Source organism: Physella acuta, unplaced genomic scaffold (assembly GCF_028476545.2).
Source record: "Physella acuta isolate Inbredline_101_S28 unplaced genomic scaffold, ASM2847654v3 ptg002009l, whole genome shotgun sequence".
NCBI lineage: Eukaryota > Metazoa > Mollusca > Gastropoda > Physidae > Physella > Physella acuta.
The window spans coordinates 9,169-134,972 of record NW_026733514.1 but is presented as its reverse complement, the minus strand read 5'-3'; the positions used below and the strand labels follow the sequence as shown (position 1 = coordinate 134,972).

General features: G+C 35.1%; 2 protein-coding genes across 2 annotated transcripts; one reads left to right on the top strand and one right to left on the bottom strand.

The window, feature by feature from the left end:
- Window positions 1-19,316: 19,316 nt before the first annotated feature.
- Window positions 19,317-58,203, bottom strand: LOC131931695 (uncharacterized). Its single transcript, XM_059288514.1, has 17 exons — window positions 58,002-58,203; window positions 42,296-42,430; window positions 41,498-41,632; window positions 40,874-40,888; window positions 39,406-39,555; window positions 37,321-37,397; window positions 37,103-37,171; window positions 34,644-34,757; window positions 33,790-33,935; window positions 32,176-32,311; window positions 26,405-26,548; window positions 25,821-25,911; window positions 23,653-23,726; window positions 23,097-23,228; window positions 22,157-22,227; window positions 19,571-19,706; window positions 19,317-19,412 (listed from the first exon to the last, which is right to left on the bottom strand). Exons 1-17 carry the CDS (start codon window positions 58,201-58,203, stop codon window positions 19,317-19,319), a joined length of 1,923 nt encoding a protein of 640 aa, XP_059144497.1.
- A 19,442-nt stretch (window positions 58,204-77,645) lies between these two features.
- On the top strand, window positions 77,646-116,783 carry LOC131931694 (uncharacterized). The gene is made up of 17 exons (XM_059288513.1): window positions 77,646-77,847; window positions 93,397-93,531; window positions 94,184-94,318; window positions 94,928-94,942; window positions 96,273-96,422; window positions 98,429-98,505; window positions 98,655-98,723; window positions 101,069-101,182; window positions 101,891-102,036; window positions 103,515-103,650; window positions 109,290-109,433; window positions 109,927-110,017; window positions 112,395-112,468; window positions 112,893-113,024; window positions 113,894-113,964; window positions 116,394-116,529; window positions 116,688-116,783. Exons 1-17 carry the CDS (start codon window positions 77,646-77,648, stop codon window positions 116,781-116,783), a joined length of 1,923 nt encoding a protein of 640 aa, XP_059144496.1.
- Window positions 116,784-125,804: the final 9,021 nt, after the last annotated feature.

Below are 125,804 nucleotides of genomic sequence, written 5' to 3'. Positions count from 1 at the left end.
TTGTATTGCATGTTCCTATATGAAGCTGTTCTGGTATCCGCTGTTCTTGTATTGCATTTTCCTGTATGAAGCTGTTCTGGTACCCGCTGTTCTTGTATTGCATGTTCCTGTAAACTAAACTGTGCTGTGCAACAAGCTCCCGTAACAACTGTTCCCGCAAGACGCTATCCGTTTAAGAAGTTGTTCCTGCAACAGACGTCCTTAAACAACGTTCCCATACGAAGTGTTCCTTGGCCAGTCTAGCAAGTCACGAAGTGAGCCGTGTGAAGACTACGCTGATGTCTACCCAACTCATCGTTGATATCCTTTAGTCTACCAACCCAGAAGCCCAGTGTATTTTGTGTGTGAGCGTGTGAAGGTGCAGCAGCCTGCTGATATATTGGACCAGCACTCCTGACCTACAATCACACTCTGGGGTAAGTGCCTTTTGTATCAGCCCTCGTGCGGTGCTCTCGGAAAGCAATGACTCTGGTTTTCTTCTACCATTGGGTTTAGATATACCCGCGTGAAATTCTCTATAGTCGTAGAGGTTAAGTAAACTTCCTGAGTTGCCATTACTGGGGTTTCTTGGTTATTACTTGGCAATGGGCCAGAAGTATAAAATTTGCCAAGAGAGTAAACTACTAGAGTGGGCTGAAAATAAACTAGCAGAAGCAGAAGAAAAACATAGAGAGGAAACAAAACTAAATATAGAGTTAGTCGAACGAGAGGCTAAGAGAGCTTTAGAAAAACTAAGAATAGAATCAGAAGAGATGTTTTAATTAAAAACCCTCGAATTGGAGCAACAAAGTTTGGGTAACCAACGGGTAGTTGAACAAACAAAATCATATGTCCCACGTCTTAAGCTGATTAACTTAAAAAGTAACGGTGGTCCAATGGACATGGAGGTAGTGATAGGTATTTTTGAAAAAGAAGCTAGAGAGGTAGGGTTAGATCAAAGATATTGGTGCCATGAGTTCAGGAAAGTTCTGTTAGACAGAGGCTGTGATGCCTGGTTAACTGAGCTAGGAGCAGAAGACTACACCAAATTAAAACGAGAAGTTCTGAAACATTTTGGGCTGACAGAGTCAGGCTACAGCAATAGGTTTAACTCATCCAAACCCAACTCTGAGGACAAACCAGGAAGCTACATTAGGATAACTAGACATTATTTGAAGAGATGGGTCGAACTAAGCGGGATAGAGAAAACTTATGACGGTCTGTTTGATCTGATTCTTTAAGACAAAATCTTAAGGACAGTAAGTGAAGACATCAGGCAACACATACTAATACATAATCGTAGGACTGTTGACGAGGTGGAGAAACAGTGTGACAACTATTTCGCTATATTCCCGACGAAACAGCTAGGCGACTCTCCAGATGCAACGACAGAACTTATAGCTACAATAGCAGAACCAATGCATCAAAAGATGACCGACGTCTTAGTAGATCAAATTCTCCGCACTCTAGACACAGCTATAGACACAACACACGTAGCTCGAAATCACCGCAACTTTGGACCTCGCCTATCACACTTCACAAGATATAGACAGAATTTTGACTCAGACAGGTATAGTTATGTGCAGTCACCGGGTCCATCTCGACAAACTACACGGACTTATAACAACTCGCCTCGACAACAAACGAAATGTTTTTCATGCGGCCTAAAGGGCCATATAGCAGCTGATTGTAATGTCGATACCGAGCGGACACAACGACAGGGGCGTAATAATTCACCTAATGTGGATAAGAGCAGAAACAAACAGAAGAAGGTCAGTTTTAGAAGCAAAAAAAGATGACTAGTCCCGGAGTTTAGTGGAGAGTGCGAAGATTGCGATCAGTGTATCAACCACATGAAGTTTACCTTGCCAATAGGGAACATAGTTAGCGATCTGTGGGAAAAACATTGTAAGGGAAAACTACCTATCGTCTCAGGGAACCAGACAGTTACTGTTTTGCGCGACACAGGTTCTGTAGTCATAGCGTGTAGGAAACAGTTAGTGGACAGAAGTAGATGGAATCGTGGTAGGATGACGATTAAGACAGCCAACGGTGTCAGCAAGAGAGTGCCTAGAGCGTTGGTGAGCATTGAAACTCTTTATCTTACTGGAGAGTTTCTAGCCGTCCTCAAAAATTGTTGGAAGTCTGCAAAAAAGGGCAATAAGAAGTATACACTTGTAGACGGCTTGTTGTTCAAAGTCGTCGGACACAGTAGAGGGGAAGATCAAATTCGTTTAGTCGTTCCATCAGCACTTAGAGATACTGTGTTAAAACTAGGCCACGACACACCCATGGCCGGCCACATGGGGTTGGCTAGAACCAAAGCCCGGATTTCTCAGAGTTTTGATGGCCAGGCGCAGCTGGAGACAAGTTTGCCAAGTTAGCCTTTGATATTGTTGGACCATTAAGGCTTACACAGAAGAGAAATGGGTTTATCCTAACGGCTATAGATCTATGTACAAGATGGCCTGAAGCGGTACCTCTTAAAAGTATAACTGCATCGGAGGTTCAAGATGCTCTGGTCTCAATTTTTACTAGAATGGGATTCCCTGAAGTTATTTTGTCGGATAATGGGTCCCAATTTACGTCAGAAATTTTAAACAAGGTTTCGAAGCTGCTAGGTATTAAACTGGGCAAGTTGAAAGATAGAATGGTACTTTCAAGGAAATTCTGAGAAAAATCACAGCAGATAGACAGGAAGACTAGGACAAATTTATACCGGCAGCTCTGCTTGCCTACAGGGAAGTCCCAAATGAAATCACTGGCTATTCACCCTTCGAACTCATGTTTGGTAGAAAAGTTAGTGGACCTATGAACATACTCAGGTCCATTTTTACAGGCGAAGGAACTAGCGACTGTAAGACTAAGTTAGCATATGGCTACTTACTTGACTTAAAACAAACATTACAGTCAGCGTGTAGGCACGCTACGAGAAAGACAGAACTGAGTAAAGATAAATACAAAGAGTAATAAGACAAATCAAGTAAAAGACATTAGAATTGGCGACCATGTGCTCGTCCTAAAGCCTCAACTGCTGAACAAGTTAGAGCAGCTTAGATGGGCAGGGCCTTACGAAGTTGTTAACAAAATCTCAGACCTAGACTATGTTGTTAGAGTCGGTGAGAAGACAAAAGTCTTCCATGTAAACCGGATAATACTGTACCACCACAGGAATAATTCAGATACGTCCAAAACACATCCCGTGCTAGCGGCCGTATCAGGTGTTATCGAAGAAGAAGAAGAGGAGCCTGAGTGGGGCAATGATCCGCAACCGGGTGTCCCACCGGTTAGGATTAGAACGCCTGACGTGACAGAACCCACCGAACTAACCACAATTCAAATTAACGGAAAACTCTCCGAGTCGCAACGTACAGACCTTCATCGTCTGATCCATGCGTTCAAAGATGTTATTAGTAATATACCGGGTAGAACAAACTTAGGTGAACACAACATTGAGTTAAGTGACTTTAAACCCATTCGGATGAAACCCTATTCTATTCCCTACGCACGCAGAGAAATAATGAGAGCAGAAATTGAAGAAATTGGAAAGATCAGGGATTATAGAAAAGTCAAACTCAGACTATAGCGCCCCGGTAGTTTTGGTCAAAAAGAAAGATGGGTCTGCCCGATTTTGTGTTGACTACCGCAGGCTGAACGCCGTCACCATATATGACGCTGAGCCTATCCCAGACCAAGAGGAGCTATTTGCCAATTTGAATAGTGCTAAATATTTTACTAAATTAGACCTGACCAAAGGCTACTGGCAAATACCCCTCAACATAAAAGCAAGAAGCTTACAGCGTTCTCTACACCCTGGGGACTTTACAATTTTAATTATCTCCCTTTTGGTCTGTCTACCGCTCCTGCAAGCTTCGCCAGATTAACGCGTTTAGTTCTGAAAGGCTTAGAGAACGTAGTCTCATTCTTTGACGACATATGCATTTATAGTGACAGCTGGGGGGAACACGTTAAAAGCTTAGAGGCAGTATTTAGGAGATTAAGGGAAGCGGGATTAACTGTAAAACCGTCAAAAATAGAACTAGGATTTGAACAGGTAAGTTTCCTCGGTCATATAGTGGGAAGTGGAGTAATGGCACCTCAGAGAGAAGTAAAATAGATAAAATTCTAAACATTGCCATCCCAAGAACTAAGAGACAAGTGAGGCAACTTGTAGGCCTTATTAGCTATTACTCCAAATTTATCCCCAACTTCAGCAATCTTAAGGCGGTGCTGACTGACCTTTTGGCGGGGGATAAACCAGAGAGAGTTGCTTGGACAGAGGAGTGCAACAGGGCTCTTGGGCTGATACAGGAGTACTTAAACTCAGAGCCTGTCCTTGTCCTGCCCGATATTAACCAACCGTTCATACTCAGGACGGACGCCTCAGCACGCGGCATCGGCCCAGTGCTACTGCAGGCTCAAGAGGGGGTGCTGCGGCCCGTCAAATATGTCAGCAGGAACTTGCTACCGCGAGAGACGAGGTACTCAACAATTGAGAGGGAATGTTTGGTCATTATCTGGGCAGTGGGGAAGTTAGCACTGTACTTAAACAACGTACACTTTACACTCCAAACGGACCAACGAGCTTTGAAGTATTTAAACAACGTACACTTTACACTCCAAACGGACCAACGAGCTTTGAAGTATTTAAACAACGTACACTTTACACTCCAAACGGACCAGCGAGCTTTGAAGTATTTAAACAACGTATACTTTATACTCCAAACGGACCAAAGAGCTTTAAAGTATTTAAACAACGTACACTTTACACGCCAAACGGACCAACGAGCTTTGAAGTATTTAAACAACTGTAGTTACATCAACTCTAGATTAACTCGATGGTCTCTATTGTTACAAGAATTTAAGTTTACTATAGAGCATATACCAGGCAAAGAGAATATAGTAGCGGACATGCTATCAAGGGAGTAGAGAGAAAGAGCGGTAGATGGTGGATTTTAAAAGTGTGAGTGCTAGACTCGCTATGTATTGTCACTAATAGCAATATAAACAAAAAGAATGCAAGTACACTTGAAATTTTATAATTGTTCTAATTGGCTCCAAGGAAGTTTAATTTTGCGTGAATAAGTGAGTGCGTGAGCTATTGAACGTGGGTTGCAATATATATATATATATATATATATATATATATATATATATATATATATATATATATATATATATATATATAATTTTTTTTATTTTTACTTGTTTTCATCAAATGAGCTAATTGCTGTTGTAGATTCTGTTTTAAGCTTTGCTTGTTTTGTTTTGTTTTGCTTTTTTGTTTTTAAATTTAAAAAATTTCTATATGCATTATATATTATGTATATTGTAATATAATATATGTATACACAGTTTAATTGTATGTGTATTTCATCTGCTGGGCAAAGGCAAATTTGCTATAGTAGTTTAGTATTTAGTTTTAGGCATTTGCTCTGGGTATGGGGGAGTATGTTAGGTCAGAATTCCACAAACACCTATTCACTAGATAATTACAGGGTACACAGTAGGGATGGACAGTAGGTGACACGTTCAAAGAGACTGACCTCTCTGACAGAAAAATAGTAGTCTTTATACTGACCAGTAGCTAGGGTTGTTAGCGCCAGGGAGGATAATTTGTTAGGTAACAAGTTCTGAGCTCATTGTCCCGTGGGAACAGCTAGGGGGTTAGAACAGGGGTATAAATACAGGCAGGTTAGTTAGTCTCTCTCTCTCGCACAAGCGCTCACGACGTTAGCGGTTTGGGGAAGCCTAGCTCAGAAGAACAAGCATCCAGCGAATTAATAAACAGCATAAACTAAGAAAGTCTCCTGTCCCGTTGATTATTTTACTGTAGCTGACTCGGGTAGAATCATTAAATACCCCTAGACAACGACGGCCTTATTGGCTAGTGCCCGAGCCAGTGTCAGCAACGTATTCGGCCGGCGACTAAGCAACCGGACAGCAACATCGTAGTCCGGTTTGCAACAGCACGTACCCTTTATACCCACATGTGGCATGTACCCTTTATACCCACATGTGGCATGTAGCCTTTATACCCACATGTGGCATGTACCCTTTTAACCCACATGTGGCATGTACCCTTTATACCCACATGTGGCATGTACCCTTTATATCCACATGTGGCGATGCTGGCTTTTCTAGTTTTAAGTACCGTTTGTTTCTACATATCTCGCAAGTGATGTTCTACATTTGATGTCGAGCATGACATGTTCATGGCGTGAACGAAAATTCAACCGCGAATTTTGAGACTAAATAAAAGCAAGCAATTCAACCCATTGCATGATGTTGATTACAATTTTGTTTTTAATACGGCATTAGAAATCTAGTCTCAGTTGTTGTTTTTAAAAACTTACTCAAATTTCCTTTTTTACTTTCTCGTATATACGAAGCATAGAGAGAGTCTGGTAATCGTGCAAAATAATAATCGAGATTATTGCAAATCTCGACGTTCTACAGTCCTTGGGTCGAAAAAACATAGTTTTGCAATCTTGTCCGTATGTCTGTGTGTGTATATGTGTGTGTGTGTAAACACGATAACTTGAGTACCGTTACAGCTAGGTTTATGAAATTTCATATATAAGTATTATATTAAAATTGTAAATCCGTGAAAACTTTTAAGTGATTTCTGAAAACCGGAAGTGGAACTTACTCTACTTGAGTACTATTTCAGATAGATAAATAAAATTTCACACGTAAGTAAAAAATCTAATTCTCTGCCTTCTATCAAATTTTGAGTAATTTCTGTTGACCGGAAGTAGTAATTTTTGCTATTCCGTTTTATTTATAAAGTACTAATAATATTACGCACTATTATGCACATTTTATTTGACGTTCACTTGGTGTGCAATTTTTTTTTCTACGAGATTTTTCTTTTTTTTTAATTTTAAATAATTAAAATGAATTAAAATTCATGTCTATATCCCGATTTGCCATCCCCTGTTGATTCAAATAAGAATATTCGAGAAAGTTTAGGGGAGATCACTCCCGATTTATTTAAATTGTACAAGAATCGAGGGTTACTTAGTTTTTATGAAATGCGGTCCCCACTCAATATCCAATATATTATAGTTTAACAAAACTTAACCGTTATTTAAGCAGTTACTAATAAAAGAAACACACACTTCCCTCTTCTGTTGATTAGGAATATGGATTAAATTGATTAACCTCTAATCAATCACTATTTAAATTGTGAACAAACCACAGGTGACTAACCTCGACTGATTTGAACCAAAAATTGTTTCGCGCTTCCCTCAAAAAACCTGTGATGTAAGTCCATGAATGGTCGGCAAAAGAAATCTAAGCCGTTATTACCAAAGCGGGAGAGATAATAGCTTTCGCATTCCAATGTTTTATACTCATATGTTCGAAAAAGAATTTCCACTTTCCTTGGCAAAATGTTATCTGGTTAGAGAAAAAAAATTATATTTAATTTTTATATTTAAAATTTAAAGTTAATATTTAAAAAAAAAACAACTGGAAAGCGAGACTTTGACAAATCTCTGCGTTTTTCACCTCGGTGATTCAGAAAAAAAAGCCTTAGTCTTACAGTTAGTCTGAATGTCTGTGTGTTTGTGTCTCATGGTATGCCTGTGAACACGATAGCTTGAATGTGTATGTACAGACTCTAAATCTAATCGCGGATCAGTGTTAACAATAATAGTATACATTTTAATGCACCGTAAATGGTTGGAACTTTGTGGAATTTAGACTTTTTTTTGGAAAATAGGGGGTCGGACTGGCTTTCTAACGTATTTTTTTCTGTTTTTTTTTCTTTGCAGAACAAGCAAGCAGCAATTTTTTTAAAAGAATTTTTAACTAAGGGAGGAGAGTTTTAAATCTACTTTGATTACCGTCAAAAATGAATCTAGCCCACGAAAAGTGCGTCAGATACAACATGGGTCCAGATGTATAGCCATCATCCTTTCCGCTAACGTTTATAGTTGGGTCTAAGGACTCAAAGTAATCCACTGTTGAAAAATAGCAATTAATGTATACATGTAATAGTAACATTAGTATTACAAAGAAATGTGATGGGACTTTAAGACCATTGTTTTATATATAAATAATATTCTAGCTATTACGTCTAAGGCAATGTTCTTTACTATCATCATCTTTTCCCTTCTGAATATACACAGATCTATTTCAGTCAACAGATTTATTCTAGGGTAGATGTCAAGATTTTAATGTATTGTAATTCACATTCATCGTTTTTTCCCCTTTCATGTCCAAGACACATCGGGCAAGACACATGGGGCAGATAAAGTAGATTGTACCTGTTTTCAATAACCTCAGCATACTATGGGATGGTGTGTCAGGTACCTATCTAAGCTGGGTGGACTCAGGGACGTCATACAGATTCAAGCCCGGGATCCGAACTCGAGACTATTGAGTTAGCAGTTAAACTGGTGTGTGAGATGCTTTGTTATAATAGAGACACAGTAAATTGTATACAAAAGTAATCGTCTCACTTTTCTCACAGTTCATTAAATATTATTTAATATTGCTGGACATTATGTACATTATCGCAAGAATATTTAAGTATAGGATGTGATTAACGACAAAATACTTTCAATAAATTATTTAATATGATCCATTCTACTTGAATCTACTTTACCATACTGGCACTTGTGACCAAAGTAGCGGTAATCACATCCGTATTTACAGTCCCCCGTAGCGCTGCATGGTGTATTTGGCGTGCAGTGACACATATACTGGCACTTAGAGCCGAACCAGCCGGTCGGACATTCTGCGGAGGGAAACGAAAACCCTGGCTTAAATCCTAATCAGATAATCTATTAAATTAGGAAGTCTTTAATCCTAATTAACTGGGCTGTTGTGTTAAATGTTAAGCATCTTTAGACCTGTCCATCGATCAGTATCGTCAATTCCACACCACTTTAATACTTTCATAATTTTTTCTTTTTAATTTGGAAGCTGAAATGTATTTGTAAACTCTCTGGAAATACTTCCCACATAATACACAGTCAAATAAACCACAGCAGGTCTTGTGTCCTGTATGAACACTCCCTACAATTATATATATATATATATATATATATATATATATATATATATATATATATATATATATATATATATATATATATATATATATATATATATATATATATATATAATATATATATATATATATATATATATATATATATATATATATATATATATATTAAAGTATATGCATGTATAAATCCAATTGTGTCGCATCTAGTATGTATGATTCCTTACAATGTGTATATCAATTCAACTTACTTATAGCCGGTGCGCCTAAAGCGACTCCAACAAAAACTGTAAACTGTACAAAAGCGGATATCATTTGTGAGTGTCGATTTGGAGGCCAAGCTGAAAGTTAAAAAAAATAGTTAAATATAGTAAAAAATATAGCTGTAGGCCTACAACTGTTTTCATATCTTTTTATCTTAGAATAACAGCGCTGTACTAATATTATTATTACCTTTACCTAATTCTCTTTCAAACATAGATGTAAAAACGTGACAGTAATATTTAATTGTAATATAGGAACATTTGAACCTGAAATATTAATATACTGTTGATAAACACAAACTTCTCTTACGTTTAAGAGCGATTATTTTATTTTCACAAAGTAAAACATTCGGCATCGAAATGTTAGAAAACCCTAAACCTAACAATATAACATTAAACAAAATTTAAATCCAAAGAGTTTATGACATGCAAATGGAAAATACTCGAAACGACAAATTTCTACAAATATATTATAGTAAAAGCATACGTGTGTGTTTTAATGATTTTCTAAAGACTGGACACATTTCATGCTTTAAGTATTTCGGTAACGAAACTAAATTTTAAAATCAGTTAAAACGATGAGTTTTTCTTGTTTGTAGGCTTAATTAAAACCAAACTTTAACTAATTAGGGCTGCGTTGAATTTAAAAAGTATCCGTGTATCAAAATAAGCAGTTTCATATTATATTTAAAGGTGGGGGGGGGGCGTAGAAAGCTACCTAACATAACTCACGTTGAATAAAATAGCCAATCAAAGTGGCTTAGCGAAATGAAACAAAAGATTAAAATGTTGAATTCATGTAATTATAAATACAGTTATAAATAAAATGATATGTAGCTTTAAAAGCAAGCATATTATCAAGATCTCTACCTAAGAAATTCTATAACATAATTTCTAACATATACAACTTCTTAATTATACTAAGCATGATTAAAGTTTTTTTTAATTATTATTACTGCTACTCTGAAGACTAAGTTAACAGAAACACGTTTTTTAGTTCATGTCAACAATATGAACGGGTCTTCTTCTTATATAAGACAAATACCAGCTTTACAGATGTAGATATAAATAAACAATCACTCAATTATCTAATTGAGGAAGGGGTTATCAAACTGACCAAGCAAAAGTATAACAACAATGAAGATAATTCGAGACTATGTGGTTGTAAGGTACAGCGCTTGAAAACATGCTCGAATTCGATTCCAAACTTAAGTAAGGACGTCCCAGAGTCCACCCAGCTGTTTAGGGTACCTGGCTTATGTTTAGAAAGTAAAAGCGAATGAGCGTAGTGCTGACCACTGGGCGGTCAAGAAAATACCTGAGCTCTACTTCAACTGACTCGCAGATCGCCAGTTCTGATAATGTAACTTTTGTGTTCTCTAGCTAATTCAAATGTAAGGAGTTTGTTCTTAGGATATCTTCGTCATACAACATGGAGTTTCTAAATAAATAGATCTACTCTAGCAGCTATCCTTAACTTATTATAAAAAAATGCACGCTGCTTTACTTATTCCTTTTATGCATAACAGCGTCCTCAAACAGAAAAAGTATGTACATACTTATGGGTACACGTAGTCTTATGTTTATATTCAGTAACAAGAGAAGCAATCCTCTTCCTTCAAAGGTTTCTAATTGTTTACAATGTGTATTACGGCCATGTTTATGGTGTCTGGAAAAAAATTGTGTTGATTCATGTTACTACGTCATATCTCTTCTTCATTTGTATTAGAGATTTTTTTTGTGCTTAATATTATATTTTTATTTTATTTTATCTTCTATTTTATTCATTTTAAAATAAAGGTTTTGTACACACGAAAATCATATGAAAAGATTCCATTATGTGTTTGCGTTCGAGAAATAATAGAGCTAGATCAAAAAAAGTAAGAACATAATTGCGAATATTTTGTTTAGATAAGGCCCACTCATTTGTAAATATATGTTCCAACAGTGCTTTTTAACTCGGCGAACTGAAAAAGCGAATTTTATGATTACCTAACATTTTACCTATAATTAATTATCATTTACCTAATGATTCTTTCCGGCTACCCTGGCCAAGATATGGGAGGCTCGCCCATTCATCCGAATGATATTAGATCGTGCGTTGCCGTGTATAGAATGATATGATAGCAGCGCTATCTACATCGCGAACTATCGATCGTGTTTAAAGAAAATATTCGAGGGACACAATGTCCAACTGCTTATTGCAAGTATCTTCATGGCATCTTCGAAAAATGTCTACCGTTCACACCATTTCCACACTGACAATTGCGATTATTAATTCGTTATTTCTGGATGGATGGATGGATGTGTGTTTGTCCGCAGCTTTAAGTCGTATCTCCTCCTCAACGAAGCAATATCGAGGACTAGTTCAAAAGCAAATATGTTTAGCAAGTTACGAGGATGATTGTGGGCCAAAAAAATTCCTGGAATTCCTTCCTGGATTTCCCGGAAAAGCCAAAAAAACTCGAAAAAATGCAGTTTTTGGCCCATATGTCGGCAACCAGACCACTTAGCGACTTGAATTTAGAACAATATTGCCGAAGAAAGTTTTCAAAAATATCCTTTCGTTCGGTCACAAAAAATTAATTAAGGAAATCGCGCTTAAATTGTCACTAGACTTTTTATTTTACTTGTTTTTCTTTAGAGTGTATTCTCCCCCCCCCCCCTCCCCATCCCATCCAGAAAGAAGTAGACTGGAAGAAAAACATTGTCGAAGTTTCATTGATTGTTGAGAAAGTGTCTTGTATATTAGGATATTAGGTGATAAAGCAATCACACTTAAATGAATTAATTTAATTAACACTACTAGACAAAAAATAGAAGACAAAATTAGGCTATTAATTGATCAACTGTTTGAAACTTTAGGAATAAAATTGCCAAATTAAAAAAAAATAATGATGGTGAAGGACAAACTAACACCTAAACCGTACGATTAGGAATGAACTCGTTAAAACCGTGAACAGCGATGGACCGATTTTATCCACAAAGGGGGACAAGCGTTGACTATCTGACAGCTGATCAAAGGGAAATAACAAGAAAAATACACATTTCTACAGTAAAACTAGGTAGCATCCCTTGTTTCTGTTGAAGACACACAATATTGTTAGACGCTCAGTACACAAACAATACAATAATTTATTTTCATTTAATCTATAATGTCTAACCACCCGTCACACCTTCTCCATCATGTGTTACACGTTTGATTTATATATAGTAAAAAATTATGTTTAATCATTACATTTTACTCTCTAGTCTTCTTGATTTCATAGTAACAATGAACAATTAGCGCTTAGTAAAGTACATGGACCGTTGTGGAATGGTTTTTTTTTTACCTTTTAGATAGCTCCATTGAATAACTCAATAATGACATTGAATTACCTGGCCTATTGCATTTATGTGGCAACAAAAGACATTGACTTGACGATAACAATAACTTTACAGTAACCTGACAATTATAAAAATGTACTTCTCTTGTACCTGGCTGAGACAGTGTACTTGTCTTGTACCTGGCTGAGACAGAGTACTTGTGTCTTGTACCTGGCTGAGACTCTACTTGTGTCTTGTACCTGACTGAGACTCTACTTGTGTCTTGTACCTGGCTGAGACTCTACATGTGTCTTGTACCTGGCTGAGACAGAGTACTTGTGTCTTGTACCTGGCTGAGACAGAGTACTTGTCTTATACCTCTCTGAGACACTACTTGTGTCTTGTACCTGGCTGAGACAGAGTACTTGTGTCTTGTACCTGGCTGATACTCTACTTGTGTCTTGTACCTGGCTGAGACTCTACTTGTGTCTTGTACCTGGCTGAGACAGAGTACTTGTGTCTTGTACCTGGCTGAGGCTCTACTTGTGTCTTGTACCTGGCTGAGACAGAGTACTTGTGTCTTGTACCTGGCTGAGACAGGGTACTTGTGTCTTGTACCTGGCTGATACTCTACTTGTGTCTTGTACCTGGCTGAGACTCTACTTGTGTCTTGTACCTGGCTGAGACAGAGTACTTGTCTTGTACCTGGCTGAGACAGAGTACTTGTGTCTTGTGCCTGGCTGAGACAGAGTACTTGTGTCTTTTACCTGACTGAGACTCTACTTGTGTCTTTTACCTGACTGAGACTCTACTTGTGTCTTGTACCTGACTGAGACTCTACTTGTGTCTTGTACCTGGCTGAGACAGAGTACTTGTGTCTTGTGCCTGGCTGAGACAGAGTACTTGTGTCTTTTACCTGACTGAGACTCTACTTGTGTCTTGTACCTGACTGAGACTCTACTTGTGTCTTGTACCTGGCTGAGACAGAGTACTTGTGTCTTGTGCCTGGCTGAGACAGAGTACTTGTGTCTTTTACCTGACTGAGACTCTACTTGTGTCTTTTACCTGACTGAGACTCTACTTGTGTCTTGTACCTGACTGAGACTCTACTTGTGTCTTGTACCTGGCTGAGAAAGAGTAATTATGTCTTGTACCAGGCTGAGACAGAGTACTTGTTTTGTACCTGGCTGTGACAGAGTACTTGTGTCTTGTACCTGGCTGAGACAGAGTACGTGTCTTGTACCTTGCTGAGACAGAGTACGTGTCTTGTACCTGGCTGAGACAGAATACTTGTGTCTTGTACCTGGCTGAGACAGAGTACTTGTGTCTTGTACCTGGCTGAGACAGAGTACGTGTCTTGTACCTGGCTAAGACAGCGGATGTCACTGAATGCAGACATTTCCGACGGGTAACTGACTAGAGCTTACCAACAAAAGCGGCTGGTCGTTGTGTTGACAACAAATCCGTGTCTGAGAAAACGATGGACTCGATCAAATGGAGGGTCACAAAATCTTATTCTGTTTTTTTTTGTTTTGTTTTTTACTTTCTCGTATATACGTAGTATAGAGAAAGTCTTGTAATCGTGCAAAAAAAATCGAGATTTTTGCAAATCTCAAAGTTTTACATCTCACAGATACGGAAAAACATAAATTTGCAATCTTGTCCGTATGTCTCTGTGTGTGTGTGTGTGTGTGTGTCTGTGTGTGTGTCCGTGTGTAAACACGATAACTTGAGTACCGTTACAGCTAGGTTGATGAAATTTCATATATAAGTATTTTATCAAAATCGTAGATCCGTATCAACTTTTGAGCGATTTCCGATAACCGGAAGTGGTACTTTTACTACTATGAATTGTTCAAAAGCCTTTAACTTGAGTTCTATTTCAGATAGATAAATGTAATTTGATATGTCAGTAAAAGATCTAATTCTCTACCTTCTGTCAAATTTTGAGTAATTTCCGTTGAGCGGAAGTACTTATTTACGCTATTTCCGATTTCTCAAAAAACGCATGTAAATTTATAAAGTACTAATAATATTGCGCACTATTATGCACATCTTTATTTAGCGTTCACTTGGTGTGCATTTCTTTTTTCTACGAGATTATATTCTATTTTTAAAAATGTGAGTATTTAAAATGGATTAAAAATCATGTCTAGAAGTCTATATCCCGAGTTGCCATCCCCCGTAGTGTTATATTAGAATATTCGAGAAAGTTTAGGGGAGATCACTCCCGGTTTATTTTTTTACGTTTTAATGAGATTGAACATGTCTACATAAAAAATCTGAATGCATTTTCGTTGTAATATTCACTAAATACGTTTATTTATCTTACAACTTACTTTAGTTAATTTAGCGTATTTTATTTATTTTGGTCTGCTCCTTTTCACTACATGAGTAACTAAGGTCAAACTTGGGTGTATTTTAATCACGCCTTTTATTTTGTAGGGTCTACAGTACAAATCATGTTGAACCTTGTATTTTTTGTCTCTGAAATAGTGATTTAGCTGAATCTTCGCATGTCTACTTAATAATTATATTTAATGCGTAACCGTGATAATAGTCTCATATTTTAAACTTTGTTTAGTTTAACAACCATACTTGCTAATACATTTAACAAATAAAATCATTTAAAATATTGAATGTGTACAGAATTTTGTATACTAAAAAGTTTTTAAGTTTTAATTGAAAAATGTTGTGTTATTCCAATTGAAAGTTTAGCGTGTGAGTTGTTTTGCTTTTTTCGCCCACACAGCATCAACGGCGTGGTCTAGCGGTAGATACATAGACTATGTAGAATGTTTGGAGTTCAATTCAATAACACGTTCATGAGTTCACCCAGCTCTGATGGGTTCATAACTCACATTAGGAAAAGGTAGGGCGGCTGAGCATAGTGCTGACCACACTACCCTTTCATATGCCGAGTCACAGAAACAGGTTAACTCTACTTCACCTGCCCCATTGTCTGGAGTTCAAACTGGGTTCAGGTCAGCAAGCTCTGATGAGTATCTCACTCACGTTAGGGAAAGTAAATGCGGCTGACCACACTCATATGCAGAGGTCACAGAAACACGTTAACTCTACTTCACTTTCCCTATGGACCGTCAGGTTCCAAAAGTGAACACAGACATACGCCTTGTCAGACTTTCTTGTAGGTAGTTGGACTGTGGCTTTCTGTTGTTTGCCGTTACTCATCAATGCTTCCATTCTGTTAGTGCATGGCTGTACCGCATGTATCACTTCTAACTTGTGGGTAAAGGGGGTTTTGTTCTCACCGCCTACACAACCTTAAGTTTATCGGGTGGGTTGTCTTGTGAAGGCAAAAGGCGGGAGTTGACAGTCTATTTATCACCACTTTTACAGTTCAACTAAAAGAGTTAGAGTCGATTCCTTTGTATCATTCACCTTTTTCATGTGTTTGGTCAATATAATTTGACACAGGCTTTATGAATCAGTAAAGATCTCCTGTTAGGTTTACTAAATGATCCGTTTTCAAACAATAATATGACATACAAAACTATACAAGATACTTAATAAAAATAATTTAGTTTTATAATAACAAGTTTATTTTAAAAGATAAATAAAACAAAATACAATAACCAGATATTTAACAATCCCCAGCAAACAGGTCAACTCTTCTGCCAAACTCCGCAACCAACTGTCGTACACATACACACGACACAGCACACGTCAACTATCAGTCTCCACGTGAACACCTATCATTCCATAACACAACACAGTCAAGGGCTACAACTATGTACACATTAGCAGTACCGGTCTTTGGATAACACAATCAGGGGAGGCTACAAGTGAGGGACCCAACTTCCCTCCCCTTCACATCACTTCTTGTAAGAAATCCACTGTTTACAATTTAATTTGCCGCAACCAAACGGATGTTCCAACTCTCGACGAGTTCTAGAAATACAATCAGTCGCATTCGGGCAAGTAATATTCGGGCGTATGTCGTATTTGCGCATGCGTCCATTCGAGTGTTCGTCGCATATGGTCAAGTGTCCATTCGGGCGTTTGTCGCGTTCGGGCAAGCGTACATTCGAAAAATTGTTTTTTTGGGCTTTTTTTTTTTAAATGCGTTCATCCATATTTGTGGAAAAGGCGATCTAATGAATTAACAAGTTAAGAAAGTTTAAACTTGGGTCTATTTAATTGATCTGTGTTATATGGGTCTGTAAGTCTTAGTAATATGAGTTTTTTATGCGTATGTGTATTAATTGGATCTTTTTCTGTGTAACATGCTCTGTATATAAGTCCCTGTTACATTTATGTAACAAGATTTTAAATATATGAGTTAATTTAGTTTTGGTCTGTACTATGCCTTTACGATACTGTACTACATTGGAAATTGTTTGTTTTTTCTGTTTCTAAAGTGTTTTTTAATGGACACATTCAATGTTTGATATTAAAATTTACGACGGACTGTAAAGGAATTTAAAGTAACTTTACTAGAGTGTAGGCAAAATATAATTGAATAAATGTGTGTTATTACACACATTTGAAAACTTTTGTAATGGAGATGTATACATAGACAAGGGACGCAATACTGTTCACTCAAGAAAATGATTGGATGTAAAAAAAAATGTAAAAAAAATGTTTAATCATTACAATATATTCTATAGTCTACAGAAAAGATAATTTAATTTCGTTGTAATATTCACTAAACACTTGTATTTAGCTTAAAGCCTATTTTAGGTAATTTAGCGTATTTTATTTATTTTGGTCTGCTCCTTTCCACACTACATGAGTAACTAAGGTCAAACTTGGGTGTATTTTAATCAGGCCTTTTATAATGCATGGTCTACAGTACAAATCACGTTGTACATTGGTTTTTCTTTACCCAAAATATTGATTTAGCTGAATCTTCACATGTCTACTTAATAACTATATTTCATACTAATACATTTTACAAATAAAATAATTTAAAATGTTAACAGAATTGCAATTATGCTCGTTTTGTATACTAAACGGTTTTTTTAAGTTTTAATCGAAAAACTTTGTGTTATGTCATTTGAATGTTTAGCTTGTGAGTTGTTTTTCTTATTTACCCTCACGCTACATCAACAGCGTGGTCTAGCGATAAATACCTAGACTGCTAACTCAACTGTTTGGAGTTCAAGTCGGTAGAACGTTCATGATTTCACCCAGCACTAATGAGTACCTAACTCGAGTTAGGGAAAGTAAAGGCGGCTGACCACACTATCCACTCATATGCCGAGGTGACAGAAACACGTTAACTCTACTTCACTTTCCCTATGGACCGTCAGGTTCCAAAAGTGAACACAGACCTACGCTTTGTCGGACTTACTTGTAGGTAGTTGGACTGTGGTTTTCTGTTGTTTATCGTTACTCATCAATGCTTCCATTCTGTTAGTGAATGACAGTACCGCCTGTATCACTTCTAACTTGTGGGTAAAGGGGGTTTTGTGCTCACCGCCTACACAACTTTTAGTTTATCGGGTGGGTTGTCTTGTGAAGGCAAAATGTGGGAGTTGACAGTCTATTTATCCCCTCTTACAGAATTCAATTGCTTTATTCGATTCCTTTGTACCATTCACCCTTTTATATGTTTGGTCAATATAATATGACACCGGTTTTATTAATCAGTAAAGATTTCCTGTTAGGTTTACCAACTGCCTCCGTTTTTCAAGCAACATTATACTCTTTTTCTCCTGATGACCAGAGGCAGCCATTTTCTAATGCCCTTGTAACCTTTTTTTGTCAGTGTGGACCGTACCAAACTTTATTCCGATTCTCTCATATGGAGATTTTCGTATGTATCTCGAGATCTTATGGTTGCTTTAATTTCACCATAGTAATAGTGACCTTTTATCTACAAAATAGGCACCCCGGCCGTGACAGAGAAGTGTGAAAAAAAACTCTCTTTTATTCACGAAACATGTGATATGAAGCCTACAACTAATTAATGTACAACATGAAGCCGTAAAAAAGTATTACACAATTCATGACACAATTGTTAATAGAGAAATAAAAACATTTTCTCAAGGAAATATAAACTATAAAATAATACAGGATTTTTTGAAAGCAAGAGTTGTTTTTCTGTAATACAGTTTCATTAGATACCGTGTTCTAATTTTGATTTGTGATGTTTATTTGTGTTTCAGCTTATGTTATGTAAGAGTTAAAAAAAAAAAAAAACTTGTACACTATTTGTAGTTGCCTACAACAATAGGTTGTTTATAATGAAATGGGAGACGTCTTATTATTTAAATACATCCTAAAGTTTACCTGGCATGCACATGAAAATAGTGATGGATACGATGATTGTACTGTGGATCTAAGTTGGGCACAATGATTAACATTAACTGCACTTATAACCGTTGTATACGCTACTAAACCATGTCAAACACATTATTCATTACAAATTAAAATTAAGTTGCAATTTTCACATTTCCAGTTTAAACATTTAATTAAATGTTAAAAATAAGATAGTAAAACACTGTGTAAAGAAAAATAAATTCATTTCCAACTTTTAAATGTATGTTTAATAGAATACTTTGAAAACTATAACATATTTTTTTTTAAATATTTAAGTATGAAATTTATAATACGAATAATATTTGTAAAGAAGAGTTCAAATTGAAATTAGTGTTGTAACGCATTTAAAAAAAATTAAAACAAAACTCAATGAAAGCGTATGATAAAAAACATGCGATGCAGAATATGTAACAGTAGAGTCTATGACTTCCAATGTTGATACTCAGGGCATACACACATCAGACAGTTGAGCTGTACTCTGCTCGATGCCTCTCTGTAGAGATCACTGCTTCAGTGTAGAGTTTCATTGTCTCGTACACAAGTATATACTGTTGCTGTAGGTAAACAAAGAACATATATATCATAGGCTTTTTTGTATGTGTTGCATAAATTAGAAAAAAAAATCGAAAACATTTGCAAAGTGTAGATTGGCACACAATGTACTCAAGTACTTGGACAACGTAAGATAAGGAAAATAATTGGTTAGACTTACAAGTGTAGGAATGGCGTGCGGTCTGATGGATTTGACTTTACCAACAACAACAGGAACGGTCAAATAGTTCTCTTGGTCAAGTCTGTCCATCAGAGTTGTCACAACATAGGCCAGTCCACTCAGTTCGGCGCCGTTTCTTGGAAAAAACAATTATAAACACAAACCTGAGGTTAAAGTTCAAAGGTCTGAGTTAAGTTTGTTTACTTCAGATGGTCATCTATAAATAATACTGCAGTTCTCCAGTTATATCTGCAAATATCTAATTATCTACAGTAGTTAAAAATAGTATGGTTAAGTAAGTTTTGCACTTTACTTAATTTCTATTTGACTCGTAGATGAAAACTTTTACTTTGGTGTGGTTGTAAAAAGAATGGGGATGGACGGGGGGGGGGGACTACATCATGTATCACGCATCCTAGCTATAACACTAAGTAGGCATAAGTTCTACGATCCATATGGAAAAGGAAGTATATTTCATAACTTTTTTTACACTGGGATATGAATGTGGGGATAAACTATCCCCGTCCGCCTTTACTTTCCCCAACGCCGATCATGTACCCATCAAGCCTGGATAGAGTCAGGAATGTCCGGAAACACCAGTCATGTACCCATCAAGCCTGGATAGAGTCAGGAATGTCCGGAAACACCAGTCATGTACCCATCAAGCCTGGATAGAGTCAGGAATGTCCGGAAACACCAGTCATGTACCCATCAAGCCTGGATAGAGTCAGGAATGTCCGGAAACACCAGTCATGTACCCATCAAGCCTGGATAGAGTCAGGAATGTCAGGAAACACCAGTCATGTACCCATCAAGCCTGGATAGAGTCAGGAATGTCCGGAAACACCAGGCATGTACCCATCAAGCCTGGATAGAGTCAGGAATGTCTGGAAACACCAGTCATGTACCCATCAAGCCTGGATAGAGTCAGGAATGTCCGGACCGATCGCTCTACCACACCACCACGACGTCTCAGTTAAAGATCTATCGGTCTATATACTGCGTTGGTGACTTTAATGGAACTGTGTATGTCGGGGGGTTAAAGGTGACGATGCTATCTGATGTTATAGATTTAGTCTAGCTAGTGGTGGATGGGCGTAAGTTAAAGCTTATATTCAATACCAAAGACAACACACAATTCAAACATGCATGCATGTACAATTACGCATATGGTTGCTATAAATAAATAAAACGCATAACCAACACACTTGCCTGCACGTGTAAACTACTGACTTATCCTGAGTTCTCAACGTGCGCGCGTATTGAACAAACGGCAGGAGATTTTTGGGTTCGATATGACGCTCTGTAAACGTGAGATGAGTCACTTCTTGCGTTTGTTTCCCCTAAGAGAAAGGAACAGAAATGTTTTTTTTTTTACAAGCTTTTATTTAACTCACTTCCTCGTCAGTCTGTCGTCAGTCGTCAGTCTAGACGGAAACGCAGGAGTGAAAATTCGGACAGTTCTACTTGACCGACACGATTCACAGTTGGCACGTGGGTCAAGACATGAAGACAATGCAATCTGAAACTAAATTTGACTTAATTGGGTGCCTAATTGATTTTTTATGAATTAATTAAAATTTGGACCGAATTAGTAGGCATGTCTAGCCAACCACACCACACGCGTCATCAATAGCTGTGCCATCACGACCTCGTAATGGCTGCGTTCAAAAACCATTGCGCGCCTACTGAACGTGATATTCAGTAGGCGCGCAATGGTTTTTAGTCATGTAACTCTATTGTAGATAAAACATGTAAAGTACTGAAAAAAAATTCATAAAAAACGTTTTAATAACAAGCTTTTATGTTATGATGCACTAAAAAGTAGAAAATAAATTATAGACTACTATTTAAATAACTATAAAGAAAAGCGTGGGTGTCTTCCTTAACATTAGTAAAGGTATCCAATAGATACTAAAGTGACCCACGCTTTTCTTTATAGTTATTTAAATAGTAGTCTATAATTTATTTTCTACTTTTTAGTGCATCATTACATAAAAGCTTGTTATTAAAACGTTTTTTATGAATTTTTTTTTTAAATTAAGTTCGAGCTACAGTGTCCTTTCTTACATTGTAAAAAATATTGGTGAAAAATGAAAAATTCAAAGCAGCATATTAATACTAGTAAACTTAAAAATCCCGAAACACAAACATAAACACTATGTAGACATTTTAATATACACCAACATTTATATTTTATATAAACAAACTTCTATGCATATATATATATCTGTATATGAATATATATGTATATGCATGTTTTAATAGTTACATATATATATATATATATATATATATATATATATATATATATATATATATATATTTATATTTATATTTATATTTATATTTATATTTATATTTATATTTATATATATATATATATATATATATATATATATATATATATATATATATATATATGTATTTTTGTGTAACATCTTAATTGCATATTTCGCGTTTATATGATGAAAAGCGTACGCTATATAGTTCTCAAACAAAGTGTAAGATGTCAGCAGTGTATTGTGCAACATTACCTTAACGGTAAGCTTCGTTTCTGTCCATGTTGGTGCTGTTGTTACTGACTCGACATTGACAGCTATGTTCCCACATTGTAACGGCTGGCCTTGTTCTTCGGGTAAGTAGATAGCTAAGGACTGGAGAAAAAAAAACATGTTTTTTTGTTAACTTTATTTCAACATTTACACGTTGAAGGTTGGGGTGCTTTAGATTTTGGTATAACAAACTGTATATTAGGCCGCCAAGAAACCACTCGCTGCAGAAGTGACAACATCAGATTTTTCCAGTCCACCTCATCAAGTCAACATTCCGTCTCGGCTTCTTCAGTTACTTGTAAGCCTTTCACCATATTTTATGTTTGGTTGGCTTGAGTCGGGTACCTATATACAGCTCGATATATTTTTAAACATCTGAACCAAGCTCTTACCCCTGGTCACAAGCCGAATTCGACACAGAACGCTTCTATTATTATCTTCTATTATTAGCTTCTATTATTAGCTTCTATTTTTAGCTTCTATTAATAGCTTCTATTTTTAGCTTCTATCATTAGCTTCTATTATTAGTTTCTAATATTAGCTTCTATTATTTGCTTCTATTATTAACTTCTATTAATAGCTTCTATTATTAACTTTTATTACTAGCTTCTATTATTGGCTTCTATTATTTGCTTCTATTATTAGCTTCTATTAATAGCTTCTATTATTAATGTTTAACCTGGCATAAAACACTACACTACAGCACTCAATTAGGATAGAGGTTAAATGGTAGAGCTGTTAACTGATAACTCGAGCCTCGAGTTCGGATCCCTGGTTTGAGTCCACTCAGCTTTTAATGGGTACCTGACTCACGTTAAGGAATCTAAAGGCGGTTCGGCATAGTAATAACCACATTATCGCTTTATACTGCAACTGGTCTACTCTAATTCTCTTGTTCCATGGACCGTAGGATTTTAAAAAATTTACGTTTACTGCAACACACACACACATACACACACACATACACCTACCTTGTCCTTTTCATAGGATTTAAAAGCAACAATCAAGGAGACTTTATACTGTGTGACCAGTCTCCAGAAATCATTGACCGTAGTGGGCATGGGCAGCTGGGTCAGAAACTGTTTGGTCTGGGTGTACAGGCTCTGGTTTTAGATGGGATACAAATCAATAATAGCCGAATAATCAAGTATAAATTATTGTTAGCTCAATAATCAAGAACAAATCATTAATAGCCCAATAATCAAGTACAAGTCAATCTTGTCACAACCATAAATACTTTTCCGATTGCATAATTTATAATGTGTTTCTACAATTGTATATTGCTAAATTTTTATTTTCTTTCATTAAATAAAAATTAGTTTGTACATTTATAACATCCACTATATTATTTTCAACAAAAGTCCGTATCGTTAAGTGCTCGATATATCGCTGAACATACTGATTATATAGCCTCAAAAATATTGCGAACAGAGAGAGAGAGAGAGAGAGAAGTGCGCAATGGGCTTTTAGATATAAGGATTGTATAAATTAAAAACAATTAAAAACTAAGCGAAAAAACAGTCTTACAGGTAATGTGACAGCATTGATATAGCCCTCTTCTCCGGGGGAATCCACTTGTAAAAGAGGTTGATACTTTTTGTCTAAACAATACATAGATTAGTTAATTGATCAGAAATAATTTATAGTATAAGCCGCTTGTGTCATTTCGCTACTTCCGTTCGTCAGTCAACAGTATAGCTACTTTTTCTTCGTTTCTCAAGCTTCATTTCAACTCACGACAGTAAGAACATAATTAATGGAATACACGGCCGTTTGTTTGATTAAGCAATTTAATAACGCGTTTGCGGTTATATTTTATTTTGTGTTTGCATTTTTGTTTGCGTTTGCGTTTGCGTGTTGCGTTTGCATTAGCGTTTGTGTTTGCGTTTAAGTGATGCGTTTGCCATAGCGTTTGCGTTTTGTTTTGTGTTTATGCTTGTGTTTATATTTGCGTTTTCGTTTGTGTTTGCGTGTGTGTATGTGTGTGTATGTGTATGTGTATGTGTATGTGTATGTGTATGTGTATGTATATCTGTATGTGTATGTGTATGTGTATGTGTATGTGTATGTGTATGTGTATGTGTATGTGTATGTGTATGTGTATGTGTATGTGTATGTGTATGTGTATGTGTATGTGTATGTGTATGTGTATGTGTTGTTGTATGTGTATGTGTATGTGTATGTGTATGTGTATGTGTATGTGTATGTGTATGTGTATGTGTATGTGTATGTGTATGTGTATGTGTATGTGTATGTGTATGTGTATGTGTATGTGTATGTGTATGTGTATGTGTATGTGTATGTGTATGTGTATGTGTATGTGTATGTGTATGTGTATGTGTATGTGTATGTGTATGTGTATGTGTATGTGTATGTGTATGTGTATGTGTATGTGTATGTGTATGTGTATGTGTATGTGTATGTGTATGTGTATGTGTATGTGTATGTGTATGTGTATGTGTATGTGTATGTGTATGTGTATGTGTATGTGTATGTGTATGTGTATGTGTATGTGTATGTGTACGTGCACGTGTACGTGCACGTGCACGTGTACGTGCACGTGTACGTGTACGTGTACGTGTACGTGTACGTGTACGTGTACGTGTACGTGTACGTGTACGTGTACGTGTACGTGTACGTGTACGTGTACGTGTACGTGTACGTGTACGTGTACGTGTACGTGTACGTGTACGTGCATGTGCATGTGCACGTGCATGTGCATGTGCATGTGCATGTGCTTGTGATTGTGCATTTGCACGCGCGTGTGCGTGTGCTTGTGCTTGTGCATGTGCTTGTGATTGTGCATTTGCACGCGCGTGTGCGTGTGCTTGTGCTTGTGCTTGTGCATTTGCATTTGCATTTGCATTTGCATTTGCATTTGCATTTGCATTTGCATTTGCATTTGCATTTGCATTTACATTTGCATTTGCATTTGAATTTGAATTTGAATTTGAATTTGAATTTGAATTTGAATTTGAATTTGCATTTGCATTTGCATTTGCATTTGCATTTGCATTTGCATTTGCATTTGCATTTGCATTTGCATTTGCATTTGCATTTGCATTTGCATTTGCATTTGCATTTGCATTTGCATTTGCATTTGTCTTTGTTTTTTGTTACGATTGTGTTTGCGTTTTTGCTTGCGTTTGCGCTTGTGTTTGCGATTGCGTTTACGTCGAATCTATACTTACACTGACCAAGTAGAATGTCGATTCTATATTTTTATTTATTAGGTAGAATGTCGATTCTATATTTACACTTACTAGGTAGAATGTCGATTCTTTATTTACATTTACCATGTAGAATATCGATTCTAAAATTTACTCTTACCAAGTAGAATGGTGCTTCTATATTTACACTTACTATGTAGAATGTTTAATCTGTCGTTACGCTGAGTGATAGAATGGTGTGCCTATTTTTACACTTAACTAGTAGAATGTTGAATCTGTCTTTACACTTAGTAGTAAAATATAAAATCTATTTTCACACTTACTATAGTTAATGTCGTTGCACACTTACCTGGTGCAATGTCGAATGTTGTGTTACACCTCTTACATACTTAGATTCTAGATTGGTGAATCCATCTTACTCATGTTCCACACTTACCTGATAGAATTTCTGAATCTATCTTTACTGTTGGTATACACTTACCTGGTATAATGAGGAATCTATTTTTACTATTGGTATTCACTTACCTGGTATAATGAAGAATCTATTTTTACTTTTTGGATCTTGGGTAACGTCCCCTACACCACCAGTAAGTTGTGTCTCAAAACTAAACAGGTTCTGAAATAATGGGTATTGAACACCAATTTAATAGTGATTTACTTGAATAAAAATCATGTTGTAAAAGCACATGTTTAACAGTAGGTAATGTGTAACTAATTCTTATTAAGGTTAGGTTGGCTGACCCAAGCACATTACCCCGAGGCTAATGAGACTGCAACCAATGTAGATGAGGAAATGGAGTCTATTAAGTGATATGACTACAAAATATGCTTTTTTTACTTATGTTTCGGCAACCTAATCTGGTACAAAAGATAATGCATAGTATTCCTTTGAGATATTCCGGCACACTATACTGGTTGTATCTGATAGTCGGAATCATAATTTATTAAACATATTATATAGTTGTAAGGAACCATACCCCCGCATAATAAGAGCTGCCGAGTGTTGGCAATCGAAAAAAATATTATTCATTGAGCATTGATGTTTTCATCAAAATATTTTTATTTACAATCAGAATACGAAGAAACAAAGCCACTGAATACAAACTTACATTGAATTCATTTTCAAAATTATTTTTCCCGTCGACGAGGTTCCTCATGAGATGTAGTTTGAGACAGATGGCGCTGATGTGTGTGTAGCTGCCTGTACAGGCGACGCTAGCCTGCGCGGCGTGGTGCAGGAACATGTACTGCTCCTGGAAAACAAATGCAAGTAGCTAGTCTCTCTCTCTCTCTCTCTCTCTCACTCTTTCTCTCTGAGGCCTGGTCAAGAAGCATGTTCTTCTCCTGGAAGACACATGTTTCGTTAAGTAACAAGTCTCCCTCTCTCCCTCTCTCTGTCCCTCTCTCTCTCATTCTATCTCTCTCTTCCTCCATCTCCATCTCTCTCTCTCTCTCTCCTTCTCTCTCTCTCTCTCTTCCACTCTCTCCTAGTTTGCCCCACTTAGTTTTGGTGTCACATATCTTCTAGTGTGTACTTATATTACCAACACTTCCTCTATGCAGCGAATACAACAGTGATAACACAGTACAAAACGTCTGTTAGAAATTATCCAGTGATCTAAACAATTGTCCTAGTATTATTCTTAATAACAATTCAATTTTTACTGGGTTTTTTTTTTTATTTTACTAAACAGTTGTACACTTCCTCCAAACTAAAAAAGAGTTGTGAAACAATGACAAATTGTTTGGTGATAATTAGAATGCTTGTTTTTTTAACGTTGTATAAATAAACCTAATGCATTTGTAATGTTTGATTCCAATTGAAAAAAAATTAACTGTAGAGCGTTTCAGAAAGGAGTTGTGTTATTAACTAGATCCGTTGTATGTTTTTCTTTTTTATTTAAATCCGTTAATCCGGCTACTCATATCTCACTTTTTCTCGTATATACACATGTTTTTTTTAGCTCACTCGATGACTCTATTCTAAAACATCTCATGTGTGAGTTATTTTGAAACCAAAATATCAATTCCTTTTTTCTTTTTATCAATTACAATATTAGTGTAGTTTAATATTGATTTAGAATTAGTTAGAATCTAATATCAAGTTAAAAATTTGCTATACAATAATCTAAATCTGATGCTTTATTTAGCGAATAAATTTGCTACGTTTTTGTTTTAAACATTTTATGCAAGAAATAATTTTACATCTTTTGATGAAGGAAAAAATCTTGACAATTTGTTAAAATATTTCATTTAATGTTCGTTATTTTATTTTATTTTTTTATACTAAAGAGCTAGTGAGAAAACATTGCAAGTGCAATAAACCGGGAGTGATCTCCCCTAAAATTTCTCGAATATTTTATATAAAATAACAGGGGATGGGAACTCGGGCTATAGACATGATTTTTAATCCATTTTAAATACTTAAAGTTTTAAAAATAGAAAAAAATCTCGTAGACAAAAGAATTGCACGCCAAATAAAAAAGTGCATAATAGTGCGCAATATTATTAGTATTTTAAAAATTTACATTAGTTTTTTTAGAAATCGGAAGTAGCGTAAATTACTACTTCCTGTCAACGGAAATGACTCAAAATTTAACAGAAGGTAGAAAACTAGATTTTTAACTTACATGTGAAATTTCGTTTATCTATCTCAAATAGTACGTAAGTTATAGGCTTTTGAAAATTTCAAAGTAGAAAAAGTACCACTTCCGGTTATCGGAAATCGCTCAAAAGTTGATACGGATCTACGATTTTCATAGAATACTTATATATGAAATTTCATCAACCTAGCTGTTGCGGTACTCAAGTTATCGTGTTTACACATACACACAGACAGACACACAGACACACAGACATACGGACAAGATTGCAAAATTATGTTTTTCCGTATCAGTGAGATGTAAAACGTCAAGATTTGTAAAAATCTCGATTTTTATTTTGCACGATTACAAGACTTTCTCTATAGCATACTTCTAATATACGAGAAAGTAAAAATGTCATTTCTTGTAACATGTTAATAAATAAACCGGGAGTGATCTCCCCTAAACTTTCTCGAATCTAATAAAGAAAGCTGAATCCAGTATATTTGTTTGTAAAAATAAGTTTGTCGTTGACATACTTTTATGGATTTAAGTGTTAGACTATTATCGATTTCATGGTCTAAATTTAACAGTTAAAAAATTACTATTGAAAGTGTTGGGAAATAATTTTAATTTTTCAAACTGATAGTAATAATTGTCGGCATGTTCATTAAACACAATTTAAAAAAAATAACAAAAATTCTAATTATGTCTGAAAATTATTTATATTTAGTCCTTTAGCACTTACTTCCCTTTGATAAATTAGGAAAACACAATTACTTCCCTTTATAAAACATTCCATTAGTGGAAAAGAATTTACTTTTTATTACTTTGTTTTGGTGTTGGGAAAAAAATAATTACATAATTAGCGGGGATAGATCAAGTGCAAATGTTGTAGGTATTTTACGAATAAGCTTGTAGTATTATAATTGTTCATTTGCTTTGGTTTGGCATCTACGTTCGTTTAAGTGAGTGCAAAAGACTATGAATAAGTTGGGGTACTATAGTCGATTATTAAGCTGAAACAGGCGATTCTGCCCCGGCTAGACTGTGAGCACTTTGCGTTTATGTTCGCGTTAGTGTTTTCTTTGTGTTTAGGTTGGTTTTGCGTTAGTGGTTGCGTTTTGATTTGTTTCGTTTTTGTTCTTTCCTTTTTCGTTTTCGTTTGTGTTTTTTTCTTTGGGTTTGTGTTTGTATTTGTGTTTGTGGTTGGTTTTGCGTTTGGATTTGGTTTGTTTTCGTTTGCTTTTTCGTTTGTGTTTTTTTCTTTGTGTTCGTATTGGTGTTTGTGGCTGTGGTTGGGTTTGTTGTTAGGTTTTTGTTTTCGTCTGCTTTTTTGTTTGTTTTTTCTTTGTGTTTGTATTGGTGTTTGTGATTGTGGTTGGGTTTGTTGTTAGGTTTTTGTTTTTGTTTGTATTTGTAATTGTGTTAGCGTTATGTTTGCGTTTTGTTGTTTTGGTTGGTTGTGGTTTGGGTGGGCAATGCCGTGTTTATGATGATAACTAAACACACAGGTAATGGTCTTTAACAGAAAGGTTTTTCACAGAAGCCAGAGCAGGGCCTGGCCGGGACGGCTAGTATTCTTATATAACTTGGAATATAGACATGATTTTTAATTACTTAAACTTTTAAAAATAGAAAATAATCTCATAGAAAAAAAAAATTGCGCACCAAGGGAACGCCAAACGAAATGTGCATAATAGTGCGCAATATTATTAGTACTTTATAAATTTACATGCATTTTTTGAGAAATCGGAAATTGCGTAAATTAGTACTTCCGGTCAACGGAAATTACTCAATATTTGACAGAAGGTAGAGAATTAGATCTTTTACTTACACGTGAAATTTCATTTATCTATCTGAAATAGTACTCAAGTTATAGGCTTTTGAAAAATTCAAAGTAGAAAAAGTACCACTTCAGGTTATCAGAAATCGCTCAAAAGTTGATACGAATCTACGATTTTGATAAAATACTTATATATAAAATTTCATTAACCTAGCAGTAACGGTACTCAAGTTATCGTGTTTACACACAGACAGACAGACAGACAGACAGACAGACAGACAGACAGACACACAGACATACGGACAAGATTGCAAAATTATGTTTTTCCATATCAGTGAGGTGTAAAACGTCGAGATTTGTAAAAATCTCGATTTTTTTTGCACGATTACAAGACTTTCTCTATACTTCGTATTTACGAGAAAGTAAAAAAGAATGGTTTCTTTTAATAATGATTAGAAACATTTCTGGTGTATAATCTATATACTACTAAAAGTCAAGTTTGTTTACATGTTTCAATATTTATTTTTTTGTTTGTTTTTTTGTTTGGCTGATTGACTATTGCACATGGTTGCACTCATCGTGGAGAGCTGTACAATAGTATGTAGGTTGAGAATTTTTTTTGTTTTAAGTCAGACTGTTAATCACACCTTTATTTGAAGACGTTAATTAATTTATTGATTTATTCATAGGTAGAGTAACCCTATTTTTTTAAAAAGATCAGAACGACCACTACACTCGGCGGGACCGTGACGTCACAGTTTTTTGTTTACTCTTTAGTACAATAAAATGGCGGCGTCTATCGAAGAAAATTATGTTCCCATTCAAAAGTTTAACGCTTTCTAAATCTAATTTTCTGTCGGTCATAACTTTAACAATACGTCCGTTTGCTGTATTTATTACGTTCCAACACTTATATCAATTTTCAACTGTCTTTTTCATTTAGTTTTACGATAATTCTCTAGATCTACAATCTGTCCAAGAAAGTTATTTATAGATCTAGATCTAGAATTTAGAATCTAGGTCAAATCAAAGATTTATTAGTTATAAATACAATCCAAAAAAAAACGAGACTTAAGCAAACCAGTCGTAGATCTAGAATATAGATAATTCTATCTAGATTTAGATAATAATGAGTTTCTATATACTAAACTATTTTAGACCTTTATTATTTTGTATAAATCTTTGTTTCGACTATGCAAATTTTGAAATGCTGATTCCAGGGCCTATTTGCGTAGCTTAAGATTCATACGCGGCTTCGATACCGGTAATTTTGCTAAATTATAAACGTAAATTCTAAATATAGCTCAGTCGTAGATCTAAAATATAGATAATTTTCTATCTAGATTTAGAAAATAATGATTTTCTGTATACTAAACTATTTTAGACCTTTATTATTTTATATAAATCTTGGTTTGGAATATGGTAATTTTGAAATGCTCGCTCCGGGCCTATTCGCGTAGCTAATGATTAGATCTAGATCTAGATTCTAGATCTAGCAAGAAAAACTAAACTTAAGACTTAAGCAAACGAGACCTTCTTTATTTTATATAAATCTTTGTTTGGCTAATTTAAGATAAAATTTAATTCGAAAGTTACTACTACTAGACTTAGATCTAGATCTATGAGCGTAAATCAAGTTGCAAAAGGAGACTTAAAATATAGTATAAAAATTCACTTGTGACGGCACGAGTAAATAGCTAAGTTGGTAGTGTAGTCGACACTCATGCGGGTGGCACAGGTTCAAGACCAATTTGTCAATGATATTTTTTTTTTCATTTTTTTTTAATGTGAATGATAAAGTTGCCTATCTGAACTTGGCAGGATACAGGGCAGGTGAAGTGGAGTTCCATCTGTTTCTTTGTCCTAAGCATATGAAAGGATAGTGTGATCAGAGACATGCTCGGCTGGAATCGTTTTTTAAACGATAAAAACATGTTGTCTGAGACTTGGCGGGACACTGGGCAGGTGAAGTAGAGTTGAGTAGGTCACCTGTGACGTCAGTATAGGAAGGGATAGTCCGAAATCGGTGTTTTCGTTGTTTTTAAAAGATAAAAAACATATTTTTGAATGTGGGGTCTGTTTTTTGTGACGATAAGTGACACTGCAGTAGCGTAGCGAGGAGGGGGGGGGGGTGGGGGGGGGGACATATGTCCCCGGGCGCCGACCTTAGGGGGCGCCAAAATGGGCTGGAAAAATAAATTGAAAGGTTGAGGGGGGTGCAAATCGAAAGTTTGGGTGGGGGGGGTTCAAATCAAAATCTTGAGGGGGGGGGGTGCACATCAAAAGTTTGGGGGGGGGGGGTTGCAAATCAAAATCTTGCGGGGTGGGGGGTTCAAATTGAAAAGTTTGTCCCCGGGTGCCGGGAAGGGTCGCCATGCCTCTGAGTGACAGACGTGATGTTTTTTGATGGATTACCCACGAAACCCACAGTTATCCAACGGATGACGGGTAGTCTAGTCTAAAGTTAAAACTAGAATATTTTTAAAACAGAGTTGTAGAGCGTCGAACTTACAAAGGTTTGAACCGTGTTGGGCATGTCGTGTCTGAGTCTGGAGACCGTGTCGACAAAGTCCACGGCTTGGTTCAGCTTGGCTTGACGGATCAAATCGTGTAGTGCTATAAACACGGAGCTTCTCGTTGTATCCGTCCTGTTAGGTACACACGGGAAATAATGTGTCAAATGTGGTGCCTATATACAATGGCAGAAGTAGTTGATAAAGTACAGACTCGCTTCTGTTATCTCTGTATTAAATGCTATATTTGTCTAAAATAGTTTATAGAATGTATGTGTACTATAAATACTAAATCGAGAAAATGTATATCAAATATAACCACCATATTAACTACTTTACTAACAAAATAAATCGGGAGTGATATCCCCTAAACTTTCTGAAATATTCTTATCTATATATATAATTCTCTTCAGGGAGCCGTTAGAAAACAAGCTGCAAGCGCGCCTTACAGTCCCCTCTCTTCCTCTCTATCGCTACCACCCCCACCCCCTCACATGGTCTGGTGAGCTGTGGTTCACGCTGTTTACATTTTACAATCATAGAGACGGGTTTGGTGACGGCTATTAGGGGCAGATAATTTAGGTTGAAACGATTTTAAACTTAGAGGAGGTAACTAAGAGGAGGCTGCTTTCACGTGGGGGGTGGGGAATGGGGGTTTAGTGTTTTTAAGCAAATATTTTCAGTGGCAGCATTGGTACTGTCGAATTCACAAATTATAAATTACTGAAAAGTAGAAAAAAAAACAACTAAATAGCGGCGTATGATACGCAGCGGGTCGGCTCGTACAAAATAACAGGGGACGGGAACTCGGGCTATAGACATGATTTTTAATCCATTTTAAATACTTAACGTTTTAAAAATAGAATAAAATCTCGTAGACAAATTAATTGCACACAAAGTAAACGCCAAATAAAAAAAGCGCATAATAGTGCACAATATTATTAGTACTTTTAAAATTTACATTAGTTTTTTGAGAAATCTGAAGAAGCGTTAATTACTACTTCCTGTCAACGGAAATTACTCAAAATTTTACAGAAGGTAGAGAATTAGATCTTTTACTTACATGTGAAATTTCATTTATCTATCTGAAATAGTACTCAAGTTATAGGGTTTTGAAAAATTCAAAGTAGGAAAAGTACCACTTCCGGTTATCGGAAATCGCTCAAAAGTTGATACGGATCTACGATTTTGATAAAATACTTACATTTGAAATTTCATCAACCTAGCTGTAACGGTACTCAAGTGATCGTGTTTACATACGGACACACAGACAGACAGACACACAGACATACGGACAAGATTGCAAAATTATGTTTTTCCGTATCATTGAGGTGTAAACCGTCGAGATTTGAAAAAATCTCGATTTTTTTTGCACGACTATAAGACTTTCTATATACTTCGTAAATAAGAGAAAGTAAAAATGTATTATTTAAATGATATATATATATATATATATATATATATATATATATATATATATATATATATATATATATATATATATATATATATATATATATATATATTTTTTTTTTTTTTTTATTTATATATATATATAGTCACAGTTAATACATGTTGTAAAATATGTCGTTTTTGTGTCTTTCAAAGCTTACCCAGAATGCACCAGTGTGATAGTTTCTAGTGTGTTTATGAAGACCTTGTGTTCAAAGTCAACCAAACTCCACATACACGGGTCAGACCCGTCTTCCGGCCAAGCCGTGTACTGGAAGTGGGTCACACGACGTGGTGGGTTGTCGTCCTTATCATTGGGGAAGAAAGAAACAAGCATTATATTTATAGATGGCAGAAAATTCGATTAAACCTAACACATCCTATGCTAATGTGAGTTTTTGTAATATCCTTTCCTTAATTTCGATATGGTGTGTAATTATAATTGCTTTGTTTTTGTATGACTTTGTTGTAGTACTTATAATTATGTTGCTGTTATTAGTTTACGTTTATCTCGTGTATGCTTGTTATCACCATGTAAATTTATATGAGACAACGTGGTCGGTCGTCTCAAGTTCGGATCCCGGGTTCGAATCTGTGTCACGCCCCATAGCCCACTAAGCTTTGATAGGTTCGTCACTTACATTAGGGAGAGCAAATTCAGCTGGTCATGTCACTGACCACGCTATCTTCATATACGCCTACCTTGGGTCATGGAAATGGGTAAGCTCTACTTTATCCGAACTAGTGACTGTCAGATACATAACAGCATGCAATTTTACATTTAATACAATTTTAAAGTTTAAACAAAAATAAATATCGTTATTTTTTTCTTCAAAGGCTTAGCAAAATATCTATCTATATCTTACTTTGTCAATGCGCACAGACGTAATATTTGTTATTTCTACTATTTTAGTTCTATTTTAGAGCGGGACTACACTCTCGACCTTTGAAATAATAGTTTAAATTTTATACCGTTTTAAAAAAGAATAAACTTTTGAAATAAAATACAATTTACTTTTGTGATTTCCAAAGTCCGAATAGTATAATCTAGAAAAACTTCTGTTTTCACCGTCTTCACTCTATAGCAATCAATATTTTGATCTTTCATTGACCAATAGCTGTATTCATTCTAAAAAAATGATTTTTTGATAAAGTATTTTCACCTTAGAAATATTCAAGTTATCGAACAAAAAATATAAACAAAACCGCTGTCATTTTCCATACCAATCTTACATGTTTCAAAACACATTTTACATTGGGAAAAATCAGAATTATTATCTATTTAATTGGATAATGGAGCAGTACTCTGATGTTTGTGTGTTTTTGCATCTCTGTGCTAATCATGACGACTTTTACAACTTGTTTGTCCCATAGCAGATTGAGAAAGCCGACCACAGTCGCAGCTACCGGACCTACGAGAAGATGTGAAAAAATGAATGAATGTTATTTACCTAAGCAAATATTCGTAATAACAAATTTTGCTACTGACTATAGTAATATTTAAAGTAATTTTTAACTATGTAATGTCTAATTAGATTGGCAATTAGAAACTGTTACGTTGTTATTGTAATAAATTTTACTTACTCAAGCATAGATTGAAAACAAGTTAAATAGTTTTTATTTCACGAAGACCTTCAAAAGCAAGTTAAATTACTTTCATTGCCTTAGGCTTAGGCTTCTTTCAATGATAAAAATGTGTATACGTATACAAAGTTAGTAATCCAAGCTAGACTCAACATTAACACATTTTACTAGAGAATATATGAAAACGTTAACAAATTACCTTGTGATACTATTATTTCTTCTTTAGCCAACTTAAAGAAATAGAATAATTCAACATGGTTAGTCAAAACAAGAAATATTCATTTTTTTTTTATATTCATGTTTCAACCCAAAATCTAGTTTATTAATATGTGCAAAGTAACAAATTGAGTATTATTGATGTATAAACGTATTATAATATGAATGTGCAAAATATGTATTAGCCGAAGTGAATAAGATAAAAACAGTATTTTTCATGTATAGGAAGAGAGAGTTAAGTTATAGATTTTACATTGTGTTGCCGGTATGAATTAGCGTCTTGTTGTAACAATTATTGAAAACCAAGTTATAAACATCTTGAGATATTTAAAGAACATGCACAATAAAATTTACTTTACAAATTTTAGCTGCGCCATTTTTAAATAAAGAAAAAAAGTCATTACATACAAAAATATGGATAATCGTACTGATTTTAAAATTATATGACAGCAATTAAAAATACTAAAAAAATAAATCACTTTTATTTTGTGTAGTCAAAACATGTTTTGCTGAAAAATTATCTAAACAAGTACATTTTCGATTAATCTCTTTTTAGTACTTTAAAAGCCTTATTTCACAAAAGTATTTACCTCATTTTTTTTTTACTTTTTAACAATTAAAAATTAAATTGCAAAGATAAATGTAACTTGAAACTGTTTAAATGAATACCTTTATTTATTTTTATATATCATGTATTTATTAGAGGTTTTAGTTTAAGATCAGATAATTAGCGAGCGCTCTTAACTCTAGACGACACACCTGTCTCATTAACGTCGGTCACTAAGTCTCAGGTGTGTAAACTCACGATTACAACACACCAGTCTCCCCTCCCCCCCCCCCCCCCTCTCCCAAGTGGTTATAGCTAACTTCGCTACCGACTCTAGAAAAATTTAAAATATATTTAAAATAATTAATGATGTAATATCTAATTAGATTTGAAATTATATACTCTTGCATTGTCATTGGAAATAAAAATTTCTGTAAAGATTGAGTTACTCGATTCAACAAGAACCCCACCAGAGACGGAAGATTTAACTAAAGTAAAAACAAAACAATACATATTAAACATCCGCGCCTCACCGCCAGAAATGAGAGGCTGAGCAAATTGACAGGCTTTTTCTCGGGCCACGGTGTGACGTGGATGCATGCATGGTCATCTGGGGATGTAGCCCAATGGTCATTTATGGTGTAAAAGGTGTTCAAATAGATATGAACAAATGTATGTATAATGGGGATGTTAGTTCTTGATTGTTAATGTTTTAAACGTATTTTAAAATAATAATTTGAAATTAAGAAAAATAAAATAATTAAATTAATAGGACAGTGAACATTGGTCTGATGGCAAACATTCCGTCACGTTATTCTAGAACTATTTGTCACTTTTGTCAAACCCTTCTATACTTATGTTACGCACTATAATACTTATATATTCCCTGATTTACTCGTTACGCGTATACAATATTTTGTTATAATTATCTATTATTTTAAGAAAAAAAATTAATTCAGACACTAATTCAGTAAATCAAGGGTTAATATCTCACTTAGACTTAAGTTACGGCCTCCAACATTCACATGATAACTTCATGCTTTACCCACTAACACACATAAACTTATTTTCTCACACACATTTCATTCATAATACAGTGACGATGTAATAAGAAACCAACGACTTACAGGTACCAGCCGTGTACTTTTTCTCAACTTTTTCTCAACTTTTTCACCATCATACACAGTTGGTATAGACTGTGGAATATAAATACTGTTATAATATAAATCAATACAGAAAAAATAGCTGTCTTTAAGAATTTTAAAAATATACTTGAAGTCAACACACGATAAAATTTCAAAGGAACGAAAAATGAAAAAAATTATTCAAACTTTTTAGTGACTACCTTGAACTGGTTGAGAAAGAATTCCTTGTTGTGTCCCAGTATGTAGACCTTTAGATTCGCGATGGGTACTGACGTATCTGTTTTGGTGGTTTCATTCGGAAATAAACAAAACATACAATACTAATACACGACATTAATGCATATATAGGTGACGGAAGTTTATCCAAAGGTAGTTTTCTAGAAATAAAGACAAAACCCAAATAGAACACATGCACACGCACACATACACACACACATATATATATATATATATATATATATATATATATATATATATATATATATATATATATATATATACTTATGTATATGCCTATATATGTGCTTAAACAAATGCTTATGTATGCTTATAGGTGAGCCGTTGCTCGTGCGTGTGAGTGTATGTGTGTGTGTGTTTGTGTGTGTGTGTGTTTGTGGTTATGTGTGTGTGTTTATGTGTGTGGGGAGGGGATGTATGCTTTAAAACAATAAAAAGCAGCCAGGTATACAATACAATAAGAATGAGATTGGTAGAATCAAGAGACAGAATAAAATGAAACAGAATAGAATTTACCTGGGACAGCCTCAGTTTTAACTGTTTTCATTTTTCTAGACAAATGGAGGAAATGTCTTTAAGAATATATTGATAAGGAAATCTATATATATTTTTTTTCTTCTTTTGCTTCGTTCTTAATTCTATTAAATATTTCGTGTCAACTTGTCCTGCGCTATTTAGGCCGATGACCCTGGATTTTTTTTTTTTTTTGTGGTTTTCTTTTTGGTTGATTCTATAGCTTTTGTCCAACCAAGAACAAACTTTAAGGCAGCAGTTGTTTGATTTTGTAGGTGCCTATCCCAGATGAGTAGCAGTACCCAGGGGTAGTCCATAAATGACGTCACACTCGTATGTGGGAGGGTGGGTCCGTAATTTTGTGACGGCTTGTGATGAGGGGAGGGGGGGGGGGTCAGATGGTGTGACGTCACACTTTTACTTTATAAGAAAAGCAATGTTAGAAAACGAATTTTAGACGTTATTTCGAGTTTTAAAAAACTGTTTTAATTTATTGTAATAGGAATGGATTAAAATACTCTTTTTTGACAGAGTTCAGACAAGATTTTAGAAAAATATCGATGTTTAAAAAAAATGCAACTGCAATTTTGATTGGGGTTGTGTGACGTCATTTTAGGGGGGTCTGGCATTATATGACGACGTGTGACGGAGGGAAGGGGGAGGGAGGTAAAAATCGTCAAAAAAGTCTGACGTCATTTATGTATGACCCCCCCCCCCCCACCAGCTGTTAAGCCTCGTCTGTCCGGGTTTCAAACTCGAGACCTCTCGAATATTTTCTCTTATTTAGTCTGTTCACAATAGCAAATGTATTGAAATAGAACAAGTAATTGACACGTTAAATCAGTACTCTACAGAGCGCTACGAACCTGCGTATGAATATAAAGATGACCAGGATTGCAATAAGTAATGCGGGCAGCACAATCAGTAAATACAGTATATATGTATCATCCTTGTTTTCTGTAAATTATTTACATTGTGTCATGTATTAAACATGGTGTATATACATTCTTGAACCATACAGGAATGTATATACAAATGTATATGGAAACACAATACATGAATAAAAAATTAAGTAACAAATACACGAGTGAACATAACATACTCATATAAAAATACAATCGGGTCCAATATAGTGATGTTAGTTATGTAAGCAGAGTTTCTTTCAGGCATCTATTACTGGGGAGACTGAAGAAAGTCTACTGCCCATCCCCCACCCCACCCCCAAATCGAAATGAAATTGATATAGAAAATGTATGCTTTAACCCCGGAACATTAGTCCGCCCCACCCCCTTCCGAAAATTTCAAGTACGCCGCCCCCGATGAAAAAAGTTCGATTGAAAGAAACACTACGTACACGGTATTGTCTCTACACCTGTAAAATGAAGACCCGTTAAAACTACAACTAATTTCATTTATTGGAATATGTATTAAATTAAGATTTAAATTTTTCAAAAACTATGTTAGAAAACCAATCGATTCCTTGTTCTGAATGTTCAAACTTGCTCTTGGCAAGCGTGTCTCGACCACACACTCACCCTGGGCATTTGGGTCAGCTAGAATCTCGCTTCTTAAAACACTATCTCCGTAGATGGCGTCACACAGGTGTTTGATCTCAGTAGACTCGGGCACACAATTAGGGTCGCATTGTTGTTTGCAGTTGGGCCCAAAAATTGTGTCGATACACTCTGTCGAAGTTTAAGGGTTAACTTGGTTCTAGTTAAAGGGTTAAAGTGGTTCTAAAAGGGTTGTAAACATTTCAGTTACAACGCCTGCTTCCATCCTTTACCATGTTTACACTATACCCATTTAAGGAAGCTACTATTTGTCTGTATCGTCGTCCCTGTATTTGTGTCGCCTGTGTGGTCGAATAATGGTCCTTGTTGTGTGTATGAGGCTAACGGTCAGTCCCATTCGGGGTTCAAAGGTCACGCCAGCCCGCGTCTTCCGTGAAAAAGTTGTTGATAGTGCTCGGCCATGAAAGCTTTATTTTTGTAAAGCTGATTGGCTGAATCGCTTACACGTCTGACTTGATGCATGGAGGGCGAGGCGATTCGGTGCCGCGTGGAATGGTAGGTTTCGGATCCCGTCTGGGTTCTGACTGTTCTGTCTTTACTTGGACTATATTCTGTACCTTTGTCTACCCTTGGCGTTGAAATATCACTTTCTGTTTACATTGCTTTTTCAGTTACAACGCCTGCTTCCACCCTTTACCATGTTTACTTCTAAAAGGGTTAAATTTTCCCTATATAAACATTAATCATTTTTTGAAAAACGATGACTGTTTTTAAAACAATGTTATGGAACTTTGGCTCTCTATATCTGGCTCATTTTTTTCCAAAACTTGGATAAATGAATCGGCTTTATATATATATATATATATATATATATATATATATATATATATATATATATATATATATATATATATATGTATATATATATATATATATATATATATATATATATATGTATATATATATATATATATATATATATATATATATATATATATATATATATATATATATATATATATATATATATATATATATATATATATATATATTTACTACCGCATTGATTATTATAGGTTAAGGTTCATAAATAAAAGAGAAAAATGTTAAGATTATTGGTATTATTTATTATTATTTTCTAATTAGTCTATGATTTCTTAAAATCACTATTTTTTTGCTTTTGTTTTTCGGTGTTATGAAAACAGATGGTGAGATTTCACTTTTGTATACTCTCAAATAAAACTTAAATAGCCAACTTTTATATAAAAACTAGTTTATTTAACCACACTCAAAGTATGAATTCTATTAAAATAGAAACTGTAGCCTATATAGGGCCTACTGTGTAAATGCTTTAGTTGCAATAAATTAATTTAAATACTAAAATCTCTACATATTTTCTTCTGGGGTAAGATCTAAAAAAAATCTTCTTTAGCTCATTCTTTATTTTGCCCTAAATATGTGTCACTGAGATCTCTATAGATAGGCTTACCTGGAGCATGAATAACTAAACAAAGGAAGAATAAAAACTAAAGTTAACAAGTAAATTAAAATTAAACCAAAACCAATAATCTTTTTTTTTTTTAAATTTGAGGGATGGAAAAGAAATTTCCATTTTAAAAATAGTTAACATCTATCACTAGATGAGACACACTTGAAGCACCAGAGACAAAACCTATACATTCAAACAGCTAAATCGGCTAAATGATAGACGCGGGAGTTTGTGATCGATCAAACGACTACATTTTAAAATGAAAAGCTAAAATGAAAAACAAAGACACAAAAAATTGTAATTTAAAAACTCTATAGTAAAATCAGTATAAAGACTCCGAGCATATGTTAAAAGGAAAACAGTTTCTGTGATTCTCTATAGTAATACAGTCTTTGGCTTTTTATCTCGCCTGTAGATATTACATTTTCAGAGATAGTTTACGCCATCGAATCGCTGTAAATGTTTGTCGACTATTCCAATTTCTGTAATTGTTTGTGTCATGTTATTACTTATATACGGATGTAGCTTAAGGCTAGCTATACGCTATGATGTAATTGTATGAAGCTTGAGGGTGCCTACATAACAAATGCATCACTTGTATAAAATACACAAAAAATAATTTACCCTGCTCACAGTAGTCTCCCCGCCATCCAGGGGGACAACTCATACACCGGCCTGTGATCCTGTCACAGGTCTGATTCTCACATTTGACGCTGCAGTAGAAGGCACATTCCTTACCGTAGGTTCCTTTTTCGCAGTCTATAAGTAGATTTCAACAATCTTGAAATTGAGTATGTTTAAACACATTTTGAGAAAGTCAAAAAAATATGTTTATCAAATTTCGAAACAGTTCTTAAGTCTTTTTATACATACTCAAGGCAATTTACATACCAAATGCTTTACTTGTAGAAAATACACACACACATATCTAATATATATATATATATATATATATATATATATATATATATATATATATATATATATATATATATATATATATATATATATATATATATATATATATATAATACATATACATATATATATATATACATATTTATATATATATATATATATATATATATATGTATATATATATATATATATAAATATATATATATATATATATATATATATATATATATATATATATATATATATATATATATTTATTTATTGATATATATATATATATATATATATATATATATATATATATATATATATATATATATATATATATATATATATATATATATATATATATATATATATATATAAATATATATATATATATATATATATATATATATACGCAACGGCTAATATCAGAGCTACATTGTTTTAAAAAATTCTTAACTTGTGTTTCAAATATCCTCAAACTTTAGAAATAGATTCATCAATAAAAAAAAGTTTTACCCTGCTCACAGTAGTCTCCCCGCCATCCAGGGGCACAACTCAAACACCGGCCTGTGGTGCTGTCACAGGTCTGGTTCTCACATTTGAAGCTGCAGTTCAAGTCACATTCCTGGCCGTAGGTTCCATGTTCGCAGTCTATAAATAGGTTGAGACAGTCTAAAAGTATGTCTAAAAGATCAATCAGAAATTGTTACCTCCGCTTCGTTTCAAATCGGTTAATTCCAAATTATCTGCCCCTAACCCGACTATACGATTGTAAACATTCGGGGTGAACCACAGCTCACCTGACAGGTTGGGATGAGGGTGGTGGCTAAGCTGCGTGGTGATTATAGTCTCAGTGAAGAGAATTATATATATAGATATTTTCCATACCAATAGTACTGTCTGTTTTTTATTGTTTACCTTCTATTTAATAGTACTAGCGTGCTCTTCGGGATATAAGAAAATCTGATGATATATGTAAGAAGCGTTCTATCAATGCGTTATCAATCATGTATTATTAGACGTGTGAGCTTTTTGTTTCTAATACTGAGTTTAAATTTAAATGTTAACAGTGCCTGCGCCTATATTATATATATATATATATATATATATATATATATATATATATATATATATATATATATATATATATATATATATAAATATATCGGGGCACTTGTTTACCTACCGCATGAAAGCATAGTGAGGTAGAACACACTTTGGTGATCGCTCAGGTTACACTATCTCAGGGGCGCCGCGTACGGTCACTGGCTGTTTAAATTAACTTAAGCGCCCTAATGCTCACAAGATAACCCAGAGAGCATAATAGCTTATTAAAATATCGCTCACGGGATACCATTGGGCATCAAATTGCGCCCTGCAGGGGCAAGTGCAAACTCGACTGGTTAAATTTATTAAACGACTTTAAAGCCCTAACGTATCCATATCCGATCGTGCTGTTCTGTTGAAAAACAACGTACGCGCCATAGTGCTCACGGGTAATCTTGGGCACCATATCACCCCCCTGCGAGGACGCACCTGATTCGATAAAGTCAACGATTATTGTTATTGATAAAGACACAATGTCCTTTTTTACTTTCTCGTATATACGTAGTATAGAGAAAGTATTGTAATCGTGCAAAAAAAAAAAAATCGAGATTTTTACAAATCTCGACGTTTTACACCTCACTGATACGGAAAAACATAATTTTGCAATCTTGTCCGTATGTCTGTGTGTGTGTGTGTCTGTGTGTCTGTCCGTGTGTAAACACGATAACTTGAGTACCGTTACAGCTAGGTTGATAAAATTTCATATATAAGTATTTTATCAAAATCGTAGATCCGTATCAACTTTTGAGCGATTTCCGATAACCGGAAGTGGTACTTTTCCTACTTTGAATTTTTCAAAAGCCTATAACTTGAGTACTATTTCAGATAGATAAATGAAATTTCACATGTAAGTAAAAGATCTAATTCTCTACCTTCTGTTAAATTTTGAGTAATTTCCGTTGACTGGAAGTAGTAATTTACGCTACTTCCGATTTCTCAAAAAACTAATGTAAATTTTTAAAGTACTAATAATATTGCGCACTATTATACGCGTTTTTATTCGGCGTTTGCTTGGTGCGCAATGTTTTTTTTATGAGATTCTATTCTATTTTTAAAAGTTTAAGTATTTAAAATGGATTAAAAATCATAACTATATCCCCAGTTACCATCCCCTGTTGTTTTATATAAGAATATTCGAGAAAGTTTAGGGGAGATCACTACCGGTTTATTAAACGAACGTAGGTCCTCAGTTCTCACAATAGGGTTGAAGTTTTAACGCTGAATATAGTAGTCTTCCTACCCGCTATGATAACGGACATCAAGTGCTAAGATAGCCGATTAAGAACTCTGGGCGCCAAACCGTGTGGTGACAAAAGACCCTTCCTTTTTCACAGAAAACGTCTCGAGAGTATTCTCATCAAGTATCCAAAGTTTCATGGCATTCGGATGAACGGTGTCAAACCGCATCCTATTTGTATTTTTAATACTGTATATAGAGAAAAATCGCACCCTTGCGAAATTAAAAACGTTTTTTTTAAAGGGATCCTCACCTTTAGTGTTTTCATCTACTCCCCAAAGTTTCAAGGCGGTTGGATGATTGATGTCAAACCGCAAACGACTTTAATTTTATATACCATGTTTATAGAATAATCGAATATCGCACTGCCGGGGTCACCCCTGCGACGTTTTGAATTTTATTCTCACAAACAACTCCCCAGGAATATTATAAACAACTTCCGAAAGTTTCATAAAATAAAAGGTGTAGTAATGTATAAAAGACACACACACACACACACACACACACACACACACACACAGATACACATACATTGCTGTATAGATAGATAAAGAGATTGCTATTTCTGGTTTTACAATTGAACCCACGGATCAAAATGTGTGGACCCTATACGTTACCGTTGTAGCAAAACGCTCGTGATGAGAAGCACTCGACGCATGAGCTCTCGACATTGTTACAGGCCTCGGGTTGGCACTCACGCTGGAACTTAGAGGCACATCCTTGGTCGAAATAGGGATTGATGCATACTAAAAACATGTACAACGTATCATTAGTAATATCAGAGTTATCGAAATTCAGTATATATATATATATATATATATATATATATATATATATATATATATATATATATATATATATATATATATATATATATATATATATATATATATATATATATATATATATATATATATATATATATATGTATATATGTGTGTGTACTTGCGTTCCCGTCCACGCGCGTTGGCGTGGGGATACAAGAAAGTCTGACGAAAAATGTAAGAGGTGTGTGTTTTATCAATGTGTTACCAATCCTAAATTCTTAGAATCGTGACTTTGTTTTCTAAAACTGAATTATTTAAATGTAAACGATGCATGCGTTTGGATCATAAATATTGGGACGCGTGTTTACCCACACCAATGCATGAAAATATAGTATATATATATATATATATATATATATATATATATATATATATATATATATATATATATATATATATATATATATATATATATACATATATATATACATATATATATATATATATATATATATATATATATATATATATATATATATATATATATATATACATATATATATATATGTATATATATATATATATATATATATATATATATATATATATATATATATACTAGGCATACTGCCTAGCATCGCTTAGGTTTTCAAAAAGTTGAGAAATCGAATGATTAATTAATAGGTGATTGGCTGTTATGTTAAAAGCTTAGGGCCTAAATTTATTCAGTGTGGTACTTTTACAGAACAAATAAATTGATGGAATATTCGCAAACATATTACTCGCAAGGTTATTAGAACTGAAAGGGCTTTCATAAAAATTATCAATCAAATATTTTATTAAATTACTTTTGCAATTAATTTTACAATTTCAATCCAATACAAAACTTAATTTATAACAAAATATTCGTTTAAAACAATGCTGCACTTTATGATTTTTGTTTTTTCTTAAAAAGAGTATACAAAATAATACAAATTGTTACATTAAAAAGTTACCTCCCCTGTTCATAAACAAAATGACCAAATCTCGTGTAATGTCGCATTTTTTTTCGTAATAGAGCTCATATAAAGAGAATTTCACTCGCGGTCACTTTTTAGCCCTCGTCGAGGGCTTTGAGTCAAACCGACAGTTTTCTCTAGAGGTCAAGCCATTTACCTAAGAGTATGCAAAAAATTAGCCAGATATACTGAGTTTAAGTACCCTAAAATCCGCGTTGAAATGACCCTCTGTGTTTCCCATAAAATACAAAGATTATATAGGGAAATACAACTGGTCAGTTTTGACCCCTTTACGAAGTTTTCCCAGATATGCCGAGTTTTTTTGTGACACCCCAAGGCGTTCTCCTAGCACCTCACAAAATTTCAAGGGGGGTCGTCGGAGGAAAATGTTTTTCGTAATAGAGCCCATATAAGGCGCCGGTCAGTCGAGGTCAGTTTTGACCCCCTCTCCGTAGTTTTTTCGGCAAACCTTCACCGGCCCTCGTGTTCTATCGCCCTATATATATATATATATATATATATATATATACATTACAGTATCTAAGGTTAGACCACTTAGCCCCTACAAAAACCTCAATAAAATTGCTAATCTACTTCTTAAGTAACAACAACAACCGATGTTCTTAGATCTCAACCCATTTGTGTAGCATGTTATGTAATTTATGTCCATCTCTGTTAAGCAGGGAAGTTATCAGACACATACAATTGCTACCCCCTCAAAAATTTTTACCTACATGATACCAAGCCCTCACCATAAAACTCCAACTCTTTGTAGGTAACATAGATTGCTGCTCTTAGATCTCAGCCGACAAGAGATTGCATCTCTAATGTAATTTATTACCCTAAAGGCGCAGCACGGAAACAAAGGTGAAATCAGTATGACTAATCATCTTCTAAATTTAACTAACCTCAATCCAGTATCAGATACATATTATTAGACACATATTAGGTAGGACTAATTAATTTATTAAATCCTTTTAAAACAAAAATAGTAACAACTTTTAAAATTAAATTCAAGGAGCGGATTCTAGGTTTAAGTCTCGTCGCACAATCTATTTCAATTTCAGATAATTTTGTTTGCTAACTAAAATGATTAGAATCTACAGCTAGATTCTAGATATGTGCGACAATTATATTTTTTTTTATTATTAGATCTATTTGTTTTTATTAATTATTGAATTATTTTGAATCGAATATAGATCTAAATGTTTTCAATTAAATTTAATTTATCTTGTAGTTTAATTTAATTAAATAAGTAGATTTTAGATTCTGTGTCTACCTAGCGTAGCCAGTTTCGTGGACAACATGATTAGATTTTGAGCTAGATTTTATATCTTAATATTAAATAAATATTCCAATTAAATGTTATTATATTTTTTGACGTAGGTGAATGTCAAGCGTATTTGTTTTATTAACAGAAGTCTTGTGTTAATTAAAATGAAGTTTATTGTTTACTGTCCCTAACAAAAGCAAAGTGACGAGAACCTATTCGCATTTGATTTGCCGCTGCTTCACTCACGCCACTTTGATAAATATTGGCTAACAATTGACAGCGTCTACGTTCTGTTAATTGTCGATCTCTATCACCTTAGTTTCATATAACTCTTGGCTGTCGAAGTAAACGAATTCCTTTAGATCTGCAACTTCTTGTATCACAGACTTTTACAGCACAGATTGTCATTTTGAATGTGGATCCGTAACGTCATATCAAGGGCTCTATACCCGGCATGGATGTTTGTCAAATACAGACATAACCCATAAATCCAACTCTAACTTTAACCAAAAACAGTGCGTTTGCTTGTGTGTTTGCATTGTGTTTGTGCTTTTATTTGTGTTTTTATTTACGTTTGTTTTTTCTTTTGTGTTTGTGTGTGTGTGTTGCGTTTGTGTTTTCGTTTGTGTTTGTTTTTGCATTGTATATATGTATATATATATATATATATATATATATATATATATATATATATATATATATATATATATATATATATATATATATATATATATATATATATATATACATATAGCTCAAATGGTTTATGTGGCTCTGTATGTGGCGCAAAGCGGACAGAGCACGGTGCCTAAAGTGTTTATTATCTAAAATAATGATTAGAAAAATTATTATAATATGAGGTTTTGTAAAACAAGTTTCATTTCCTAAACGTACAATTTTAAATAAAGTCATGTGGAAAAAATAAAGTCAAAGAATTTGAATAATCTTTCAAAAAAAAATGTAAGTGTTATTTTTAATTACTTCCCTTCATTGATCACAAAAGTATTCTATTTATCTTTATGAAAAAATATTATTTCGGGGGTGGGGGGTATACTTTTTATTATTTTGTTTTGATGTTAAAACAAATGTAAATAATTTGCGTTGATTGATCAAGTGTAATTTGGTAGGTAAAACACGGATATTGTAAATACTGACTTTAATTTATTTTATACACAGAACGCACTGCACTGTTTACTAATTATTTTTAATCAATAACAGTTAAGAAGCCGCTACTAAATGTCCTCTATGTTTGCGGACAAGCTTGGGGTATTAAAGTTGTTCACTAAATTGAATCAGGCGTGTCCGCCGGCGCCCCGGCTAGGTTCGATTTGCCGCCCTGTGTTATCTTGTAAGCGCTATGGTGCAAACGTTTGTTTTAAAGAGTGCGATAGGCTGTGACAAAAAGTGTTACTATAGTTGCACTATAAATCAAATGCAGAACATCAGTTTGGCGTCCCGACAGGGTGCAATTTAGCGCCCCGGGCATTCTCTTGAGCTCTATGGTGCCTAAGTTTGTTTTAAACTGTGCGATAGACAATGAATAAGAAGGGTTACAATGGCCATTTTTAATTCGAAACTGGTCATCATCTAGCTCTCCGGGAATTCCCGTGATTGCTATGGCACCGACATTCGGTTTGAACTGTTTGATAGCTTACGGATAAGATGGAGTAATTTAGTTGTTTACCAAGTTAAATCAGGTGGATCAGCCGTTGCCCCGGCAGGGTGCTGTTTGGCGCCCTGTGCTATACTGTGAGCACTAAGCTTTTATGTTAACATTTAAGTTTGTCTTATATTCCTGGTTACCGTTTGCGTTTAGGTTTATGTTTGTGTTTGATTTTGTGTTTGTGTTTGTGTTGGCATTTGCGCTTGCGTTTGTGTTGGCGATTGTACTTATGTTTATGTTTATGTTTTCGTTATGTTTGTCTTTATGTTTCCGTTAGTGTTGGTGTTTGTGTTTATTTTCGTATTAGCATTTTTGTTTGGCTTTACGTTTGTGTTTGTGCTTTCGTTTTTTTTTTGTTTAGGTTTGCGTTTATTTTATGTTTGCGTTTGTTTATGTGTTTATGTTTTGTTTTTTGTTGGTTGGGGTTAGGGTTAATTAGAAAAGTAATATATTTCCTAAACCCGGACAAAGCATGGTATATTCTGTTTAACAAACACATAAATCATGGTCTTTTATATGGGAAAAAGGCATAACCCTCTCTACCCCCCACACATACGGACATTGCTTTAAGTTGCAGGTAGGATTAGTGTTATGTTCATGTTCATGTTCATGTTCATGTTCATGTTCATGTTCATGTTCATGTTCATGTTCATGTTCATGTTCATGTTCATGTTCATGTTCATGTTCATGTTCATGTTCATGTTCATGTTCATGTTCATGTTCATGTTCATGTTCATGTTCATGTTCGTGTTCATGTTCGTGTTCGTGTTCGTGTTCGTGTTCGTGTTCGTGTTCGTGTTCGTGTTCGTGTTCGTGTTCGTGTTCGTGTTCGTGTTCGTGTTCGTGTTCGTGTTCGTGGCTGTGGTCGTGGTTATGGTTGTGGTTGTGGTTGTGGTTGTGGCTGTCGATTATACATTAAATCATTATATTTTAATTGAAATGGGATAACTTCGTAATTCTACAATTGGATGCAAATACTACTCACAATAGTTACATTCCCTATGCTTGTCAATAAAGGGCACATAACATTTCTGAAGATCATCGCAATCTTTTTTCTGAAACGGGCAAGAACAGGCGTGCTCACACTCCAGGCCGAAATGAAAGGGGTCACATTGGATGTCTGTTGTGGTAGACAAATAGGCAAGTTTAATGGCAAATATCTGATCATTGTCAGCAACACACACTACTCAAAGATATTGTAATTCTGATTGTAAATTAATGTTCCCCTTCCAAACTTGGCGGTGTATGACATTTCATATATAAGTATTATATAAAACTAGCCAGCGGTACCCGTTTTACGTGAATTATAGGCATATATATTTTAAAAAGGTGTACTTGTTTGAGAAAAATAATTTATGATATAGTTATTGATCAAAACGCAATGTGCTTTACTACACGCTGAACGATATTAGTGACAAAGCAAAGAAATAACTATTTAGTTAAAAATACGACACATTTAACATAACACAGACACACACTGGTTAAGTGACTTAAATGATTCCGTTAAAAATCTGGCTATTTAATGTTCATTATGTTGTTTTTAAGTAATTTGTATTAGTTTGAGCGATTACATTGTATATATTTCATAGCGTACGTCATGATAAGTAGATCTATAGATCTAGATCTAAATCAAATTTGAATGAAGTAGTTCCTTTCTTTATAGTCTAAAATCAGAAGATTTAAAAAAAAAAAAAAAAAAAAAAAATTAAGTTTGCTTTGATGTGTCACGATCCTTCACTACCTGCGTGGTATTACATACACTATCATCTCAGCTATTTAGGCACCTTAGGCATGGAGAATGAAAGACGTATTTAAAAAGCTTAATTTACGCGAATACGCCTATTCTTTCAAATTAATTTTTTTATCCCAAATTAGCCAGTTCCATAGCTAAACAGATTTCTATTAAGGCCTGAAATAGTTTAATATAGAAATATAGTGTATATGGTGTCTAAATCTAGATCTTAGCTACTTAGCGTCTACGTCTAGTTTTTGCGTAGATTTGGATCTAGTCTAGATCTAGAATCTCTAGATCTAGAATCCAAATAGATTAAATACATTTTATAAATTTGGGTCGGAAAAATGTCATATCGTACGTAGATCTAAATCAAATTTGAATGAAATAGTTCATTTCTTTTTATTCTAAACTCGGCAGATGACGTCATTAGTTAATGTATAAGCATTAGTGACGTCATTGTTTCACGGGTTCTTTTTCACAACTATAAAAACTTTTCCTGTTGCATAATTAAAACTGTTTTTCTACATTCGAATATGCCTTTATTTTTTATTTGTCTTCTTTAAATAAAATGTTGGTTATACATTTAAAACATCTACCATATTATTTTCAACCAAAGTCCCTATCAAGTTCTCCATAAATCGCTGAAGATTCTGATGTGATACCCTGCGAAAATACTTTGCGAACTGAGAGAGAGAGAGAGATAGAGAGAGAGAGAGAGAGAGAGAGAAGTGCTCACATGGGATTTTAAATATTAAGATTTGCAGTTCTGTATCAAGCTTTAGCGATTTCTGGTAATCGGGATTGGAAATAATTCTACTTTTGGTTTTTCAAAATCCTATAACTTGAGTATTATTTCAGATAGATATACAAAATTTGAATTGTAAATAAAACATTGAATTATCTGCCATCTTTCCAATTTTGAGTAATTTCCGTTGTCTAGAAGTAGTACTTTACGCCCTTTCCGATTTCTTAAAAAATATTTCGCACTATTTTACAGACATTGTTTGCTGCTCTCTTTGTAGGCATTTTTTTTCTACGTGTTTCTAATCTATTTTAAAAAGTTTAAGTAATTAAAAATCATGTCTATACCCCGAGTTGCCATCCCTCACTATGTTATATATGTACATTCGATAAAGTTAAGTGGAGATAACTCCCGCTTTTTCAGTTATGGAGAGATTTTTCATAACTTTTTGTTATTCCGTGATTTATTATTTCGAATTGTGTATTTACAATCATTTCGTATAAGCCGTTTACTAATACACACATAGCACCGCAATTTTCACACCATATCCCCAATAATAAGCGCAGTAAACATACTCAGCACACAAGAACCACAACTGCTTACTCGCCTCCGATAATCTCCACTTCACAAAATTGAGTATGCTCGTGAGTTAAACGAACACTGATTTCCAGTTCCGACACTGCTTCTGTAATGCGTAGGCTAGGTGCCTGCATCACTCGGCTGTCGCCGTATTGGTAGAAAGGGTTACTAATATACCCACCCCAACTGGAATTCTCTGCAAACTTAAAGCCTATGTCCATAATCGTGGTACCTGCAATGATCGAAATAAACTTACAATTACTAGGTCTTAAACGAGAGGTTTATTTTCCAGATATTTTCCTCCTGGCTAATTGAGTAGGGGGGGGGGGGGCTTAAATTTATTGGGGAAGGTTGAAAGTGATTAAAGTATATATTTTCTTTATATAACTTCTATTTCGTTCACAGGGAGCGAGAGACGGTGAACTTCATTTTGGGTGGGGCATATACCTCCCCCCCCCCCTTCAAAGATGCCTCAGGGGATATAGGTGTGCTTTATATGAAATTGTGTTTTTAAAGAAAGATTATATAACCTAAATGCCGTAGAGGACAAAGTTGTGTATATAGTAGAAAATCTCATCTTTATTGATGCATGTGATGAGATTTGTATAAACAATAGCTAAATATGTTCCCTGTGATGGACCAGATTCTGTTTTAAAAAAAGAGAAATCTAAACTTTTTGGCTGCGAATGAAGTAATGTTTTGAAACATGTTCTATTTTACTGTAACGAACTACTTTTTAGATCGTCGGTGTAGATGATGATGCTATTTATATAAGACGGTCTAGCGAAGGAAACTCTCCAGCTCCTAGATTTCAAACAATTTGAGTTGCTTGTATCCCCATCCACGGTGATAGGGTCTGTTGCCTGCTGTTTTAGAGCCAGGTTTCTTCCTATGGTCAGCACATATGGAATAAATAAGTTCTAAAAGTTAGGTTTGGATTGAAATGAAGATCAAACTTAAGTTTAAGTTTAGTTTTTTAATTTGTTAATTAATATTATAGTGCAAATTCAAAATGTTCTCTGTTTTCATAAGAGGAAAAGGAAGTACAAAAGGAAAATAAAGCACATAAAAAGAAAAATATCAGTAAATGTAATAGTCATATTCAATAACATACGTAAAATAACAATTTAGACATAATTAAAGTAAGATATCGCTTGATCTAATTTTAACCGTCGTCATGGTAATGATGGCCGCGGGGAACGATAACACCGAGGTTCCGTTTTTACAATATTCCATGGCTAATATTAAATGCTCATACTTGTAATCGTTATTTTTGCGTGTTTTGGGCGAGACATCTTGTTTTAACAATAGGCAAATAGTGTTTGATGTGAAGTAGCCTTTTATACAATTTTTGGCCATCGCGCAGAAAATAAGGTAAAAATTACTTTGATTTCCGTATTTAGTACTATTTTGAAAATACACTAACTTATTATAACATATAAAACATTATATATTACGTCTTATTAAACTAATTTCATTAATTTAAAACATTGAAAAAAATGAATGTCAAGAGGACTAGCAGACAACACATTTGGGCAGATCGGTCAATCGCGTCACAACATTTCTTGAAAATTAACCAACCGTATCAGTCATAGCACTGTAGCCATTTATTAACAAACTCTTTTTTTTATCATTTTCTAAATCTCTATAATAAAAATTGGGTAACAGGACAAACGATCCCAGGACAAATTATCTCAGACAAAATATCTCACGGACAAAAGATACCAGGACAAAAAATATCAGGACAAATGATATCATGGACAAATGATCTCAGACAAAATATCTCAGAAGAAATATCTCACAGCAAAATTGTAATAGTGTATTGGATGATTTCAGTTGATCTGCACATTTTTATTGACTGTCATATGGTATTGTTTACTATATTTAATATTGTTTATAGGCCTATATAATAGTTTTTAAGAAATATTTGCAGCATAAATGTGTGATATTGCATTAAACATGTTAAAATTCAGATTACTAATATAGTATGTGAAGATTAAAGAAATTTTCCGATAGCCAGCTTAGGTGGGCTTGCCAAACATGAGACAATCCTACCACGTCAAGTGGACGAAACTAGATCAAAGGGAATTAAATAACAATAAAGACACATCTTTGTAACAAGGTGGCCGCCCGCTTTGATGGCAGAGACATAACTTAAGGCACGGGTTCCCAAAATGGGGCTCGCGAAGGGCGTCCTGTGGGGGTCGCCAACTGGTAGACTAAACCCTAGCATTGAAAAAAAAAACGTAAATATCTAGAAGAGTATCTGACATTTGGCTTTACTAACATCAGTGAAAATAGAATAGAGAAGAAGCAATGCCTAGTGTATGAAGTTGTTCTCAGTCACGAGTTTATGAAATCTTCAAAACTAAAACGTCATTTTAGACGAGTCATTCGGAACACACCAAAAAAGATATGGAGTTTTCTCATCGTCATGAAGCTAGTTGCAATCGTCAGAGACTTAATCGAACAGGAAGTTTTCACCAAAGAAACACAGCAAAAGCAACAAAAAAAAACAAAATAGAAGAAAATCTCATCAAACCCTGCATGTTGAAGATGGTGAAGTTAATTCTTGGGGATTCCAGTGCAGTAAAGATGCAACATACATCTCTGCCTAATAATACTATTCAGTGGCTTATAGCAGATGGGTTAAAACGGATGTGGGCGTTTGTACGGATGGTGCGCCATCTACGTTCAGGTCAAAATCGGGCTTTCAGAAAACAGAAAAGATTTAGCTCCCTAACCACTGTCCTTGCCATCATGACTCCATTGCTAGTAAAAGTCGTAAATTATATTAAATCTGGAGCCTTCAAAGAACTGAGCAAAGACATGAATAAAGATCACGAGGTTCTGCTTTTCTACATTACAGTACGCTGGCTGTCAAACGGAATGTTGTGAATCGTGTTTTTGAATTGAAATCTGAAATCATATTGTTCTTGGAAGTGCAAAGGAAACAAGACCTTTTGGTATGCTTAAAACGACATAGAGTGGTTGGAGAGAGTATGACACCTAGCTGAAAAATCGGCGGTGAAAATAAATCTTAACAATATTGTAAATTTGAGAAACTCTGCACTGTGCTAGATGAATTTGATTGTGAGATAATTTAAATATTGAAAGAAGCGTTTTCTGGGCATCGTAAATCTCTTGAAACCAAAATACAGTGCTATTTCTCTGAGCTGAAAAAAGAAGAATCTGCATTGACGCATTACCCATTCTGTTCTTCCCTTGATGTTGCCAGCATTCTAGATGAATTACAAGATGCATTCTTTGATTTGCAGAATGATTTCGCGTAAGATGAAAAAATGTTCACAGAATTTTGGTGTAGTATTCACCATTCATACCCAAACGTAAAATTGATTGACTTTTCGAGAATAGATTTTCAACACTATTCTCCGATTATAAAAAAAAAATTAAGAAATAAATTGAATGTTGATAATGACATAGGTTGGCGTTAATAAAAACTTAACCTCGAATGTTTGGTAAATAACATGCAGTTTTAATCATGGTATTAATACAGTTATCAAGAGTAGTTCATATTGAAAGTTATAACAGTCAAATGTTTATGAATGAATGTTGGGAGTTTGTGTGTTAAAAAAAGGCGAATTGGATTCAGGGAGACAGTGGGGTGGTACGCATGCGCGGGAGGAAGGAAAGGAGGCAAGAAGATGGCGAGGTCTGAGTGAACACGATGCCTGTATGAAACAAAATAAAATATGAAAACTTGCAAGAAGAAGGCTTGACTTTTGTTTTTTCGTATGTATATTATAAAGGGTAGGGAAAAGGTCTGTGACAAAAGTCTACTAGAAAATCTTATTTTAGTGCTTATTAATTTCCATACTAATTTCGGCTTTTTAATTCTATGGGGGTCGCGGGTCACTTACATTTTATAAAAGTTATTCGCCAGTCGAAAAATTTTGGGAACCACTGCATTAAGGGAACGAAATCCACCCTCCATGAACAACACAACTAACATCTAAAGTCAATAGTTATGCGTCGGTCACACCTTAGTGATTAGGTGACAAATGCTTATTTAAGACGAACAGCGGTCAACTCGGAGCTACGTTTGTCGTAGTGTGCATGCTAACAAAGCAGTATTAGTGGTGATTACTCAGCTATGACCTCTATCGTTACCTCGCAGAAAGGGTATAGGACATTCGCTTCTGGTGATTTATGTTTATAAAAGCCAGAAGTAGAACAGCAGGCAAAGAGATTTGGAAATGTGAAGATAGAATATGTAAAGCAAGAGTTCATACAATACGTGATCACATAGTATTGGAGAGGTGTGATCATAACAATGTACCTGCCGGCATAGAAACGTAAGCGTTTCGTTTCTGTTCATGATGCAATAAAAACAATAATTTAACGTTACAAACCTAAAGACCCATTCACATTTTTGAAAAAATATTTCGCTGTTTTGAACATTAATGTTGTATGTTTGTTTTATACATTATCATTTATTATACATTTCAGGAATAGGTTAGTTTTAATTTTTACTTTTTTAAATCAAATGCTATTAGAAGGATTAAGTTTAATAAATCTTTTGATGCTTTTTTAAGTTTAACAGATTCATTTTACTCACAATTATCACGCGTAAAAAGTAAACAAAACCATATTGACAGTCAATAAAAAAAAAGTTCAAATCAACTAAAATCATCGTACATACTTTTAAAATTTTGCTGTGAGATATTTTGTCTGAGATATTTTGTCTGAGATTATTTGATAATAATATCATTTGTCCTGATATATTTTGTCGTAGTATCTTTCGTCCGTGAGATCATTTGTCCTTGAGATCATTTGTCCTGAGATCATTTGTCCTGAGATCATTTGTCCATGAGATTTTGTCTGAGATATTTTGTCTGAGATATTTTGTCTGAGATATTTTGTCTGAGATCATTTGTCCTGAGATCATTTGTCCGTGAAATATTTTGTCTGAGATATTTTGTCTGAGATCATTTGTCCTGAGATCATTTGTCCGTGAGATATTTTGTCTGAGATCATTTGCCCTGAGATCATTTGTCCGTGAGATATTTTGTCTGAGATTATTTGTCCTGAGATCATTTGTCCGTGAGATATTTTGTCTGAGATATTTTGTCTGAGATATTTTGTCTGAGATCATTTGTCCTGAAATCATTTGTCCGTGAGATATTATGTCTGAGATCATTTGTCCTGAGATCATTTGTCCTGAGATCATTTGTCCGTGAGATATTTTGTCTGAGATATTTTGTCTGAGATATTTTGTCTGAGATCATTTGTCCTGAGATCATTTGTCCGTGAGATATTATGTCTGAGATCATTTGTCCTGAGATCATTTGTCCTGAGATCATTTGTCCGTGAGATATTTTGTCTGAGATATTTTGTCTGAGATATTTTGTCTGAGATCATTTGTCCTGAGATCATTTGTCCGTGAGATATTATGTCTGAGATCATTTGTCCTGAGATCATTTGTCCTGAGATCATTTGTCCGTGAGATATTTTGTCTGAGATATTTTGTCTGAGATCATTTGTCCTGAGATTATTTGTCATGGAACCGGTCGAATTCGTGCTTTCAGAATAAAAAGTAAAAGATCTAGCTCCGAAATTAACGGGAATCGACACAGTTCACTATTAGGCCCCAGTCAGGAAGTTTCTTCCTCCTCTCTTACAAAAACTACGATAATAAACATCGCTAATTACATTCAATCTGGAGCCTTTGAAAGCCATCTGTTTAACCCATTAACGCCGACTGAGTACCAACATCAATGACACTGTACACCCACAGATTCTCCACAAAGTAGGCTACCCACAGCAGTGATACTGAGTACCCACTGCTAAGGCTAAGTACCCACAGCAATGTAATCGATTGCCAAAGGCGCCAGCACTGAGTACCTATAGCAGTGTCAGCAAGAACCGACTGCAGTAACACTGAGTACCCACAGCTTCAACACTCAGTAAACTTCTTAAATACCATTCAATCTGGAGCCTTTGAAAGACGTCTGTTTAAAAAGTAGTACAAAAAATGGATTCTGTATTTTGTTTAATAAATACATGCTCATCCAATTGTGATGTGGCATGTACCCTTTATACTCTCATGTGGCATGTGTTAGGTCAGAATTCCACAAACATCCATTCACTAGATATTTACAGGGTACACTGTTTGCATGTTCCTGTATGAAGCTGTTCTGGTACCCGCTGTTCCTGTATTGCATGTTCCTGTATGAAGCTGTTCTGGTACCCGCTGTTACTGTATTGCATGTTCCTGTATGAAGCTGTTCTGGTACCAGCTGTTCCTGTATTGCATGATCCTGTATGAAGCTGTTCTGGTACCCGCTGTTCTTGTATTGCATGTTCCTGTAAACTAAACTGTGCTGTGCAACGACCTCCCGTAACAACTGTTCCCGCAAGACGCTATCCGTTTAAGAAGCTGTTCCTGCAACAGACGTCCTTAAACAACGTTCCAATACGAAGTGTTCCTTGGCCAGTCTAGCAAGTCACGAAGTGAGCCGTGTCAAGACTACGTTGATGTCCACCGAACTCATCGTTGATGTCCTTTAGTCTACCAACCCAGAAGCCCAGTGTATTTTGTGTGTGAGCGTGTGAAGGTGCAGCAGCCTGCTGATATATTGGACCAGCACTCCTGACCTACAATCACACTCTGGGGTAAGTGCCTTTTGTATCAGCCCTCGTACGGTGCTCTCGGCAAGCAAAAAACTCTGGTTTTCTTTACCCATTGGGTTTAGATATACCCGCGTGAAATTCTCTAGAGTCGTAGAGGTTAAGTAAACTTCCTGAGTTGCCATTACTGGGGTTTCTTGGTTATTACTTGGCAATGGGCCAGAAGTATAAAATTTGCCAAGAGAGAAAACTACTAGAGTAGGCTGAAAATAAAGTAGCAGAAGCAGAAGAAAAACAGAGAGGAAACAAAACTAAAGATAGAGTTAGTCGAACGAGAAGCTAAGAGAGCTTTAGAAAAACTAAGAATAGAATCAGAAGAAATGTTTAAATTAAAAACCCTCGAATTGGAGCAACAAAGTTTGGGTAACCAACGGGTAGTTGAACAAACAAAATCATATGTCCCACGTCTTAAGCTGATTAACTTAAAAAGTAACGGTGGTCCAATGGACATGGAAGTAGTGATAGATATTTTTGAAAGAGAAGCTAGAGAGGTAGGGTTAGATCATAGATATTGGTGCCATGAGTTCAGGAAAGTTCTGTTAGACAGTGGCTGTGATGCCTGGTTAACTGAGCTAGGAGCAGAAGAAGACTACACCAAATTAAAACGAGAAGTTCTGAAACATTTTGGGCTAACAGAGTCAGGCTACAGCAATAGGTTTAACTCATCCAAACCCAACTCTGAGGACAAACCAGGAAGCTCCATTAGGAGAACTAGACATTATTTGATCTGATTCTTAAAGACAAAATCTTAAGGACAGTAAGTTAAGACATCAGACAACACATACTAATACATAATCCTAGGACTGTTGACGAGGTGGAGAAACAGTGTGACAACTATTTCGCTATATTCCTGATGAAACAGCTAGGCGACTCTCCAGATGCACCGACAGAACTTATAGTTACAATAGCAGAACCAATGCATCAAAAGATGACCGACGTCTTCGTAGATCAAATTCTCCGCACTCTAGACACAGCTATAGACACAACACACGTAGCTCGAAATCACCGCAACTCTGGACCTCGCCTATCACACTTCACAAGATATAGACAAAATTCTGACTCAGACAGTGATAGTTATGTGCAGTCACCGGTCCATCTCGACAAACTACACGGACTTATAACAATTCGCCTCGACCACAAACTAAATGTTTTTCATGCGGCCTAAAGGGCCATATAGCAGCTGATTGTAATGTCGATACCGAGCGGACACAACGACAGGGGCGTAATAATTCACCTAATGTGGATAAGAGCAGAAACAAACAGAAGAAGGTCAGTTTTAGAAGCAAAAAAAGATGACTAGTCCCGGAGTTTAGTGGAGAGTTCGAAGATTGCGATCAGTGTATCAACCACATGAAGTTTACCTTGCCAATAGGGAACATAGTTAGCGATCTGTGGGAAAAACATTGTAAGGGAAAGCTACCTATCGTCTCAGGGAACCAGACAGTTACTGTTTTGCGCGATACAGGTTCTGTAGTCATAGCGTGTAGGAAACAGTGGACAGAAGTAGATGTAATCGTGGTAGGATGAAGATTAAGACAGCCAACGATGACAGCAAGAGAGTGCCTAGAGCGTTAGTGAGCATTGAAACTCCTTATCTTAATGGAGAGTTTCTAGCCGTCCTCAAAAATTGTTGGAAGTCTGCAAAAAAAGGCAATAAGAAGTATACAATTGTAGACGGCTTGTTGTTCAAAGTCGTCGGACACAGTAGAGTGGAAGATCAAATTCGTTTAGTCGTACCATCAGCACTTAGAGATACTGTGTTAAAACTATGCCACTACAAACCCATGGCCCGCCACATGGGGTTGGCTAGAACCAGAGCCCGGATCTTCTCAGCGTTTAGATGGCCAGGCGCAGCTGGTGACATAAGAAAGTACTGCTACATTTGTGACACATGCCAGAAAGGCAAGAAGAACATCGGCAATAAAGCGCCGCTAGGTAGACCACAAGTGGTTGGACAACCATTTGCCAAGTTAGCCATTGATATTGTAGGACGATTAAGGCTTACACAGAAGAGAAATGGGTTTATCCTAACGGCTATAGATCTACGTACATGATGGCCTAAAGCGGTACCTCTTATAAGTATAACTGCATCGGAGGTTCAAGATGCTCTGGTCTCAATTTTTACTACAATGGGATTCCCTGAAGTTATTTTGTCGGATAATGGGTCCCAATTTACGTCAGAAATTTTCAACAAGGCTTCGAAGCTGCTAGGTATTAAACTGGGGAAGTTGAAAGATAGAATGGTACTTTCAAGGAAATGCTGAGAAAAATCACAGCAGATAGACAGGAAGACTGGGACGAATTTATACCGGCAGCTCTGCTTGCCTTCAGGGAAGTCCCAAATGAAATCACTGGCTATTCACCCTTCGAATTCATGTTCAGTAGAAAAGTCGGTAGAAAAGTTAGTGGACCTATGAACATACTCAGGTCCATTTTTACAGGCGAAGGAACTAGTGACTGTAAGACTAGGTTAGCATATGGCTACTTACTTGACTTAAAACAAACATTACAGTCAGCGTGTAGGCACGCTACGAGAAAGACAGCAATGAGTAAAGATAAATACAAAGAGTAATATGACAAATCAACAAAAGTAAAAGACAATAGAATTGGCGACCATGTGTTGGTCCTAAAGCTTCAACTGCTAAACAAGTTAGAGCTTAGATGGGCAGGGCCTTACGAAGTTGTTAACAAAATCTCAGACCTAGACTATGTTGTTAGAGTCGGTGAGAAGACAAAAGTCTTCCACGTAAACCGGATCATACTGTACCACCACAGGAATAATTCAGATAAGTCCAAAACACATCTCATGCTAGCGGCCGTATCAGGTGTTATCGAAGAAAAAGAAGAGGAGCCTGAGTGGGGCAATGATCCGCAACCGGGTGTCCCACCGGTTAGGATTAGAACGCCTGACGTGACAGAACCCACCGAACTAACCACAATTCAAATTAACGAAAAACTCTCCGAGTCGCAACGTACAGACCTACATCGTCTGATCCATGAGTTCAAAGATGTTATCAGTAATATACCGGGTAGAACTAACTTAGTTGAACACAACATTGAGTTGAGTGACTTTAAACCCATTCGGATGAAACCCTATTCTAAACCCTACGCACGCAGAGAAATAATGAGAGCAGAAATCGAAGAAATTGGAAAGATTAGGGATTATAGAAAAGTCAAACTCAGACTATAGCGCTCCAGTAGTTTTGGTCAAAAAGAAAGATGGGTCTGCCCAATTTTGTGTTGACTACCGCAGGCTGAACGCCGTCACCATATATGACGCTGAGCCTATCCCAGACCAAGAGGAGTTATTTGCCAAGTTGAATAGTGCTAAATATTTTACTAAATTAGACCTGACCAAAGGCTACTGGCAAATACCCCTCAACGATAAACGCAAGAAGCTTACAGCGTTCTCTACACCCTGGGGACTTTACCATTTTAATTATCTCACTTTTGGTCTGTCTACAGCTCCTGCAAGCTTCGCCAGATTAATGCGTTTAGTTCTGAAAGGTTTAGAGAACGTAGTCTCATTCTTTGACGACATATGCATTTATAGTGACAGCTGGGGGGAACACGTTAAAAGCTTAGAGGCAGTATTTAGGAGATTAAGGGAAGCGGGATTAACTGTAAAACCGTCAAAAATAGAACTAGGATTTGAACAGGTAAGTTTCCTCGGTCATATAGTGGGAAGTGGAGAAATGGCACATCAGAGAAGAAAAATAGATAAAATTCTAAATATTGCCGTCCCAAGAACTAAGAGACAAGTGATACAACTTGTAGGCCTTATTAGCTATTACTCCAAATTTATCCCCAACTTCAGCAATCTTAAGGCGGTGCTGACTGGCCTTTTGGCGGGGGATAAACCAGAGAAAGTTGTTTGGACAGATGAGTGCAACAGGGCTCTTGGGCTAATACAGGAGCACTTAAACTCAGAGCCTGTCCTTGTCCTGCCCGATATTAACCAACCGTTCATACTCAGGACGGACGCCTCAGCACGCGGCATCGGCGCAGTGCTACTGCAGGCTAAAGAGGGGGTGCTGCGGCACGTCAAATATGTCAGCAGGAAGTTGCTACCGCGAGAGACGAGGTACTCAACAATTGAGAGGGAATGTTTGGCCATTATCTGGGCAGTGGGGAAGTTAGCACTGTACTTAAACAACGTACACTTTACACGCCAAACGGACCAACGAGCTTTGAAGTATTTAAACAACTGTAGTTACATCAACTCTAGATTAACTCGATGGTCTCTATTGTTACAAGAATTTAAGTTTACTATAGAGCATATACCAGGCAAAGAGAATATAGTAGCGGACATGCTATCAAGGGACTAGAGAGAAAGAGTGGTAGATGGTGGATTTTGAAAGTGTGAGTGCTAGACTCGCTATGTATTGTCACTAGTAGCAATATAAACAAAAAGTATGCAAGTACACTTGAAATTTTATAATTGTTCTAATTGGCTCCAAGGAAGTTTAATTTTGCGTGAATGAGTGAGTGCGTGAGCTATTGAACGTGGGTTGCAATATGTATATACATATATATATATATATATATATATATATATATATATATATATATATATATATATATATATATATATATATATATATATATATATATATATATATAAAATTTTATTTTTACTTGTTTCATCAAATGAGCTAATTGCTGTTGTAGATTCTGTTTTAAGCTTTGCTTGCTGTTGTTGTTTTTTTTTTTTTGCTTTTTTTTTTTAAATTTAAAAAATGTCTATATGCATTATATATTATGTATATTGTAATGTAATATATGTATACACAGTTTAATTGTATGTGTATTTTATCTGCTGGGCAAAGGCAAATTTGCAATAGTAGTTTAGTATTTAGTTTTAGGCATTTGCTCTGGGTATGGGGGAGTATGTTAGGTCAGAATCCCACAAACATCCTTCACTAGATAATTACAGGGTACACAGTAGGGATGGACAGTAGGTGAAACATTCAAAGAGACTGACCACTCTGACAGAAAAATAGTAGTCTTTATACTGACCAGTAGCTAGGGTTGTTAGCGCTAGGGGGGATAATTTGTTAGGTCACAAGTTTTGAGCTCATTGTCCCGTGGGAATAGCTAGGGGGTTAAGACAGGGGTATAAATACAGGCAGGTTAGTTAGTCTCTCTCTCTCTCTCTCTCTCTCTCTCTCGCACAAGCGCTCCCGACATTTGCGGTTAGGAGAAGCCTAGCTCAGAAGAACAAGCATCCAGCGAATTAATAAACAGCATAAACTAAGAAAGTCTCCAGTCCCGTTGATTATTTTACTGTAGCTGACTCGGGTAGAATCATTAAATACCCCTAGACAACGACGGCCTTATTGGCTAGTGCCCGAGCCAGTGTCAGCAACGTATTCGGCCGGCGACTAAGCAACCGGACAGCAACATCGTAGTCCGGTTTGCAACAGCACGTACCCTTTATAGACACATGTGGCATGTACCCTTTATACCCACATGTGGCATATACTCTTTATACCCCCATGTGGGGCATGTACCCTTTATACCCACATGTGGCATGTACCCTTTATATACACATGTGGCGATGCTGGCTTTTCTAGTTTTAAGTACCGTTTGTTTCTACATATCTCGCAAGTGATGTTCTACATTTGATGTCGAGCATGACATGTTCATGGCGTGAACGAAAATTCAACAGCGAATTTTGAGACTAAATAAAAGCAAGCAATTCAACCCATTGCATGATGTTGATTATAATTATGTTTTTAATACGGCATTAGAAATCTAGTCTCAGCTGTTTTAAAAAAAAATCTTACTCAAATTTCCTTTTTTACTTTCTCGTATATACGAAGCATAGAGAGTCTGGTAATCGTGCAAAATAATAATCGAGATTATTGCAAATCTCGACGTTCTACAGTCTTTGAGTCGAAAAAACATAGTTTTGCAATCTTGTCCGTATGTCTGTGTGTGTATATGTGTGTATGTGTGTAAACACGATAATTTGAGTACCGTTACAGCTAGGTTTATGAAATTTCATATATAAGTATTATATTAAAATTGTAAATCCGTGAAAACTTTTAATTAAGCGATTTCTGATAACCGGAAGTGGAACTTACTCCACTTGAGTACTATTTCAGATAGATAAATACAATTTCACACGTAAGTAAAAAATCTAATTCTCTGCCTTCTATCAAATTTTTGAGTAATTTCTGTTGACCGGAAGTAGTAATTTTTGCAATTTCCGTTTTATTTATAAAGTACTAATAATATTACGCACTATTATGCACATTTATTTGACGTTCACTTGGTGTGCAATTTTTTTTTTAAGAGATTTTTCTGTTTTTTTTTTTAATTTTAAGTAATTAAAATGAATTAAAATTCATGTCTATATCCCGAATTGTACGAGAATCAGAGTTACTTAGTTTTTTATGAAATGCGGTCCCCACTCAATATCCAATATATTATAGTTTAACAAAACTTGACCGTTATTTAAGCAGTTACATATAAAAGAAACACACACTTCCCTCTTCTGTTGATTAGGAATATGGATTAAACTGATTAACCTCTAATCAATCACTATTTAAATTGTGAACAAACCACCACAGGTGACTAACCTCGACTGATTTGAACCAAAAATTGTCTCGCGCTTCCCAAATAAAAACTGTCATGTAAGTCCATGAATGGTCGGCAAAAGAAATCTAAGCCGTTATTACCAAAGCGGGAGAGATAATAGCTTTCGCATTCCAATATTTTAGCCGAATGTGTTCGAAAACGAATTTCCACTTCCCTTGGCAAAATATTATCTGGTTAGAGAAAAAAAATAATATTTAATATTTATATTTAAAATTTTGAGTTAATATTTAAAAAAAAAACAACTTGAAAGCGAGACTTTGACAAATCTCTGCGTTTTTCACCTCGGTGATTCAGAAAAAGAAGCCTTAGTCTTACAGTTAGTCTGAATGTCTGTGTGTTTGTGTCTCAGGGTGTGCCTGTGAACACGATAGCTTGAATGTGTATGTACAGACTCTAAATCTAATCGCGGATCAGTGTTAACAATAATAGTATACATTTTAATGCACCGTAAATGGTTTGAATTTTGTGGAATTTAGACATTTTTTGGAAAAGAAAGGGTCGGACTGGCTTTCTAACGTATTTTTTTCTGTTTTTTTTTTCTTTACAGAACAAGCAAGCAGCAATGTTTTAAAAAAGAATTTTTAACTAAGAGAGGAGAGTTTTAAATCTACTTTGATTACCGTGAAAAATGAATCTAGCCCACGAAAAGTGCGTCAGATACAACATGGGTCCAGATAAATAGCCGTCATTCTTACTGTTAAAGTTTACAGTTGGGTCTAAGGACTTAAAGTAATCCACTGTTGAAAAATAACAATTAATGTACACATGTAATAGTAACATTAGTATTACAAAAGAAATGTGATGGGACTTTAAGACCATTGTTTTATATATAAACAATAATCTAGCTATTACGTCTAAGGCAATGTTCTGTACTATCACCATCGTGATTTTTACCGCCCCCCCGAACGAAATGAAATTTATATAATTTATATAGAAAATATATACTTTTAACAGTGTCCGCCCCCCCCGAAGAAAGTTTACCGCCCCCCCGAAGATTTCAAGTGCCCCCCCGGAGAAAAAAGTCTGGAAGAAACACTGGCCATATCAAACTTTGGGAAGTTGATTAGAGCACTTCAGATTTATGTTAATTTCGATAAGAGTCGCTCAATAAATTAAATCAAGCGTGCCTGCTGGCGTCCTGGTAGGGTGCGATTTGGTTGCCAAAAAAATTCAATGTCGGCCCTCAAAGGCTCACATGGGCCGCTGATTGCTCTGTACTACATTTTTTTTCAATTATCAGAAAATTAACTAAGGTTAGATTATTTAATGTACGTTTAAAAATCCAGTTTCCTTACTTTGCGAATAATTGAGATTGAGCTTCTAATAATACCCCATTAGTAATGCGAACAATTACCGCCTCTAAGGTAGTTTATTAATCGGGGGCCCCAGAGAGTGCCCCTATACGTAACTGACACATGGGCGGTCAGCGAAGTGTGTTCTACCTCATTATTTCTATCAGTGATTAACGTGCACTCAAGGTTTTCTTGCGGTAGTGTAGGTAAACCAGTGTCCTGATATTTATGATTTAAGCGCAGGCATTAATAACATTAAAATAGCTGAGTTTTAGAAAACAATGTCAGGCGTCTAAGAATTTATGATTGATAACGCATTGATAAAACCCTTCTTATATATTTCGACAGACTTTCTTCTATTGCCGCGTTAACGGCGGGGACGGGTTCGCTAGTGTGTATATGTTACGGTCAAAGCCCGAAGTGTGGACAAAGCCCGAAATGGCCGGCCAATGTGCGCATTGGCCGGATATCTTGGCCAAATCCCGAAGAACTTAGCACTAAGAGCGTATTTTGTACATTGGCCGGCCGATGAGCGCACTGGCCGGAATATCTTGGCCAATGTTCTATCTAGACTAAGTTGTGATCGCGTTTTCATTATTCTGGGTGCGTTTTCATTGTGAGTAACGTATTGTTGAACTCTTGTTTGTATAGCATTCTATATGCAAGGCGACATTGACCAAAAGGGCCGTCAGACCATGAGACAGACATAGATGGCTGTCAAAAGAAAAAATGTAAATCCACGTTAGTTTCCGTATATGGGCTGCTGGATATCAATGGTATGCGATATTGGCCAATGCGCGCATTGGCCGACTTCGGGCTTTGGCCGTAATATGTATATATATATATATATATATATATATATATATATATATATATATATATATATATATATATATATATACTGAATTTTGATAACTCTGATATTACTAATGATACGTTGTACATGTTTTTAGTATGCATCAATCCCTATTTCGACCAAGGATGTGCCTCTAAGTTCCAGCGTGAGTGCCAACCCGAGGCCTGTCACAATGTCGAGAGCTCTTGCGTCGAGTGCATGTCACCATATGTTGTGTGCGAAAACGGTAACGTATAGGATAGACCATTAAGATCCGTGGGTTCAATTGTAAAACCAAAAATAGCAATCTATTTACACAATTATATAGAAGGCAAACGTTCGTACGTACATAATTAAGTTGCTGATGTTTGTCGAGTGGAAATGAAAGTTGGAATAAGAAACTCAACAATACATATGGGCTTTATTTTAAATTGTTATATTACGCGTTTCAATTCCGTTTCTAAATTAACCCACCTTTCAACATTACAACACTCTCATGCATGATTTTGCGGCCTGGTCTGGCGGTAGAATAAAAGACTACACAGTGTCGGGTTTGAATTCTAGTCCAAGTGCACAGTAACTCATGTTAGGGACCTTTTATGCGTCTGGGCGTAAAACTGACCAAGGTAGAGGTATTAACACAATTCTCCCGTAATGTGCTAACAGAATTATCCCTAATCGTACCGAAGTAGGAGAACTAACACAACTATCCCAAAATATACCGAGGACAAAAGCTTACTCTACCGCCAGACCTACACTATCAATTCGCTGCAATTTGTATACATGAATTTATCATCCAACATTTTAGATGCTCCACATAGATACAAGGATCTCCCGTACATTGCAAACCCGTTGATTATAGGTAGGTATCCAATCACTGAGGATAGCATCAAATAATCGACTGTTTTTTGTAAACTTGTGTGGTTTATTTGACTGTGTATTATGTGGGAAGTATTTCCAGAGAGTTTACAAATACATTTCAGCCCCCAAGTTAAAAAGAAAATTAAAAAGAAAAAATTATGAAAGTATTAAAGTGGTGTGGAATTGACGATACTGATCGATGGATAGGTCTAAAAATGCTTAACATTTAACACAATAGCCCAGTTAATTAGGATTAAAGACTTCCTAATCCAATAGATTATCTGATTAGGATTTAAGCCAGGGTTTTTGTCCCGTCCCCCGTTCCCCTCACAGAATGTCCGACCGGCTGGTTCGGCTCTAAGTGCCAGTATATGTGTCACTGCACGCCAAATACACCATGCAGCGCTACGGGGGACTGTAAATACGGATGTGAATACGGCTACTTTGGTCACAAGTGCCAGTATGGTAAAGTAGATTCAAGTAGAATGGATCATATTAAATAATTTATTGAAAGTATTTTGTCGTTAATCACATCCTATACTTAACTATTCTTGCGATAATGTACATAATGTTCAGCAATATTAAATAATATTTAAATTAACTGTGAGAAAAGTGAGACGATTACTTTTGTATACAATTTACTGTGTCTCTATTATAACAAAGCATCTCACACACCAGTTTAACTGCTAACTCAATAGTCTCGAGTTCGGATCCCGGGCTTGAATCTGTATGACGTCCCTGAGTCCACCCCAGGGGCGGAACTACCATACCGCCAGACCCCGCAATGCGGGGGGGCCCAGGACGTTTAGGGGCCCAGTTCCGACCAAAAAACAATCAATTTTTTTTTCAAAAATTATGTTTCTCATGCATCTTGAAAGTGGTTTTGTAAAAAATAAAACAAGAGGTCTACTATAGCAGAGATCGTTGGGTAGAAAAATATTTTAAAATCTACAAGAGCTATAGTTTGAAAGGTAGGTAAACATTCACACAACTTTCATGACTTACTGCCCTTTTTAAAATAGGGATGCCCACAAAGCTCATTTAAATAGTTTTGTACTATGTATATTAAAAAGCAATTAATTCTCTTAATTATTACTTAAATAAGACGTACTATACAATAGTATAGCTATAAAAATCAATGTTTTCAAAATTGATATTATAAAAGCCAAAAATGAAAAAAATAAACATAACGCGAGAAACCATTCACGAATAAAGCTAACGTCTTTATATATTTTTGAACAGCATGATTATGTATCATTTACAACTCAAAATGAGTTTGAACTAAATTTTTTCCGGTTTGTTCTCTCAGTATGGTTATATATTGCAATGAAGTAGACTAAATTGCTCAGTTAGGATATAGATTATATATATATATATATATATATATATATATATATATATATATATATATATATATATATAGGGGGCCCTAGTTTTTTCTTTGCGGGGGAGCCTTTGATTTCTAGTTCCGCCACTGGTCCACCCAGCTTAGATGGGTACCTGACACACCATCCCATAGTATGCTGAGGTTATTGAAAACAGATACAATCTACTTCATCTGCCTCATGTGTCTTACCCGATGTGTCTTGGACATGAAAGGGGAAAAAACGATGAATGTGAATTACAAAACATTAAAATCTTAACATCTACCCTAGAATAAATCTGTTGACTGAAAAAGATATGTGTATATTCAGAAGGGAAAAGATGGTGATAGTACAGAACATTGCCTTAGACGTAATAGCTAGATTATTGTTTATATATAAAACAATGGTCTTAAAGTCCCATCACATTTCTTTTGTAATACTAATGTTACTATTACATGTGTACATTAATTGTTATTTTTCAACAGTGGATTACTTTAAGTCCTTAGACCCAACTGTAAACTTTAACAGTAAGAATGACGGCTATTTATCTGGACCCATGTTGTATCTGACGCACTTTTCGTGGGCTAGATTCATTTTTCACGGTAATCAAAGTAGATTTAAAACTCTCCTCTCTTAGTTAAAAATTCTTTTTTAAAACATTGCTGCTTGCTTGTTCTGTAAAGAAAAAAAAAACAGAAAAAAATACGTTAGAAAGCCAGTCCGACCCTTTCTTTTCCAAAAAATGTCTAAATTCCACAAAATTCAAACCATTTACGGTGCATTAAAATGTATACTATTATTGTTAACACTGATCCGCGATTAGATTTAGAGTCTGTACATACACATTCAAGCTATCGTGTTCACAGGCACACCCTGAGACACAAACACACAGACATTCAGACTAACTGTAAGACTAAGGCTTCTTTTTCTGAATCACCGAGGTGAAAAACGCAGAGATTTGTCAAAGTCTCGCTTTCAAGTTGTTTTTTTTTTAAATATTAACTCAAAATTTTAAATATAAATATTAAATATTATTTTTTTTCTCTAACCAGATAATATTTTGCCAAGGGAAGTGGAAATTCGTTTTCGAACACATTCGGCTAAAATATTGGAATGCGAAAGCTATTATCTCTCCCGCTTTGGTAATAACGGCTTAGATTTCTTTTGCCGACCATTCATGGACTTACATGACAGTTTTTATTTGGGAAGCGCGAGACAATTTTTGGTTCAAATCAGTCGAGGTTAGTCACCTGTGGTGGTTTGTTCACAATTTAAATAGTGATTGATTAGAGGTTAATCAGTTTAATCCATATTCCTAATCAACAGAAGAGGGAAGTGTGTGTTTCTTTTATATGTAACTGCTTAAATAACGGTCAAGTTTTGTTAAACTATAATATATTGGATATTGAGTGGGGACCGCATTTCATAAAAAACTAAGTAACTCTGATTCTCGTACAATTCGGGATATAGACATGAATTTTAATTCATTTTAATTACTTAAAATTAAAAAAAAAAACAGAAAAATCTCTTAAAAAAAAAATTGCACACCAAGTGAACGTCAAATAAATGTGCATAATAGTGCGTAATATTATTAGTACTTTATAAATAAAACGGAAATTGCAAAAATTACTACTTCCGGTCAACAGAAATTACTCAAAAATTTGATAGAAGGCAGAGAATTAGATTTTTTACTTACGTGTGAAATTGTATTTATCTATCTGAAATAGTACTCAAGTGGAGTAAGTTCCACTTCCGGTTATCAGAAATCGCTTAATTAAAAGTTTTCACGGATTTACAATTTTAATATAATACTTATATATGAAATTTCATAAACCTAGCTGTAACGGTACTCAAATTATCGTGTTTACACACATACACACATATACACACACAGACATACGGACAAGATTGCAAAACTATGTTTTTTCGACTCAAAGACTGTAGAACGTCGAGATTTGCAATAATCTCGATTATTATTTTGCACGATTACCAGACTCTCTATGCTTCGTATATACGAGAAAGTAAAAAAGGAAATTTGAGTAAGATTTTTTTTTAAAACAGCTGAGACTAGATTTCTAATGCCGTATTAAAAACATAATTATAATCAACATCATGCAATGGGTTGAATTGCTTGCTTTTATTTAGTCTCAAAATTCGCTGTTGAATTTTCGTTCACGCCATGAACATGTCATGCTCGACATCAAATGTAGAACATCACTTGCGAGATATGTAGAAACAAACGGTACTTAAAACTAGAAAAGCCAGCATCGCCACATGTGTATATAAAGGGTACATGCCACATGTGGGTATAAAGGGTACATGCCCCACATGGGGGTATAAAGAGTATATGCCACATGTGGGTATAAAGGGTACATGCCACATGTGTCTATAAAGGGTACGTGCTGTTGCAAACCGGACTACGATGTTGCTGTCCGGTTGCTTAGTCGCCGGCCGAATACGTTGCTGACACTGGCTCGGGCACTAGCCAATAAGGCCGTCGTTGTCTAGGGGTATTTAATGATTCTACCCGAGTCAGCTACAGTAAAATAATCAACGGGACTGGAGACTTTCTTAGTTTATGCTGTTTATTAATTCGCTGGATGCTTGTTCTTCTGAGCTAGGCTTCTCCTAACCGCAAATGTCGGGAGCGCTTGTGCGAGAGAGAGAGAGAGAGAGAGAGAGAGAGACTAACTAACCTGCCTGTATTTATACCCCTGTCTTAACCCCCTAGCTATTCCCACGGGACAATGAGCTCAAAACTTGTGACCTAACAAATTATCCCCCCTAGCGCTAACAACCCTAGCTACTGGTCAGTATAAAGACTACTATTTTTCTGTCAGAGTGGTCAGTCTCTTTGAATGTTTCACCTACTGTCCATCCCTACTGTGTACCCTGTAATTATCTAGTGAAGGATGTTTGTGGGATTCTGACCTAACATACTCCCCCATACCCAGAGCAAATGCCTAAAACTAAATACTAAACTACTATTGCAAATTTGCCTTTGCCCAGCAGATAAAATACACATACAATTAAACTGTGTATACATATATTACATTACAATATACATAATATATAATGCATATAGACATTTTTTAAATTTAAAAAAAAAAAGCAAAAAAAAAAAAACAACAACAGCAAGCAAAGCTTAAAACAGAATCTACAACAGCAATTAGCTCATTTGATGAAACAAGTAAAAATAAAATTTTATATATATATATATATATATATATATATATATATATATATATATATATATATATATATATATATATATATATATATATATATATATATATATATGTATATACATATTGCAACCCACGTTCAATAGCTCACGCACTCACTCATTCACGCAAAATTAAACTTCCTTGGAGCCAATTAGAACAATTATAAAATTTCAAGTGTACTTGCATACTTTTTGTTTATATTGCTACTAGTGACAATACATAGCGAGTCTAGCACTCACACTTTCAAAATCCACCATCTACCACTCTTTCTCTCTAGTCCCTTGATAGCATGTCCGCTACTATATTCTCTTTGCCTGGTATATGCTCTATAGTAAACTTAAATTCTTGTAACAATAGAGACCATCGAGTTAATCTAGAGTTGATGTAACTACAGTTGTTTAAATACTTCAAAGCTCGTTGGTCCGTTTGGCGTGTAAAGTGTACGTTGTTTAAGTACAGTGCTAACTTCCCCACTGCCCAGATAATGGCCAAACATTCCCTCTCAATTGTTGAGTACCTCGTCTCTCGCGGTAGCAACTTCCTGCTGACATATTTGACGTGCCGCAGCACCCCCTCTTTAGCCTGCAGTAGCACTGCGCCGATGCCGCGTGCTGAGGCGTCCGTCCTGAGTATGAACGGTTGGTTAATATCGGGCAGGACAAGGACAGGCTCTGAGTTTAAGTGCTCCTGTATTAGCCCAAGAGCCCTGTTGCACTCATCTGTCCAAACAACTTTCTCTGGTTTATCCCCCGCCAAAAGGCCAGTCAGCACCGCCTTAAGATTGCTGAAGTTGGGGATAAATTTGGAGTAATAGCTAATAAGGCCTACAAGTTGTATCACTTGTCTCTTAGTTCTTGGGACGGCAATATTTAGAATTTTATCTATTTTTCTTCTCTGATGTGCCATTTCTCCACTTCCCACTATATGACCGAGGAAACTTACCTGTTCAAATCCTAGTTCTATTTTTGACGGTTTTACAGTTAATCCCGCTTCCCTTAATCTCCTAAATACTGCCTCTAAGCTTTTAACGTGTTCCCCCCAGCTGTCACTATAAATGCATATGTCGTCAAAGAATGAGACTACGTTCTCTAAACCTTTCAGAACTAAACGCATTAATCTGGCGAAGCTTGCAGGAGCTGTAGACAGACCAAAAGTGAGATAATTAAAATGGTAAAGTCCCCAGGGTGTAGAGAACGCTGTAAGCTTCTTGCGTTTATCGTTGAGGGGTATTTGCCAGTAGCCTTTGGTCAGGTCTAATTTAGTAAAATATTTAGCACTATTCAACTTGGCAAATAACTCCTCTTGGTCTGGGATAGGCTCAGCGTCATATATGGTGACGGCGTTCAGCCTGCGGTAGTCAACACAAAATTGGGCAGACCCATCTTTCTTTTTGACCAAAACTACTGGAGCGCTATAGTCTGAGTTTGACTTTTCTATAATCCCTAATCTTTCCAATTTCTTCGATTTCTGCTCTCATTATTTCTCTGCGTGCGTAGGGTTTAGAATAGGGTTTCATCCGAATGGGTTTAAAGTCACTCAACTCAATGTTGTGTTCAACTAAGTTAGTTCTACCCGGTATATTACTGATAACATCTTTGAACTCATGGATCAGACGATGTAGGTCTGTACGTTGCGACTCGGAGAGTTTTTCGTTAATTTGAATTGTGGTTAGTTCGGTGGGTTCTGTCACGTCAGGCGTTCTAATCCTAACCGGTGGGACACCCGGTTGCGGATCATTGCCCCACTCAGGCTCCTCTTCTTTTTCTTCGATAACACCTGATACGGCCGCTAGCATGAGATGTGTTTTGGACTTATCTGAATTATTCCTGTGGTGGTACAGTATGATCCGGTTTACGTGGAAGACTTTTGTCTTCTCACCGACTCTAACAACATAGTCTAGGTCTGAGATTTTGTTAACAACTTCGTAAGGCCCTGCCCATCTAAGCTCTAACTTGTTTAGCAGTTGAAGCTTTAGGACCAACACATGGTCGCCAATTCTATTGTCTTTTACTTTTGTTGATTTGTCATATTACTCTTTGTATTTATCTTTACTCATTGCTGTCTTTCTCGTAGCGTGCCTACACGCTGACTGTAATGTTTGTTTTAAGTCAAGTAAGTAGCCATATGCTAACCTAGTCTTACAGTCACTAGTTCCTTCGCCTGTAAAAATGGACCTGAGTATGTTCATAGGTCCACTAACTTTTCTACCGACTTTTCTACTGAACATGAATTCGAAGGGTGAATAGCCAGTGATTTCATTTGGGACTTCCCTGAAGGCAAGCAGAGCTGCCGGTATAAATTCGTCCCAGTCTTCCTGTCTATCTGCTGTGATTTTTCTCAGCATTTCCTTGAAAGTACCATTCTATCTTTCAACTTCCCCAGTTTAATACCTAGCAGCTTCGAAGCCTTGTTGAAAATTTCTGACGTAAATTGGGACCCATTATCCGACAAAATAACTTCAGGGAATCCCATTGTAGTAAAAATTGAGACCAGAGCATCTTGAACCTCCGATGCAGTTATACTTATAAGAGGTACCGCTTTAGGCCATCATGTACGTAGATCTATAGCCGTTAGGATAAACCCATTTCTCTTCTGTGTAAGCCTTAATCGTCCTACAATATCAATGGCTAACTTGGCAAATGGTTGTCCAACCACTTGTGGTCTACCTAGCGGCGCTTTATTGCCGATGTTCTTCTTGCCTTTCTGGCATGTGTCACAAATGTAGCAGTACTTTCTTATGTCACCAGCTGCGCCTGGCCATCTAAACGCTGAGAAGATCCGGGCTCTGGTTCTAGCCAACCCCATGTGGCGGGCCATGGGTTTGTAGTGGCATAGTTTTAACACAGTATCTCTAAGTGCTGATGGTACGACTAAACGAATTTGATCTTCCACTCTACTGTGTCCGACGACTTTGAACAACAAGCCGTCTACAATTGTATACTTCTTATTGCCTTTTTTTGCAGACTTCCAACAATTTTTGAGGACGGCTAGAAACTCTCCATTAAGATAAGGAGTTTCAATGCTCACTAACGCTCTAGGCACTCTCTTGCTGTCATCGTTGGCTGTCTTAATCTTCATCCTACCACGATTACATCTACTTCTGTCCACTGTTTCCTACACGCTATGACTACAGAACCTGTATCGCGCAAAACAGTAACTGTCTGGTTCCCTGAGACGATAGGTAGCTTTCCCTTACAATGTTTTTCCCACAGATCGCTAACTATGTTCCCTATTGGCAAGGTAAACTTCATGTGGTTGATACACTGATCGCAATCTTCGAACTCTCCACTAAACTCCGGGACTAGTCATCTTTTTTTGCTTCTAAAACTGACCTTCTTCTGTTTGTTTCTGCTCTTATCCACATTAGGTGAATTATTACGCCCCTGTCGTTGTGTCCGCTCGGTATCGACATTACAATCAGCTGCTATATGGCCCTTTAGGCCGCATGAAAAACATTTAGTTTGTGGTCGAGGCGAGTTGTTATAAGTCCGTGTAGTTTGTCGAGATGGACCGGTGACTGCACATAACTATCACTGTCTGAGTCAGAATTTTGTCTATATCTTGTGAAGTGTGATAGGCGAGGTCCAGAGTTGCGGTGATTTCGAGCTACGTGTGTTGTGTCTATAGCTGTGTCTAGAGTGCGGAGAATTTGATCTACGAAGACGTCGGTCATCTTTTGATGCATTGGTTCTGCTATTGTAACTATAAGTTCTGTCGGTGCATCTGGAGAGTCGCCTAGCTGTTTCATCAGGAATATAGCGAAATAGTTGTCACACTGTTTCTCCACCTCGTCAACAGTCCTAGGATTATGTATTAGTATGTGTTGTCTGATGTCTTAACTTACTGTCCTTAAGATTTTGTCTTTAAGAATCAGATCAAATAATGTCTAGTTCTCCTAATGGAGCTTCCTGGTTTGTCCTCAGAGTTGGGTTTGGATGAGTTAAACCTATTGCTGTAGCCTGACTCTGTTAGCCCAAAATGTTTCAGAACTTCTCGTTTTAATTTGGTGTAGTCTTCTTCTGCTCCTAGCTCAGTTAACCAGGCATCACAGCCACTGTCTAACAGAACTTTCCTGAACTCATGGCACCAATATCTATGATCTAACCCTACCTCTCTAGCTTCTCTTTCAAAAATATCTATCACTACTTCCATGTCCATTGGACCACCGTTACTTTTTAAGTTAATCAGCTTAAGACGTGGGACATATGATTTTGTTTGTTCAACTACCCGTTGGTTACCCAAACTTTGTTGCTCCAATTCGAGGGTTTTTAATTTAAACATTTCTTCTGATTCTATTCTTAGTTTTTCTAAAGCTCTCTTAGCTTCTCGTTCGACTAACTCTATCTTTAGTTTTGTTTCCTCTCTGTTTTTCTTCTGCTTCTGCTACTTTATTTTCAGCCTACTCTAGTAGTTTTCTCTCTTGGCAAATTTTATACTTCTGGCCCATTGCCAAGTAATAACCAAGAAACCCCAGTAATGGCAACTCAGGAAGTTTACTTAACCTCTACGACTCTAGAGAATTTCACGCGGGTATATCTAAACCCAATGGGTAAAGAAAACCAGAGTTTTTTGCTTGCCGAGAGCACCGTACGAGGGCTGATACAAAAGGCACTTACCCCAGAGTGTGATTGTAGGTCAGGAGTGCTGGTCCAATATATCAGCAGGCTGCTGCACCTTCACACGCTCACACACAAAATACACTGGGCTTCTGGGTTGGTAGACTAAAGGACATCAACGATGAGTTCGGTGGACATCAACGTAGTCTTGACACGGCTCACTTCGTGACTTGCTAGACTGGCCAAGGAACACTTCGTATTGGAACGTTGTTTAAGGACGTCTGTTGCAGGAACAGCTTCTTAAACGGATAGCGTCTTGCGGGAACAGTTGTTACGGGAGGTCGTTGCACAGCACAGTTTAGTTTACAGGAACATGCAATACAAGAACAGCGGGTACCAGAACAGCTTCATACAGGATCATGCAATACAGGAACAGCTGGTACCAGAACAGCTTCATACAGGAACATGCAATACAGTAACAGCGGGTACCAGAACAGCTTCATACAGGAACATGCAATACAGGAACAGCGGGTACCAGAACAGCTTCATACAGGAACATGCAAACAGTGTACCCTGTAAATATCTAGTGAATGGATGTTTGTGGAATTCTGACCTAACACATGCCACATGAGAGTATAAAGGGTACATGCCACATCACAATTGGATGAGCATGTATTTATTAAACAAAATACAGAATCCATTTTTTGTACTACTTTTTAAACAGACGTCTTTCAAAGGCTCCAGATTGAATGGTATTTAAGAAGTTTACTGAGTGTTGAAGCTGTGGGTACTCAGTGTTACTGCAGTCGGTTCTTGCTGACACTGCTATAGGTACTCAGTGCTGGCGCCTTTGGCAATCGATTACATTGCTGTGGGTACTTAGCCTTAGCAGTGGGTACTCAGTATCACTGCTGTGGGTAGCCTACTTTGTGGAGAATCTGTGGGTGTACAGTGTCATTGATGTTGGTACTCAGTCGGCGTTAATGGGTTAAACAGATGGCTTTCAAAGGCTCCAGATTGAATGTAATTAGCGATGTTTATTATCGTAGTTTTTGTAAGAGAGGAGGAAGAAACTTCCTGACTGGGGCCTAATAGTGAACTGTGTCGATTCCCGTTAATTTCGGAGCTAGATCTTTTACTTTTTATTCTGAAAGCACGAATTCGACCGGTTCCATGACAAATAATCTCAGGACAAATGATCTCAGACAAAATATCTCAGACAAAATATCTCACGGACAAATGATCTCAGGACAAATGATCTCAGGACAAATGATCTCAGACATAATATCTCACGGACAAATGATCTCAGGACAAATGATCTCAGACAAAATATCTCAGACAAAATATCTCAGACAAAATATCTCACGGACAAATGATCTCAGGACAAATGATCTCAGGACAAATGATCTCAGACATAATATCTCACGGACAAATGATCTCAGGACAAATGATCTCAGACAAAATATCTCAGACAAAATATCTCAGACAAAATATCTCACGGACAAATGATCTCAGGACAAATGATCTCAGGACAAATGATCTCAGACATAATATCTCACGGACAAATGATTTCAGGACAAATGATCTCAGACAAAATATCTCAGACAAAATATCTCAGACAAAATATCTCACGGACAAATGATCTCAGGACAAATAATCTCAGACAAAATATCTCACGGACAAATGATCTCAGGGCAAATGATCTCAGACAAAATATCTCACGGACAAATGATCTCAGGACAAATGATCTCAGACAAAATATCTCAGACAAAATATTTCACGGACAAATGATCTCAGGACAAATGATCTCAGACAAAATATCTCAGACAAAATATCTCAGACAAAATATCTCAGACAAAATCTCATGGACAAATGATCTCAGGACAAATGATCTCAGGACAAATGATCTCAAGGACAAATGATCTCACGGACGAAAGATACTACGACAAAATATATCAGGACAAATGATATTATTATCAAATAATCTCAGACAAAATATCTCAGACAAAATATCTCACAGCAAAATTTTAAAAGTATGTACGATGATTTTAGTTGATTTGAACTTTTTTTTTATTGACTGTCAATATGGTTTTGTTTACTTTTTACGCGTGATAATTGTGAGTAAAATGAATCTGTTAAACTTAAAAAAGCATCAAAAGATTTATTAAACTTAATCCTTCTAATAGCATTTGATTTAAAAAAGTAAAAATTAAAACTAACCTATTCCTGAAATGTATAATAAATGATAATGTATAAAACAAACATACAACATTAATGTTCAAAACAGCGAAATATTTTTTCAAAAATGTGAATGGGTCTTTAGGTTTGTAACGTTAAATTATTGTTTTTATTGCATCATGAACAGAAACGAAACGCTTACGTTTCTATGCCGGCAGGTACATTGTTATGATCACACCTCTCCAATACTATGTGATCACGTATTGTATGAACTCTTGCTTTACATATTCTATCTTCACATTTCCAAATCTCTTTGCCTGCTGTTCTACTTCTGGCTTTTATAAACATAAATCACCAGAAGCGAATGTCCTATACCCTTTCTGCGAGGTAACGATAGAGGTCATAGCTGAGTAATCACCACTAATACTGCTTTGTTAGCATGCACACTACGACAAACGTAGCTCCGAGTTGACCGCTGTTCGTCTTAAATAAGCATTTGTCACCTAATCACTAAGGTGTGACCGACGCATAACTATTGACTTTAGATGTTAGTTGTGTTGTTCATGGAGGGTGGATTTCGTTCCCTTAATGCAGTGGTTCCCAAAATTTTTCGACTGGCGAATAACTTTTATAAAATGTAAGTGACCCGCGACCCCCATAGAATTAAAAAGCCGAAATTAGTATGGAAATTAATAAGCACTAAAATAAGATTTTCTAGTAGACTTTTGTCACAGACCTTTTCCCTACCCTTTATAATATACATACGAAAAAACAAAAGTCAAGCCTTCTTCTTGCAAGTTTTCATATTTTATTTTGTTTCATACAGGCATCGTGTTCACTCAGACCTCGCCATCTTCTTGCCTCCTTTCCTTCCTCCCGCGCATGCGTACCACCCCACTGTCTCCCTGAATCCAATTCGCCTTTTTTTAACACACAAACTCCCAACATTCATTCATAAACATTTGACTGTTATAACTTTCAATATGAACTACTCTTGATAACTGTATTAATACCATGATTAAAACTGCATGTTATTTACCAAACATTCGAGGTTAAGTTTTTATTAACGCCAACCTATGTCATTATCAACATTCAATTTATTTCTTAATTTTTTTTTTATAATCGGAGAATAGTGTTGAAAATCTATTCTCGAAAAGTCAATCAATTTTACGTTTGGGTATGAATGGTGAATACTACACCAAAATTCTGTGAACATTTTTTCATCTTACGCGAAATCATTCTGCAAATCAAAGAATGCATCTTGTAATTCATCTAGAATGCTGGCAACATCAAGGGAAGAACAGAATGGGTAATGCGTCAATGCAGATTCTTCTTTTTTCAGCTCAGAGAAATAGCACTGTATTTTGGTTTCAAGAGATTTACGATGCCCAGAAAACGCTTCTTTCAATATTTAAATTATCTCACAATCAAATTCATCTAGCACAGTGCAGAGTTTCTCAAATTTACAATATTGTTAAGATTTATTTTCACCGCCGATTTTTCAGCTAGGTGTCATACTCTCTCCAACCACTCTATGTCGTTTTAAGCATACCAAAAGGTCTTGTTTCCTTTGCACTTCCAAGAACAATATGATTTCAGATTTCAATTCAAAAACACGATTCACAACATTCCGTTTGACAGCCAGCGTACTGTAATGTAGAAAAGCAGAACCTCGTGATCTTTATTCATGTCTTTGCTCAGTTCTTTGAAGGCTCCAGATTTAATATAATTTACGACTTTTACTAGCAATGGAGTCATGATGGCAAGGACAGTGGTTAGGGAGCTAAATCTTTTCTGTTTTCTGAAAGCCCGATTTTGACCTGAACGTAGATGGCGCACCATCCGTACAAACGCCCACATCCGTTTTAACCCATCTGCTATAAGCCACTGAATAGTATTATTAGGCAGAGATGTATGTTGCATCTTTACTGCACTGGAATCCCCAAGAATTAACTTCACCATCTTCAACATGCAGGGTTTGATGAGATTTTCTTCTATTTTGTTTTTTTTTGTTGCTTTTGCTGTGTTTCTTTGGTGAAAACTTCCTGTTCGATTAAGTCTCTGACGATTGCAACTAGCTTCATGACGATGAGAAAACTCCATATCTTTTTTGGTGTGTTCCGAATGACTCGTCTAAAATGACGTTTTAGTTTTGAAGATTTCATAAACTCGTGACTGAGAACAACTTCATACACTAGGCATTGCTTCTTCTCTATTCTATTTTCACTGATGTTAGTAAAGCCAAATGTCAGATACTCTTCTAGATATTTACGTTTTTTTTTTCAATGCTAGGGTTTAGTCTACCAGTTGGCGACCCCCACAGGACGCCCTTCGCGAGCCCCATTTTGGGAACCCGTGCCTTAAGTTATGTCTCTGCCATCAAAGCGGGCGGCCACCTTGTTACAAAGATGTGTCTTTATTGTTATTTAATTCCCTTTGATCTAGTTTCGTCCACTTGACGTGGTAGGATTGTCTCATGTTTGGCAAGCCCACCTAAGCTGGCTATCGGAAAATTTCTTTAATCTTCACATACTATATTAGTAATCTGAATTTTAACATGTTTAATGCAATATCACACATTTATGCTGCAAATATTTCTTAAAAACTATTATATAGGCCTATAAACAATATTAAATATAGTAAACAATACCATATGACAGTCAATAAAAATGTGCAGATCAACTGAAATCATCCAATACACTATTACAATTTTGCTGTGAGATATTTCTTCTGAGATATTTTGTCTGAGATCATTTGTCCATGATATCATTTGTCCTGATATTTTTTGTCCTGGTATCTTTTGTCCGTGAGATATTTTGTCTGAGATAATTTGTCCTGGGATCGTTTGTCCTGTTACCCAATTTTTATTATAGAGATTTAGAAAATGATAAAAAAAAGAGTTTGTTAATAAATGGCTACAGTGCTATGACTGATACGGTTGGTTAATTTTCAAGAAATGTTGTGACGCGATTGACCGATCTGCCCAAATGTGTTGTCTGCTAGTCCTCTTGACATTCATTTTTTTCAATGTTTTAAATTAATGAAATTAGTTTAATAAGACGTAATATATAATGTTTTATATGTTATAATAAGTTAGTGTATTTTCAAAATAGTACTAAATACGGAAATCAAAGTAATTTTTACCTTATTTTCTGCGCGATGGCCAAAAATTGTATAAAAGGCTACTTCACATCAAACACTATTTGCCTATTGTTAAAACAAGATGTCTCGCCCAAAACACGCAAAAATAACGATTACAAGTATGAGCATTTAATATTAGCCATGGAATATTGTAAAAACGGAACCTCGGTGTTATCGTTCCCCGCGGCCATCATTACCATGACGACGGTTAAAATTAGATCAAGCGATATCTTACTTTAATTATGTCTAAATTGTTATTTTACGTATGTTATTGAATATGACTATTACATTTACTGATATTTTTCTTTTTATGTGCTTTATTTTCCTTTTGTACTTCCTTTTCCTCTTATGAAAACAGAGAACATTTTGAATTTGCACTATAATATTAATTAACAAATTAAAAAACTAAACTTAAACTTAAGTTTGATCTTCATTTCAATCCAAACCTAACTTTTAGAACTTATTTATTCCATATGTGCTGACCATAGGAAGAAACCTGGCTCTAAAACAGCAGGCAACAGACCCTATCACCGTGGATGGGGATACAAGCAACTCAAATTGTTTGAAATCTAGGAGCTGGAGAGTTTCCTTCGCTAGACCGTCTTATATAAATAGCATCATCATCTACACCGACGATCTAAAAAGTAGTTCGTTACAGTAAAATAGAACATGTTTCAAAACATTACTTCATTCGCAGCCAAAAAGTTTAGATTTCTCTTTTTTTAAAACAGAATCTGGTCCATCACAGGGAACATATTTAGCTATTGTTTATACAAATCTCATCACATGCATCAATAAAGATGAGATTTTCTACTATATACACAACTTTGTCCTCTACGGCATTTAGGTTATATAATCTTTCTTTAAAAACACAATTTCATATAAAGCACACCTATATCCCCTGAGGCATCTTTGAAGGGGGGGGGGGAGGTATATGCCCCACCCAAAATGAAGTTCACCGTCTCTCGCTCCCTGTGAACGAAATAGAAGTTATATAAAGAAAATATATACTTTAATCACTTTCAACCTTCCCCAATAAATTTAAGCCCCCCCCCCCCCTACTCAATTAGCCAGGAGGAAAATATCTGGAAAATAAACCTCTCGTTTAAGACCTAGTAATTGTAAGTTTATTTCGATCATTGCAGGTACCACGATTATGGACATAGGCTTTAAGTTTGCAGAGAATTCCAGTTGGGGTGGGTATATTAGTAACCCTTTCTACCAATACGGCGACAGCCGAGTGATGCAGGCACCTAGCCTACGCATTACAGAAGCAGTGTCGGAACTGGAAATCAGTGTTCGTTTAACTCACGAGCATACTCAATTTTGTGAAGTGGAGATTATCGGAGGCGAGTAAGCAGTTGTGGTTCTTGTGTGCTGAGTATGTTTACTGCGCTTATTATTGGGGATATGGTGTGAAAATTGCGGTGCTATGTGTGTATTAGTAAACGGCTTATACGAAATGATTGTAAATACACAATTCGAAATAATAAATCACGGAATAACAAAAAGTTATGAAAAATCTCTCCATAACTGAAAAAGCGGGAGTTATCTCCACTTAACTTTATCGAATGTACATATATAACATAGTGAGGGATGGCAACTCGGGGTATAGACATGATTTTTAATTACTTAAACTTTTTAAAATAGATTAGAAACACGTAGAAAAAAAATGCCTACAAAGAGAGCAGCAAACAATGTCTGTAAAATAGTGCGAAATATTTTTTAAGAAATCGGAAAGGGCGTAAAGTACTACTTCTAGACAACGGAAATTACTCAAAATTGGAAAGATGGCAGATAATTCAATGTTTTATTTACAATTCAAATTTTGTATATCTATCTGAAATAATACTCAAGTTATAGGATTTTGAAAAACCAAAAGTAGAATTATTTCCAATCCCGATTACCAGAAATCGCTAAAGCTTGATACAGAACTGCAAATCTTAATATTTAAAATCCCATGTGAGCACTTCTCTCTCTCTCTCTCTCTCTCTCTATCTCTCTCTCTCTCTCAGTTCGCAAAGTATTTTCGCAGGGTATCACATCAGAATCTTCAGCGATTTATGGAGAACTTGATAGGGACTTTGGTTGAAAATAATATGGTAGATGTTTTAAATGTATAACCAACATTTTATTTAAAGAAGACAAATAAAAAATAAAGGCATATTCGAATGTAGAAAAACAGTTTTAATTATGCAACAGGAAAAGTTTTTATAGTTGTGAAAAAGAACCCGTGAAACAATGACGTCACTAATGCTTATACATTAACTAATGACGTCATCTGCCGAGTTTAGAATAAAAAGAAATGAACTATTTCATTCAAATTTGATTTAGATCTACGTACGATATGACATTTTTCCGACCCAAATTTATAAAATGTATTTAATCTATTTGGATTCTAGATCTAGAGATTCTAGATCTAGACTAGATCCAAATCTACGCAAAAACTAGACGTAGACGCTAAGTAGCTAAGATCTAGATTTAGACACCATATACACTATATTTCTATATTAAACTATTTCAGGCCTTAATAGAAATCTGTTTAGCTATGGAACTGGCTAATTTGGGATAAAAAAATTAATTTGAAAGAATAGGCGTATTCGCGTAAATTAAGCTTTTTAAATACGTCTTTCATTCTCCATGCCTAAGGTGCCTAAATAGCTGAGATGATAGTGTATGTAATACCACGCAGGTAGTGAAGGATCGTGACACATCAAAGCAAACTTAATTTTTTTTTTTTTTTTTTTTTTTTAAATCTTCTGATTTTAGACTATAAAGAAAGGAACTACTTCATTCAAATTTGATTTAGATCTAGATCTATAGATCTACTTATCATGACGTACGCTATGAAATATATACAATGTAATCGCTCAAACTAATACAAATTACTTAAAAACAACATAATGAACATTAAATAGCCAGATTTTTAACGGAATCATTTAAGTCACTTAACCAGTGTGTGTCTGTGTTATGTTAAATGTGTCGTATTTTTAACTAAATAGTTATTTCTTTGCTTTGTCACTAATATCGTTCAGCGTGTAGTAAAGCACATTGCGTTTTGATCAATAACTATATCATAAATTATTTTTCTCAAACAAGTACACCTTTTTAAAATATATATGCCTATAATTCACGTAAAACGGGTACCGCTGGCTAGTTTTATATAATACTTATATATGAAATGTCATACACCGCCAAGTTTGGAAGGGGAACATTAATTTACAATCAGAATTACAATATCTTTGAGTAGTGTGTGTTGCTGACAATGATCAGATATTTGCCATTAAACTTGCCTATTTGTCTACCACAACAGACATCCAATGTGACCCCTTTCATTTCGGCCTGGAGTGTGAGCACGCCTGTTCTTGCCCGTTTCAGAAAAAAGATTGCGATGATCTTCAGAAATGTTATGTGCCCTTTATTGACAAGCATAGGGAATGTAACTATTGTGAGTAGTATTTGCATCCAATTGTAGAATTACGAAGTTATCCCATTTCAATTAAAATATAATGATTTAATGTATAATCGACAGCCACAACCACAACCACAACCACAACCATAACCACGACCACAGCCACGAACACGAACACGAACACGAACACGAACACGAACACGAACACGAACACGAACACGAACACGAACACGAACACGAACACGAACACGAACACGAACATGAACACGAACATGAACATGAACATGAACATGAACATGAACATGAACATGAACATGAACATGAACATGAACATGAACATGAACATGAACATGAACATGAACATGAACATGAACATGAACATGAACATGAACATGAACATGAACATGAACATGAACATAACACTAATCCTACCTGCAACTTAAAGCAATGTCCGTATGTGTGGGGGGTAGAGAGGGTTATGCCTTTTTCCCATATAAAAGACCATGATTTATGTGTTTGTTAAACAGAATATACCATGCTTTGTCCGGGTTTAGGAAATATATTACTTTTCTAATTAACCCTAACCCCAACCAACAAAAAACAAAACATAAACACATAAACAAACGCAAACATAAAATAAACGCAAACCTAAACAAAAAAAAAACGAAAGCACAAACACAAACGTAAAGCCAAACAAAAATGCTAATACGAAAATAAACACAAACACCAACACTAACGGAAACATAAAGACAAACATAACGAAAACATAAACATAAACATAAGTACAATCGCCAACACAAACGCAAGCGCAAATGCCAACACAAACACAAACACAAAATCAAACACAAACATAAACCTAAACGCAAACGGTAACCAGGAATATAAGACAAACTTAAATGTTAACATAAAAGCTTAGTGCTCACAGTATAGCACAGGGCGCCAAACAGCACCCTGCCGGGGCAACGGCTGATCCACCTGATTTAACTTGGTAAACAACTAAATTACTCCATCTTATCCGTAAGCTATCAAACAGTTCAAACCGAATGTCGGTGCCATAGCAATCACGGGAATTCCCGGAGAGCTAGATGATGACCAGTTTCGAATTAAAAATGGCCATTGTAACCCTTCTTATTCATTGTCTATCGCACAGTTTAAAACAAACTTAGGCACCATAGAGCTCAAGAGAATGCCCGGGGCGCTAAATTGCACCCTGTCGGGACGCCAAACTGATGTTCTGCATTTGATTTATAGTGCAACTATAGTAACACTTTTTGTCACAGCCTATCGCACTCTTTAAAACAAACGTTTGCACCATAGCGCTTACAAGATAACACAGGGCGGCAAATCGAACCTAGCCGGGGCGCCGGCGGACACGCCTGATTCAATTTAGTGAACAACTTTAATACCCCAAGCTTGTCCGCAAACATAGAGGACATTTAGTAGCGGCTTCTTAACTGTTATTGATTAAAAATAATTAGTAAACAGTGCAGTGCGTTCTGTGTATAAAATAAATTAAAGTCAGTATTTACAATATCCGTGTTTTACCTACCAAATTACACTTGATCAATCAACGCAAATTATTTACATTTGTTTTAACATCAAAACAAAATAATAAAAAGTATACCCCCCACCCCCGAAATAATATTTTTTCATAAAGATAAATAGAATACTTTTGTGATCAATGAAGGGAAGTAATTAAAAATAACACTTACATTTTTTTTTGAAAGATTATTCAAATTCTTTGACTTTATTTTTTCCACATGACTTTATTTAAAATTGTACGTTTAGGAAATGAAACTTGTTTTACAAAACCTCATATTATAATAATTTTTCTAATCATTATTTTAGATAATAAACACTTTAGGCACCGTGCTCTGTCCGCTTTGCGCCACATACAGAGCCACATAAACCATTTGAGCTATATGTATATATATATATATATATATATATATATATATATATATATATATATATATATATATATATATATATATATATATATATATATATATATATATATATATACATATATACAATGCAAAAACAAACACAAACGAAAACACAAACGCAACACACACACACAAACACAAAAGAAAAAACAAACGTAAATAAAAACACAAATAAAAGCACAAACACAATGCAAACACACAAGCAAACGCACTGTTTTTGGTTAAAGTTAGAGTTGGATTTATGGGTTATGTCTGTATTTGACAAACATCCATGCCGGGTATAGAGCCCTTGATATGACGTTACGGATCCACATTCAAAATGACAATCTGTGCTGTAAAAGTCTGTGATACAAGAAGTTGCAGATCTAAAGGAATTCGTTTACTTCGACAGCCAAGAGTTATATGAAACTAAGGTGATAGAGATCGACAATTAACAGAACGTAGACGCTGTCAATTGTTAGCCAATATTTATCAAAGTGGCGTGAGTGAAGCAGCGGCAAATCAAATGCGAATAGGTTCTCGTCACTTTGCTTTTGTTAGGGACAGTAAACAATAAACTTCATTTTAATTAACACAAGACTTCTGTTAATAAAACAAATACGCTTGACATTCACCTACGTCAAAAAATATAATAACATTTAATTGGAATATTTATTTAATATTAAGATATAAAATCTAGCTCAAAATCTAATCATGTTGTCCACGAAACTGGCTACGCTAGGTAGACACAGAATCTAAAATCTACTTATTTAATTAAATTAAACTACAAGATAAATTAAATTTAATTGAAAACATTTAGATCTATATTCGATTCAAAATAATTCAATAATTAATAAAAACAAATAGATCTAATAATAAAAAAAAATATAATTGTCGCACATATCTAGAATCTAGCTGTAGATTCTAATCATTTTAGTTAGCAAACAAAATTATCTGAAATTGAAATAGATTGTGCGACGAGACTTAAACCTAGAATCCGCTCCTTGAATTTAATTTTAAAAGTTGTTACTATTTTTGTTTTAAAAGGATTTAATAAATTAATTAGTCCTACCTAATATGTGTCTAATAATATGTATCTGATACTGGATTGAGGTTAGTTAAATTTAGAAGATGATTAGTCATACTGATTTCACCTTTGTTTCCGTGCTGCGCCTTTAGGGTAATAAATTACATTAGAGATGCAATCTCTTGTCGGCTGAGATCTAAGAGCAGCAATCTATGTTACCTACAAAGAGTTGGAGTTTTATGGTGAGGGCTTGGTATCATGTAGGTAAAAATTTTTGAGGGGGTAGCAATTGTATGTGTCTGATAACTTCCCTGCTTAACAGAGATGGACATAAATTACATAACATGCTACACAAATGGGTTGAGATCTAAGAACATCGGTTGTTGTTGTTACTTAAGAAGTAGATTAGCAATTTTATTGAGGTTTTTGTAGGGGCTAAGTGGTCTAACCTTAGATACTGTAATGTATATATATATATATATATATATATATATAGGGCGATAGAACACGAGGGCCGGTGAAGGTTTGCCGAAAAAACTACGGAGAGGGGGTCAAAACTGACCTCGACTGACCGGCGCCTTATATGGGCTCTATTACGAAAAACATTTTCCTCCGACGACCCCCCTTGAAATTTTGTGAGGTGCTAGGAGAACGCCTTGGGGTGTCACAAAAAAACTCGGCATATCTGGGAAAACTTCGTAAAGGGGTCAAAACTGACCAGTTGTATTTCCCTATATAATCTTTGTATTTTATGGGAAACACAGAGGGTCATTTCAACGCGGATTTTAGGGTACTTAAACTCAGTATATCTGGCTAATTTTTTGCATACTCTTAGGTAAATGGCTTGACCTCTAGAGAAAACTGTCGGTTTGACTCAAAGCCCTCGACGAGGGCTAAAAAGTGACCGCGAGTGAAATTCTCTTTATATGAGCTCTATTACGAAAAAAAATGCGACATTACACGAGATTTGGTCATTTTGTTTATGAACAGGGGAGGTAACTTTTTAATGTAACAATTTGTATTATTTTGTATACTCTTTTTAAGAAAAAACAAAAATCATAAAGTGCAGCATTGTTTTAAACGAATATTTTGTTATAAATTAAGTTTTGTATTGGATTGAAATTGTAAAATTAATTGCAAAAGTAATTTAATAAAATATTTGATTGATAATTTTTATGAAAGCCCTTTCAGTTCTAATAACCTTGCGAGTAATATGTTTGCGAATATTCCATCAATTTATTTGTTCTGTAAAAGTACCACACTGAATAAATTTAGGCCCTAAGCTTTTAACATAACAGCCAATCACCTATTAATTAATCATTCGATTTCTCAACTTTTTGAAAACCTAAGCGATGCTAGGCAGTATGCCTAGTATATATATATATATATATATATATATATATATATATATATATATACATATATATATATATGTATATATATATATATATATATATATATATATATATATATATATATATATATATATATATATATATGTATATATATATGTATATATATATATATATATATATATATATATATATATATATATATATATATATATATATATATATATATATATATACTATATTTTCATGCATTGGTGTGGGTAAACACGCGTCCCAATATTTATGATCCAAACGCATGCATCGTTTACATTTAAATAATTCAGTTTTAGAAAACAAAGTCACGATTCTAAGAATTTAGGATTGGTAACACATTGATAAAACACACACCTCTTACATTTTTCGTCAGACTTTCTTGTATCCCCACGCCAACGCGCGTGGACGGGAACGCAAGTACACACACATATATACATATATATATATATATATATATATATATATATATATATATATATATATATATATATATATATATATATATATATATATATATATATATATATATATATATATATATATATATATATATATATATATATATATACTGAATTTCGATAACTCTGATATTACTAATGATACGTTGTACATGTTTTTAGTATGCATCAATCCCTATTTCGACCAAGGATGTGCCTCTAAGTTCCAGCGTGAGTGCCAACCCGAGGCCTGTAACAATGTCGAGAGCTCATGCGTCGAGTGCTTCTCATCACGAGCGTTTTGCTACAACGGTAACGTATAGGGTCCACACATTTTGATCCGTGGGTTCAATTGTAAAACCAGAAATAGCAATCTCTTTATCTATCTATACAGCAATGTATGTGTATCTGTGTGTGTGTGTGTGTGTGTGTGTGTGTGTGTGTCTTTTATACATTACTACACCTTTTATTTTATGAAACTTTCGGAAGTTGTTTATAATATTCCTGGGGAGTTGTTTGTGAGAATAAAATTCAAAACGTCGCAGGGGTGACCCCGGCAGTGCGATATTCGATTATTCTATAAACATGGTATATAAAATTAAAGTCGTTTGCGGTTTGACATCAATCATCCAACCGCCTTGAAACTTTGGGGAGTAGATGAAAACACTAAAGGTGAGGATCCCTTTAAAAAAAACGTTTTTAATTTCGCAAGGGTGCGATTTTTCTCTATATACAGTATTAAAAATACAAATAGGATGCGGTTTGACACCGTTCATCCGAATGCCATGAAACTTTGGATACTTGATGAGAATACTCTCGAGACGTTTTCTGTGAAAAAGGAAGGGTCTTTTGTCACCACACGGTTTGGCGCCCAGAGTTCTTAATCGGCTATCTTAGCACTTGATGTCCGTTATCATAGCGGGTAGGAAGACTACTATATTCAGCGTTAAAACTTCAACCCTATTGTGAGAACTGAGGACCTACGTTCGTTTAATAAACCGGTAGTGATCTCCCCTAAACTTTCTCGAATATTCTTATAAAACAACAGGGGATGGTAACTGGGGATATAGTTATGATTTTTAATCCATTTTAAATACTTAAACTTTTAAAAATAGAATAGAATCTCATAAAAAAAACATTGCGCACCAAGCAAACGCCGAATAAAAACGCGTATAATAGTGCGCAATATTATTAGTACTTTAAAAATTTACATTAGTTTTTTGAGAAATCGGAAGTAGCGTAAATTACTACTTCCAGTCAACGGAAATTACTCAAAATTTAACAGAAGGTAGAGAATTAGATCTTTTACTTACATGTGAAATTTCATTTATCTATCTGAAATAGTACTCAAGTTATAGGCTTTTGAAAAATTCAAAGTAGGAAAAGTACCACTTCCGGTTATCGGAAATCGCTCAAAAGTTGATACGGATCTACGATTTTGATAAAATACTTATATATGAAATTTTATCAACCTAGCTGTAACGGTACTCAAGTTATCGTGTTTACACACGGACAGACACACAGACACACACACACACAGACATACGGACAAGATTGCAAAATTATGTTTTTCCGTATCAGTGAGGTGTAAAACGTCGAGATTTGTAAAAATCTCGATTTTTTTTTTTTTGCACGATTACAATACTTTCTCTATACTACGTATATACGAGAAAGTAAAAAAGGACATTGTGTCTTTATCAATAACAATAATCGTTGACTTTATCGAATCAGGTGCGTCCTCGCAGGGGGGTGATATGGTGCCCAAGATTACCCGTGAGCACTATGGCGCGTACGTTGTTTTTCAACAGAACAGCACGATCGGATATGGATACGTTAGGGCTTTAAAGTCGTTTAATAAATTTAACCAGTCGAGTTTGCACTTGCCCCTGCAGGGCGCAATTTGATGCCCAATGGTATCCCGTGAGCGATATTTTAATAAGCTATTATGCTCTCTGGGTTATCTTGTGAGCATTAGGGCGCTTAAGTTAATTTAAACAGCCAGTGACCGTACGCGGCGCCCCTGAGATAGTGTAACCTGAGCGATCACCAAAGTGTGTTCTACCTCACTATGCTTTCATGCGGTAGGTAAACAAGTGCCCCGATATATTTATATATATATATATATATATATATATATATATATATATATATATATATATATATATATATATATATATATATAATATAGGCGCAGGCACTGTTAACATTTAAATTTAAACTCAGTATTAGAAACAAAAAGCTCACACGTCTAATAATACATGATTGATAACGCATTGATAGAACGCTTCTTACATATATCATCAGATTTTCTTATATCCCGAAGAGCACGCTAGTACTATTAAATAGAAGGTAAACAATAAAAAACAGACAGTACTATTGGTATGGAAAATATCTATATATATAATTCTCTTCACTGAGACTATAATCACCACGCAGCTTAGCCACCACCCTCATCCCAACCTGTCAGGTGAGCTGTGGTTCACCCCGAATGTTTACAATCGTATAGTCGGGTTAGGGGCAGATAATTTGGAATTAACCGATTTGAAACGAAGCGGAGGTAACAATTTCTGATTGATCTTTTAGACATACTTTTAGACTGTCTCAACCTATTTATAGACTGCGAACATGGAACCTACGGCCAGGAATGTGACTTGAACTGCAGCTTCAAATGTGAGAACCAGACCTGTGACAGCACCACAGGCCGGTGTTTGAGTTGTGCCCCTGGATGGCGGGGAGACTACTGTGAGCAGGGTAAAACTTTTTTTTATTGATGAATCTATTTCTAAAGTTTGAGGATATTTGAAACACAAGTTAAGAATTTTTTAAAACAATGTAGCTCTGATATTAGCCGTTGCGTATATATATATATATATATATATATATATATTTATTTATATATATATATATATATATATATATATATATATATATATATATATATATATATATATATATATATATATATATATATATATATATATATATATCAATAAATAAATATATATATATATATATATATATATATATATATATATATATATATATATATATATATTTATATATATATATATATATACATATATATATATATATATATATATATAAATATGTATATATATATATATGTATATGTATTTATATATATATATATATATATATATATATATATATATATATATATATATATATATATATATATATATATATATATATATATATATATATATATATTAGATATGTGTGTGTGTATTTTCTACAAGTAAAGCATTTGGTATGTAAATTGCCTTGAGTATGTATAAAAAGACTTAAGAACTGTTTCGAAATTTGATAAACATATTTTTTTGACTTTCTCAAAATGTGTTTAAACATACTCAATTTCAAGATTGTTGAAATCTACTTATAGACTGCGAAAAAGGAACCTACGGTAAGGAATGTGCCTTCTACTGCAGCGTCAAATGTGAGAATCAGACCTGTGACAGGATCACAGGCCGGTGTATGAGTTGTCCCCCTGGATGGCGGGGAGACTACTGTGAGCAGGGTAAATTATTTTTTGTGTATTTTATACAAGTGATGCATTTGTTATGTAGGCACCCTCAAGCTTCATACAATTACATCATAGCGTATAGCTAGCCTTAAGCTACATCCGTATATAAGTAATAACATGACACAAACAATTACAGAAATTGGAATAGTCGACAAACATTTACAGCGATTCGATGGCGTAAACTATCTCTGAAAATGTAATATCTACAGGCGAGATAAAAAGCCAAAGACTGTATTACTATAGAGAATCACAGAAACTGTTTTCCTTTTAACATATGCTCGGAGTCTTTATACTGATTTTACTATAGAGTTTTTAAATTACAATTTTTTGTGTCTTTGTTTTTCATTTTAGCTTTTCATTTTAAAATGTAGTCGTTTGATCGATCACAAACTCCCGCGTCTATCATTTAGCCGATTTAGCTGTTTGAATGTATAGGTTTTGTCTCTGGTGCTTCAAGTGTGTCTCATCTAGTGATAGATGTTAACTATTTTTAAAATGGAAATTTCTTTTCCATCCCTCAAATTTAAAAAAAAAAAAGATTATTGGTTTTGGTTTAATTTTAATTTACTTGTTAACTTTAGTTTTTATTCTTCCTTTGTTTAGTTATTCATGCTCCAGGTAAGCCTATCTATAGAGATCTCAGTGACACATATTTAGGGCAAAATAAAGAATGAGCTAAAGAAGATTTTTTTTAGATCTTACCCCAGAAGAAAATATGTAGAGATTTTAGTATTTAAATTAATTTATTGCAACTAAAGCATTTACACAGTAGGCCCTATATAGGCTACAGTTTCTATTTTAATAGAATTCATACTTTGAGTGTGGTTAAATAAACTAGTTTTTATATAAAAGTTGGCTATTTAAGTTTTATTTGAGAGTATACAAAAGTGAAATCTCACCATCTGTTTTCATAACACCGAAAAACAAAAGCAAAAAAATAGTGATTTTAAGAAATCATAGACTAATTAGAAAATAATAATAAATAATACCAATAATCTTAACATTTTTCTCTTTTATTTATGAACCTTAACCTATAATAATCAATGCGGTAGTAAATATATATATATATATATATATATATATATATATATATATATATATATATATATATATATATATATATATATATATATATATATATATATATATATATATATATATATATATATATATATATATATATATATATATATATATATACATATATATATATATATATATATATATATATATATATATATATATATATATATATATATATATATATATATAAAGCCGATTCATTTATCCAAGTTTTGGAAAAAAATGAGCCAGATATAGAGAGCCAAAGTTCCATAACATTGTTTTAAAAACAGTCATCGTTTTTCAAAAAATGATTAATGTTTATATAGGGAAAATTTAACCCTTTTAGAAGTAAACATGGTAAAGGGTGGAAGCAGGCGTTGTAACTGAAAAAGCAATGTAAACAGAAAGTGATATTTCAACGCCAAGGGTAGACAAAGGTACAGAATATAGTCCAAGTAAAGACAGAACAGTCAGAACCCAGACGGGATCCGAAACCTACCATTCCACGCGGCACCGAATCGCCTCGCCCTCCATGCATCAAGTCAGACGTGTAAGCGATTCAGCCAATCAGCTTTACAAAAATAAAGCTTTCATGGCCGAGCACTATCAACAACTTTTTCACGGAAGACGCGGGCTGGCGTGACCTTTGAACCCCGAATGGGACTGACCGTTAGCCTCATACACACAACAAGGACCATTATTCGACCACACAGGCGACACAAATACAGGGACGACGATACAGACAAATAGTAGCTTCCTTAAATGGGTATAGTGTAAACATGGTAAAGGATGGAAGCAGGCGTTGTAACTGAAATGTTTACAACCCTTTTAGAACCACTTTAACCCTTTAACTAGAACCAAGTTAACCCTTAAACTTCGACAGAGTGTATCGACACAATTTTTGGGCCCAACTGCAAACAACAATGCGACCCTAATTGTGTGCCCGAGTCTACTGAGATCAAACGCCTGTGTGACGCCATCTACGGAGATAGTGTTTTAAGAAGCGAGATTCTAGCTGACCCAAATGCCCAGGGTGAGTGTGTGGTCGAGACACGCTTGCCAAGAGCAAGTTTGAACATTCAGAACAAGGAATCGATTGGTTTTCTAACATAGTTTTTGAAAAATTTAAATCTTAATTTAATACATATTCCAATAAATGAAATTAGTTGTAGTTTTAACGGGTCTTCATTTTACAGGTGTAGAGACAATACCGTGTACGTAGTGTTTCTTTCAATCGAACTTTTTTCATCGGGGGCGGCGTACTTGAAATTTTCGGAAGGGGGTGGGGCGGACTAATGTTCCGGGGTTAAAGCATACATTTTCTATATCAATTTCATTTCGATTTGGGGGTGGGGTGGGGGATGGGCAGTAGACTTTCTTCAGTCTCCCCAGTAATAGATGCCTGAAAGAAACTCTGCTTACATAACTAACATCACTATATTGGACCCGATTGTATTTTTATATGAGTATGTTATGTTCACTCGTGTATTTGTTACTTAATTTTTTATTCATGTATTGTGTTTCCATATACATTTGTATATACATTCCTGTATGGTTCAAGAATGTATATACACCATGTTTAATACATGACACAATGTAAATAATTTACAGAAAACAAGGATGATACATATATACTGTATTTACTGATTGTGCTGCCCGCATTACTTATTGCAATCCTGGTCATCTTTATATTCATACGCAGGTTCGTAGCGCTCTGTAGAGTACTGATTTAACGTGTCAATTACTTGTTCTATTTCAATACATTTGCTATTGTGAACAGACTAAATAAGAGAAAATATTCGAGAGGTCTCGAGTTTGAAACCCGGACAGACGAGGCTTAACAGCTGGTGGGGGGGGGGGGTCATACATAAATGACGTCAGACTTTTTTGACGATTTTTACCTCCCTCCCCCTTCCCTCCGTCACACGTCGTCATATAATGCCAGACCCCCCTAAAATGACGTCACACAACCCCAATCAAAATTGCAGTTGCATTTTTTTTAAACATCGATATTTTTCTAAAATCTTGTCTGAACTCTGTCAAAAAAGAGTATTTTAATCAATTCCTATTACAATAAATTAAAACAGTTTTTTAAAACTCGAAATAACGTCTAAAATTCGTTTTCTAACATTGCTTTTCTTATAAAGTAAAAGTGTGACGTCACACCATCTGACCCCCCCCCCCCTCCCCTCATCACAAGCCGTCACAAAATTACGGACCCACCCTCCCACATACGAGTGTGACGTCATTTATGGACTACCCCTGGGTACTGCTACTCATCTGGGATAGGCACCTACAAAATCAAACAACTGCTGCCTTAAAGTTTGTTCTTGGTTGGACAAAAGCTATAGAATCAACCAAAAAGAAAACCACAAAAAAAAAAAAAAATCCAGGGTCATCGGCCTAAATAGCGCAGGACAAGTTGACACGAAATATTTAATAGAATTAAGAACGAAGCAAAAGAAGAAAAAAAATATATATAGATTTCCTTATCAATATATTCTTAAAGACATTTCCTCCATTTGTCTAGAAAAATGAAAACAGTTAAAACTGAGGCTGTCCCAGGTAAATTCTATTCTGTTTCATTTTATTCTGTCTCTTGATTCTACCAATCTCATTCTTATTGTATTGTATACCTGGCTGCTTTTTATTGTTTTAAAGCATACATCCCCTCCCCACACACATAAACACACACACATAACCACAAACACACACACACACAAACACACACACACATACACTCACACGCACGAGCAACGGCTCACCTATAAGCATACATAAGCATTTGTTTAAGCACATATATAGGCATATACATAAGTATATATATATATATATATATATATATATATATATATATATATATATATATATATATATATATGTGTGTGTGTATGTGTGCGTGTGCATGTGTTCTATTTGGGTTTTGTCTTTATTTCTAGAAAACTACCTTTGGATAAACTTCCGTCACCTATATATGCATTAATGTCGTGTATTAGTATTGTATGTTTTGTTTATTTCCGAATGAAACCACCAAAACAGATACGTCAGTACCCATCGCGAATCTAAAGGTCTACATACTGGGACACAACAAGGAATTCTTTCTCAACCAGTTCAAGGTAGTCACTAAAAAGTTTGAATAATTTTTTTCATTTTTCGTTCCTTTGAAATTTTATCGTGTGTTGACTTCAAGTATATTTTTAAAATTCTTAAAGACAGCTATTTTTTCTGTATTGATTTATATTATAACAGTATTTATATTCCACAGTCTATACCAACTGTGTATGATGGTGAAAAAGTTGAGAAAAAGTTGAGAAAAAGTACACGGCTGGTACCTGTAAGTCGTTGGTTTCTTATTACATCGTCACTGTATTATGAATGAAATGTGTGTGAGAAAATAAGTTTATGTGTGTTAGTGGGTAAAGCATGAAGTTATCATGTGAATGTTGGAGGCCGTAACTTAAGTCTAAGTGAGATATTAACCCTTGATTTACTGAATTAGTGTCTGAATTAATTTTTTTTCTTAAAATAATAGATAATTATAACAAAATATTGTATACGCGTAACGAGTAAATCAGGGAATATATAAGTATTATAGTGCGTAACATAAGTATAGAAGGGTTTGACAAAAGTGACAAATAGTTCTAGAATAACGTGACGGAATGTTTGCCATCAGACCAATGTTCACTGTCCTATTAATTTAATTATTTTATTTTTCTTAATTTCAAATTATTATTTTAAAATACGTTTAAAACATTAACAATCAAGAACTAACATCCCCATTATACATACATTTGTTCATATCTATTTGAACACCTTTTACACCATAAATGACCATTGGGCTACATCCCCAGATGACCATGCATGCATCCACGTCACACCGTGGCCCGAGAAAAAGCCTGTCAATTTGCTCAGCCTCTCATTTCTGGCGGTGAGGCGCGGATGTTTAATATGTATTGTTTTGTTTTTACTTTAGTTAAATCTTCCGTCTCTGGTGGGGTTCTTGTTGAATCGAGTAACTCAATCTTTACAGAAATTTTTATTTCCAATGACAATGCAAGAGTATATAATTTCAAATCTAATTAGATATTACATCATTAATTATTTTAAATATATTTTAAATTTTTCTAGAGTCGGTAGCGAAGTTAGCTATAACCACTTGGGAGAGGGGGGGGGGGGGGGAGGGGAGACTGGTGTGTTGTAATCGTGAGTTTACACACCTGAGACTTAGTGACCGACGTTAATGAGACAGGTGTGTCGTCTAGAGTTAAGAGCGCTCGCTAATTATCTGATCTTAAACTAAAACCTCTAATAAATACATGATATATAAAAATAAATAAAGGTATTCATTTAAACAGTTTCAAGTTACATTTATCTTTGCAATTTAATTTTTAATTGTTAAAAAGTAAAAAAAAAATGAGGTAAATACTTTTGTGAAATAAGGCTTTTAAAGTACTAAAAAGAGATTAATCGAAAATGTACTTGTTTAGATAATTTTTCAGCAAAACATGTTTTGACTACACAAAATAAAAGTGATTTATTTTTTTAGTATTTTTAATTGCTGTCATATAATTTTAAAATCAGTACGATTATCCATATTTTTGTATGTAATGACTTTTTTTCTTTATTTAAAAATGGCGCAGCTAAAATTTGTAAAGTAAATTTTATTGTGCATGTTCTTTAAATATCTCAAGATGTTTATAACTTGGTTTTCAATAATTGTTACAACAAGACGCTAATTCATACCGGCAACACAATGTAAAATCTATAACTTAACTCTCTCTTCCTATACATGAAAAATACTGTTTTTATCTTATTCACTTCGGCTAATACATATTTTGCACATTCATATTATAATACGTTTATACATCAATAATACTCAATTTGTTACTTTGCACATATTAATAAACTAGATTTTGGGTTGAAACATGAATATAAAAAAAAAATGAATATTTCTTGTTTTGACTAACCATGTTGAATTATTCTATTTCTTTAAGTTGGCTAAAGAAGAAATAATAGTATCACAAGGTAATTTGTTAACGTTTTCATATATTCTCTAGTAAAATGTGTTAATGTTGAGTCTAGCTTGGATTACTAACTTTGTATACGTATACACATTTTTATCATTGAAAGAAGCCTAAGCCTAAGGCAATGAAAGTAATTTAACTTGCTTTTGAAGGTCTTCGTGAAATAAAAACTATTTAACTTGTTTTCAATCTATGCTTGAGTAAGTAAAATTTATTACAATAACAACGTAACAGTTTCTAATTGCCAATCTAATTAGACATTACATAGTTAAAAATTACTTTAAATATTACTATAGTCAGTAGCAAAATTTGTTATTACGAATATTTGCTTAGGTAAATAACATTCATTCATTTTTTCACATCTTCTCGTAGGTCCGGTAGCTGCGACTGTGGTCGGCTTTCTCAATCTGCTATGGGACAAACAAGTTGTAAAAGTCGTCATGATTAGCACAGAGATGCAAAAACACACAAACATCAGAGTACTGCTCCATTATCCAATTAAATAGATAATAATTCTGATTTTTCCCAATGTAAAATGTGTTTTGAAACATGTAAGATTGGTATGGAAAATGACAGCGGTTTTGTTTATATTTTTTGTTCGATAACTTGAATATTTCTAAGGTGAAAATACTTTATCAAAAAATCATTTTTTTAGAATGAATACAGCTATTGGTCAATGAAAGATCAAAATATTGATTGCTATAGAGTGAAGACGGTGAAAACAGAAGTTTTTCTAGATTATACTATTCGGACTTTGGAAATCACAAAAGTAAATTGTATTTTATTTCAAAAGTTTATTCTTTTTTAAAACGGTATAAAATTTAAACTATTATTTCAAAGGTCGAGAGTGTAGTCCCGCTCTAAAATAGAACTAAAATAGTAGAAATAACAAATATTACGTCTGTGCGCATTGACAAAGTAAGATATAGATAGATATTTTGCTAAGCCTTTGAAGAAAAAAATAACGATATTTATTTTTGTTTAAACTTTAAAATTGTATTAAATGTAAAATTGCATGCTGTTATGTATCTGACAGTCACTAGTTCGGATAAAGTAGAGCTTACCCATTTCCATGACCCAAGGTAGGCGTATATGAAGATAGCGTGGTCAGTGACATGACCAGCTGAATTTGCTCTCCCTAATGTAAGTGACGAACCTATCAAAGCTTAGTGGGCTATGGGGCGTGACACAGATTCGAACCCGGGATCCGAACTTGAGACGACCGACCACGTTGTCTCATATAAATTTACATGGTGATAACAAGCATACACGAGATAAACGTAAACTAATAACAGCAACATAATTATAAGTACTACAACAAAGTCATACAAAAACAAAGCAATTATAATTACACACCATATCGAAATTAAGGAAAGGATATTACAAAAACTCACATTAGCATAGGATGTGTTAGGTTTAATCGAATTTTCTGCCATCTATAAATATAATGCTTGTTTCTTTCTTCCCCAATGATAAGGACGACAACCCACCACGTCGTGTGACCCACTTCCAGTACACGGCTTGGCCGGAAGACGGGTCTGACCCGTGTATGTGGAGTTTGGTTGACTTTGAACACAAGGTCTTCATAAACACACTAGAAACTATCACACTGGTGCATTCTGGGTAAGCTTTGAAAGACACAAAAACGACATATTTTACAACATGTATTAACTGTGACTATATATATATATAAATAAAAAAAAAAAAAAAATATATATATATATATATATATATATATATATATATATATATATATATATATATATATATATATATATATATATATATATATATATATATCATTTAAATAATACATTTTTACTTTCTCTTATTTACGAAGTATATAGAAAGTCTTATAGTCGTGCAAAAAAAATCGAGATTTTTTCAAATCTCGACGGTTTACACCTCAATGATACGGAAAAACATAATTTTGCAATCTTGTCCGTATGTCTGTGTGTCTGTCTGTCTGTGTGTCCGTATGTAAACACGATCACTTGAGTACCGTTACAGCTAGGTTGATGAAATTTCAAATGTAAGTATTTTATCAAAATCGTAGATCCGTATCAACTTTTGAGCGATTTCCGATAACCGGAAGTGGTACTTTTCCTACTTTGAATTTTTCAAAACCCTATAACTTGAGTACTATTTCAGATAGATAAATGAAATTTCACATGTAAGTAAAAGATCTAATTCTCTACCTTCTGTAAAATTTTGAGTAATTTCCGTTGACAGGAAGTAGTAATTAACGCTTCTTCAGATTTCTCAAAAAACTAATGTAAATTTTAAAAGTACTAATAATATTGTGCACTATTATGCGCTTTTTTTATTTGGCGTTTACTTTGTGTGCAATTAATTTGTCTACGAGATTTTATTCTATTTTTAAAACGTTAAGTATTTAAAATGGATTAAAAATCATGTCTATAGCCCGAGTTCCCGTCCCCTGTTATTTTGTACGAGCCGACCCGCTGCGTATCATACGCCGCTATTTAGTTGTTTTTTTTTCTACTTTTCAGTAATTTATAATTTGTGAATTCGACAGTACCAATGCTGCCACTGAAAATATTTGCTTAAAAACACTAAACCCCCATTCCCCACCCCCCACGTGAAAGCAGCCTCCTCTTAGTTACCTCCTCTAAGTTTAAAATCGTTTCAACCTAAATTATCTGCCCCTAATAGCCGTCACCAAACCCGTCTCTATGATTGTAAAATGTAAACAGCGTGAACCACAGCTCACCAGACCATGTGAGGGGGTGGGGGTGGTAGCGATAGAGAGGAAGAGAGGGGACTGTAAGGCGCGCTTGCAGCTTGTTTTCTAACGGCTCCCTGAAGAGAATTATATATATAGATAAGAATATTTCAGAAAGTTTAGGGGATATCACTCCCGATTTATTTTGTTAGTAAAGTAGTTAATATGGTGGTTATATTTGATATACATTTTCTCGATTTAGTATTTATAGTACACATACATTCTATAAACTATTTTAGACAAATATAGCATTTAATACAGAGATAACAGAAGCGAGTCTGTACTTTATCAACTACTTCTGCCATTGTATATAGGCACCACATTTGACACATTATTTCCCGTGTGTACCTAACAGGACGGATACAACGAGAAGCTCCGTGTTTATAGCACTACACGATTTGATCCGTCAAGCCAAGCTGAACCAAGCCGTGGACTTTGTCGACACGGTCTCCAGACTCAGACACGACATGCCCAACACGGTTCAAACCTTTGTAAGTTCGACGCTCTACAACTCTGTTTTAAAAATATTCTAGTTTTAACTTTAGACTAGACTACCCGTCATCCGTTGGATAACTGTGGGTTTCGTGGGTAATCCATCAAAAAACATCACGTCTGTCACTCAGAGGCATGGCGACCCTTCCCGGCACCCGGGGACAAACTTTTCAATTTGAACCCCCCACCCCGCAAGATTTTGATTTGCAACCCCCCCCCCCCAAACTTTTGATGTGCACCCCCCCCCCTCAAGATTTTGATTTGAACCCCCCCCACCCAAACTTTCGATTTGCACCCCCCTCAACCTTTCAATTTATTTTTCCAGCCCATTTTGGCGCCCCCTAAGGTCGGCGCCCGGGGACATATGTCCCCCCCCCCACCCCCCCCCCCTCCTCGCTACGCTACTGCAGTGTCACTTATCGTCACAAAAAACAGACCCCACATTCAAAAATATGTTTTTTATCTTTTAAAAACAACGAAAACACCGATTTCGGACTATCCCTTCCTATACTGACGTCACAGGTGACCTACTCAACTCTACTTCACCTGCCCAGTGTCCCGCCAAGTCTCAGACAACATGTTTTTATCGTTTAAAAAACGATTCCAGCCGAGCATGTCTCTGATCACACTATCCTTTCATATGCTTAGGACAAAGAAACAGATGGAACTCCACTTCACCTGCCCTGTATCCTGCCAAGTTCAGATAGGCAACTTTATCATTCACATTAAAAAAAAATGAAAAAAAAAATATCATTGACAAATTGGTCTTGAACCTGTGCCACCCGCATGAGTGTCGACTACACTACCAACTTAGCTATTTACTCGTGCCGTCACAAGTGAATTTTTATACTATATTTTAAGTCTCCTTTTGCAACTTGATTTACGCTCATAGATCTAGATCTAAGTCTAGTAGTAGTAACTTTCGAATTAAATTTTATCTTAAATTAGCCAAACAAAGATTTATATAAAATAAAGAAGGTCTCGTTTGCTTAAGTCTTAAGTTTAGTTTTTCTTGCTAGATCTAGAATCTAGATCTAGATCTAATCATTAGCTACGCGAATAGGCCCGGAGCGAGCATTTCAAAATTACCATATTCCAAACCAAGATTTATATAAAATAATAAAGGTCTAAAATAGTTTAGTATACAGAAAATCATTATTTTCTAAATCTAGATAGAAAATTATCTATATTTTAGATCTACGACTGAGCTATATTTAGAATTTACGTTTATAATTTAGCAAAATTACCGGTATCGAAGCCGCGTATGAATCTTAAGCTACGCAAATAGGCCCTGGAATCAGCATTTCAAAATTTGCATAGTCGAAACAAAGATTTATACAAAATAATAAAGGTCTAAAATAGTTTAGTATATAGAAACTCATTATTATCTAAATCTAGATAGAATTATCTATATTCTAGATCTACGACTGGTTTGCTTAAGTCTCGTTTTTTTTTGGATTGTATTTATAACTAATAAATCTTTGATTTGACCTAGATTCTAAATTCTAGATCTAGATCTATAAATAACTTTCTTGGACAGATTGTAGATCTAGAGAATTATCGTAAAACTAAATGAAAAAGACAGTTGAAAATTGATATAAGTGTTGGAACGTAATAAATACAGCAAACGGACGTATTGTTAAAGTTATGACCGACAGAAAATTAGATTTAGAAAGCGTTAAACTTTTGAATGGGAACATAATTTTCTTCGATAGACGCCGCCATTTTATTGTACTAAAGAGTAAACAAAAAACTGTGACGTCACGGTCCCGCCGAGTGTAGTGGTCGTTCTGATCTTTTTAAAAAAATAGGGTTACTCTACCTATGAATAAATCAATAAATTAATTAACGTCTTCAAATAAAGGTGTGATTAACAGTCTGACTTAAAACAAAAAAAATTCTCAACCTACATACTATTGTACAGCTCTCCACGATGAGTGCAACCATGTGCAATAGTCAATCAGCCAAACAAAAAAACAAACAAAAAAATAAATATTGAAACATGTAAACAAACTTGACTTTTAGTAGTATATAGATTATACACCAGAAATGTTTCTAATCATTATTAAAAGAAACCATTCTTTTTTACTTTCTCGTAAATACGAAGTATAGAGAAAGTCTTGTAATCGTGCAAAAAAAATCGAGATTTTTACAAATCTCGACGTTTTACACCTCACTGATATGGAAAAACATAATTTTGCAATCTTGTCCGTATGTCTGTGTGTCTGTCTGTCTGTCTGTCTGTCTGTCTGTCTGTCTGTCTGTGTGTAAACACGATAACTTGAGTACCGTTACTGCTAGGTTAATGAAATTTTATATATAAGTATTTTATCAAAATCGTAGATTCGTATCAACTTTTGAGCGATTTCTGATAACCTGAAGTGGTACTTTTTCTACTTTGAATTTTTCAAAAGCCTATAACTTGAGTACTATTTCAGATAGATAAATGAAATTTCACGTGTAAGTAAAAGATCTAATTCTCTACCTTCTGTCAAATATTGAGTAATTTCCGTTGACCGGAAGTACTAATTTACGCAATTTCCGATTTCTCAAAAAATGCATGTAAATTTATAAAGTACTAATAATATTGCGCACTATTATGCACATTTCGTTTGGCGTTCCCTTGGTGCGCAATTTTTTTTTTCTATGAGATTATTTTCTATTTTTAAAAGTTTAAGTAATTAAAAATCATGTCTATATTCCAAGTTATATAAGAATACTAGCCGTCCCGGCCAGGCCCTGCTCTGGCTTCTGTGAAAAACCTTTCTGTTAAAGACCATTACCTGTGTGTTTAGTTATCATCATAAACACGGCATTGCCCACCCAAACCACAACCAACCAAAACAACAAAACGCAAACATAACGCTAACACAATTACAAATACAAACAAAAACAAAAACCTAACAACAAACCCAACCACAATCACAAACACCAATACAAACACAAAGAAAAAACAAACAAAAAAGCAGACGAAAACAAAAACCTAACAACAAACCCAACCACAGCCACAAACACCAATACGAACACAAAGAAAAAAACACAAACGAAAAAGCAAACGAAAACAAACCAAATCCAAACGCAAAACCAACCACAAACACAAATACAAACACAAACCCAAAGAAAAAAACACAAACGAAAACGAAAAAGGAAAGAACAAAAACGAAACAAATCAAAACGCAACCACTAACGCAAAACCAACCTAAACACAAAGAAAACACTAACGCGAACATAAACGCAAAGTGCTCACAGTCTAGCCGGGGCAGAATCGCCTGTTTCAGCTTAATAATCGACTATAGTACCCCAACTTATTCATAGTCTTTTGCACTCACTTAAACGAACGTAGATGCCAAACCAAAGCAAATGAACAATTATAATACTACAAGCTTATTCGTAAAATACCTACAACATTTGCACTTGATCTATCCCCGCTAATTATGTAATTATTTTTTTCCCAACACCAAAACAAAGTAATAAAAAGTAAATTCTTTTCCACTAATGGAATGTTTTATAAAGGGAAGTAATTGTGTTTTCCTAATTTATCAAAGGGAAGTAAGTGCTAAAGGACTAAATATAAATAATTTTCAGACATAATTAGAATTTTTGTTATTTTTTTTAAATTGTGTTTAATGAACATGCCGACAATTATTACTATCAGTTTGAAAAATTAAAATTATTTCCCAACACTTTCAATAGTAATTTTTTAACTGTTAAATTTAGACCATGAAATCGATAATAGTCTAACACTTAAATCCATAAAAGTATGTCAACGACAAACTTATTTTTACAAACAAATATACTGGATTCAGCTTTCTTTATTAGATTCGAGAAAGTTTAGGGGAGATCACTCCCGGTTTATTTATTAACATGTTACAAGAAATGACATTTTTACTTTCTCGTATATTAGAAGTATGCTATAGAGAAAGTCTTGTAATCGTGCAAAATAAAAATCGAGATTTTTACAAATCTTGACGTTTTACATCTCACTGATACGGAAAAACATAATTTTGCAATCTTGTCCGTATGTCTGTGTGTCTGTGTGTCTGTCTGTGTGTATGTGTAAACACGATAACTTGAGTACCGCAACAGCTAGGTTGATGAAATTTCATATATAAGTATTCTATGAAAATCGTAGATCCGTATCAACTTTTGAGCGATTTCCGATAACCGGAAGTGGTACTTTTTCTACTTTGAAATTTTCAAAAGCCTATAACTTACGTACTATTTGAGATAGATAAACGAAATTTCACATGTAAGTTAAAAATCTAGTTTTCTACCTTCTGTTAAATTTTGAGTCATTTCCGTTGACAGGAAGTAGTAATTTACGCTACTTCCGATTTCTAAAAAAACTAATGTAAATTTTTAAAATACTAATAATATTGCGCACTATTATGCACTTTTTTATTTGGCGTGCAATTCTTTTGTCTACGAGATTTTTTTCTATTTTTAAAACTTTAAGTATTTAAAATGGATTAAAAATCATGTCTATAGCCCGAGTTCCCATCCCCTGTTATTTTATATAAAATATTCGAGAAATTTTAGGGGAGATCACTCCCGGTTTATTGCACTTGCAATGTTTTCTCACTAGCTCTTTAGTATAAAAAAATAAAATAAAATAACGAACATTAAATGAAATATTTTAACAAATTGTCAAGATTTTTTCCTTCATCAAAAGATGTAAAATTATTTCTTGCATAAAATGTTTAAAACAAAAACGTAGCAAATTTATTCGCTAAATAAAGCATCAGATTTAGATTATTGTATAGCAAATTTTTAACTTGATATTAGATTCTAACTAATTCTAAATCAATATTAAACTACACTAATATTGTAATTGATAAAAAGAAAAAAGGAATTGATATTTTGGTTTCAAAATAACTCACACATGAGATGTTTTAGAATAGAGTCATCGAGTGAGCTAAAAAAAACATGTGTATATACGAGAAAAAGTGAGATATGAGTAGCCGGATTAACGGATTTAAATAAAAAAGAAAAACATACAACGGATCTAGTTAATAACACAACTCCTTTCTGAAACGCTCTACAGTTAATTTTTTTTCAATTGGAATCAAACATTACAAATGCATTAGGTTTATTTATACAACGTTAAAAAAACAAGCATTCTAATTATCACCAAACAATTTGTCATTGTTTCACAACTCTTTTTTAGTTTGGAGGAAGTGTACAACTGTTTAGTAAAATAAAAAAAAAAACCCAGTAAAAATTGAATTGTTATTAAGAATAATACTAGGACAATTGTTTAGATCACTGGATAATTTCTAACAGACGTTTTGTACTGTGTTATCACTGTCATCGATATTGTTGTATTCGCTGCATAGAGGAAGTGTTGGTAATATAAGTACACACTAGAAGATATGTGACACCAAAACTAAGTGGGGCAAACTAGGAGAGAGTGGAAGAGAGAGAGAGAGAGAAGGAGAGAGAGAGAGAGAGATGGAGATGGAGGAAGAGAGAGATAGAATGAGAGAGAGAGGGACAGAGAGAGGGAGAGAGGGAGACTTGTTACTTAACGAAACATGTGTCTTCCAGGAGAAGAACATGCTTCTTGACCAGGCCTCAGAGAGAAAGAGTGAGAGAGAGAGAGAGAGAGAGAGACTAGCTACTTGCATTTGTTTTCCAGGAGCAGTACATGTTCCTGCACCACGCCGCGCAGGCTAGCGTCGCCTGTACAGGCAGCTACACACACATCAGCGCCATCTGTCTCAAACTACATCTCATGAGGAACCTCGTCGACGGGAAAAATAATTTTGAAAATGAATTCAATGTAAGTTTGTATTCAGTGGCTTTGTTTCTTCGTATTCTGATTGTAAATAAAAATATTTTGATGAAAACATCAATGCTCAATGAATAATATTTTTTTCGATTGCCAACACTCGGCAGCTCTTATTATGCGGGGGTATGGTTCCTTACAACTATATAATATGTTTAATAAATTATGATTCCGACTATCAGATACAACCAGTATAGTGTGCCGGAATATCTCAAAGGAATACTATGCATTATCTTTTGTACCAGATTAGGTTGCCGAAACATAAGTAAAAAAAGCATATTTTGTAGTCATATCACTTAATAGACTCCATTTCCTCATCTACATTGGTTGCAGTCTCATTAGCCTCGGGGTAATGTGCTTGGGTCAGCCAACCTAACCTTAATAAGAATTAGTTACACATTACCTACTGTTAAACATGTGCTTTTACAACATGATTTTTATTCAAGTAAATCACTATTAAATTGGTGTTCAATACCCATTATTTCAGAACCTGTTTAGTTTTGAGACACAACTTACTGGTGGTGTAGGGGACGTTACCCAAGATCCAAAAAGTAAAAATAGATTCTTCATTATACCAGGTAAGTGAATACCAATAGTAAAAATAGATTCCTCATTATACCAGGTAAGTGTATACCAACAGTAAAGATAGATTCAGAAATTCTATCAGGTAAGTGTGGAACATGAGTAAGATGGATTCACCAATCTAGAATCTAAGTATGTAAGAGGTGTAACACAACATTCGACATTGCACCAGGTAAGTGTGCAACGACATTAACTATAGTAAGTGTGAAAATAGATTTTATATTTTACTACTAAGTGTAAAGACAGATTCAACATTCTACTAGTTAAGTGTAAAAATAGGCACACCATTCTATCACTCAGCGTAACGACAGATTAAACATTCTACATAGTAAGTGTAAATATAGAAACACCATTCTACTTGGTAAGAGTAAATTTTAGAATCGATATTCTACATGGTAAATGTAAATAAAGAATCGACATTCTACCTAGTAAGTGTAAATATAGAATCGACATTCTACCTAATAAATAAAAATATAGAATCGACATTCTACTTGGTCAGTGTAAGTATAGATTCGACGTAAACGCAATCGCAAACACAAGCGCAAACGCAAGCAAAAACGCAAACACAATCGTAACAAAAAAACAAAGACAAATGCAAATGCAAATGCAAATGCAAATGCAAATGCAAATGCAAATGCAAATGCAAATGCAAATGCAAATGCAAATGCAAATGCAAATGCAAATGCAAATGCAAATGCAAATGCAAATTCAAATTCAAATTCAAATTCAAATTCAAATTCAAATTCAAATTCAAATGCAAATGCAAATGTAAATGCAAATGCAAATGCAAATGCAAATGCAAATGCAAATGCAAATGCAAATGCAAATGCAAATGCAAATGCACAAGCACAAGCACAAGCACACGCACACGCGCGTGCAAATGCACAATCACAAGCACATGCACAAGCACAAGCACACGCACACGCGCGTGCAAATGCACAATCACAAGCACATGCACATGCACATGCACATGCACGTGCACATGCACATGCACGTACACGTACACGTACACGTACACGTACACGTACACGTACACGTACACGTACACGTACACGTACACGTACACGTACACGTACACGTACACGTACACGTACACGTACACGTACACGTACACGTACACGTACACGTACACGTACACGTACACGTACACGTGCACGTACACGTACACGTGCACGTACACATACACATACACATACACATACACATACACATACACATACACATACACATACACATACACATACACATACACATACACATACACATACACATACACATACACATACACATACACATACACATACACATACACATACACATACACATACACATACACATACACATACACATACACATACACATACACATACACATACACATACACATACACATACACATACACATACACATACACATACACATACACATACACATACACATACACATACACATACACATACACATACACATACACATACACATACACATACACATACACATACACATACACATACACATACACATACACATACACATACACATACACATACACATACACATACACATACACATACACATACACATACACATACACATACACATACACATACACATACACATACACATACACATACACATACACATACACATACACATACACATACACATACACATACACATACACATACACATACACATACACATACACATACACATACACATACACATACACATACACATACACATACACATACACATACACATACACATACACATACACATACACATACACATACACATACACATACACATACAACAACACATACACATACACATACACATACACATACACATACACATACACATACACATACACATACACATACACATACACATACACATACACATACACATACACATACACATACACATACACATACAGATATACATACACATACACATACACATACACATACACATACACATACACACACATACACACACGCAAACACAAACGAAAACGCAAATATAAACACAAGCATAAACACAAAACAAAACGCAAACGCTATGGCAAACGCATCACTTAAACGCAAACACAAACGCTAATGCAAACGCAACACGCAAACGCAAACGCAAACAAAAATGCAAACACAAAATAAAATATAACCGCAAACGCGTTATTAAATTGCTTAATCAAACAAACGGCCGTGTATTCCATTAATTATGTTCTTACTGTCGTGAGTTGAAATGAAGCTTGAGAAACGAAGAAAAAGTAGCTATACTGTTGACTGACGAACGGAAGTAGCGAAATGACACAAGCGGCTTATACTATAAATTATTTCTGATCAATTAACTAATCTATGTATTGTTTAGACAAAAAGTATCAACCTCTTTTACAAGTGGATTCCCCCGGAGAAGAGGGCTATATCAATGCTGTCACATTACCTGTAAGACTGTTTTTTCGCTTAGTTTTTAATTGTTTTTAATTTATACAATCCTTATATCTAAAAGCCCATTGCGCACTTCTCTCTCTCTCTCTCTCTCTGTTCGCAATATTTTTGAGGCTATATAATCAGTATGTTCAGCGATATATCGAGCACTTAACGATACGGACTTTTGTTGAAAATAATATAGTGGATGTTATAAATGTACAAACTAATTTTTATTTAATGAAAGAAAATAAAAATTTAGCAATATACAATTGTAGAAACACATTATAAATTATGCAATCGGAAAAGTATTTATGGTTGTGACAAGATTGACTTGTACTTGATTATTGGGCTATTAATGATTTGTTCTTGATTATTGAGCTAACAATAATTTATACTTGATTATTCGGCTATTATTGATTTGTATCCCATCTAAAACCAGAGCCTGTACACCCAGACCAAACAGTTTCTGACCCAGCTGCCCATGCCCACTACGGTCAATGATTTCTGGAGACTGGTCACACAGTATAAAGTCTCCTTGATTGTTGCTTTTAAATCCTATGAAAAGGACAAGGTAGGTGTATGTGTGTGTGTATGTGTGTGTGTGTTGCAGTAAACGTAAATTTTTTAAAATCCTACGGTCCATGGAACAAGAGAATTAGAGTAGACCAGTTGCAGTATAAAGCGATAATGTGGTTATTACTATGCCGAACCGCCTTTAGATTCCTTAACGTGAGTCAGGTACCCATTAAAAGCTGAGTGGACTCAAACCAGGGATCCGAACTCGAGGCTCGAGTTATCAGTTAACAGCTCTACCATTTAACCTCTATCCTAATTGAGTGCTGTAGTGTAGTGTTTTATGCCAGGTTAAACATTAATAATAGAAGCTATTAATAGAAGCTAATAATAGAAGCAAATAATAGAAGCCAATAATAGAAGCTAGTAATAAAAGTTAATAATAGAAGCTATTAATAGAAGTTAATAATAGAAGCAAATAATAGAAGCTAATATTAGAAACTAATAATAGAAGCTAATGATAGAAGCTAAAAATAGAAGCTATTAATAGAAGCTAAAAATAGAAGCTAATAATAGAAGCTAATAATAGAAGATAATAATAGAAGCGTTCTGTGTCGAATTCGGCTTGTGACCAGGGGTAAGAGCTTGGTTCAGATGTTTAAAAATATATCGAGCTGTATATAGGTACCCGACTCAAGCCAACCAAACATAAAATATGGTGAAAGGCTTACAAGTAACTGAAGAAGCCGAGACGGAATGTTGACTTGATGAGGTGGACTGGAAAAATCTGATGTTGTCACTTCTGCAGCGAGTGGTTTCTTGGCGGCCTAATATACAGTTTGTTATACCAAAATCTAAAGCACCCCAACCTTCAACGTGTAAATGTTGAAATAAAGTTAACAAAAAAACATGTTTTTTTTTCTCCAGTCCTTAGCTATCTACTTACCCGAAGAACAAGGCCAGCCGTTACAATGTGGGAACATAGCTGTCAATGTCGAGTCAGTAACAACAGCACCAACATGGACAGAAACGAAGCTTACCGTTAAGGTAATGTTGCACAATACACTGCTGACATCTTACACTTTGTTTGAGAACTATATAGCGTACGCTTTTCATCATATAAACGCGAAATATGCAATTAAGATGTTACACAAAAATACATATATATATATATATATATATATATATATATATATATATATATATATATATAAATATAAATATAAATATAAATATAAATATAAATATAAATATATATATATATATATATATATATATATATATATATATATATATATATGTAACTATTAAAACATGCATATACATATATATTCATATACAGATATATATATATATGCATAGAAGTTTGTTTATATAAAATATAAATGTTGGTGTATATTAAAATGTCTACATAGTGTTTATGTTTGTGTTTCGGGATTTTTAAGTTTACTAGTATTAATATGCTGCTTTGAATTTTTCATTTTTCACCAATATTTTTTACAATGTAAGAAAGGACACTGTAGCTCGAACTTAATTTAAAAAAAAAATTCATAAAAAACGTTTTAATAACAAGCTTTTATGTAATGATGCACTAAAAAGTAGAAAATAAATTATAGACTACTATTTAAATAACTATAAAGAAAAGCGTGGGTCACTTTAGTATCTATTGGATACCTTTACTAATGTTAAGGAAGACACCCACGCTTTTCTTTATAGTTATTTAAATAGTAGTCTATAATTTATTTTCTACTTTTTAGTGCATCATAACATAAAAGCTTGTTATTAAAACGTTTTTTATGAATTTTTTACTTTACATGTTTTATCTACAATAGAGTTACATGACTAAAAACCATTGCGCGCCTACTGAATATCACGTTCAGTAGGCGCGCAATGGTTTTTGAACGCAGCCATTACGAGGTCGTGATGGCACAGCTATTGATGACGCGTGTGGTGTGGTTGGCTAGACATGCCTACTAATTCGGTCCAAATTTTAATTAATTCATAAAAAATCAATTAGGCACCCAATTAAGTCAAATTTAGTTTCAGATTGCATTGTCTTCATGTCTTGACCCACGTGCCAACTGTGAATCGTGTCGGTCAAGTAGAACTGTCCGAATTTTCACTCCTGCGTTTCCGTCTAGACTGACGACTGACGACAGACTGACGAGGAAGTGAGTTAAATAAAAGCTTGTAAAAAAAAAAACATTTCTGTTCCTTTCTCTTAGGGGAAACAAACGCAAGAAGTGACTCATCTCACGTTTACAGAGCGTCATATCGAACCCAAAAATCTCCTGCCGTTTGTTCAATACGCGCGCACGTTGAGAACTCAGGATAAGTCAGTAGTTTACACGTGCAGGCAAGTGTGTTGGTTATGCGTTTTATTTATTTATAGCAACCATATGCGTAATTGTACATGCATGCATGTTTGAATTGTGTGTTGTCTTTGGTATTGAATATAAGCTTTAACTTACGCCCATCCACCACTAGCTAGACTAAATCTATAGATAGCATCGTCACCTTTAACCCCCCGACATACACAGTTCCATTAAAGTCACCAACGCAGTATATAGACCGATAGATCTTTAACTGAGACGTCGTGGTGGTGTGGTAGAGCGATCGGTCCGGACATTCCTGACTCTATCCAGGCTTGATGGGTACATGACTGGTGTTTCCAGACATTCCTGACTCTATCCAGGCTTGATGGGTACATGCCTGGTGTTTCCGGACATTCCTGACTCTATCCAGGCTTGATGGGTACATGACTGGTGTTTCCTGACATTCCTGACTCTATCCAGGCTTGATGGGTACATGACTGGTGTTTCCGGACATTCCTGACTCTATCCAGGCTTGATGGGTACATGACTGGTGTTTCCGGACATTCCTGACTCTATCCAGGCTTGATGGGTACATGACTGGTGTTTCCGGACATTCCTGACTCTATCCAGGCTTGATGGGTACATGACTGGTGTTTCCGGACATTCCTGACTCTATCCAGGCTTGATGGGTACATGATCGGCGTTGGGGAAAGTAAAGGCGGACGGGGATAGTTTATCCCCACATTCATATCCCAGTGTAAAAAAAGTTATGAAATATACTTCCTTTTCCATATGGATCGTAGAACTTATGCCTACTTAGTGTTATAGCTAGGATGCGTGATACATGATGTAGTCCCCCCCCCCCCGTCCATCCCCATTCTTTTTACAACCACACCAAAGTAAAAGTTTTCATCTACGAGTCAAATAGAAATTAAGTAAAGTGCAAAACTTACTTAACCATACTATTTTTAACTACTGTAGATAATTAGATATTTGCAGATATAACTGGAGAACTGCAGTATTATTTATAGATGACCATCTGAAGTAAACAAACTTAACTCAGACCTTTGAACTTTAACCTCAGGTTTGTGTTTATAATTGTTTTTTCCAAGAAACGGCGCCGAACTGAGTGGACTGGCCTATGTTGTGACAACTCTGATGGACAGACTTGACCAAGAGAACTATTTGACCGTTCCTGTTGTTGTTGGTAAAGTCAAATCCATCAGACCGCACGCCATTCCTACACTTGTAAGTCTAACCAATTATTTTCCTTATCTTACGTTGTCCAAGTACTTGAGTACATTGTGTGCCAATCTACACTTTGCAAATGTTTTCGATTTTTTTTTCTAATTTATGCAACACATACAAAAAAGCCTATGATATATATGTTCTTTGTTTACCTACAGCAACAGTATATACTTGTGTACGAGACAATGAAACTCTACACTGAAGCAGTGATCTCTACAGAGAGGCATCGAGCAGAGTACAGCTCAACTGTCTGATGTGTGTATGCCCTGAGTATCAACATTGGAAGTCATAGACTCTACTGTTACATATTCTGCATCGCATGTTTTTTATCATACGCTTTCATTGAGTTTTGTTTTAATTTTTTTTAAATGCGTTACAACACTAATTTCAATTTGAACTCTTCTTTACAAATATTATTCGTATTATAAATTTCATACTTAAATATTTAAAAAAAAATATGTTATAGTTTTCAAAGTATTCTATTAAACATACATTTAAAAGTTGGAAATGAATTTATTTTTCTTTACACAGTGTTTTACTATCTTATTTTTAACATTTAATTAAATGTTTAAACTGGAAATGTGAAAATTGCAACTTAATTTTAATTTGTAATGAATAATGTGTTTGACATGGTTTAGTAGCGTATACAACGGTTATAAGTGCAGTTAATGTTAATCATTGTGCCCAACTTAGATCCACAGTACAATCATCGTATCCATCACTATTTTCATGTGCATGCCAGGTAAACTTTAGGATGTATTTAAATAATAAGACGTCTCCCATTTCATTATAAACAACCTATTGTTGTAGGCAACTACAAATAGTGTACAAGTTTTTTTTTTTTTTAACTCTTACATAACATAAGCTGAAACACAAATAAACATCACAAATCAAAATTAGAACACGGTATCTAATGAAACTGTATTACAGAAAAACAACTCTTGCTTTCAAAAAATCCTGTATTATTTTATAGTTTATATTTCCTTGAGAAAATGTTTTTATTTCTCTATTAACAATTGTGTCATGAATTGTGTAATACTTTTTTACGGCTTCATGTTGTACATTAATTAGTTGTAGGCTTCATATCACATGTTTCGTGAATAAAAGAGAGTTTTTTTTCACACTTCTCTGTCACGGCCGGGGTGCCTATTTTGTAGATAAAAGGTCACTATTACTATGGTGAAATTAAAGCAACCATAAGATCTCGAGATACATACGAAAATCTCCATATGAGAGAATCGGAATAAAGTTTGGTACGGTCCACACTGACAAAAAAAGGTTACAAGGGCATTAGAAAATGGCTGCCTCTGGTCATCAGGAGAAAAAGAGTATAATGTTGCTTGAAAAACGGAGGCAGTTGGTAAACCTAACAGGAAATCTTTACTGATTAATAAAACCGGTGTCATATTATATTGACCAAACATATAAAAGGGTGAATGGTACAAAGGAATCGAATAAAGCAATTGAATTCTGTAAGAGGGGATAAATAGACTGTCAACTCCCACATTTTGCCTTCACAAGACAACCCACCCGATAAACTAAAAGTTGTGTAGGCGGTGAGCACAAAACCCCCTTTACCCACAAGTTAGAAGTGATACAGGCGGTACTGTCATTCACTAACAGAATGGAAGCATTGATGAGTAACGATAAACAACAGAAAACCACAGTCCAACTACCTACAAGTAAGTCCGACAAAGCGTAGGTCTGTGTTCACTTTTGGAACCTGACGGTCCATAGGGAAAGTGAAGTAGAGTTAACGTGTTTCTGTCACCTCGGCATATGAGTGGATAGTGTGGTCAGCCGCCTTTACTTTCCCTAACTCGAGTTAGGTACTCATTAGTGCTGGGTGAAATCATGAACGTTCTACCGACTTGAACTCCAAACAGTTGAGTTAGCAGTCTAGGTATTTATCGCTAGACCACGCTGTTGATGTAGCGTGAGGGTAAATAAGAAAAACAACTCACAAGCTAAACATTCAAATGACATAACACAAAGTTTTTCGATTAAAACTTAAAAAAACCGTTTAGTATACAAAACGAGCATAATTGCAATTCTGTTAACATTTTAAATTATTTTATTTGTAAAATGTATTAGTATGAAATATAGTTATTAAGTAGACATGTGAAGATTCAGCTAAATCAATATTTTGGGTAAAGAAAAACCAATGTACAACGTGATTTGTACTGTAGACCCTGCATTATAAAAGGCCTGATTAAAATACACCCAAGTTTGACCTTAGTTACTCATGTAGTGTGGAAAGGAGCAGACCAAAATAAATAAAATACGCTAAATTACCTAAAATAGGCTTTAAGCTAAATACAAGTGTTTAGTGAATATTACAACGAAATTAAATTATCTTTTCTGTAGACTATAGAATATATTGTAATGATTAAACATTTTTTTTACATTTTTTTTTACATCCAATCATTTTCTTGAGTGAACAGTATTGCGTCCCTTGTCTATGTATACATCTCCATTACAAAAGTTTTCAAATGTGTGTAATAACACACATTTATTCAATTATATTTTGCCTACACTCTAGTAAAGTTACTTTAAATTCCTTTACAGTCCGTCGTAAATTTTAATATCAAACATTGAATGTGTCCATTAAAAAACACTTTAGAAACAGAAAAAACAAACAATTTCCAATGTAGTACAGTATCGTAAAGGCATAGTACAGACCAAAACTAAATTAACTCATATATTTAAAATCTTGTTACATAAATGTAACAGGGACTTATATACAGAGCATGTTACACAGAAAAAGATCCAATTAATACACATACGCATAAAAAACTCATATTACTAAGACTTACAGACCCATATAACACAGATCAATTAAATAGACCCAAGTTTAAACTTTCTTAACTTGTTAATTCATTAGATCGCCTTTTCCACAAATATGGATGAACGCATTTAAAAAAAAAAAGCCCAAAAAAACAATTTTTCGAATGTACGCTTGCCCGAACGCGACAAACGCCCGAATGGACACTTGACCATATGCGACGAACACTCGAATGGACGCATGCGCAAATACGACATACGCCCGAATATTACTTGCCCGAATGCGACTGATTGTATTTCTAGAACTCGTCGAGAGTTGGAACATCCGTTTGGTTGCGGCAAATTAAATTGTAAACAGTGGATTTCTTACAAGAAGTGATGTGAAGGGGAGGGAAGTTGGGTCCCTCACTTGTAGCCTCCCCTGATTGTGTTATCCAAAGACCGGTACTGCTAATGTGTACATAGTTGTAGCCCTTGACTGTGTTGTGTTATGGAATGATAGGTGTTCACGTGGAGACTGATAGTTGACGTGTGCTGTGTCGTGTGTATGTGTACGACAGTTGGTTGCGGAGTTTGGCAGAAGAGTTGACCTGTTTGCTGGGGATTGTTAAATATCTGGTTATTGTATTTTGTTTTATTTATCTTTTAAAATAAACTTGTTATTATAAAACTAAATTATTTTTATTAAGTATCTTGTATAGTTTTGTATGTCATATTATTGTTTGAAAACGGATCATTTAGTAAACCTAACAGGAGATCTTTACTGATTCATAAAGCCTGTGTCAAATTATATTGACCAAACACATGAAAAAGGTGAATGATACAAAGGAATCGACTCTAACTCTTTTAGTTGAACTGTAAAAGTGGTGATAAATAGACTGTCAACTCCCGCCTTTTGCCTTCACAAGACAACCCACCCGATAAACTTAAGGTTGTGTAGGCGGTGAGAACAAAACCCCCTTTACCCACAAGTTAGAAGTGATACATGCGGTACAGCCATGCACTAACAGAATGGAAGCATTGATGAGTAACGGCAAACAACAGAAAGCCACAGTCCAACTACCTACAAGAAAGTCTGACAAGGCGTATGTCTGTGTTCACTTTTGGAACCTGACGGTCCATAGGGAAAGTGAAGTAGAGTTAACGTGTTTCTGTGACCTCTGCATATGAGTGTGGTCAGCCGCATTTACTTTCCCTAACGTGAGTGAGATACTCATCAGAGCTTGCTGACCTGAACCCAGTTTGAACTCCAGACAATGGGGCAGGTGAAGTAGAGTTAACCTGTTTCTGTGACTCGGCATATGAAAGGGTAGTGTGGTCAGCACTATGCTCAGCCGCCCTACCTTTTCCTAATGTGAGTTATGAACCCATCAGAGCTGGGTGAACTCATGAACGTGTTATTGAATTGAACTCCAAACATTCTACATAGTCTATGTATCTACCGCTAGACCACGCCGTTGATGCTGTGTGGGCGAAAAAAGCAAAACAACTCACACGCTAAACTTTCAATTGGAATAACACAACATTTTTCAATTAAAACTTAAAAACTTTTTAGTATACAAAATTCTGTACACATTCAATATTTTAAATGATTTTATTTGTTAAATGTATTAGCAAGTATGGTTGTTAAACTAAACAAAGTTTAAAATATGAGACTATTATCACGGTTACGCATTAAATATAATTATTAAGTAGACATGCGAAGATTCAGCTAAATCACTATTTCAGAGACAAAAAATACAAGGTTCAACATGATTTGTACTGTAGACCCTACAAAATAAAAGGCGTGATTAAAATACACCCAAGTTTGACCTTAGTTACTCATGTAGTGAAAAGGAGCAGACCAAAATAAATAAAATACGCTAAATTAACTAAAGTAAGTTGTAAGATAAATAAACGTATTTAGTGAATATTACAACGAAAATGCATTCAGATTTTTTATGTAGACATGTTCAATCTCATTAAAACGTAAAAAAATAAACCGGGAGTGATCTCCCCTAAACTTTCTCGAATATTCTAATATAACACTACGGGGGATGGCAACTCGGGATATAGACTTCTAGACATGATTTTTAATCCATTTTAAATACTCACATTTTTAAAAATAGAATATAATCTCGTAGAAAAAAGAAATGCACACCAAGTGAACGCTAAATAAAGATGTGCATAATAGTGCGCAATATTATTAGTACTTTATAAATTTACATGCGTTTTTTGAGAAATCGGAAATAGCGTAAATAAGTACTTCCGCTCAACGGAAATTACTCAAAATTTGACAGAAGGTAGAGAATTAGATCTTTTACTGACATATCAAATTACATTTATCTATCTGAAATAGAACTCAAGTTAAAGGCTTTTGAACAATTCATAGTAGTAAAAGTACCACTTCCGGTTATCGGAAATCGCTCAAAAGTTGATACGGATCTACGATTTTGATAAAATACTTATATATGAAATTTCATCAACCTAGCTGTAACGGTACTCAAGTTATCGTGTTTACACACGGACACACACACAGACACACACACACACACACACACAGAGACATACGGACAAGATTGCAAATTTATGTTTTTCCGTATCTGTGAGATGTAAAACTTTGAGATTTGCAAAAATCTCGATTTTTTTTGCACGATTACAAGACTTTCTCTATACTACGTATATACGAGAAAGTAAAAAACAAAACAAAAAAAAACAGAATAAGATTTTGTGACCCTCCATTTGATCGAGTCCATCGTTTTCTCAGACACGGATTTGTTGTCAACACAACGACCAGCCGCTTTTGTTGGTAAGCTCTAGTCAGTTACCCGTCGGAAATGTCTGCATTCAGTGACATCCGCTGTCTTAGCCAGGTACAAGACACGTACTCTGTCTCAGCCAGGTACAAGACACAAGTACTCTGTCTCAGCCAGGTACAAGACACAAGTATTCTGTCTCAGCCAGGTACAAGACACGTACTCTGTCTCAGCAAGGTACAAGACACGTACTCTGTCTCAGCCAGGTACAAGACACAAGTACTCTGTCACAGCCAGGTACAAAACAAGTACTCTGTCTCAGCCTGGTACAAGACATAATTACTCTTTCTCAGCCAGGTACAAGACACAAGTAGAGTCTCAGTCAGGTACAAGACACAAGTAGAGTCTCAGTCAGGTAAAAGACACAAGTAGAGTCTCAGTCAGGTAAAAGACACAAGTACTCTGTCTCAGCCAGGCACAAGACACAAGTACTCTGTCTCAGCCAGGTACAAGACACAAGTAGAGTCTCAGTCAGGTACAAGACACAAGTAGAGTCTCAGTCAGGTAAAAGACACAAGTACTCTGTCTCAGCCAGGCACAAGACACAAGTACTCTGTCTCAGCCAGGTACAAGACACAAGTAGAGTCTCAGTCAGGTACAAGACACAAGTAGAGTCTCAGTCAGGTAAAAGACACAAGTAGAGTCTCAGTCAGGTAAAAGACACAAGTACTCTGTCTCAGCCAGGCACAAGACACAAGTACTCTGTCTCAGCCAGGTACAAGACAAGTACTCTGTCTCAGCCAGGTACAAGACACAAGTAGAGTCTCAGCCAGGTACAAGACACAAGTAGAGTATCAGCCAGGTACAAGACACAAGTACCCTGTCTCAGCCAGGTACAAGACACAAGTACTCTGTCTCAGCCAGGTACAAGACACAAGTAGAGCCTCAGCCAGGTACAAGACACAAGTACTCTGTCTCAGCCAGGTACAAGACACAAGTAGAGTCTCAGCCAGGTACAAGACACAAGTAGAGTATCAGCCAGGTACAAGACACAAGTACTCTGTCTCAGCCAGGTACAAGACACAAGTAGTGTCTCAGAGAGGTATAAGACAAGTACTCTGTCTCAGCCAGGTACAAGACACAAGTACTCTGTCTCAGCCAGGTACAAGACACATGTAGAGTCTCAGCCAGGTACAAGACACAAGTAGAGTCTCAGTCAGGTACAAGACACAAGTAGAGTCTCAGCCAGGTACAAGACACAAGTACTCTGTCTCAGCCAGGTACAAGACAAGTACACTGTCTCAGCCAGGTACAAGAGAAGTACATTTTTATAATTGTCAGGTTACTGTAAAGTTATTGTTATCGTCAAGTCAATGTCTTTTGTTGCCACATAAATGCAATAGGCCAGGTAATTCAATGTCATTATTGAGTTATTCAATGGAGCTATCTAAAAGGTAAAAAAAAAACCATTCCACAACGGTCCATGTACTTTACTAAGCGCTAATTGTTCATTGTTACTATGAAATCAAGAAGACTAGAGAGTAAAATGTAATGATTAAACATAATTTTTTACTATATATAAATCAAACGTGTAACACATGATGGAGAAGGTGTGACGGGTGGTTAGACATTATAGATTAAATGAAAATAAATTATTGTATTGTTTGTGTACTGAGCGTCTAACAATATTGTGTGTCTTCAACAGAAACAAGGGATGCTACCTAGTTTTACTGTAGAAATGTGTATTTTTCTTGTTATTTCCCTTTGATCAGCTGTCAGATAGTCAACGCTTGTCCCCCTTTGTGGATAAAATCGGTCCATCGCTGTTCACGGTTTTAACGAGTTCATTCCTAATCGTACGGTTTAGGTGTTAGTTTGTCCTTCACCATCATTATTTTTTTTTAATTTGGCAATTTTATTCCTAAAGTTTCAAACAGTTGATCAATTAATAGCCTAATTTTGTCTTCTATTTTTTGTCTAGTAGTGTTAATTAAATTAATTCATTTAAGTGTGATTGCTTTATCACCTAATATCCTAATATACAAGACACTTTCTCAACAATCAATGAAACTTCGACAATGTTTTTCTTCCAGTCTACTTCTTTCTGGATGGGATGGGGAGGGGGGGGGGGGAGAATACACTCTAAAGAAAAACAAGTAAAATAAAAAGTCTAGTGACAATTTAAGCGCGATTTCCTTAATTAATTTTTTGTGACCGAACGAAAGGATATTTTTGAAAACTTTCTTCGGCAATATTGTTCTAAATTCAAGTCGCTAAGTGGTCTGGTTGCCGACATATGGGCCAAAAACTGCATTTTTTCGAGTTTTTTTGGCTTTTCCGGGAAATCCAGGAAGGAATTCCAGGAATTTTTTTGGCCCACAATCATCCTCGTAACTTGCTAAACATATTTGCTTTTGAACTAGTCCTCGATATTGCTTCGTTGAGGAGGAGATACGACTTAAAGCTGCGGACAAACACACATCCATCCATCCATCCAGAAATAACGAATTAATAATCGCAATTGTCAGTGTGGAAATGGTGTGAACGGTAGACATTTTTCGAAGATGCCATGAAGATACTTGCAATAAGCAGTTGGACATTGTGTCCCTCGAATATTTTCTTTAAACACGATCGATAGTTCGCGATGTAGATAGCGCTGCTATCATATCATTCTATACACGGCAACGCACGATCTAATATCATTCGGATGAATGGGCGAGCCTCCCATATCTTGGCCAGGGTAGCCGGAAAGAATCATTAGGTAAATGATAATTAATTATAGGTAAAATGTTAGGTAATCATAAAATTCGCTTTTTCAGTTCGCCGAGTTAAAAAGCACTGTTGGAACATATATTTACAAATGAGTGGGCCTTATCTAAACAAAATATTCGCAATTATGTTCTTACTTTTTTTGATCTAGCTCTATTATTTCTCGAACGCAAACACATAATGGAATCTTTTCATATGATTTTCGTGTGTACAAAACCTTTATTTTAAAATGAATAAAATAGAAGATAAAATAAAATAAAAATATAATATTAAGCACAAAAAAAATCTCTAATACAAATGAAGAAGAGATATGACGTAGTAACATGAATCAACACAATTTTTTTCCAGACACCATAAACATGGCCGTAATACACATTGTAAACAATTAGAAACCTTTGAAGGAAGAGGATTGCTTCTCTTGTTACTGAATATAAACATAAGACTACGTGTACCCATAAGTATGTACATACTTTTTCTGTTTGAGGACGCTGTTATGCATAAAAGGAATAAGTAAAGCAGCGTGCATTTTTTTATAATAAGTTAAGGATAGCTGCTAGAGTAGATCTATTTATTTAGAAACTCCATGTTGTATGACGAAGATATCCTAAGAACAAACTCCTTACATTTGAATTAGCTAGAGAACACAAAAGTTACATTATCAGAACTGGCGATCTGCGAGTCAGTTGAAGTAGAGCTCAGGTATTTTCTTGACCGCCCAGTGGTCAGCACTACGCTCATTCGCTTTTACTTTCTAAACATAAGCCAGGTACCCTAAACAGCTGGGTGGACTCTGGGACGTCCTTACTTAAGTTTGGAATCGAATTCGAGCATGTTTTCAAGCGCTGTACCTTACAACCACATAGTCTCGAATTATCTTCATTGTTGTTATACTTTTGCTTGGTCAGTTTGATAACCCCTTCCTCAATTAGATAATTGAGTGATTGTTTATTTATATCTACATCTGTAAAGCTGGTATTTGTCTTATAT

Bases quoted from the DNA above. Each gene is read 5' to 3' on its own strand.
- LOC131931695 (XM_059288514.1), bottom strand. From the start codon at position 58,203: ATGCAATACAAGAACAGCGGGTACCAGAACAGCTTCATACAGGATCAT. The intron at 37,172-37,320 runs GTAGTCACTAAA...TATATTCCACAG, and splicing joins TCTTTCTCAACCAGTTCAAG to TCTATACCAACTGTGTATGA. The intron at 19,707-22,156 runs GTCAGTAACAAC...GTTTTTTCCAAG, and splicing joins AACATAGCTGTCAATGTCGA to AAACGGCGCCGAACTGAGTG.
- LOC131931694 (XM_059288513.1), top strand. From the start codon at position 77,646: ATGCAATACAAGAACAGCGGGTACCAGAACAGCTTCATACAGGATCAT. The intron at 93,532-94,183 runs GTAAAACTTTTT...ATCTACTTATAG, and splicing joins GGGAGACTACTGTGAGCAGG to ACTGCGAAAAAGGAACCTAC. The intron at 96,423-98,428 runs GTGAGTGTGTGG...CCACCAAAACAG, and splicing joins AGCTGACCCAAATGCCCAGG to ATACGTCAGTACCCATCGCG.